We start from the raw sequence: 144,179 nt of genomic DNA, 5'->3' as shown, positions 1-144,179 counted from the left end.
CAGTTTCACTAATCCCATAGTCTGTGCTTATATCTCTTTCTATAGCTTCTTACCAAGAATTTTAAAGTTGTATTATTTTCATTTAGGTATTTAATTCAACTGTAATTTACAAGTGGTATGTGGTAGGGAGCAATTTATTTGGCCTAAATGCATACACAATTTTCCCAACCCATTTATTGAGTGGTCCTGTGGTGAGTGCCCTTGACCTTCATTGTAAAATGAGGGTGATAACAGGAATTATCTGTGCTTGTTTTCCAGTGCCATGTAACACATACCCCCAAACCTTGCAGCTTAAAACAATATGTATTATCTCACAGATTTTGTGGGTCAGGGATTTGGCTGGTTCTGGCTGAAGATACCTCACAAGTCTGCAAAGCAAGGTCCTGATGGGGCTGCAGTGTCATCTGCAGAGTCACCTGGGGAGGATCCTCTTCTTAGCTTACTCATGTAGTTGTTGGCAGGATTTAGTTCTTATGGGCAATCAGGCTAAAAGCCTCAGTTTCTTACTAGCTGTTGGCCAGAAGTCTCCCTTAGTTCTATGCTACCCAGGCCTCTCTGTAGGGCAGCTCACAACATAGAAGCTGGCTTCCCTCAAAGTGAGTGAACGAGAGAGTGAAAGAGGCATCTCAGGTGTCATCCATAGCCCTTTTATATCCTCATCTTGAAAGTGATATCCCAGGGCTGGACCTGCAATCCCAGCATTTTGGGAGGCCAAGGCAGGTGGATTACTTGAGTCCAGAAGTTTGACACCTGCACACCTTCCTTGACAACATAGACCCCTTCTTTACAAAAAATTAAAAAAAATTAACTGGGCATGGTGGCACATTCCTGTGGTCTCAAATACTCAGGAGGCTGAAGCAAGAGGATCACTTGAGCCTGGGTGGTTGAGACTGCAGTGAACCATGATCGTGCCACTGCACTCCAGCCTGACAGCAAGACTTTGTCTCAACAAACAAACAAACAATAAAACAACAACAAAACATTCTATCATGGATCAGTGTTAGAAACATCCTTGAACTGGAGTTGGAATTTTTTGCTTCAGAAAAAAAAACTCCAGACCCCATCTCAAAAATAAATAAACTAATTAATTAATTAAAAATTTTTTAAACAGGAGGGAAGAAAGAGACACATTCCACATTCAATTTCTTCTGCTATTCTCTATTTCTTAGAGGTTATATTCTCCTCCTAATAAGTCCAGCTCCCATTCAAGGAGTGAGGGTTATACAGGGTGTGAATGCCAGGAGATGGGAACCAATGGGAGCCTCCATAGAGGCTGCCTTCCACACCAGTTCATAGGCTTTCTGTGAGGATTCAACGACTTACTATGAGGAAAGTCCTGAGACTTCCACGGACTATATAGGCGCTTAGGTTAGCATTTGCTGCTAGCATTTTGGGTATCATCTCGCTGGCTCTTGTTTCACACACCAGGTTTCCATATATGCATGGCCAATGTCTTGGCTCCATTAGACCTAGTCGTTTATTTTTCTATTCCTGTAGTGTGATGGTTAATTTTATATGTCAACTTAGTTGGGATAAAGGATGCCTGGATAGCTGGTAAAATATTTCTGGGAGTATTGGAGGCTGTTTGCAGAAGAGACGCTCATTTCAGTTGGTAAACTGAGTCAAGAAGATGACCCTCCCCAGTGTTGGCAGGCATTGTCCAATTCCTCCAGGGCTAGAACAGAACAAAATAGTGGTGGAAGGGAGAATTCACCCTCTTCTTGATCTGGGACATCCATTTCTCCTGCTCTTGGCCATTGGAACTCCTGGTTCTAATACATGTGGCAATATTTGGAATTTTGATTTATTAGTCTGTATAACATTAAAGTCTTGATAGCTGGTAAGGCAAGCCCTCCAGCATCCATCTTGGCCTTGCTATTTCTTTTCATGAGATTTTGGCTAATCTTGGCCTCTTGGTCCTCCCTCTAAATGTTGGAGTCTGACTGCTTGCAGCCCACATTGGGGTCACATTCCTATGCCTTAGAGAGAGGAGAAGCTGGGCGCGAAGATGATGCCAGTTGCTTTGCTGGAAACACGGGGTGGCTCTGCTGGGAGAGGGCAGAGTGAAAGGGGGCGAAGCATCTTTTCCAGCCCCCGTACTAATAGACCACTGGGAGCTACGGCAGCTGAAGGTTCAGGCATCTCAGCCTTGTTTCCCAGCAAAGCAGTGACAGAGAATGTGTAGGGGCCAGTGTCTGGGGGTGGAGGTTGGTGCAAAGTATTAGCACGGTGCTGCTCCTCATTAGCACTGTGGGACTCCTCTGGCTTGTCTCCTGCTTGCTGCTTGTCCCACTGCCCAGTATTGCGGAGGCAAAATGATTGGATGAGTGGAAACAACAACCCCTGGGGAATAAACTGACTCTAAAATTTCAGTGAATTTTAAAATTCAAAAATCTGAAGTTGTTATAGATTCAATTGAACAAGCAGAGTGTAGAATTTCCTTTCTAATTTTCCTTTTCATATTAAGAAGTGACCTTGAGGAGAACTGCAGTTTTACTGTGCCCACAAAGTCACAATGCAGCTGGGAAGCAGAAGAGTTGTTGCATCTCTTTTCAGATGTTTCTGATAAAACACAAATAGGAAAGCCATTGACACAGGGCCTCAAATCTCTTTTGGAGAGGAGTATAAAACTTTAAATAAATGCAGAGTAATTTCTGGGAATCTGAGATTTTCAACAAGTGCATGTACCTTTTATAAGGAACTGAGTGGAGATTTGTGATGGAGGAGGCGGGGTTCCCCCAGTGGCCTGGCAACAGAAAATGGTATGGAAAGAAGAGATACTCTTCATTTTGCACAGCATCTTCCTGGTCTGTGAAGCTAGCTCCATAGTACTAACGATGTATGAGCAGGCATGATAGGGAATTACCACAATTACACGCGGTAATATTTACTCAGCTATTTGAAGAACTCCAGAGCTGAGTCTTTGCTAATTAGATTTGCCACCTAATGGCTATTCTTAATTCATGAAAAACATTTTCAGAGGATTTAATGATCTGGATCAAGCAGAAGTGTGGTGTGTTGCGCACACGTTTAAATGACTCCTCAAAAATTGCAGGGGCTGGGCCTGGGAGATTTTTATCACCCGAAACCCATTTGGCCTATTGAAATCAGAAGTATTGCCTCAACTTCTGTAATGCTGCCCTACCAAGTAATAGGGACTCTTCTTGATAAAAATGATTTGGGAAACAAAAAAAGGGACAGAAAACTCTATTTATTATTTTATAGTTACATGGCATTATACCAGACCAAATAATTCTCCCTTAATTAGGTTTGCTGGAGAAAAACAAAGAAAAGAGAGTGATCAGAGAAGACAGAAATTTTTATACATAATTTTAAAATTTTTATTAAGGCAGATTTCTCCTTGAGCTGTTAGAAATCTAACTGTCTTTGTTCTTACAGGGAATAATAAAGAAACCAGGGAATTTCAGATAAGGACAAAAATGTTCCAGCCTCCCTTTGGAGGGAGGTCAGCAGTTGTGTCCTGTGGTAGCTGAGTCTGCAAGGGCTGGGCAGAGACAGATGTGGAGGCTCTGCTCAGTCAGGTCAATGACCAAAGGCTGCATTTGATGTCATCTTCATGCTCTGCAGAGGAGACAGAGTTCTTGTGTGCATTCAAGTTAAAAGGAGACCAGAGAAATGGGCTTTAATTTGAGCAGAAGAGCTTTCATAGGGATAAACCTTTGCATTGGTTCAGGGATGGGACAACAAGATAGGTAGGTGGTGTAACTATAATGATTAATAATGTGGTGTGGGGCTCTCCGTCCATTTGTCTAGAGATCCTCAGGAAGGGAACAGTGTGTATCCAGGTGCCCCATGGGTTGTCCTGGATGAGGTAGCGGGGCTGCCTCTGCTGGTTTCTCCTGGTTTTTCCAGATTGTTTCATTGCATGAAGCATCTAAGAATGCACTGTGTGGATGGCATGAGCTCCTTATTGATTTCACCTTCAGAACTGATCAAATTTTCTTGTCTCTTAACCTTCTAAACACCATCAGTCTCCCACTTCTTATGCATTTATAAAATGTGTCACCCAATGCATTTCTATGCTAATGCAGTTGTTAATGGCGCTAGACAGGAAGTAGTTCCTTCTCCTTCACAGACAATTTAGAGATCCCCCCAAGATAAACACACACACACACACACACACACACACACAGAGACAGATAGATAGATATGTTTATTTTATATATATGCAGGTGCCTATGTGGGTGCATATGGCTTTTGATTTCTAGGACTGATGAGCTTATAGTTAGTAGACAGTAATTTAAGAGCCAACTGGGCTAAATATTATGATGGTCAATTCAAGTTTTTGTCCCTGGCCATGAGAAAATTATTCCTTTTATCCTTTTCACGTAGTATGATGCACCACACACAATTAAACACATCATATAAATGACTAAAATAATAAGTTAACATTTGTCCCAATCTTGTCATCATCATGTCAAAGAAAATAACAAAACAGCATTATTCAGTGATCTTTAACAGGCTGAGTTGCTTATGGAGATTGAAGCTGAAAGGTAGCCTGTTCTGGGATTTTCTTTCTCATGAATGTAACAGACACACTCTAGTCCTGTGCATCTGTTCATTTAAGTGTGTATGTGTGTGTGTGTTTGTAAAGACATCAAAGAAAAGCTGAAGTCAACGTTTGGAGTCAGGTTTTGCATGTGAATGTAGGGTCTCGTTTAAGATAAAATCCTTAGGAAGACAGCCCCATGTCTTTCTGCCTTTTCCCCCCAACAAATCCTCATCGTAATTATTTGTTGTCCTGCACTTCTGCACACTGGAATCAGTGTTGGCATGACATGAATAAACACAGAGCAGGCACATTTGGCAGGGGCTGGGTGTGGATACACACACTGCAGAAAGGCCAGCTGGGCCCTGCCACCTGCCACTCCTGGTGATGGTGTTTGCTTGGTTCCCCCTCCCAGCTTTGGTGGTGACTGGCTGTTGCTGAAGATAAAATGAAGCCAGGCAAAATGCTTTGACATCTTGAGAGGTTTGGCAATTCACCTGGCTATTCTACTTCTTGTGTGACTTTACACATTCTTGAATATTTACTTATTCTTGAACATTTATTTTCAACCCACCATAAACCTTGTAATTTTATGCATATTATTAATCTTACTGTAAACCATTCAACCAAGATTCATAGTAGGTTTTGCCAAATAGTACAAAGGAAACATCGGTTTAATAAATGAAAAGGCAGAAAATAATGAGTTTGTGATTCTTCAAATATTGCTCACTTTTTTATAAAGCTTGCTTGATTTTTAGTCATAGTAAAATTTATGCTATGTACCTCTTCAATTTCTTTATTTTGTCTGGAAATGCCTTATCAGAGGGGATTAAAACTAAAAGCTAAAAAATGAGGTTTAAATACTGGAGCCATGGAAGTTTGAGGCTTGCTTGATGTGGCGCGTGTTCTCAGCTCCCTGGATAACTCAGACACAAGACAGCGAAAGGGAGCTTCAACTATAAGAACTTACTGTGAGGCCCACAACTCTACTGAACATTTGTCATTTTTGATTTAGGTAATACATGCAATTGAAAAACTACTTCTTTGTGAGGTCTACATACCAAATATCACTTCAGATCATTTCTTTTTTTATATATAGTATATTTTAATCAACATAATTGTATGCTTTTTTTGACATAGGTTTAGAAAAACATTAAGCAGAGAAAAAAATCAAATACACTTGGCACCTAAATATTCACATTTATGATTTTGATTTATTTCCCATTGTTTTATTTTCCTCTAGTTACTGAACAATTCTTGAATAAAATTTTTTTCTTTTTCTAGTTTTATTTAGTGTGAAAAAGGCCAAATAATATATTTAAGCCACCTGCACTGCAAGTGTGTGAAATAATTCTGGCTTTGATCAGTTTTAGAGTTTTAATTTAAAATTATTCACAGAGGGTTAAGTGATAATGTTTAACATTCATCTTTTGTAAAGCTTGACCGTTTATTCTTCTAAAGGAGACAAAAGTGGAAAAGTGTCCTGTTTTAAAAACGGAGGCAACATTGCAGTCTGCACATTGATGGTGTACAACTCACCCAATTTCTGTTTAAATGTATTAAGGGAAAATCTTAAAAAGTTATATGATCATGAATACAAAAGTATAATTTAAAACACTTATCCCTTGAGATATTTAAATACTTGGCCAGGCGTGGTGGCTCACACCTGTAATCCTAGCACTTTGAGAGGCTGAGGTGGGTGGATCACAATGTCAGGAGTTCAAGACCAGACTAGCCAACATAGTGAAACCTCATCTCTACTAAAAATACAAAAATTAGCTGGGCATGGTGGCGAGTGCCTGTCATTCCAGCTACTTGGGAGGCTGAGGCAGGAGAAATGCTTAAACCAGGGAGGTGGCGGTTGCAGTGAGCTGAGATCATGCCACTGCACTCCAGCTTGGGCAACAAAGTGAGACTTTGTCTCAATAAATAAATAAAGCGAGATTTAAATACTCACTATTTAAAAAAAGGGTTCCATGGTTGAGAAAGCTTGGGAATCTTGGTGTCAAACAAGAGTAAAAGGGGCTCCTTCCTATACCATGACTGCTCAGAATCGGGAATGTGCTTATGTGTTTTGAAGGAGATTATGGGCCTCAATAGTCTCCAAATACAAGGATCCAGATAATTGTTTTCCCCTCGGAGTACATTGAGGGACAACAATTTTAGAGAACATGGCTTGGGTGGAAAAATATGCATGTATTTCCAAACCATCGTGCAAATGTGTTTTTAAGGATGGGAGTTCTGTTTTACTTTGATTTTCACATTTTTACTTTGTCGTGGTCGTTGTTACCTTTAAGGCTGAGTTCCCACAAAAATATTGGTGGGCTCTGGCAGTTGCATTGGCTCAGTGGGTCATAGAGTGTACCCATGATGGTTAGGTTGGCAGGTCTTTGGAAGTTTGAATGATGGATCCATGCATGGATCTGAAATTCTGAATATGAAGAAACCCATAGTTGGAAAATCAACTCTTTCACTTAAGAACATTCCTTTTGGAAGTTTTCATTAAATTGCTTGTTTCAAATTTTGAGTATATATACCATGTTATTTTTCAGATATTATTTTTAGGCTTTTGAACAGAGAGAAAAATAAAACAGAGACTATTTTACCTATAACCATGTGTGACTTTTAAAGCAACAGTTATATCTCCAGAGAGATTTCAGAGGGTGGCAATAACATGTTTGCCATGCTATAGTATAGTGTACTAAGCAAGTCATAGTTGATGTTGGTGTGCACTGCTATCAAAGGATATGACATAGTTTAGATACTTGCCTGTAATAAGTATACCTTGCCTTGCTGACAATATTGTCATCAATTTAGGAAACATGCTTCAGTGAAGATTAATTTGGAACAACCTATAAGCAAAATGACTGTGTGGTTTATGAAAAAATATGAAAAGACTAAAAAACAAAATAAATAGCATGCATCTGTTGACTGTTTGCTCTAGCTCACGTGATCTCCTCGCCTTTGATACCATCGCCTCGCACATTTAGTTAGGTAAACATGATTCGCAGAGGGCTGAACGCATCTCCGGAACCAGACATTTGGCATTAAAAACCAAAGATCACGTAATTACTAAAGTGATCGGATCAGGCTCTGATTTCATTTTTAAGTGCTTGCTTATTGTTTCTTAATAATTTTATTGGATATTTTACAAACATTTACTCTTAATAGGTTGGTCTATATCCAGAGAGCACTTGTGGGCAGTACTGTTCAGTGAACCTCTGCGTCTCTCCTGCACAGTGTCTTAAGTTGGCCCCAGGAGCAGTGTCTGAGATAGAGGTAGACATTTTGATGCCTGGGATTGCCTGGGGAAGGGCTCTCAGGAGAGCAGCGTTTGGGAGGAGGTGAAGCTGGCTGAGAAAAGGGAAGGAGTCAAGCAAGGGTGTGGTCTCAGGTGCCCTCCAAGAGAAAGAATGAGGCAGGCTAAAGGGATGAAGGGAAAAAAGCTAGGGGGAGGAATTTTAGATTCAGGTCTTTCTGAGGGGTGAGATCCAGGCAGGATCCAGATGATGTGAATATACCTGGGCAGAAACTACCCCAGGCAGAGGGAACAGCATGTGCAAAGACCCTGAGGTTGGCACCTGTTTGCCGTGTTCAAGGACCAGCAAGGAGACACTAGGGCTGAAATAGAAAGAACCAGAGAAGAGTGGAGGAAAATGCAGCAGGACCTGGTGAGTTGCGGCAGAAAGGAGAATTCTATGCTGATTCATTGAGGGGCACACAATTTCCAGGGTGGCCTTCAACTTCTCCAGATGCCCATCTTGTCATCTATAAAATAAGATAAAGAGCTGGATGTTCTCCCAAGTCACACTAGCCCTAAAGTTCTGTGATTCTAAAATGAATAAGACTTACTTCCTCACCTGTGAAATGAAGATAGGTTGCTCTTCAACTTGAAGACAATTAATAGACAATGTGAAATTTCCCAGAACAAGAGCCCATGACATTGTTGTAGAAGGGGGAATTGTTTTTTAAAAGTTTAGTGTCATTTAGGAAGCAAATTGAGGAGCTCAATGTCCCAGAAACTATCCTAATGGTGCAAGGCAAATCATGGGCATTGCTTTCTTCCTGCCTTTGAATTTGAGCTTTGAGTGGTGGCATAAATGGAGGTTCACACCAAATTGTTTGATTTTAAGATGATATGGTAGCAGAATGATATGAAAAGCAGATATATCAAGAACATTCAGGATCTTCTTTGTTGAGATGTAATTCACACACCATAAAGTTCACCCTTTTAAAGTGTAAAATTCAGTGGTTTTTAGTATATTCACAAATTGTGGGATTGTCACAATGATCTAATTCTGAAACATTGTCATCATCCCCAGAAGAAACCCCTTACCCATTAGCAATCATTCCTTATTCTGCTCCCCAGCTGGGCCCCAGAAACCAGTAATCTGCATTGCCTATTCTGTACATTTCATATAAATGGAACCATAAAATCTATGGCTTTTGTGTCTAGCTTCTTAGTTGCTTAGCACAACTTTTAAAAGGTATATCCATCTATTAACATGTGTCAGTACTTGATTCCATTTTTACTGTTGAATAGTAATTTCATTGTATGGATTTACCACATTTTGTTTACTTGTTTCTCAGCTGATGGCATTTGGGTTTCTTCTGTGTTTCTGTGTTATGGATAATGTTGCTATAGACATTCATGTGCAGGCATTTGTGTGGACATTGTTTTCAATTTTTCCGTGTGCTTACAGGACATTTGTATATCTTTGAAAAAAATTTCAAATATCTTGCCAATTTTTAAATTGCATTTTTTTATTATTGAGTTGCAAGTGTTCTGTAGATGCCAGTCTTTTATCAAATATATAATTTGCAAATATTTTCTCCCATCTGTGTTTATCTTCAGATCCATCTATTTATCTATTTTGTTTTATTCTGTTGCTTCTGCTTTAGGTGTTGCATTTAAGAAACTATTACCCAATCCAAGGTCATGAAGATTGACACCTATGTATTCTTCTAACAATTTTATACATTTAGCTCTTCTAATTAGGTGTTTTATTCAATTTTAATTAACTTTTATATGTGGTGTGAGGTAAGAATCCAACTTCATTCTTTTGCATGTGACTATCCAGTTGTCCCAGCACAATTTTTATTTATGTGAACTAATAGATTTTATTTAAAAATTTATTTTTGGAGCCTGTAAATGGATAAATTCTAAAATTACAGCAATACAGAGTATTTAATAATATTTAAATATTTCTTCTTACTCAGCCCGCCTTTGCGTTTTGCTTTCCATAAACAAATATGCTGGTTGAAAGCAACAATACTCCTATCTTTAAGTTCAATGCATGAGTTCCTTGAAAGCCATTTCAATTCGGAGTTTAATAATTACTGAACTTCACATTATTCTGTCACAGATGATAATCAAATGGCCTACCTAAGTAGTATAAATCATAAAACTATAATATTATAAGCTAAGTCAATGGAATTTATAAAGTCAATGTAAAACAAAAACTATACTGATACACATGTGTATTGGGCCCTATTGGAAAAATGGCAAAATCACAAGTTTTGTTTAAAGAATGAGGTCCTTGGGCAAAGAGGAATGAGGAGTCATTATCATCAAAAATTAAGAAGATTGTAGGTAAAAAGAAGTCAGCCTACAATTTTAATTAAGTAAAGGAGGAAGGGATAGTACATCATGACAGTTGATAACAGTTGAGGAAAATTCCATTACCATTCTATCACAAACTGGCTGACTACCTCCAAAGCTCAGAATTAGGCACTTCAGGCATTCTGTTACTCTCCCACTAAGTCTCTTTACATGGGACATAAACCTGCACATATGACAACAACAGATATTATAATGCTTTGTAATCTGACAGCAAGTAATAGAAAAAAAATTAATGGAACCACATTATCTCACTACCCCTGAAAATAGGAGCTAAAATGAGTCATTAAGAAACTATTCAAAGAGCACTACATTACCTAATGTGATTAATACAACAAACAAAATTCAGCATTTTTCAATGGAGAAGGCCATACACAGTATTTGAAAATTAGGAATGCTTTTGATGCTGATTTTTATCAAAGTGGTACTCTAAGCCATTGAGTTGGAACAAACTCTAAACTCAAAATTAGTTGTATCCTTCTGTTTAATAAACCGATAGATGACAAAAAAGGCAAGTGAAGAAAACAGCATCGTATATCACAGCAGCTTTGTGCTACAGTTCTTGCTGTTTTGTAATGTTTAGTGTATAATTCTTGTACTTCTTTGTTAAATTTATATCCATGTGTTTATTTTTGATGCTATTATAAATACAATTTTTTTAAATTTTCATTTTCATATTGTTTATTGCAGTGAATGGAAATACAATTTATTTTTCTATGTTAATTTTGTATCTTGCAACCTTGCTGACTCATTTATTAGCTCATAATATTTTTGTAGTGTATTCTGCTGTTGCTGAGTAGAGTGTTCTATATATATATCGGTACATCTATTAAACCTATATGGTTTATAGTGTTCAAATTTTCTATTTCTCTATGAATCTTTTGCCTAGTTGTTATATCACTATTGAAATGGGATGTTGAAGTCTTAAGTTTTTATTTTTGAATTGTCCATTTTTCTTCAATTCTTTCAGTTTGGGGTTTTATTTTTAGGTTGATCTATCTTTATAATTGACAGATCTTCTTGAATGAGCCTTTATGATTATAAAATCTGTTTGTGTATTTTTACTAACAATTTTTGTCTAAAGGTCTATTTCACTTGATATTAGTATTGCCATTCTTACTCTCTTATGGTTATATCTTTTTCCAGTCTTTTACTTTCAACTTGTGTGTCTTTCAACCTACAGTTTCAATCTACAATTTCTGTTAGACAGCATTTTGTTGGATCATTTCCTAATCCATTTTTTCAACCTCTGCCTTTTGATTGGTTGTTAATTCAGTCACATTTAATGCTATAATTGTTATAGTTGGGTTTATGTCTGCCATTTTACTTTTTGTTTTCTATATGTCTCGTGTTTTTTTTCTATTTTTAAAATAAGTATATATTTTGTGTGTTAAATATTTTCAGTGTACCATTTTTATTTCTTTTACTGTATTATTTTGAGTTATTTTCTTAGTGGTTTCCCTGGGGATTGCAATTATTATCTTAATTTAAAACAATCTTGTCCAAATTAATATCAATTTAACTTCAATAGTATACAAACATTTTGCTCTTATATAACCCATTCCCTCTCCTTTATGCTATTACTGTCATACAAATTACATCTTTATACATTGTATATATCCCTCAACATAGATTTAAAATTATTGTTTAATGTAGTTGACTTTTAAATAAGATAGGAATTGAAGGTGTTCCAGAAAAAACATATATCTCAACTACTTTTTATATTTGCCTATGTAGTTATTTTGTATTTTGTTTATTCATGTGGATTTGAGTTACCGCCTAGTGTCTTTTTATTACAGCCTTAAGAATTCTCTTTAGTATTTCGTGTAGGACTAGAAGAAAATTGTTTATCTAAAAATGTCTTAACCTTAACTTTTGAAAGGTAGTTTTCCTAGAAATAGAATTCTTGGTTGACAGTTTCTTTCTTTCTTTCAGCACTTTGTTTTTTTTTTGGTGTTTCTTTCTTTCTTTCTTTCTTTTTTTTTTCTGATACAGAGTCTAACTTTGTTGCCCAGGCTGGAGTGCAGTGGTGCAATCTCGGCTCACGGCAACCTCTGCCTCCCAGGTTCAAGCAATTATCTCACTCAGCCTCCCGAGTAGCTGGTATTACTGGTGTGTGCCACCACGCCCGACTAATTTTTGTATTTTCAGTAGAGACAGGGTTTCACCATGTTGGCCAGGCTGGTCTCGAATGCCTGACCTCAATTGATCCACCCACCTCAGCCTCTCAAAGTGCTGGGATTAGAGATATGAGCCACTGCGCCTGGCCTTCTTTCAGCACTTTGAATGTGTCATTACATTCTCTTCCAGCCTCCATAGTTTAGGAGAGGAAATCTGTGGATAATCTCATGCAAATCCCTTGTGTATGATGAGTAGCTTCTCTTGTTGTGCTTCCAAAAGTCTCTTTGTCTTCCGATTTTGAGAGTTTGATTATGATGTGTCTAGGGATGGATCTCTCTGAGATTATTATATTTGGTGTTCACTGAGTTTCTTGGTAATGTAGATTAATATTTTTCTTTAAATTTTGAAAAATTTTGGCCATTTTTTAAAAATGTCTTTTTAAAAATCTTTCTTTCCTTCTTCATCTTCTGGGACTTTCATTATGAGTATTTGGTATGCCTCATGGTGTCTCACAGATTTTTGAGGGTGTGTTCATTTTTCTTAATTCTTTTTTCTTCTGTTCCTCTAACTGGTTAATCTCAATTGACCTATCTTCAAATTTGTTGATTTTTTTTCTTCTGCCAGGTTAAAATTGCTGTGAGCCCCTCTAGTGAATTTTTAAATTTTAGCTATTTTTTTACTCCAGAGTTTTTATTTTGCACTTAAAAAATATTTCCATCTCTTTGTTAATATTTTCTTTTTCATGAGACATCATTGTTATACTTTAGTTCATTACACAATGTTTTCTTTAGTTCTTTGAACGTCTTTCAAATATCTGAATTTAAGTATTTGTCTAATGAGCCCAATATTAAATACCTGGAACCAGGAAGTTTCCCAGACCTTGGTGAAGAATTCTATGTGTGTATTGGTACATGCTGGTGCCTTAGCCTTTATTTCCTACTTGTGCAGAGCCTCGAGGTCATCCAAATATGATATCTCAGGGCCTTCTCAGGTTTTCCCAATGTGGCTGTTCAGCCCTAAGCTGTACATGGCCTTCTAGATTCACAGGTATACATAAGAGCTTTTCAAAGTCCCCTAGAAGCATCTCATGACTTGGCTTTTTTGTTACCTTGTTGTTTGCCCCAGCTCTTCTCTTCTCATTCCCTCAAGCAGTTGCAGTATTTTCAACACTCACCACTGATTGTTTTTGACAAATGCCCGCAAGGAAAAGGCTTTTTACACTGGTGGATGTACGGAAAAGGTAGAACAATGATAAATCTGCGATTATGCTTTACCTGGAAGCTGCCAGACAGATCAAATAAAAATAATTTTCTCAGAATGAAGCATTACAGTAGGCTTTCACCCATTCTACTTCCTCCAGTGCCTGGGAGGATGCTGGTTTTCACTATGAGTGTGGAATTAGTGATTTTCAAGGCTACTGCAGAGTTGGAAAGAAGGGGATGGGAATAAGACAAGGTAAAATGCCTTATAACTTACTGTTTTTATTAAGATTCAGCTACTTTTCTTGAATATATTTTCCTCAAATTGAAGCACACATTTGGTTAATTTTCACAGTCCTGAAAATGTTGATTTTGACCATTTTTGCCAGTGTTCTTCTTACTTTAATTGAGGAAAGAATTTTCTATGCTTCTTAATTTGCCATTCCTGCTGATATTTCTCTATAACATATTTTTTAAGAAGCATGTTGCCACACAATTACCTTTTATCCAAAGGTTTTTCATTAGTGGAGAGGCTGATTGTCACAATGGGTGAAGCAGAGCCAAGCAGCCCATTGGTGGAGGTCACTCAGGATCAATGATAGAAGAAAGCATATAGTTAGTGTGCACACTCACCATGCAGAAAACACAAATCATTTGGGAAAAGAAATAAGTGAAATTTTTTTAAGTAATTGGATGTTTCTCATCTTGAAAGGAAAGGGGGTAATAATGCCCATCATATGAATGGCTGGCAATTTATAGGAATAATATGGAATATGGATAGCACTTTGGGCCATAAATTGTCAGTAAGTGCTAGTGTTTATCTTATAAATGGAAAGAATAAATAAGCAAGTCAATAGAAAGAAATGACAACAAAACATTTTCTGATATTTGTGGTTATATAACTATGAACGTATACTTTAGGCTCTGGGAAGAAAGTCACCTAATATTGCAGAGCCTATTGCCTCTTGAGATGGGTTGGCAGTCAGTGTTCTGAATAAGTTATTCCACCCAGCATGAGATTCTGGTAGCGCTGGGCTTGCAGAGTTCTTTGCATAAACATTAGTTAAAGACTGCCAGTGTGCTGCCAATAGACAAATCAGAGTGAACATCTTTTTGTGGCTAGCAGGAATATGAGTGTTGGGAAAAAGAATATATTGGGAGTTCCTGGTGAGTGAGGAGGATGAAGTGAGAGGCAATGCACAGTTAGCAGGGAAGAAACATTCAGAGAGTGGGAGGATGGGTGTTGACTGCCATCTTGGTTCAATGGGAAGCTGAGCTTTTAGAGTGGATCAAGCTGACAGTACTGGTTCTGCCACATGGTCTGTGCTGATTAGTCGATCTTCAGTTGCTCAGATCTTCTAAATTATATCAAGGATTTTAAAAAATATAATTAACAACCTGAAGCAATTTTATCAATTTGGTGAAATTAGAGGTGTTGTTGATGTTCTTTTGCCCTAAAATGCTCTAATCTGGTTGCTTTTTATGCATTTAAAGAAAAATTAAAAAATACTTGGTTGATAAATTTCTTATTCCTACATGTCATTCTGAGTAACCATGGATAAGTGTCTGTTAATTTAGCACTTAAGATGGAGGCATGGTGATTTATCTACATGAAAAATTGTTTGCTTACATAATTAAAATGCAAACAGGAACACTCATATTCTAATTACCTTTCAGAGACCATTTGGGGGAATATTTATGATAACTAACTTGCTTTCCGTTGGCTCTTTAAACACCTTTTAATAAACCACAGAATAGTAGATTCTAAGAGTATCTTTCAAATGACATAAAATGTGTTTATAAAGAGTAAACTTTGCTTCCCCCCAGACCTTTACTATCTTAGTCTTCAGAGGAATCCCAGTTTCATAGCTTTTTGGGCATTTTTTTTTAACCAATGTATTAAACTGTTTTACATATACACACCACAAACACTGCCTTTTACTGACATACTGCACTCATTAAAAAAAAAGAATATGTGTGTATGAATGTATATACCTTCATTATACGTAAGAAAGAATGTAATAATACATTAGCAGTCTCCTCAAAGCCCTCTGGTGTCTTCCAACCTTAGACTAAAAGCCGGTGTCTTTAAAAAGCTTACAAGGTCTTACAAGATCTGTATGTCCACCCCATCTTGCCTCACCCGCTGTGACCCCTAGTTCACCAGCTTTAGACATGGTGGACTCTTCACTGTTCCTGGACATACCAGGCATGTTCCTGCCTTAAGGTCTGTGCATTTGCTCTTCCCTCTGACTGAGACACTCTTGCCCTGTGTATTCATATGGCACCTTTTCTCTTCTTTTTCGGTTCTTTGCTCAAATGCCACTGATCACTGAAGCTTCCCCTGCTCATTCCTTTTATTATTAAGTAGGAATCTTATTCCCGCTTTCAGTTTCCCTGCCTCCTTTCCCTACCCTGCTTTTCACAGAAGCATTTACTGCCATTTGGTATGCTATGCAGTTTACCCTCTTATCAGCTTCTGCAACAAGAGTGCCTGCTCCTTACAGCAGCTGGATCTTTTTAGTTCTTTTCTGTGTCATTAGCAGCCCGAACAGTGCCTGCTACACAATAGATGTATAGTAAATACTTGACAAATGAGTGATTGGCAGTCTCAAGTTTTCATATTTAAATCCCAGAGGTTGGAATATGATGAGGAATTGTACCTATAAATTACTGTAGAAAGATGAATATTAGTTCAGTGGTATTTTGATCAATAGAAAAGGCCATCTGTGGTGAAGTTAAATTGTGAACTGCTGCTAGATTAGAAAACAAAACCCAGGACATTTGTGTTATGTGTAGGTCTTGAGCCCAGACTTCAACCTTCCTGCTCTCATGGCTTTTGATAACTCTTTTGCCTTTCCCAGAAACGTGGGTTTGAGAAGTTGCTATGTCCTAGAAATCACAAAGTATATATTTATCTTGTAACACTGCCTTCTTGGTGTTGCATAAATGCTAGAAGCACCATCCCCCTCATGAAGACTTTCACCTATGATGCCTACTGCCTAGAATGCCTCTGACTGGGTCTTCGCTTGGCTCATTCCCACCCTCCAGGTGTCAGCTCACTGGCCGCCCTTGCAGACTTCTCCAACTGTCCAATGTGTCCCTCCGTTTTTCAGTACCCTATCACCATGTGTATTTTACTCTGAGCATACATCTCTAATATATGGTTTGCAATCACTTTAATTACTTATTTGTATCCATGTTTGTTGTCTGTGTTCACAGAGTGGAATGTCAACTCATGAGATGAGAGATCTTGTTTCAATGCCTGGCCCACGGCATTAGCTCAATAAATATTTATTGAATCATTGGATGCATCCAGACTTTCAGAAATGGTTCCTGGTTATGACTCAGGATTACAAATGACTTTGCTTCTTGTAAATGACTATTAATTTTGACATTTATACCTAGAATATGGTGGAATTGTGTGGTCTGTATTATAATTCTACATGTACATTTTAAGTACCCTTTTGTTTATGTATTTCCTGATTGTAGATATTACGTTCTAGTTGTAAAAACAAAACAAAGCTGCAGAAATTTATAATGTGTAAAACAAAGAACTGTTTATTGGCAACTCTCCCAGATTAAAATGAGACTCTTTTGATAAACTAATTGTACCTTGTTTTCTTAAAACTTAAAATATGCAATGGAACTCTTTTCATTTTGACATTTTGTGATAGACTTTATTCTTTTTAAGAACATTGTACTGTGTGGAATATACTATATATTTAGCCATCTGTGGTGAGGCTAAATTGTGAACTGCTGCTAGACTATAATACAAAATGGAGGACGTTTGTGTTATTTAAATTCATTTAAACAATTTCATATTAGTGGGCATTCAGCTTGTTGCCAGGGGGTTTTTGGGTAACTGTAAAAAGTTTCAATAAATATACTTCTACATCTGTGTATTTTTCTGTAGGAAAAATTCAGAAAAGTACACTTTTGTGTACTGTATTAGTCTGTTTTCATGCTGCTGATGAAGACATACCTGAGACTGGGCAATTTACAAAGGAAAGAAGTTTAATGGAGAAATCACAGTTCCATGTGGCTAGGAAAGTCTCACAATCACGTCAGAAGGTGAAAAAGGCACATCTCACATGGCAGCAGACAAGAGAAGAGAGCTTGTGCAGGAAAACCCCCCTCTTATAATAACCATCAGATCTCTTGGGACTTACTATCATGAAAACAGCAAGGGAAAGACCTGCCGCCGTGATTCAGTTACCTCCCACTGGGTCCTTCCCACGAGACTGGGAATTCAAGAAGAGATTTGGGTGGGGACACAGCCAAACCATATTATTCCACCCCGACCCCTCTCAAATCTCATGTCCTCACATTTCAAAACCAATTATGTCTTCCTAGCACTCCCTCAAAGTCTTAACTCATTTCAGCATTAACTCAAAAGTCCACAGTCCAAAGTCTCATCTGAGACAAGGCAAGTTCCTTCTGCCTATGAGCCTGCAAAATCAAAAGCAAGTTAGTTACTTCCTAGATACAATGGGGGTACAGGCATTGGATGAATACAACCATTCCAAATAGGAGATATTGGCCAAAACAAAGCCATTACAGGCCTCATGCAAGTCTGAAATCCAGTGGGTTAGTAAAATCCTAAAGCTCCAAAATGATATCCTTTGACTCCATGTCTCACATTCAGGTCACACTGATGCAAAAGGTGGGTTCCCATGGTCTTGGGAAGCTCCACTCCTGTGGCTTTTCAGGATACAGCCCCTCCCCCCCAGCTGCTCTCACAGGCTGGTGTTGACTGCCTGTGGCTTCTCCAGGTGCACAGTGCAAGCTGTCAGTGGATGTACCAGTCTGAGTTGTGGAGGACAGTGGCCCTCTTTTCACAGCTCTACTAGGCACTGCCCCAGTAGGGATTCGGTGTGGGGCCTCTGACCTCACATTTCCCTTCTGCACTTCTCTAGCAGAGGTTCTCCACGAGGGCCCCACCCCTGCAGCAAACTTCTGCCTGGGCATCCAGGTGTTTTCGTATGGCCTCTGAAATCCAGGCAGAGGTTCCCAAACCCCAATTCTTGACTTCTGTGCACTCACAGGCTCGACATCAGGTGGAAGCTGCCAAGGCTTGGGACTTGCACTCTCTGAAGCCTTGGCCCAAGCTCTACATTGGCCCCTTTCAGGCATAGCTGGAGTGACTGGGACACAGGGCACCAAGTCCCTAGGCTGCACACAGCATGGGGACCCTGGGCCTGGTCCACAAACCATTTTCTCCTAGGCCTCTGGGCCTGTGATGGGAGGGGCTACTGTGAAGGCCTCTGGCATGCCCTGGAGACATTTTCCCCATTGTCCATTGTCTTGGGGATTAACATTCAGCTTCTAGTTACTTACGCAAATTTCTGTAGCTGGCTTGAATTTCTCCTCAGAAAATGGGTTTTCCTTTTCTATTACGTTATCAGGCTGCAAATTTTCCAAATTATTTTGCTCGGCTTCCCTTATAAAACTGAATGCCTTCAGCAGCACCCAAGTCACCTCTTGAATGCTTTGCTGCTTAGAAATTTCTTCCACCAGATACACTAAATCACTTCTCTCAAGTTCAAAGTTCCACAGATCTCTAGGGCTGTGGCAAAATGCCACCAGTCTCTTTGCTAAAACATAATGAGAGTCACCTTTACTTCAGTTCCCAACAAGTTCTTCATCTCCATCTGAGACCACCTCACCCTGGACCTTATTGTTCATATCATTATCAGGCTTTTGGTCAAAGCCATTCAACAAGTCTCTAGGAGCTTCCAAACTTTCCCACATTTTCCTGTCTTCTTCTGAGCCCTGCAAACTGTTCCAATCTCTGCCTGTTACTCAGTTCCAAAGTTGCTTCCACATTTTTGGGTATCCTTTCAGCAATGCCCCACTCTACTGATAACCAATTCACCATATTAGTCTGTTTTCATGCTGCTGATAAAGGCATACCTGAGACTGGGCAATTTACAAAGGAGAGAGGTTTAACGGAGAAATCACAGTTCCATGTGGCTGGAGAAACCTCACAGTCATGGCAGAAGGTGAAAGGCACATCTCTAATGGCAGCAGACAAGAGAAGAGAGCTCGTGCAGGAAAAATCCCCTTTATAATAACCATTAGATCTTGTGAGACTTACTCACTGTCACAAGAACAACACAGGAAAGACGTGCTCCCATGATTCAATTACCTCCCACTGGGTCCCTCCCACAACATGTGTGAATTCAAGATGAGATTGGGTGAGGGCACAGCCAAACCAAATAATGTACATTAATATGTTTTATAAATTTATATTGTGAATAATTTAAAGAAAGAAAAAAATAAGGCTGGAGAATGAAGAAGACTCTTACCTAAAACCTAACAAAATAGGAAACAGTGCTCAGGAAACAGTGAGAGCTTTTGAGATGCTGTACCTGAAAGGCAAAAATTGGAATTCTATTCTCACAGATAAAATAATTATGACAATTACTAAGCAGCACAGAAGAACATGTACAGCCTCTGTTAAATGAGATAGCATTTTATAAAATCATATATACACTCTTTTAGCAACCACTTAAAATTATGCATATCTATGAATCATTATGGGAAAAAAGATTTTTTGAAATTTGATTAATTAGGAAGGATAAATCAGGACGGTATTTGTTTTCCTTTCTTTTCATTTTAATTGCCCTTGTTAGTGAAGTGGTCATAAACTTAACCCAGTTTCAACTGGGAGCTGAAACAAGGGTGTGACAAGGACTGAAACAGGGATGGATGCATGGAATTGAGGAAGGGGGCAGAATTAATACGCAAAAGGCAGTGCATCCATTCAGGGCTGCAGAGGGGAGGTCAAGGAGGGATAACGAAAGAACATCAAGCTGTGTGGCCACGGCAAAATGATTTCTGATTCCGTGGAGGTATATAAGGAAGAAAGCAGCAAGAGAGTTTAGATATTTACATTAGTTTGAAACTAAGTAACATTAAGTATAGTTTTCTCTGAAAAAATTTCCATAAGATCTGTATTATTTCTTTTTAAAATTTGGAAGAATTCACTTGTGAAACAGTGTGGATCTGGGGTGTTTTTTAATAGATGGGTTTCTAGAAATGAATACAATTTTTTTAAAAGATAAAACACTCCTCAATTTGTTAATTTCTTCTTGTATCAGCTTTTAAACGTTAACATTTCTCAATAAGTCTGCCAATTTCATCTAAATTGTCAAACATATGGGTAAAAGTTGTTTATAATAGCTGCTTGTCTTTTAAATGTCTGTAGTCACATCTTTCTTTGTTGTTTTGACATTGAATTTGTTTATTCTCTTCTTTACTTTAGGTCACTATTCCTAGGAATGTATCAATTTTACTAATCTACTAAAGAGCCAGCTTCTGGCTTTGTTCATTTTATTAGATTGTATTTTTAAAAACTTCCACCTCCTCACCATCTTTCCTCACATAGTCATGCTATCTGTCTTTGCTAGATTGTGGCAAGCAGGAAGGGGAAAAAATGCTTCAGGTGAAGAACCAGGAGATAAAGGTCACAATTCAGGGAAAGTCACCACCCCCCACCCTTCTCCTCAACACAAACCCTCTTTCCCTGGAGTACAGGCAACAGAACAATTACATTTTAGATATATCTGTATTAGAAAGATATGATCTACTTAACAATGAGCCTGGTTAAATTGTGAAACTTTTATTACTGTTTCTCAGATTTTCCCCTCTTTTTGCTGCTAAAGATTTAGATCAATGTTGCCAAACTTTTCTTTTCTTTTTTTTCTAAGATATACAGTCTTCCAATGTTTACCAGGCTGGTCTTGAACTCCTGGGGTCAAGCAATCATCCAGCCTTGGGATCCCAAAATGCTCAGATTAAGGGAGTGAATCACCATGCCTGGCCTCCAAACATTTTAAAACTTTCCTTTTTGCAAAGGAGAATGTGTGGAAGACAGAGGCAATCAAAGCAGCTCCTCACGGGTTCCAGTGGTCTTTGAAGTTTCATTAGAGAGTTTCATTACTGAGGTGGTTGAAGGTATGAGCCCTTGGTTTGATCTACCACTTACAAACTGTGTGGGCCTGGAGGCAGTGCATACTTACATTTGAGAATTGAAGACGAGGATAATATTACTGGGTCAAAATTCTTCAGTTTTAGTCCAGACCTTTTGGGTGTTCCAGAGACCAACTATCTCCCCTTTTCAGAGACAATGCTGTCATTCTTTTACATGAGGCTTACTCTTGGCACAGGCTAGGACATTTAAGTTGATTCAGGGCTCTCAGATCACATATTTATAATCCCAATCTGATGTCCTGATGTGTGGGTGACCAGGCATAATTTCAAGTCTGATTTGAAAATGTCACCTGTTTCAAAGATCACAAAACAGTTGTGATATTGCTACATAATAAATCGTTTATTTTGAATGGAATATTTGGTCCATAAAATCCCATTTAAAAATACCTTTAAGGCAACATTTCTCCAAGCTGGTATTAAGAAGCAAGAACACTGTGAGATGTTTCAGTGAAAAACACACACACACAAACACATGCACACAAACACACACAACAACAACAACAACAACAACAAAATAATTATTTCATAGTCAGATATGTTGCTTTTTTTTTTAAACCCAACCTTTTTTTCTATAAGTTATTGGGGAACAGGTGGTGTTTGGTTACATGCGACAGTTCTTTAGTGGTGATTTGTGAGATTTTGGTGCACCCATCAGCTGAGGAGTATACACTGCACCCCATTTATAGTCTTTTATCCCTTGCCCCCCTCCCATCCTTTTCCCCAAGTCCTCAAAGTCCATTGTATCATTCTTATGCCTTTGTGTCCTCATAGCTTAGCCCCCACATATGAGTGAGAACATATCATGTTTGGTTTTCCATTCCTGAGTTACTTCACTTAGAATAATAGTCTCCAATCTCACCCAGGTCACTACAAATGTCATTAATTCATTCCTTTTTATGGCTGAGTAGTATCCCATCATATATATATACCACAGTTTCTTTATTCACTCATTGATTGATGGGCATTTGTATTGGTTCCACGATTTTGCAATTGCGAATTGACTGACCTTCAAAAAAGCAAACAAAAACATAAAGTGGGGAAAGGGCACCCTTTTCAAAAAATGGTGCTGGGATAATTGGCTAGCCCCATGTAAGAGAATGAAACTGGATCCTCATCTCTCATCTTATGCAAAAATCAACTCAAGATGAATTAAGGACTTAAATCTAAGACTGGAAACTACAAAAATTCTGGAAGATAACTTTGGAAAAACCCTTCTAGACATTGGCTTAGGCAAGGATTTCACGACCAAGGACCCAAAAGCAAATGCAACAAAAACAAAGATAAATAGTTGGGACTTAATTAAACTAAAGAGCTTTTGCATAGCAAAAGGAACAGTCAGCAGAGTAAACAGACAAACCACAAAATGGGAGAAAATCTTCACACTATACATCTGACAAAGGAGCAATATCCAGAATCTACAACGAACTCAAACATATCAGTAACAACAACAAAAAAACAAACAATCCCAACAAAAAGTGGGCTAAGGACACAGTGAGATATGTTTCTGAAACATTGAGTTCTCAGGGTCCACCTTAGAGAGCCTCACTGAGCTTTAGTTTATTTATCGCTGAAGAATTGTACAGAAAAACTAACAATATGGTATCTGAGTCTGGGTTCTCCTAGTGCAGACCAAGAAATAAGGTTGCACTTGTAAGTAGTTATTTGGGAGGTGACACTGGGAAGCACTGCTAGGGAGAAGGGAAGTAAGACAGAGGGGCCAGCAGCCAGTAGAACACATATGGTTAAGCAGGTTACTGCTGAGGAATTCAGTCGAGCCAGGGACTTCTGAGAGATGGTGGAGACCACATCACAGTGGTGAGAAAGGCAGAGTTGTAACCTACCCTCCAATCCATCATCCGCTGAGGGAAGCTCCTGCAGCATTAACCCCAGGCTGTTCCAGCCTGACTCGTGCACACTGAGAGAAAGCCCTCAGGCGGTGAATTTTAGGGCTCTGCAATGGGAGGCGGCCAGCATGTAATGGACAGATAGGTGCTTTGGGGATGTGGGTGCACACTCTCAACTCTGCTACATTCAGGATTTCTCAGGTTTGACCACACAAGGTCCTTTCCCTGTCTCTCCCCTGTGGATATTCCCTCACCTTTTGATAAGAGCTATCAACATTCCATGGACCCAGTGTTTTGTTCCATGTCCTTGGGACCACTATAGTTTTAGGTTATGCTTTTTCTTCCCCAGATCAACATCATAACCAGGAAATGAGGGGTCCATAAGATTTCCTTTTATAAAAGAATGTCTAACCCAAAAGTAGAAACATCTTTTTTTGGTAAATTGTTATTATACTTTAAGTTTTAGGATACATGTACACAACGTGCAGGTTTGTTACATATGTATACATGTGCCATGTTGGTGTGCTGCACCCATTAACTCGTCATTTAGCATTAGTTATATCTCCTAATGCTATCCCTCCCCCCACTACCCCACAACAGTCCCTGGTGTGTGATGTTCCCCTTCCTGTGTCCATGTGTTCTCATGGTTCAATTCTCACCTATGAGTGAGAACATGCAGTATTTGGTTTTTTGTCCTTGGGATAGTTTGCTGAGAATGATGGTTTCCAGCTTCATCCATGTCCCTACAAAGGACATGAACTCATCATTTTTTATGGCTGCATAGTATTCCATGGTGTATATGTGCCACATTTTCTTAATCCAGTCTATCATTGTTGGACATTTGGGTTGGTTCCAAGTCTTTGCTATTTTGAATAGTGCCGCAATAAACGTACGTGTGCGTGCGTCTTTATAGCAGCATGATTTATAATCCTTTGGGTATATACCCAGTAATGGGATGGCTGGGTCATATGGTATTTCTAGTTCTAGATCCCTGAGGAATTGCCACACTGACTTCCACAATGGTTGAACTAGTTTACAGTCCCACCAATGGTGTAAAAGTGTTCCTATTTCTCCACATCCTCTCCAGCACCTGTTGTTTCCTGACTTTTTAATGATGGCCATTCTAACTGGTGTGAGACGGTATCTCGTTGTGGTTTTGATTTGCATTTCTCTGATGGCCAGTGATGAGCATTTCTTCATGTGTTTTTTGGCTGCAAATATGTCTTCTTTTGAGAAGTGTCTGTTCATATCCTTTGCCCACTTTTTGTTGGGGTTGTTTGTTTTTTTCTTGTAAATTTGTTTGAGTTCATTGTAGATTCTGGATATTAGCCCTTTGTCAGATGAGTAGGTTGCAAGAATTTTGTCCCATTCTGTAGGTTGCCTGTTCACTCTGATGGTGGTTTCTTTTGCTGTGCAGAAGCTCTTTAGTTTAATTAGATCCCATTTGTCAATTTTGACTTTTGTTGCCATTGCTTTTGGTGTTTTAGACATGAAGTCCTTACCCATGCCTATGTCCTGAATGGTATTGCCTGGGTTTTCTTCTAGGGTTTTTATGGTTTTAGGTCTTACATGTGGTCTTTAATCCATCTTGAATTAATTTTTGTATGAGGTGTAAGGAAGGGATCCAGTTTCAGTTTTCTACATATGGCTAGTCAGTTTTCCCAGCACCATTTATTAAATAGGGAATCCTTTCCCAATTGCTTTTTTTGTCAGGTTTGTCAAAGATCAGATAGTTGTAGATATGCGGCATTATTTCTGAGGGCTCTGTTCTGTTCCTTTTGTTTTTAACTTTTATTTGCATTTTAGAGGTACAGGTGCAGGTTTGTTATATAAATTGTGTGTTGTGGGGTTTGCTGTACATATTCTTTTGTTACTCAGGTAATAAGCACAGTGCTGGATACATGGTTTTTAGATCCTCACCCTTCTCTCCCACTCCCAAGTAGGCCTCAGTGTCTATTATTCCTTTCTTTGAGTCCATGTGTATTCAATGTTTAGTTCTCACTTGTAAGTGAGTACATGTGGTGTTTGGTTTTCTGTTCCTGCATTAGTTCATTTAGGATAATGGCCTCCAGCTCCATTCATGTTGCTGAAAAGAACATTATTTTCTTCTTTTTTATGGCTGCATACTATTCCATGATGTATATGTGCCACGTTTTTTTAAACCACGCTAGCAGTGATGGGACTGTAGTTGATTCCACATCTTTTCTATTGGGAATAGTGCTGTGACGAACATATGCATGCATGTGTCTTTATGGTAGAACGATTTATGTTCCTTTGGGTGGATACTCAGTAATGAGATGGCTAGGTAGAGTGATAGTTTGGTTTTACACTCTTTGAGAAATCAACAAACTGCTTCCCACAGTGGCTGAACTAATTTTCATTCCCACCTATAGTGCATAAGCATTCCCTTTTCTCCACAACCTCACCAGCATCTTTTATTTAAAAAATTTTTAACAATAGCCATTCTGACTGATGTGAGATGCTATCTCACTGTGGTTTTGACTTGCATTTCTCTAATGATTAGTGGTGTTGAGCATGTTTTCATATGCTTGTCAGCTATATGCATGTCTTCTTTTAAAAAGAAGAAACCTGTCTGCTCACGTCCTTTGCCCACTTTTTAATGGTGTTGTTTTTTTACTTGTTAATTTGTTTAAGTTCTTTATAGATGCTGGATATTAGACCTTTGTCAGATGCATAGTTTGCAAATGCTTTCTCCCATTCTGTGTGTTGTCTACTTACTTCATTAATAGTTTATTTTGCTGTGCAGAAACTCTTTAGTTTAACTAGGTCACATTCGTCAATTTTTGGTTTTTGTTGCAACTGCTTTTGGCATCTTTATCACAAAATCTTTGCTAGGGTCTATGTCTAGAATGGTATTTCCTTAGTTTTCTTCAAGGGTTTCTTTTTAGTTTTAGGTTTTACATTTAAGTCTTTAATCCATCTTGAGTTGATTTTTGTATATGGTGTAAGGAAGGGGTCCTGTTTCAATCTCTGCATATGGCTAGCCTGTTATCCCACCACCATTTATTGAATAAGGAATCCCTTCACCATTGCTTGTTTTTGTTAGCTTTGTCAAAGATCAGATAGTTGTAGGTGTGTGGCTTTATTTCTGGGCTCTCTATTCTGTTCCATTGGTTAATGTGTCTATTTTTGCACTAGAGCCATGCTCTTTTGTTTATTATGGCCTTGTAGTATAGTTTGAAGTCAGATAATGTGATGCCTCTAGCTTTGCTCTTTTTGCTTAGGATTGTTTCATCTATTCAGGCTTTTTTTGGTTCCATATGGACTCTAAGGATAGCTTTTTCTAATTCTGTGAAGAGCATCACTGGTAGTTTGATAGGAATAGCATTGAGTCTGAACAATGCTTTGGACAGTGTGGCCATTTTAACAATACAAAAGAACAAACTTCTACCTCTGTTTGCCATCTCCACTGCTCAGCCCCACATGCAAATATATCCCTTGCAGAATGTCTTATGCCACTGCCTGCTCCACTTACTCTGGTCATGTAATCACCTACATCCAAACTCAGTGGGTAAAAGATGACATCTATTCAATTACAGAGCCTGTAAGTTGGCTTGACAGAGCACAGTGGAGTTGTCTGGTCTCCACTCTGCAACGTCGCAGCCTCACATGGAAGATGCCAGGCTGGGCTGGACTCATCTGTTCCTCCCTCACACGGCTAGGACCAGCACTGGAGAGATTCACACAGAGAGGAGCTGGAACACTGGGGGCTCCCCGGGCGTGTCTATCTCTAGGTGGCCTCTTAGCATGGCAGCCTCAAGGTAGGCAGGCTTCTTCCCTGAAGTCTCAGGGCTCCGAAGGTGGGGGTCTCAAGGGAGAGCCGGCCAGGTGGAAACATCACCTTTTATGATCTAACGTCAGGAGCCATGCATCATCACTTCTGCACATCTATCCATCAGGACAGTTACACAGGTGTGCCCAGGTGTAGAGGGAGGAAATACAGGCCCCACCTCTCATGAAAAAGTGGCGTTGAATTGAAAGGGCAGTGTGTGGAACAAAAGAGGTAAGAATGCAGCTGTCTCTGAAAAATGCAGCCCCAACGCTGTCTAGGAATCTCAACAGGAGTTGAATGAGGTGCACCTCTCTAGAGTTTGGGGAAACTGCTCCCACTTCCCTGTCCCCAAGCCATGTTGGACTCTGCAACACAGAAAGAACGACCATCCTCCTCTTTTTTCTGCAGGGCCTGGACACGCCTTCTTTTTTGTTTCATTTTCGGCACCTGGCATCATGCTGCACACAGCAGGAGTGAAGGACCATGTTTGAGGCAATGAGTGCGTTGCCTCCTGCTTTATTTTTAGCATCTCTCGTTAGGAGAAAAGGGCAGAGGAAACAGCACAAATGCCAAGCTTCGTGGAATTCAGTGGGCATCGGCTTTCCCTCGGTGCCTGTCACAGTGCTGGGGCTCCACAGCCTCCCTTGCTCTGCTCCTCTTGACATCCGTGGAACAGGCGCTCAAACCCTCCCCCTCCTCTTATATGTGGAGGGGTCCCATATCCAGAGATTCTGACTGCGATTCCCAAAGCACATAAGCACGAGGAGAAAGGGAACCCAAGTTTGCCTGATAAGAGTCCAGGCTTTCTTCCTGGAGCCCATCTTCCTTTAGAAGGAGGAAGCAGACCCCCAGGAGCTCTATTTCAAAGCCCTGCCCTCTGATCTCCTTCAGATGGATGGCACCGAGCCGGGGAGGGGCTTTCTCGGCTCCCTCCGCTCCCAAGCTGGGCTTACACCTCCTGCTTTGTGAGGCTGACTCCTCCCCTTTCTCCACATGCCGCCGTATATTGGAGTCTTCACCGCTCAGTTCAACATTCAGGAACCTCACTTCATTTTAATATGTTTTGCTCTGACAGAAAATTCATTTCCCTGGAGCTGAAGCTGCTCCCCCTGCCAAGACCTGAACTGGCTGGTGCCAGTCCCGGGGCTCTGGCTGTGCCAAGTTCAAGGATGAAGGGTAGGTCCCTTCTCCTGCCATTTACCTTCCCAGATTCTTTCACAAGTTGGGTTGCAACCAGGAACTGGAAGTCCAGGAGGGTGTTTCGTTTCTCATTGAGGTTTTCTAGTGAGTCCCACCCCGAACCCCACATGCGAAGAGGGCCCTAAATCACTCACCGTGCAGGGGTGGAGCGGGCCTCCGCAATCCCGAGTCTAACCTCCACCAGGGCAGCCTGAGCCTGCAGCCTGATCTCCACCCCTCATGGAAACAGCCTGGCTGCAAAGATTTTACTGCCCGAGGGACACGGGGAAAAGGCCACCCCTCTGCCGCATATGAGTCACTGGTCTATAAACAGCTGCTGGGCGCCTGAATGCCCCTCACACTTTGTTTGCCAGCCCGAAAGCCTCATATTTCCCTGCAACGAACTGCTACTTTTTTTTAGGATTGTAGGAGTTTTACAAGCTTTAAGAAGTTTATAGTGTCAGATTAAGTAAGATCCAGCGCTAAGAATTCGATTTAATGTTTTCAAGAGAATTCATACACGTGGCCCATAAATTCTGGAACAAGATCCCTACAGACTCCAGCATAACTGATCTAGGAGAAACTCTCTATGAAACCTTTCTCTTTGGTGAGCTATGGAAAATATTTGCTGCCTGCAGCCTGGGGTGATGGCAAACATTCTTGTGCAGGCCTGGTGTCGGGGTGCACAGTGATGTGGCACAGCTGTGACCATGCCGGTTGGTCTCGAGCTTGCGGCCTGTCACAGGGTGTTTACCTGAGAATGAATCTGAGAGGCCACAGGGCTGGAATTGTGTCTCGCGGGTGGAGGAAAATGTGCACAGCTATTTTAAAGCCGAGGGCTGTACATCTTGTCCACGGCCTGCTGTTCACAAGGACAAACAGGGCTCACCTAAGGAGAGGGACAGTCTTTAAACAAACCTCGTTACACTTCAAGAGTCGCTTTCAAATTGGAAAGAAAGGGGGATAAAAGGGTCTTACATGCGTCTATGATGAATGAGACACACAGTCACAGAAGCAGCGGCAGACTCACATTCTCCTCGCTGCTGGGGAGCCTGAGAGACGGCCTGGTGTGGATATGCATGTGTACATGCTCATACAGATCAGCCTCACACACAGATATGCACACATGCACACAGACAGACACACAGCCCCACATACCTGCACACGCACAGATGTATACACACCTACACACACGCACATGCTCACACACAGATACACACACATGCACACAGATAGGCACACATCCACACACCTATACACACATAGATACACAAATCCACACATGTGCACATGCTCATGCACAGATATACACACAGATAAACACATATCCACACACACCTATACACGCATAGATGTACACAAATCTACACACATGCACATGCTCAGACACAGATATGCACACATGCACACGGATACACATCCACACACACCCATACACAATAAATACACAAATCCACACACATGCACATGCTCACACACGGATCTACACACATGCACACAAATGCACACAGATAGACACACTCACAAACATACACACAGATATATACACATCTGCACACATGCACATGATCACATACAAATATACACACAAATTCACACAAACATATATACATGTGCAAACAGAGATATACACAGTCACACATGCACACACATGCACACATCTAGACACATGCAGATATGCATACACATTCACACATATAGACACACACACAAATTCACACACATCCACGTTCACTCACAGATATACACATACATTTACACATATATACATTTCCAAACACAGATATACATACATTCATACATGCACATATATGCACAATGATATGCACACACATATACATACATATACAACATGTGCACTCACACAGATATTCACACAAATTCACACACATTCATAGACATACATTCACACACACTTGCATACAAATCTAAAAACACAGACAAGTATAAATACGTGTTCAATACACGGAGATGCTCAAGCATATACACACTCTCACTCATGCACACTCACATGCACACACACTCATCAGCACTGCACATGCATGCGCACTTCAGAGACCAACACACACTCCCATATAAACTATCACACACGCACACACAGTCTCACACTACCTCATACACACCCCCACACCCACATAGACGTTTGTAAGCGCATTGCTTTACATACTCACACACTCCCTTACACACTCGTACACATACAACTTGTACTCAAACACACGAATGCCCTGTCTCTGGTTCTTCTGAACATTTTTAGAAAGTGTTGTTGTCCCCAGCTCTGGGAACACCCTCCCTTTGGAGGCCCGCGTGGGCCCAGTTGCCCTAGTGTGCCCACCCACGCGCGAAGGAGTTTAGGTCGAAAGGTTTCTGCTACTTTCTCCCTCCTGTGTCCTCCATAAGGAGGATGGTGACTAGTATGGTGGTTTTGAGGCCACCTGGGGAGCTGCAGATAGATTCTCCTTGGTTGAATTGAAACTTCATGGCCAGGTTCATTGACTCTGAGAAGTTAATGAGCAATTTGCATTTTCCTGTTTGATTACCTGTATTTTGTCAGCTGAAGTTTATTTTATGCAAATAGGTCACCTCTCTGCACCCTTCCATTCTTCCCAGGTGTTTTCACGTGCTGCCTACAATGAGGTAGATGAAAGAATTTTTTGAGTGGGTCACTGGCTTTTCTTCTACCTCGAGTTGCCTTGAAAAACACAACTCTAGTAAATGTCAGTTTGACTGCAGGAGGCTGTGGCTCAGCTGTGTTTCCATATTGTTTTGGATATAGATGGCGAGTCAGGGCACTTTCCCTGTATTATCCAAATAATTGTGTATTTTTACGCGTTTAAATTATTTAAGCATTTAAATTATAATTTTATTAACACATAAAGGAGTAAATTTCTCTTTAAACCAAATAAATAGTTTTAATATTATCATAATTCCTTTCAGTTTCTTATACATATAACCATAACTAAACTAAATGGAGTTTTATAATTTATATTAAAGTTCTTATCTGAATCCCTGGGTTCTAACCCTTATTCTTTAGAATGATCAGATATCCTTCCATGTAAATGTTGATGTTGTTGGATCAGCTGGTAAAACAGATAAACAGGAAAGGACAGGCCTGCACAAGAAGCATCATCTTTTTTGTTGTGTGTTAAAATACATAATAAAATTTAGTATCGTAACAATTTTAAATGCACGGTTCAGTGACATAAAGTACATTGACATTGTTATGCAACCAGCACCACCGTTCATTTCTAGAACTTTTTCATCTCCCAAAACCAAAACTCTGTAACCATTAGACAACAACTCCTCACTTCCCCTCCCACTATGTCTAGCACCCACCCTTCTACTCTCTGTCTCTGTGAATTTGACTACTCTAGGTATATCTGAAGTAAGTTGGATCATACAGTATTTGTTCTTTTGTGACTGTCTTATATCACTTAGTCTAATGTTCTCGACTTTCATCCGTATTGTAACATGTGAGAACTTCCCTCCTTTTTGAGGCTGTATAATATTCCATTGTGTGGAGATAACTACATTTGCATATCCATTCATCCATTGATTGATAAACACTTGAGTTGCTTTCATCTTTTGGGTATTGTGAGTAATCTTTGTGTTTTCTGTGAAACAAATCTGTGAACATTGGTGTTAATAGACTGCTTTTTGTTTTATTTTAAAGACCTGACACTGTAGATTTCTTTTTTAAAAAAATTATTATTTTCTTTAGAGACCGATGAGGGTTGGAGCTGACAAGTGGGTTTTCAAGAAGCTCTCCCCTCCCCATGATTCTAATGGGCAGCCAATATTGTCATCCACTAGGTGAGAGGAAACCCAGATCTCCTTCAGGAGCAATGTCCCCTACACCTGTGAAGAGGGGTGGGGAAGGGTCCTTGCCATACTTCATCAGTCTGGTTTTCTCTTTACATCTATGAGCTCAATTTTCAGTTTCCACATTTAAGTGAGAACATGCAGTATGTGTCTGTCTATGCCTGGCTTACTTCACTTAGCATGATGTTCTCCAGGATCCTTCATGTTGCTGCAAAAGACAGGATTTCACTCTTTTTATGGCTAAATAGTATTCCACTGTGTGCATATACCACATTTTCTTTATCCATTCATCTGTGGATGGATATTTAATATTTAGGTTGATTCCATATCTTAGCTATTGTGAATAATGCTTCTGTTATTTTTAAAAAGAAATAGATAACAGCTAGATCATAAAACTTCATTTAGCCTAAATGCATTAGCCCCGATTCCCAGGGGCAAATATGTCAGTTCCTCCTTAGTTGCTCCAGAGTCTTTTTTTAAGCACCAGCGTTATGGGTCCATCTGTGATCAGTAGAGTGTGTGGTAATGTCACAACTCAGAGCCCACAAATTCAGACCTGGAGTGCTCTGTTCCTCTGGCTGATGCTTCCCTTTCTTGTCCTCCCCACAGGAGTAGTATGGACGGCCCACAGGTGTGGGGGCCAGTTCTGGAGTTTATACCCATCCGCTGGGATGAGAAATGAGGGCTTGGAGCTGTAACTACAAAATTTTTTTTTTCTCACCTCTATCTGAAGCTTGACTTTTCATATCTGGACACTGTCAGCTAAACGACAATTAGAAAACAAATGGAAACCAATTCCAACAAGAAAAGACCACCTGAGGAATACTTAGAGTCTTTCTTGGTTGAGTTTTCTCAGGACTCATTGGCTTAGAACCATATCTGGAAATGGTTGCAGAGATGAGAAGGGATGTGTGGAGATAAGAGGGTGTATTGGAAAGGGGAGTTGGGTGACATCTTCCAGAGCTTTCTAGCTTGCTTTCTTTAAAACCACTCAAGGACTAACCACAGCAAGTATACAATGGCAGTAATAGATGATTACATTTTGTTGATTTCTACCATTGCCTTGTACTGTGCTTTATTTTCATTATCAGGTTTACCTTGTGGATGAATAAAGCAGGACAAGCAATTGTGTCTCTATTTACCAGTGAGGAAAATGAGGCTCAGAAGGGCTAACTCACTCGCCCAAGGCAACACATTAGAAACCGACCTGAGAAGGTGCACATGAGACTTTGCTTTTCTTTCTCCCTCCGGAAATGCCTCCCTCCTTGTTTACTTATTGTTTACTTACCTGTCCTCCTCGGGGGCTGTCTGGGGTGATGACAATCACAGACTCTGGGGTGGGCCAGATGCTGGGTAATTTATCAGCCCTGCAACCCTGGGAGACGGATGTAACCACTGTAAACTGGGACTATAGGATCATGAATGTGAGATCGTAAACATAAAGGACCCAGAAGATGGAGAATATTCGATAAATCAGTGTTTTTAGAATTATGGCTAACATCTAATTAATGGGATGCAGGCTGAATTTTTTTTTAGATGGACTTGAACTCCATCCTTCAACCTCTGGCTCAAACTCTCTTATGCTTATCTCAGTTTAAATGATCTTCCACTGCCTCCTCTGAAATTCCCCGAACCCTCTAAGTGGGATCTCACAGTGTATTATTCTATTCTCCAAATGTTTCAATAAAAGGTAAATTCTTGAATTCAGTTTATTACCTGGTTTAATAATTTTTGGAACGTTGTGCTGGGTTCACAGTGCGTTCCGTAAGGTCATTCTGGCCATTGATCCATCTAAACACTAGCTTTGTCTTTGCTGGAATTGGGAGAAACTCTGTAAGTGTTTCTTGAGACTTGGGCACCATGCTTGGTGTTTACACAACCAAACCTGAAATTGCAGAGTCTCCCCAGCAACAATGAGTGAGAAATCCACCAGATGCACACATCCCCACTGAGAGCAGGACTATTTACTTCGTTACATTTTATACCCGGGAACAACTTGGTTAATATAAATGGTAGGATACATCAAAGCAATTTCCCAGTCTGTGGGGCAGAGAAGATCCCTGGGGAGAAGTAGAATGATTCTGGGGAGCCTGGAAATCAGGCTACCATGTATGGCCTGTGGGCTGAGTAAACACTAAACTTTCTGCCCCAGGTGTATTTCATCAAATTTAGGATACCATTGGTTGTAAAGCCCACCATTATTTATGTACTACTAGAAAATAAATACTGACATTATACCATTGGCACAAGGACTAAGATATCATCAATTTTCAACAACACACCAAGACTACAAATGTTAAAGTGTGAAATGAGAAAATGTGTTAAAATTGATCAAATAGGTTATGCACTATTTTTGAAGTGAGAGTAGGCATTCTGTTAAAGTAAATTTGTAAAATTCAGATGTATTTGAAAATGTTACAGAATTCGTAATAGCATTTTCCCTTTCTTCAATGATTGCTAAAAATGCAACTATTAAGTGTTTTGACCTCAAAAGGAGCCTTGATTCTCAATAATTTTGAAACCATTAGTGAGGATTTCTTTCTCTCTGCCTTCTCTCTGGGGGTTCTTGTGAAAAATCATTGACTCTCCAGGGAACAAATCAAATTCTAAAGGGGGTCCCAGAGGAGCTGCTAATTGGAAACAATCAACAAACGATTGGCTCTATTAGGAAGTGTGCTATGTCAGCCCTTAGCTTGTTACGCTCCTAAGTGAATATAATTTCCAGAAAAATCTCAGAATGCAACAAAATATCCTAAGAAATGTTACACTTGGGGAAGTAAAGAACACAGGACTTAAGTTGTCAAAAATTAAAATCTTTCCCTAAGCACATAGCTCTATCAGGTTTTTTCAAAGTACATTCTCAGATCCATTATCATATTTTAATCTCACAAGTCTGACCAGAAAATTCATGGGAGACCTCTATGACTATTCACATGCGGGACGGACATTCAGAAAATGCATTGCAAAGAGTATGGAGGCAAAGGCCACCAAGAGGTCGCTGGAATCAATGGCAGCCTTTGCAAAAACATTCCAAATTCTTAACAACCATGACTTCTATTTTCACAACTTAGTTTTTAAGGACCAGATGACTAAGTCTCAAATATCGAAATTTCCAATAAACAATGAAAAGTCTGAGTGTTTAGTGAGTTCACAGGAACACACCAGTAACAAATATTTAGAAAGATCAATGTCAGATAATTTGATGGGATTTTATAGAAGTGTTGGTTCTCACAGATTTAACGATGTTTAAGATGATGACCCATGAGTTCACTTTCTGGTTCCTTAAATAAAATGCCCGACAGTGCATTGTCCTATCTCATCTCTGTGTTTAGGCCACTGCCATGCAGGAGCATCCCTTCTTTCATAGGCAGGCAGGCAGCATCCACAGGTGTGAATCCAGAAGTCAATGGCATCTGCACCTTCAGAATGTCTACCTGACTTTTCCCACAAGACTGAGGTTTCAGAACCCACACCAACTCTGTGGGTCATTTTACCAGATTCACCCCCAGTGTCTGCTGTGGACCAAAAGGACAAAAATCAAGGCATCTGGATAAGTGGCTGCTAGTCCTGTCCTTCCATTGACAACTGAATCTGTCTGTACAGGTCCCTGGACCTCATCTGAAAAGGTGGTTGCGGAAAGCAAGAGGAGCTGATGATTCTCTCTCTGCTTTCTTTTCAGGCCTAAGCCTCTGTTTTCATTTTAGTTTCTCTGGAGGATTTAATGGACTTTATAGACACAATATACCCTATTCCATCCTAACACCCCAGAATCATTAGAAATAAGACTCGCAGCCAGGTTTGGTGGCTCACGCCTGTAATCCCAGCACTTAGGGAGGCTGAGGCGGGCGGATCACCTGAGGTCAGGAGTTCGAGACCAGCCTGGCCAACATGGTGAAACCCTGTCTCTACTAAAAGTACAAAAATTAGAAGGGCATGGTGGTACACGCCTGTAGTCCCAGCTACTAGGGAGGGTGAGGCAGAGAATTGCTTGAACCCAGGAGGCGGAGGTCGCAGTGAGCAGAGATCATGCCAATGAACTCTAGCCTGGGCGACAGAGTGAGAATCTGTCTCAAAAAAAAAAGAAAATAAATAAATAAATAAAAAGACTCAGTGGCCAGGCACAGTGGCTTATGCCTATAATCCCAGCACTTTGGGAGGCCAAGGTGAGTGGATCACTGGAGGGCAGGAGTTTGAGAAATAAGGCTCACTGGATGTCAAGAAGCATTCGGTGACTTCAGATTTTCCCAAAATTTGCCAGAAAGAGAATTTTACCTGATAAAAAAAACATGCCAGAAAGACATAAGACATGTGGTAAAAACTCTTTATAGTTTTTCTGAACTGAAATTCTTTTTTTTTTTTTTTTTGAGACAGAGATTTGGTCTTGTCTCCTAGGCTGTAATACAGTGGCATGATCTCAGCTCACTGTAAACTCTGCTTCCTGGGTTCAAGCAATTCTGCCTAAGCCTCCCAAGTAGCTGAGATTACAGGCGCCCACCACCATGCCTGGCTAATTTTTGTATTTTCGGTAGAGATGGGTTTTTGCTATGTCAGCCTGGCTGGTCTCGAATTCCTGACTGGTCTCGAACTCCTGACCTCAAATGATCCACCTGCCTTAGCCTCCCAAAGTGCTGGGATTACAGGCGTGAACTACCGCACCCAGCCTGAACAGAAATTCTTGAAGCCAGAGAGTTATTAAAGCTAGACAGAAATACACTTCTGCATCCCTTTTGCTAAAAGTCACCAGGCCTGGCAAAGCTATGACTCTATTCAGCCACAGCATTCAGAGGCTGGGCCGCAGCATTCAGGGGTAGCAGTTCCTGCTGAAAGAGCTGGCATGCCCAGACTCTAAGAGGAGGCCAAATACTAGTATCAATCAACGGGTGCTTCCTGAGTGCCTGCTACAGATATCACACATGCTACACGCCTGGTCCTGACAACTAGTCCTAACTAAGAGCCAAGCATTTTGGCCCATTAGAGAATCTCTAAGAAGGGCACCATGAGTGCCTAGGACTCAGATGAGAGAGACCAAAGCCCCAGAAGCTAGAACCAATTGAGAAAAAGTTTCCGAGAATTTGCTAATATTTTATTTGCCCTTATTATTGTGGAAGCTGAAATTTAGGTCTTCATAAAAAAATCATATTAATTTATTTGATGAGAAAATGGTTATTGGGGCACTGGTATATATGAGTCAGTATGGAAAGCAAAATCAATGCTGGCCTTGCTTTTTAGAAGTGCAGGTGTTTGAGATGCAGTCTGAGAAGAACATGTTATGATACAGATGTTGCACATCTGGAATGTGGAGCTCATTTTATTTATTTATTTTTCTTTTTTTGTTTTTTTTTGTGTAAATTTATGGAGTACATAAGAATTTTTTTTACAAGGTATGTAATGCATAGTGATCAAGTCAGGATATTTAGGGTCTCTCTCTCTCTCTCTCTCTCTCTATATATATATATATATATATATTTTTTTTTTTTTTTTTTTGAAACCGAGTATCTTTGTCACCCAGGCTGGAGTGCAAGGGTGTGATCTCCGCTCACTGCAATCTCTGCCTCCTGGGTTCAAGCAATTCTCCTGCCTCAGTCTCTTGAGTAGCTGGGACTACAGGCATGCATCACCATGCCAGGATGATTTTTTCGTACTTTTAGTAGAGACGATGTTTCACCATGTTGGTCAGTTTGGTCTTGAAATCCTGATCTCAAATGATCTGCCTGCCTCGGCCTCCCAAACTGTTGGGATTACAGGTGTGAGCCACCGTGCCTGGCCACAATATATTTTCTAAGTGTAGTCATTCCACTCTGGTATCAGACATTGAGTGTCTTCTTCCTATCTTCCTGTATGTTTGTACCCTTTATCTCTCTCCTCTGCATCCTCTCCTTCCCCGCACTTGCCCTTCCCTGTCTGTTCTGTTTTTCCACTCTCGACTTCCACGCGTTTAAATTTTTCAGCTCTCACGTATAAGTGAGAAGATGTGACAGTTGTCCTTTGGTGCCTGGCTTATTTTCGCTTTAAAGTGAGAGCCAAGGTCAGCTTGTACATGGCAGGTCCCAGGATTGTGATCTGAGGATCTCCGCGGAGCATGGCTCAGAAGTACAGGCTTCTTAGACCAGTTAGTACAGGAGCGGGGCCAGGAGAGTGCTGTCCCCTCAGCTCCAGTGGGTGGCTGCCCATCCAGAGCAAGCCTGCAGCCCCCACCCCCCTCCTCCTTTCACCATTAAGTTGTACTCCCTATGAAACTCCCATGTTTACTGTTGGTGATGCCCTCACATTGTGTCCGACTTCTGTCACTTTCCCATCTCAGTGCATAAAGTGCAGCCTGCCTGTGGTGTTTGTGATCTTGTCTTGTTTTAAATCATCTGGGTGAGTGTCCTTTCTCTAGTTTCTTCTCTGTTGTTGACAATTTCTAGATTGATTTCAAAACAGGCAAATCCTCCCTCCCCATCACCTCTGATTAGGGAGGAACAGAGCCGTGTGCAAAGGACCTATTCCCAACACCAGGACAGCCCAAGCTGCTGCATTCCTGCTGCACTCCAACAGGCAGCAGGTCCATCTCCTTGGAAAAGAAAGACATGCTTTTCTAGGGGAACAGCTCCTAGCATATGAACTGCCTCTGGCTTTGGTGCTGGGAGCAGACCTCTAATTTGTACCTTTTACGAGGAATCAGCAGGATACAACAGCAGATTTCCTACCAACAGCAGCTTTATTCCCCTGTGGCCAGGCCGGGTCCCTTAAGTGTTGCCTTGCTGAGCTTTGGCCATCCTCAGGCAGCCCTGCAGCACAGCCCAGAGGCACTGAGGTCCCCAGAGTATCACCTCATCAGCTCCCTGGGGTCTCAGACAAACACAGCCTTCCTAGTCAAGGAAATAATGTCCCCCTTGTGATGCAAAGCCCCCTGGAGGGACTGCGAGGAGCTTCCTGGCTTCACTTTGAGCGCAGCTGTCCTCAGTTCCTCCTGCGAAGCAATGGGTAATGGGTGGCCTGGCTGGGCTCAGGTGGGCAAACAGTCCTTCTGAAGGGAGAGACACCGGGCCGGGGATGTGTATTCAGCCCCTCAGGAAGTGTCCAGGTTCCATGCTGCTGGTGTGCCATGGAGATGCAGATTTCCTCTCAGCTGCTCGATTTCAAAGCCAGACCTGGCTGGAGACTTTTCAGAGCGTCACACCTGGGACCTACTCCTTCCAGAAAAAAAGGACTTCCACTGACTTTTCAGGGAGGTGGGCTGAACTCTGAACTCTGAGTCTCTTCAAGAAGAAGCATATTTTGTGGGAGGGAAGCGGAGTGTCTAACGGCTTGTTTGACTTCATTAAAGCAGTGAGTGGGTTCCCTTAACATTCAAGGTGCCTTCCCTAATTTCCTTAGTGAGCAATTTAAGATACATTTGAAGATTCCTGCTTTTGCCTTTTCTCCCCTTCACCGGACACACTTCTTAAGAACAAAATGAAAACTCTTCTACATTGTGCCATTTTGATTTTCAAGAACCTGCTATAGCTCCCTATTATCCGAGAATGAAATGAACCTGATCTCCTCAGGGACACCTATGTAGCCTGCAGGTTACATGTATGTCACATCTTCAGGAAAGTCTCCCCACTGTCTGGACCCAGGCAAAGTCAGTGTCTTCCTGCACTGCGTGTATGTGTGCAGTCCATGAGAGGAGACCCAGGTCTGGTTTGCCTGCTGTTGGCTCCTGATGCTTAACTCAGTGCTGCTGCACAGCAGGCTTATCAAACTTGAATTACACATTTTTTAAAGGAGTCTCAGGAGAAATCTTTGTGCTGCCAGGCTAACACACAACATATCCTTACATCCCTGATCACTGATTTCTGCTCCAAAATACCCACAAATTATCCATTCTTTGAAGCCCAGCTTGTCATATTTTCTCCATGCACTTTTCTAATGACTGTAGCTCAAGATATTGTTTTCATTTTCACACACCTTTTCACAGGCTACCATGTGGTATCAATTAGCATCTAAGCATCTTTCTCAGTTTGCTTTCTGCTGTGTTGACAGAACATCATGGATTGTGTAATTTATAAAAAGTAGAAGTTTATTTGGTTCATAATTCTGGAGACCGGGAAGTCCAAGAGCATAGTGCTGGCATCTGGTGAGGGTCATCACATGGTGGAAGGCTTCACGTGGCAATTGAGAACACAAGATAAAGAGAAAAAATGGAGGCCAAACTTTTTTTTTAAGATGAGGTCTCACTCTATTGCCCAGTTTGGAGTGCAGTGGCACCATCACAAGTCACTGCAGCCTCAAACTCCTGGCCTCAAGTGATCCTCCTGCCTCTACCTCCCAAAGTGCTGGGATCACAGGCATGAGACACCATGCTCCGTCGAACTTATCCTTTTAGCAGGAGCCCACTCTCACAACAACTAACCTACTCCCCCAAGCTAATGACATTAATTCGTTAATGAAGGCAGAACCCTCATGAGGTAATCACCTCTTAAGGGTCCCCGTTTTTAATACCGTTGCAATGGCAATTATGTTTCAACATGAGTTTCGGACATTCAGCCATAGTATTCCATCCCTGGCCCCCCAAAACTCATGGCTTTCTTACATACAAAATACATTCGTTTCATCTCAATAGCCCCTAAAGTCCTAAGTGTTCCAGCATTGACTCAAAAGTCCAAACTCCAAAGCCTCATCCACATCAGCAATGTGTGAGGCTCAAGGCATGATTAATTTTTGGGCAAATTTCCCTCCAACTGTGAATCTGTAAAATTAAAGCAAGTTATCTGCGTCTAAAATACAATAATGGGACAGGCATAGGTTAGATGTTCTCATTTCAAAAGGGAAAAATGGCAAGAAGAAAGGAGCAACTGGTCTCAAGTAAATTTAAAATCCAGCAGTGAAAACAACTTTAAGTGTTAAAGTTGGAGAAAATTCTCCTAAGATTCCATGTCCTACATTCTGGGTACACGGGGGTGAGGGTTGGGTCCCCAAGACCTTGGGCAGCCTGACCTTTATGGCTTTGCTGGGTTGGAATCTCATGCCTGCAGCATTTCTAAGCTACAGTTGCATGCTGGTGGCCCTACGCTTCTGGGGTTTTTCAGGTAGCCCCACTTCCATGCCTCCACTTGGCATTACCCTATTGGATGACTCTGCCTCTGCAGCAGGTCTCTGCCTGGGTCCCCAAGCAGCCCATGGCATTCTTTAAAATGTAGGTGGAGGAAGTTTTGGTTCCACAGCTCCTGCATTCTATGAGCCTGCGAAATTAACACCACATGGACACTGCCAGAGTTTACTATGTTATCTTTTGGAGCATCTAGTCGAGTCACACCTGGGACCACTTGAACCACGGCTTGAGATGTCAAGGAGTGCCGTGCTGGAATGTGAGGAGCAGAGTCTCCAGGTGATCATGGGCAGTGAGGCCCACAAAAGTGCCCCAGGTTCATCTCCTGAAACCACTCTGCCTGCCTAGAGCTCTGGGCCTGTGATGGGAGGGGGAGCCTCAAAGATGTCTGAAATGCCTTTGGGGTCTTTCTCCTACTGTGTTGATGAATAGCACTTCCCTCCATTCTATGCATGATAATCTGTTTAGCAGACAATCACTTGACCACACCCTCGGTTTGTTCTCCTGAAGCTACTTTTACACTATTTACATGGCTGAAAATTTTCTATATTTCCCATTTTACTTGCCTTTTAATTATAAATTCTGTCTTTAAATAAGTTTTCTTCACTTCCCTCTTACCATATGCACTTAAAAGTAGCCACACAGCTGCTTGAATGCTTTACTTCTTAGATCTTTTTTTTTTTCCCAGATATCCTAGTTTAGTACTCTTAAGTTTTGCATTCCACAAAACCCTCGGGCCAGTATATAATTCAGCCAAGGCTTTTGCTACTTCGCAACAAGGATTTTATTTTACTTTAGTTTCCAATACTTTGTTCCTCAGTTCCATCTGAGTCCTCATCAGAATGGCCTTTACCTTCCATATTTTGACCAATGTTCTGGTCACAAACACGTAAGTAATCTCTAAGAAGTTCCAGATTCCCCCTACAGCTATCCTTTTCTTCTGAGCCTTCATTAGAACTGCCCTTAACATGGCTGGGCGAGGTGGCTTACGCCTGTAATCCCAGCACTTTGGGAAGCCGAGGTGGGCAGATCATGAGGTCAGGAGATCAAGACCATCCTGGCTAACACGGTGAAACCCTGTCTCTACTAAAAATACAAAAAATTAGCTGGGCATCGTGACGGGCACCTGTAGTCCCAGCTACTCAGGAGGCTGAGGCAGGAGAATGGCGTGACTGGGAGGCAGAGCTTGCAGTGAGCTGAGATTGTGCCACTGCACTCCAGCCTGGGGGAAAAGAATTGCTCTTAACATGTTATTCACAGTAATCTAGGCTTTTGCTAACCAGCTACTTCAAAATCTGTTCTGTCCATACCTTTCACAGGTATTTTCAGCCTCTATCCATTACTCAGTTTCAAAGCTGCTTCCACATTTTCAGGTATTTGTTATAGCAAAAACCCCACTTCTTCGTACCATTTTATTTCTTCGTCTGTTTTCTGCTACTATAACAGAATACCACAGACTGAGTAACTTAGAAAAAACAGGAGTTTATTTGGCTCATGGTTCTGGAGGCTGGAAAGTCCAAGAGCATGGCATCGGCATCTGGCCAGGGTCATGCCACTGCAGAAGGCTGTGCATGGCAAGGAAGTGTGCAAGACAAAGAGAAAATGGGGGCCAAATGTATCCTCTTACCAGGAGCCCACTCCCACGATAACTAACTCATTCCCATAATAACAGTATTAATCACCTTTTAAAGGTCTCACTTCTTAATATTGTCACAATGGCAATAAAATCTCAATGTGAGTTTTGGAGGGGACATTCAAACAATAGCAGGATCTGTTCTATCTCTAAACTCTTTGTACTGTCTTATGTTCTGGAAAAATACGTTAGAAAAATGTATAAATATGCACTTATCTATGACAGGGAAACATACTTAGAAATTGAGCTGTGTTATTTACAAATCTTTCAGTGAATATGTCAAATGTGTTCAATTTAACTATAAGCTCCCAATGGGGAGACATTATGGTGTATTTTTCTTTTATGACTTGTAGATCTTAGCATTGTCCCAGGAGTTTAATATATTATAAACTAGTGTTTTTGAATGAATTTGTTTATTGGTTTTACATGGGGAATGACTTTGGCATGCAATCACACCTCTTACCAAAACTCTGTATTAGCTGGATGTCACTGAATCTCCAAGTCTGGATGTGACATGATCCATGTGATGCTCTTATTATGGGGGGAAATCCTTTATTGGTGACAGTCTATGGGAGGCTGACGACATTTTTAGGCTCCCTTGCAGTTAGATGTGATAATGTGACTGAGTTCCACCAATTAAATGTGGGCACAGGGATGTACACTACTTTCTAGGCCCGCTGCATAAAACTCTCTGATGCATCACCCTTTCTGTCTTCCTCTGTTGATTGGATTGACACTCAGTTTGGCCATAGAATTTACATGCTGAAGATGACTATGCCACTGTGTGGAGTGTACTTTCTGTACCCAACCCCACCCTCCACCACCTATCTTGATGTCTCATTTTGGACTTTACGTGAGTGAGAAATAAACTTCATCACAGTGGCTAGTACTTGTCTTAATAAATACATTGTGGAGACCCAAAGGGCACAAGCGAGAAACCCTGCCCTCCTTTCCCAGAAACTAATTTAGAATGTTCAAAATAACCTTTTATTTTACATGACCCTGTAGAAATCTATGGCTTTTGTTAGGGACAGGTGGACAGCATCTCAGGATGTCAGAACTCTATACATGATTATATATTTATAAGCACTTACTCATCATATATTCCAACTTTCTCATTTTCAACCTTGAGTTGAAACTCTTATGTATATTTTTGTGGAAGCATTTTTAAATGACAGAAAGTCATTTATATATATGCAAATTCCTTATAACTATGAAAATAATATTTTCAGAGAAACTTTACTTCCCAATTTTGTCAGTTGAGATTCAATTTCTAATCATCCCCACCTCAATTCATTTGAAATAGCAGACTCTTCCATTCTCTTTGACCTCAAATTCTCTGCAGGAAATGAAGGAGAAATCAGAGAGAGGATCTGAGTCTGAGGGTGAGGTTATATTAATGCCTATGGTCTTTGAAGCCCTAGCAAAATGTTCCTCCATAGATCCTACAGTTGATTTCAAAGCTTATGATCTGTTGGCTTTTTCTCAAGATTCAATGTAGCAGGTTTGTTTTTAGCTGGTGCTTGGGGAACTAAGCTGACCTCTAAAAGAATTAAATTACTAACTGATCCTTGAAGCATAGTGGAAACTTTGGACAAGGTTGTCAATCAACAAACATGTCCTCTGCTCCTTAAATGAGTGAGGCAGAATCTGAGTGCTGAAGGAGCTTCAGATGTCAGTCAAAGTGGTTCTGCGCTCAAGGATGCTACAATTAAGTTGGAATATATAAAGGAGTTGTGCAGGTGTCATATCAGGCAGTTTTTGCTGGATAAGAAACCAACTCAAATATAGAGATTTAAAGTAAGAAACACTACTTATCTGTCATGTTCCCTTGGTTCCTGGACAGCTTTTCTGCTCTGGATCAGCTCAGCTGAAACTGGGTAATCTTAGCTGGTCTAACTCACACGCCTGGTGGTCAGCTTGATGTTATCTGAGCAATAGTCATGTGACTCTCTTCCTTCAGCAGGACAACCCAGTCTCATTTTCTTGGAGGCAGAAGTATCTTGAGCAACAAAAGAGGCCAAGATCCAATGAATAAGCACTTTTCAAATCTTCACTGTGCCATATTTTCTAATGTCTCCTTAGCCAAAGTATTTGTCCAATCTGGATTTAAGAGGCATAAAATAGACTCCATCTCTTGATGGAATTTGAGTCAGATTGCAAACAGGTGTGGATATATGCTTGGGAGGAGCTTTGGGGCCACTTTTGCGAACCATTTATCAGATGTGCTAGGGGCTCAAGGAAGAGCTAGGGAGTCAAGGCAGGTTAGCAAGGAACATGAGCACTGCTTTGAATGGTGGTGAGATTTCAACAAAGAAGGATGGGTTGAAGTGAAAGGCAGCCCAAGCAAAGGCAGCGTGAGAGGAATGCTCTGGAGAAGAGAAAACCTTGAGCCTGGTAAAGGAATAACTACAGTGTCATTAGAGTGAAAAGATGGTATCAAGAACCCAGAGGAGCAAAGCAGAAAGATGGGAAAATAGAAAATAAACTACCTTAATGAAATTTCAACATCAGCATAGGGATGTACAACAAAAGCTATGTGTCAATCTGCATTCTGTTTGATATATAAAGTGTATAAAATAGATTTTTTCCAGGATGCGTACAACCTAATAAGATTGAACTATGAAGAAATAGATCAATAGACTAAATAGACCGATAATGACAAAAGGGACTGAATTGATAATAAAACATCTTCCATCAAAGAAAAGCCCAGGACCTGATGGCTTCACTGCTGAATTCCACCAAACATTTAAAGAATTAATATCAACTTTTAAAAACTAGGCCAAAAACTTGAAAAAAGGAAATTATTTCAAACCAATTTTGTAAGGCAAGCTCACACTGATAGCAAAACAAGACAAGGATACAACAACGACAAAATAAATTATGAGTCAAAATCCGTGATGAAAATAGATGTAAAAATCCTCAACAAAATACTAGAAAAACAAATTCAATAGTATGACACAAAGATCATTCAGCAGGATCAAGTGGGATTCATCCTAGAAATGCAAGGATAATTCAACATACTCAAATCAATAAACATAATACATCACATTAACAGAATGAAGGATAAAAACCCTATGATTATTTCAATAGACGCAGAAAAAGCATTTGACAAAAATCAACATCCTTTTCATGATAAAAAATGAAAAGAAATTAGGTGTAGAAGGAATGTACCTCAACACAGTAAAGGCTTTGTTATATATGAAAAACTCACAGCTAACAACATTCTGGAAGGCAAAATGTTGAAAGCTGTATCTCTGAGATCAGGAACAAGACAAGGATGCCCACTTTTACCACTTCTATTCAACAAAGTACTGAAAGTACTAGACAGAGCAAATAGGCAAGAGAAATAAATAGAAAGTATCCAAGTTAAAAAGAATGAAGTTAAATTGTTCCTGCTTATTGATGACATGAGATAATAGATAGAAAATCCTAAGCACTTCACTAAATAGCTGTTAGAACTAGTAAACCAATTCAGTAAAGTTGCAGATTCCAAAAATCAATGTACAAAAGTTAATAGCATTTTTGTATGCTAATAACAAACTATCTGAAAAAGAAATATAGAAAACAATTCCATTTATAGTAGCTACAAAAACACCTAGGAATAAATTTAAGAAAGAGGTGAAATGTCTCTGCAATAAAAACTATTAAACATTGGTGAAACAAATTTAAGAAGACATAAATAAATGAAAAGGAGGTTCCACGTTCATGGATTAGAAGAATTAATATTGTTGAAATGTCTATAATACTAAACATATTTATAGATTTAATGCCATCTGTATCAAAGTGTCAATGATATTATTCACAGAAATATAAAAAACAGTTATAAAATTTATATGAAATCAGAAAAGACCCCCAATAGCCAAAGCAATCTTAAGCAAAAAGAACAAAGCTGTAAGGCATCACAATACCTGACTTCAAAGTACACTATAAAGCTGTAGTAACCAAATCAGCATGGTACTGGCACAAAATCAGACAGATGGACTAATGGAACACAAAAGAGAACACAGCAATAAATCTATACACTTACAGCCAACTAATTTTAGACAAAGATGCCCAAGAACACACAATGGGAAAACGACAGTCTGTTCAATAAATAGTGTTGGTAAAACTGGGTGTCCAAAGCAGAAGAATGAAACTAGATTCTTATCTGTCATCATATATAAAACCAACAAAAATTAACTCAAGATGGATTAAAAACTTAAATGTAGGCTGATGTGGTGGCTCAAGCCTGTAATCCCAGCACTTTGAGAGGCCAAGGCAGGCAGATGATGAAGTCAAGAGATCAAGACAACCCTGGCCAACATGATGAAACCCCATCTCTACTAAAAATACAAAAATTAGCTGAGTGTGGTGGTGTGTGCCTGTAGTCCCAGCTACTCAAGAGGCTAAGGCAGGAGAATCACTTAAACCTGGGAGGCAGAGGTTGCAGTGAGCCGAGATCGTGCCACTGCACTCCAGCCTGGTGATAGAGCAAGACTCCATCTGAAAACAAACAAACAAATAAAAACTTAAATGTAAGACCTAGAACTATAAAATTCCTAGAAGAAAACATAGAGGAAATACTTTATGACATTGATCTGAGCAAAGATTTTTTGGAAGAAGACCAACACAGACAATAAAAGCAAATATAGACAAATGAGATCACATCAAACTAAAAAGCTTCTGCACAGCAAAGGAAACAATCAACAGAGTGAAGATACAACCTACAGAATGGGAGAAAATACTGGCAAACTATACATCTGACAATGGGACAATATCTAAACTATATAAGAAACTCAAACAACTCAATAGCAAAAAGAAAACAAAACAAATTAAAAAACCTAAATAACCCAATTTAAAGTAGAGCAAAATACCTAAATAGGCATTTCTCAAAGGAAGACATACACATGACCAACTGGTGTATGAAAAAATGCTCAGCATCACTAATCATAGGGAAAATGTAAATTGAAACCACAATGAGATATCATCTCACCCCAGTTAGAATGGCCACTATCAAAAAGACAATAGATATAACTGCTGGTGAGGATGTGGAGAAAGCAATAACTCTTTTTTTTTTTTTTTGAGACGGAGTCTCGCTCTGTCAGGGATAACTCTTTTATGTTGCTGATGGGAATGCAGATTACTGCAATCATAATATTAGTGTTCTATTTTCAATTTTTTTTAAGGAACCTCCTTATCTTTTACTATATACCCCACCCTCAAAGCCTTGGTAGATGGTGGCCTCCATATTTCTTCCTTCACTCTGCAGGCAGCGGCAGAGCAAGAGAAGAAAATGCCAGCCTTTCACCTTTCTGGAAGCTTTCAGGAAAAATGTGATTCCCCAAGGACAGAGGCACTGGGCTATATGCTTCCTGCATACTCCAGCATTAACTCATGAGATTGTTTTTTTTTAGAAGAGGGTTTTCTAAGTCCACTGAGTCAGGAACCATTTTGAGAATCTGATGGAACAGTGGTTTCCCCTCCTAGAAAAGTCAATATACAAATGGCATTTTGCATCTTATTTTAGGGGGTTTTGGGGCCTCTGTCATAATACATCCTTAGACCAGGACAAGAACCCCTGGTTTAGACATCAAATTGTTGCCACTCATGAGCTTCATGTATATGTGATAGAGTGAGTTTTTCCACGCCGCCATTGGCAGGAGGATTTTCCCTGCTCTTTTGATTTAGTTTTGTTTCTCAAATACATAAAACATTGACACGATCTCAGAAATCATAATCATATACCAGGTACTCTCAGAGAAGTATCACTTCCTCTAGGTCAGTGAGGTTTGACAGAATATGTAACGGTTTCCCCAAATCAAAATCTAGAACATTCCACTGCTCCCGAAAGTCCCTTACATGTGTGCCCAGCTAACTGCCTTCCTTGAGCCTACCAGGGTAACCTCTGACTTGACTTTTATCAGGCTAGGTTAGTTTTGTCCAAACTTTACATAAATAGACTACCAGCTTAGGTTGACTGTAATCCACATCGATGTATTCAATTTTATTCTCACTGTTGGATGCTAATTGTCTTCAGTCATTTGATACCTTCACACTGTCTAACCAGGGCAAAACTCACGGACAGCGGGGACCTGGTTTTCTGCATCCACCAGCACTGTGGGCAGAGCAGGTCCCTGTTTGTTGACAAATGGGCAGATGAGAATGTGTAATTGAGCCAAGCCTTCAGGAGGAGCACTGCAGGCCGCCTGCATCCTACCTAGAACTGAGCCGCCATTCTCACCTGTTCCTTTCCTGTGTACAGGAAGGATTACCCAACCCAGAGCAGAGTGAGGAATTAGCACATACACAAGGCTTGGGTGGGGGGTGCTGGAAAGGAAAGGGTGACACTATCAGGGAGGGAGGCAGGAGGGCAAGGGTTGAAAAAGTAACTGTTGGACACTATGCTCAGTACCCAGGTGATGGGATCATTTGTGCCTCAAACCTCAGCATCATCAACGATCAGGCCATGTCTTCCCCATGCAGGCATGGGCCTGCCTTCCCTATGCAGACCACATTACTGGGAGAAATGGAAACAAGAGACTCCCTAACTTAGCTACTCCAGGTGCAGCAGAGGGCAGGGTGGGACCCAGGGCTTCACCAAATAAAGTTTGTATGACATCCTGAAGCTGAAGGGTGAGGTGTAGACACTAGTCCCTATCAATTCTGCATCACCCACAGTGCAGGTGGCCTGCTCCTCATCCCACTGTTGATAAAAGCTTGGAAAAACTTTTCTCTTTAGATACTGAATGAGTTCAGAGAAAAGGTCTCCTTATCTTGACATTTATGGAGTGAGTTCCCTAATGAAAACTCTAGGTCACTGCTTAAGTAAGTACAAACTTATAGCCAACTGGTTTCTTTATGCTCTCACCATCACATCATTTCATCCAGTAAATGTTTTGCTGTGTACCACTAAAATATAAGAAGTCATCTTAAAAAATATAATCATATCAACTGGATAAAGAAAATGTGGTACAAATACACCATGGAATACCATGCAGCCAGAAAAAAAGAACAAAATCATGTCCTCTGCAGCAATTTTGATGCAGCTGGAGGCCCTCATCGTAAGTAAATTAAGACAGGAACAGAAAGCCAGCAGTTCTCATGTATAAGTGGAAACTAAACATTAGGTACTCACGGATATAAAGAAGCAACAATAGACGCTGGGCACTACTAGATATGAGGGGTAGGCAGACGGTCAAAATTGAAAAAGCAACTATTAGATACCAAGCTCAATATCCAGGAAATGGAATTATTTGTACCCCAACCTCAGCATCACGCAATATACCCAGGTAACAAATCTGCACATGTACCCCCTGAATGTAAAACAAAAGTTGAAAACGATACAATCATAATACTATTACTGTATGTAAAATAATGAGCAACAATTTCCTCAGTATCATCAAATATCCAGTTCATGTTTATATTTCTAATTGCCTCATAAATATCATAATCTTTTTTTAGCGGTTTCTTTAAATTAGGAGCTAAATTACCTATTGCAATGAGTTGTTTTCAACCTCCTTTAACTGGTAGGTGTCCTCCCCGACTCTCTCTCTTTCTTTCTCTTTGCCTTGCACTCCACTGTCCTGACCTTCTCCCTTTCTCCCTATCTCCCTGTCTCCCTTCTTTGCAACGCTTTTATTCAAGAAACCAGGTTGTGTTTCCTGCAGGATGGGTACCTTCCTAAACGCTGTGCAAGGAACAAATGAGCAAATGGGCCCTGGTCTTCTGTGCCTGCTTCAGCTGGTGACTTTCTGGGCACTTCCCCTTTTGAGGGTGAGCTAGAGAATAGACAAGCCCACCAAATGAAAATCCTGAGAGCTCGCCCGGGCTGCTGCTATCAAACCAGCAGGGCTGCGTGGATGATGCCTTGTGCTTGGGGTACCATGAGGCCACCTATCCCTGGCTTTCTCAGATGTGGCCGTGTATAGATGCCACTGAGCCATGGGTCTGGTCAGGCTTTTTTTTTTTTTTTTTTTGAGATGGAGTCTCGCTCTGTCGCCCAGGCTGGAGTGCAGTGGCCTGATCTCGGCTCACTGCAAGCTCCGCCTCCGGGGTTCACACCATTCTCCTGCCTCAGCCTCCCGAGTAGCTGGGACTACAGGCGCCCACCACCACGCCCGGCTAATTTTTTGTATTTTTAGTAGAGACGGGGTTTCACCGTGTTAGCCAGGATGGTCTCCATCTGCTGACCTCATGATCTGCCCGCCTCTGCCTCCCAAAGTGCTGGGATTACAGGCGTGAGCCACTGTGCCCGACGGGTCTGGCCATGCTTCTTAGAGTTATGTGGTCAGGAAGAAAGGGAGAGAACCTGCTTATTTGACATTTTTATACACCACTTCATTTGATAACTCAACAATATTACATAAGAAATAAACAACATAAAACAAAACATAGGCATATTGTTACACATGTGAAGTAACTAAACATTCTGTCTCCCTTTTGCTGACTCCCCAGAAAGCTGCAGAGGCTTGCACCTCCTACCTCCCTCCTCTCCTGATTTCTATTTGTGAGTCATGGGAAATAATTTACACAGAAGATGACCAGACATTCTGTCCAGGGAGTGCTCACACAAGGGCACAGTTTGATCCACCCTGTCCTGAAAGCTTTCATGCCAAATTTAAGTGAATTTGAAGTAAGCACCAGGCCAGGAGATTTGGATTAGCCCTAGAGAATGAACAATCTTCTTACAGATTTGAGGGCAAGTTAGAATAAATCTGCCCAGAGACAGAAACAGAAGCCACATGTGGGAGGAAATATTGATGGTCAACACTGACAGGGAAGAGGAGTCTACCTTCCAGTTCTCAAGACATGCAAATGAAATTGTAAGGAGACATTTCATAGTAAATAAAGTTCTAGGGGTAGGGTGGCAGGGTCAGATATGCATGGCTGTGCTATTTCATAACAGAACACAATATAGTACACCATCTGAACGTAAGCAAATTATAAAACATCACAAGTAAATTGTAGCATTTTGGCTTTAAAATATTACTCAGCTATTTTATATAATTTCAAAAGAACACTTTAACAAGGGAAAGGTGATTTCAACATAACATTAGAAGGCAGAACTAATGCTTATATGTACAAAATGTCACATACGACATATAAGCATGTATACATAAAGACGTTATAAAACTAGAAGTCAAAACATGTCTGTTGGGCCAATGAGCAAATACTTTCTATATTTAGGCTGACAGTAAGGAAGTAAAACAGCATTTGTTGAACCCCTTCTTTGTGTCAGACAATTTTCCAGTGATGCCATTTAATTCCTGCAAACCTATGAGTAGGATTTTACGGTATTTGCTTTCATCCTATAGTGGTTATGTATTCTTAATAATAATCATGATAATCATCATCATGGGTTGAATTATGTGCTCCGCAAATTCTTATGTTGATATCACAGCCCCTAGTACTTCAGAATGCTACCTTATGTGGCAATGGGCTATTTGCAGGTGTAGTTAGTTAAGATGAGGCCCTATTAGAGTAATAGTAGTCATGCAATGCGACCATGGCCTTATAAACAGGGGAGGCTGGGACACACACACACACACACACACACACACACACACACAGACAGCGCCATGTGAACGTGAAGGCAGAGACCGTGTGGTATGTCTCCAAAGCCAGCAATGGAAAGGTTGCCTGCAAACCACCTGGAGCTGCAGAGAGGCGTGGAACAGTCTTCCTCACAGTCCTCGGAGGGAACCAGCCCTGCTCTCGCCTTGATCTCAGACTTCCAGCGTCCAGAACCGTGTCACAGTCAGGGTCTGCTGTTTTCGCCCCCCAGGTTGTGGTACTTCGTTGCAGCAGCCCCAGGAAGTGAATGCAATAAGGATCGCAGAATGGCAGTGAGCATTTACTGAGGCACCTGCTGCTCTAAGTGCATTAAAGGCACACGGTGCAAGTCATCTTCATGGACAGCCTGTGGGGAGGCCCTCTCACCCAGTCTAGGGATGTGGAACTCAGGCCTGGGATGAATTCACTTCCCCTCCAGCACGCAGCTCATTGGTGGTAGAGCTACGATTTGAACGTGGCTTCAGAAACTTATAGGAACGTAAATGTTCTTCAGAGGCTTGGAAGGTGATGAGCTTATCAAGTGAGCTATGGGTTTAGAAGCATCCCCTGTTGCTGGTCCTGTGCTCCTCCCTGGCTGGGTTTCTCAGAAAGCACTGGCCCATGAAAACTGAGGGCTGCCCACGTGGAGCTGGGGTTTTGGTTCTGATCCATTAAACCCAGGGCTTTACTGGGTCCCAACACTGCCCACAATCACCCAAAATCCCCCTGTCCCCTTCACTTTAATGAAACTCCCAGGCTGATCCACCCCGAGGAGAGTGGGCCACCACAGACAGGCAGAGTCTGAGTAGGGCGGTCAGTGGAGACAGGTTTGTCTGCGGTGACGCTGCCAAGTCTCCTTTGGATTCTTCTGACTGTGCTGGCGCCACCTCCCCCAGCATCACGGAGCCTTTTCTTGCTACACTCGGCTCGGTGACCCTGCTTCAGAGGATAGCCCTTAGGCTGCTGGAGCTGCCGACAATATAGGGACAAAGTGCAGATCATTGGTTTAGTGTCTGTTACTCTTGTTTAGCCACAGTCCCAGGTCTAGACAATGTCCAGGACAGTGGATTTGTCAGAGAAGGAGAGAGGGTCCGGGCTGCCACCTCACTGCCCCCTGGTGTATTTACCAATGCTAAAATTGGGTGAAAAGATGATCAAGGCCACTCTCGACAGGGAACGGAAGGGAGACCACCAGCTGGACAGCCTCTCCAGTGCCTGATGGGAGGAGGGTGCAGGGAGCTGTGGTGCCAAGCGGCTGGCCCCATCCTGGGTGGCCTGCATGAGAAGGAGCTGCTGTCCTGTCACCTCTCCTAAAGTTCTGCTTGTTCACCTCAACCTCCTTAAAGCCTCCAGGGGCTACCTCTGTAGAATGGGTAAAACCTGGGCTCCTTAGCTTTATCCTCAGAGACCTCCGTAATCTCCATGCCCTTAAATCCTTAGCTCCCACTGTTCTGTTTTCCATACCCTGTTTTCCCACTGTTTCCAGTTTCCACCCTACGTAGCCCCTCCGTCAGGCTTCTGCTTATTCAGCAGCCTCTGGTATTGAAATGATCAGGAATGATGTATCAGTTAGCTATAGCTGCATAACAAAACATTCTCATATCGGTGGCATAATCCAGCAGTCATTTGCTGTTGCTCATGTGCCTGTGTGTCCTCTGGGTTCAGCTGATCAGTGCTGGGCTTTGCCAGGCAGTTCTGCTCCAGGCTGCCTTGGCCCAGTAGTTTTGCTCTCAGTGCTGGTCTGTGGGTGGGCAAGGGCGGCTCGGCTCCACCAGTGCTTGTTTTGAGCCAAGGCTGCAGGCACAGTAGTGACCCAGGAGGACTTCTTCTCATGTCATTGGCAGAAAAATAAGACGGAACGTGGAAACACACAAGGCTTCTTGATTCCTAGGCTCAAAACCGGAAAGCAATCCCTTCTTCTGCAGGCTATTGGTGAAACAAAGTTGAATGCTCCAGCCCAAAATAAAGGGGCAAGAAAATAGCTCACACCCACCTTACCTTGGTGAGGGTGTGGAGGCAGGAGAGATGAAGATTTATGGCAAATAATGCCTCCTACCACAAGTGGTGAGGATGATGACATTAGCAAATAGCACAGTAGTAGCAGAGGCAATCACACATGCTGTAAAGTACTTGCCATGTGTTAGCCCCAAATTACAGGATTACCAGCAGTGTTGATTCTCACCGTTGCCCTGTAGGAGAGGACCCGAGGCTCCTAATGGTTCCTAACCTCCCCTAAGATCGCACAGTTTTTAATAACAGAATCTTGAACTGAGCTGAAGATTTGTCTTTGCGGATCTGAGCCCAGAATTTGGAAGCTGCAGTTTGACTCCAAAGTCCAATTCATGTCAAAATCTTCCTTCTCCTTCGAAGTCTCCCTCAAATGTTGGCTTCCTCATGAGCTGTTTCTCAATTTAGTACAGGTTGAATTTGCAGATCTAAATATTTGATCTCCGAAATGCTCCTTATTGAACGCCAACATGATGCCTAAAGAAAATGCTCATTGGATTTGGGATTTTGGAGTTTGGATTTTGGGATTTGCAACACATAACCAGTAAGTATATTCCAAAATGTGAAATCTGAAACACTTCTGGTCCCAAGTATTTCAGATAAAGGATACTCTGTCTGAATTATACTATGCCTGCACACTTGATTAATTAGATTGTGGATATAAATCTTTGCTGTGTTCTGCCACTGTTGGATATTTTAACGGAGTTCAGTCTAATAGAATTTTACGACAGGCAAATGTGTAATAAACCCAGCTCTACATGCACAAACACAATACTGAAAGACCAAGAGGAATTCCATTGCTTTTCACATCTGATGTTATTTGTTAAACGAAGAAGTCCTTTTCTTGAGATCAGAACATGTTAATGATTTGTATTGTCCCAAGCTTGGAAGTAAAAACCTTGGAATTGCTAAGCATGAATGTGCTTATCTAGGGTCACTGAGCAACCATCAGAAGCCCCAAACAGTGTTGACATTCGGCAAAGCCCGGGTATCCCAGACTCGGTCACCTGAAATGGAAAATACTTTATCACCAGCAAAAGTATAGATATCTTTTGGTTAAACGAGATTCAAATCAAACCTTTGTGAGAGGAATAGCACAGCCAAAATTTAGGGGGCCCACCTGGTGATTCTGAACATTTTATTTGGACAAGTTGCATACTTTTTAAATGCAGGCTCTTGAAAAATTCCTTTAGAAATGTCAAGGTGACTGGTGTATTAAAAAAGTGAGCCAGAGCAAACAAAGGTGACATTCTTTTAATTCTTTCCCTGCTGGGTCATTTTCTCCTTGCTGTCAGCTCTGCGTATGGCCATCGTCCATAATGGACCCTTGACCTGCTCAGAGGTTCACACTTGAGGGAAACTGCAAAGCAGAGGAAATTTTGACCCAGAGGCCTCTTCACCTCTTCCCAGCAAAGCTCCAGCAGAGGCTCAAACTTAAAGCTAGAAAGTGAAAGAACCAAATCATGCTGGCAACTTTTCTCTGCTACATCTTCCAAAAACATGGTGATAAGAACAGGAGTCACCAAAGGTATTGCTCCCGGCATCGTTCATGGGGAAGAGGCTCCCGCTCGGGGACCCTGAGCTGCCTCTAATTATCGATCACACTGCCAGCTCTGTCTCTCCCCACGGCCCATGACACTGCCAGCTTTGCAATTTTGTTTTCTGAATAAGAAGCTTCACATTTAGCTTTTAGATTTGAAATCTGGTTTGGGGATTCTTTTTTTTTAATGAGAATGCCTGTGCATCAGATCAGTAAAGCTGATGATATGACTGTATTCATCAAAATGAATCCTGTGTTAATACATTTGCCACTATATTTGACCTACAGAAATAATTCCATATGGTTTTACCCATAGGATTGCTTGCTTCCATGACCCCAAAGACCAACACAAACACACAAAAAAAACCCAAAAATTACAGACATAGGTGAATTTTGAAAAATAATATACTTTCTGGACAAATTAATAACCTAATTTCTACACACTAAATATTATTTCCCACTCACATAACAAAGTCAGCAAACTGTTTCTTTGGTAAACAATTGGCTCTGTAGATGTTATAAAGTCATTTTTAGGAAAAAAAAACAAACAATGAAACAATGGTAGAAAATCAGAATGTAGGCTGGGCGCGGTGTCTCACGCCTGTAATCCCAGCACTTTGGGATGCCAAGGTGGGCAGATCACGAGGTCAGGAGACCATCCTGGCTAACACAGTGAAACCCCGTCTCTACTAAAAATACAAAAAATTAGCCGGGCATGGTGGCGGGCGCCTGTAGTCCCAGCTACTCGGGAGGCTGAGGCAGGAGAATGGCGTGAACCTGGGAGGCGGAGCTTGCAGTGAGCCGATATCACACCACTGCACTCCAGCCTGGGCGACAGAGCAAGACTCCATCTCAAAAAAAAAAAAAAAAAGAAAGAAAGAAAATCAGAATGCAAACTAGTCAACATTCCTCAAACTATGAACGTGAAGTAAAATTTTTACAAGTGGCAACCTAAGCATTTAAGAAAAAACAGTTACTGCTTAAATAAGAAACCTGTTGCATGGAAAAGCCACCTTCCTCTGTACTTACAGGACAAAATATGTTGTACTCTTGGGGATCCGCAATTTCAAATGAGAATATCAAAAATTTCCATTTCCATTTTCTTGAAGACATGGCACACGCTGGCTAGCAATGCTGCCCAACAGCAGAGCTGCCCAGCCACAAAGGCCTTTATGTCTTTGTCACCAAGTTGGCCAGGAGCCGCCTATGTGGAGAAGTCTTATAATGCATCAACAAGAGGGAAGTAGCAAGAACTGAATCTCACTGGCTTGTCAATCCCCAAGTGGCTGGCAGCAGCTAAGATGCTACCCTTTTTCTGAGCCAATAGCTTTCTCAGTCTGTATATGTGCCACCTTGCAACTGGCCTCTTGCAACACAGAGAATATGAAAGAAAATTTTTATCATTCTGTGGTAGTCTTTTGCTTTCTGGGGTACTGTGTTCTGTAATGCACAATTAGAAGTGATTTCTCCATCAACATAATGAAACTGTAGTTAAAATGAGTTCACTATTTTCAGGAAAATTACTGAAAATGATGATGATGATGTCACCAAAGCTGGTCCATCAGGAAAGCATGCAGCCAAGACATCTTTCTACCATTCAACATGGACAATTTAGTTTCACCCAAAACGCCATCTATCATGTTAAACTAATGCTGATAATTTGACTTTGTTGGTTTTATAGGGTTTAATAAGTGTGCAAAGTTGTATGCTGCTCTTGGTTACGAGCTACATTCACTAGGTGTTTCTTCCTGGAGTTGTACAGGTTTGTGAGATATGTTGATAATTCCCTGATTTCTTTTTCCTTACAAGCAGTTGATACTTTCTCAGGTTTGCTGAGGACACATGTAGAATTACAAGTCAGAATCCACCTCTGGCTACCCACTGCTGAGTCTTAACACTGCAATTGGCTGGATTGGGGCAATTCGTACAACTTGTCACAGAAGCAGAACCAGGATTCTTCCCTAGCAGTAAATAGACAGGGACCGTGTGGGGCACCAGAAGCAGCTATGCAGGCACTTTAGACAGACCTTCCCATCTCTGCACAGGGCAAAGTGGGTCCCAGCCAGCAGCTGCCTCCCCTGGCATGCACCAGCACATGCAGTGCAAGCTTCTGCAGGTTGACTTTGTGTGATCTGAGAAAGTATCATTCACGTGTTTCATGTCGTGTACTTTCAGAGTTGGGCAGAGAAACCGTGTCCCCTGTGTGGACTGCCTGCAGGCTCTCTGGGACAGACCCAGAGGTAAGAAGCCAGCACGTTCCCCGTGTGCCCGCCTAGGCTGTGTTTCCCAGACACTCATTAGAGCCTGACCCATTCTCACAGATTCCACTTAGAAACACCTTATCAATAAAAACCAAATGCTTTTTGTCTTTGGCCACTTAGGAATCCCACATTGGGGACATGGTCCATGTTTAGTGGGCAATGCTTTTGGCCAGATGAGGCGCAGCTAAAACTTCAGTACAAGTTTGGGGTAAAGTGCTGCATTAGCTCAGGGACTGGCAAACTGTGGCCAGGGGGCCAAATCTAGGCCACTGCCTGCCTTTAATAAATAAAGTTTTATTGGTACACAGCCACTCCCATTTATTTTCATTTTGTCCATTACTGCTTTTGTGCTGCAATGACAGAGTTGAGTAGTTGCGACAGAGACCACATGGCCTGCAGAGCCTAAACTATTTATTCTCTGGCCTTTTACAGAAAAAGTTTGCCAACCCCTGCATAGGAATAAAAGGAAAATAGCCCCTTTTAAGGAACCCCTGGGAGGGTCCGGACACAATGCCGGCTCATGGTTGTTTTCCATTCCTGCTCTGACTCCCAGGCTGCAATGCAGTCAAAGCCCTTTGAGCTCCCCTTGCTAAATAACTTTAACCTTTGTGAACCAAGCAGCCATCCTTCTTTTGCAGAAGGAATGACAACGACCATTTTTCCTTGCAGGTTATGGGGTGGTTAGCCATGTGGGCAATGGGTCTAGACAGCCAGGTTTGAATCCCTCCTCACCCTTTGAGCCCTCTGTGCCTTGGTTTACCTTTATGTAAGATGAGGATAAGAAAAGCATGTGTCCTATAAGGCTTTTATGAAAATGAAATGAGATACTAAGAACAAAGTGTTTGTTTTAACTTGGACTGCCTCATCCTACACAGTCAATAGACAGTGGGACTCTGGAGTTAGAGGGTATCTTGAGAGGGCATCATCACGGCTGTCTTTCTGAGGAGTAAATTGAGGTCCAGTGAGGAAAAGTGACTCTGCTCCCACCCTCCATAGATATTGAGGCAGGTCTAGGAGGCAGAGGCTCCAATGGTAATGGCTGTTAATATTTTTTGAGCTCCTCTGGGCGACGGGCCTGGGCTCCACACTTGACTTGTCATGTCTCATTTAGCGTTCGTGGCTGCCCCGTGAAATAAGCATTTTGTTTACCCCGACTTTACAGACAGGGAAGAAGCGATGGTGCTGGAACTCACACCTGCCCAGGGTGAGCTTGCCGGAGCTCACGGCCAAACCCTGGCTGCCTCTCCACGCAGCTGCACCCATGAACACACTTGGGAGCAATACAACATTTTGGGTTCCAGGGACAGAAGGGGTCAGGGGAATTCAACTAGAAAATGCCTCAAACACCAAATTCTCCATCTGGGTAAAACTGGAACCTTTCTGGCCGCCCCTGTTCTCCTGGGTACGGCATTGCAATGGGTCCATCTAGTGGTCAAAGGCAAGAATGTCCACCGGTCAGGCCTCTGAAAAGCAACTGAGCCAACAAGCCCTCCCGTCTCTTGGCCAATCTCAGCAGGCCAAGGGACAGGCAGCCGGGACAGGCAGCCTGGCCAGACGTCGGCCTTAAGGAGGATCTGGCAAGGGACGTGTCCGTGGATGTGCAAAGGAAGGGGGACACTGGCAGCGGCCAACTCTCCCTCCTCATCTTTTCAGAGCCCTGTACCCCAGTTCCACAGGAAGCAACATTGCCCCTCGGGGACATTTAACGGTGTCTGGGGACATTTCTGGTTGTCACAACTGGGGGATCTTTCTGGTGTCTAGTGGGTTTAGGCCAGGAATGCTTCTTACCACTCTACAGTGACAGGACAGCCCCCCATGGCAAAGAGTGAGCCTCGAATGCCAACAGCGCCACACAGCACTGGAAACCCTGAGGTGCCCTCCTTCCAAATGGAACCAGGCAGGCCTGGGGATTCCACGAGGCTGTGAGTGCTCAGAGCCCCTGCATGTGCATTCCTGCCTAGACCGCTCTCCCCATCCCCACTCTTTTATCTCGTCCTCTTCCTTCACCTCTCAGCCCACTTGTCTCCTCTTCGGGGGAGCTCATCTGCTCATGTCTGCCTCTTTGTCTGGGTTCTATCTCCCCACATGCAGGCCTGAGACAAGGATTTGGAGGCAAGCAGTTTATTTGAGAGAGGATTCCAGGAAGCACCTGTAAGGGAGTGAGGAAGAGGGACCGGAAGTGTGGGGGTAGGAGCATTGAAGGGTGAGTTGATGGGCAGCCATTGCTGTGAGCAGCCGAGGTGTGGTCTCTGAGGGAGGGGGGCGGGGGCATGAGGACTCAGAACTGTCCCCTCCAGGAGAAGGAATCCAAGGTGTTTATCCTCCAGCTCCCTGACTATTCCTGCACACTAGCCACTTGCAGCTACCTGCGCACTGATAGAGGAACTGATGTCTGTCCGGTCTGCACACATCTCTCCATTGTGAAGGGCATTCAAGCTTGCCCTCTCTCATCCTGGTCCTCAGAAGCTAATGGGTCACTTTCCCAAATTGAAGCTCCAGAGACCAGGAACAGAGGACTGGTATAATTGATGAGACTACACAACAGGAGGCTGGCCCCACCTAGCGCAAGGATTTGGGAACTGTGACATCACCCTGGAGGCAATGCTAGCTCCCCATGATCCACGGCTACATTGTTAGGGCTATGGAAACCTGACGGTTTGAGGGCAGACCACCAAGAAAATTGTTACATCACATCCCCAGCTAGACCAGGCTTAGTTTGCTTAGTAAGAAAGGCAATATTTTTGTTGAATTTCACATTTTCTACCAAGTAAAGAGTTAACCTTTTTGAAATCACAAAGGAGATCACAGCAGGAAAATGAAGCCATATCCTGTACACGCTGGCTACCACAAATGAACCATCAGAGAGATGGAGGGCAATGCCTGGAGGAAGGACGGGAAGAGGGAATATAAGAACATTCAGTACTAATGGATTCCAAACTCCGTGTGATACCCGCTGGTCCTGGACCAGTTTATCACCTCAGTGTGGACTGATTCTCTTTTGCAGGAAGTTTGTTCTGACATCACCAGCTGGATTGCAGGGCACCTGTGCCATCTCTTGTCCTGTTGCTGTGGTGGACTTCTTCCAGCTTTCAGACATGCAAGACTAAATGTTAATACCATCTATACGTAAGTGGCTGAGAAAATGCTGTGGAGAAGCTTACAGCTCTCCATCATCAGCGATATAAGCACACTTTGATTAATCAGGTGAATTGCATACAGTCAGGTAGTCTTGCTGAGGATGAAGAACTTTATATGGATTTGGAGTAACAGGACTAAAGTCCTTAGCATCACTTGTTTGGATTTTTCTCGTTTCATGAGTAGTTGATAACTCAGCAAAGGTTTCTTAAGCACCTAATCTGACCATTGCACGGAGGGCTAACTGCGGGGAATACGGCAGAAATGACATCTAAATGGCACACAGGGTGCCACTCCCCAGCTGTGCCTATGCGCTGCAGTGAAGGGAACTACATTTCCCAGGAGCCATTGCCTTCTTGCTTCCTGGTAGATTCAGCCAATGGAAGGCACTGGCCGGAGATTGGCGTCTGGGAGGAGGACAGAAGCCTAGATGTGCCTGCCCCTTCTTCCTGTTTCACATGGCATCTCCAGCCCTGGTTGGGCTTCATCCATGATTTTAGCTCCAGCACAAGGCAGTCTCTCTCTGTGCTCCCGTTGTGCCTGGCTGGGAGGGCACACAGACCTTGAGCTCAGAGAGTCTCACATGCATTCTCCCTTTGCCCCTCTGGCCTAGGGGTGGGATCAGGTTCTTGGTGTTGCTCATATCTGGATTTTGTCACTGCTCCTTGTTTGACTCTTCAACTCTTCATTCACCTGTGCCACAAACCCCATATTAAATTCTCTCTGCTTGAAATACCTAGTGTGGTTTCTGGGATTTTGGAGATCTCGCCTACTCTTCAAACATTTTCATATCTCTTTCCCTCCTGCATGACACGTCCCACTCCCTGGCATCCTTGATGTTCTAAGACTCCTGCCTCTTTCTTACCCCAGGGCCTTTGCAGTTGCTTTCCTTCTGCGTTAAATGTTCCTTCCCTGGAGCTCCCCGTGGCTGCCACTTTCTCATCCCTCAAACTTTCTGTTGCCCTCTCAGGTAACATGGGAAGAAAAAGCAAATGTTACTTTATCAGAGGCTCTCATTGACAATCACAGCTAATGCAGCCCACTCGCCCCACTCTCACTGCAATTTGTGTTTCTTTATCATTTTTGGAGCTAAATTTTGGGCAAGGGGACATGGGTGTTAGAGTTTGTGAATTCATCCTTTTGCAGTGGATGTGCCCTCGCTCGCTGTTCTTCATCCTCCTGAATGGGGTCAGGGCCTGTTTTAAATGGTAGGTGGCATTTCTCTGCTGTTAAGCACGTGATTTTCTCTGCGTCAGAATCCTGGGCAGTCACTGTCTGGGTGGCAGTGGGCACCCTCTTCTGTCAGTGCTTCAAGGATGACAAGCATCTCATTGCAAAACAGACATGATTCTTATCACTTTATTACATGTTGATCAAACCCCTAAGATGAATTGTTGGGGTCCCATCCTGTATCCCCTCAGCCTACCTGTGTTCATCTTCAGCCATGAGGGGCAGATCGCTGTAAATTGACAACTTCCCATTCAAGCCCTTGTCTCTGCCTGAGGGCTTCCCCATCACAGGAGCCTGCTTTGCTGTGAAGGTACTTACCAAGAAAGGGGAGCACAGGCAAGACCCCCAGCCCAGAGAATTGAGTCTGGATGCCCTTGATGCCTTCTTTATCTTCTTCCTTGCCTCCTTCGTTCACTTCCCTACTCCCTCATTTGTGCTTCCTGGCACCACCTTCCACATAGGCTGCCTGCACCCAAGCCCTTGTCTCTGGATCCACTTTGGGAGGACCCACACCAAGCAGAACTCAATTCCCTTTTTCTTCTTTGTGCCACATCAAGATCCACTTCTGTGAAAAAAGCCTCTGTGGGCATGGGGGCTTAAGCCTGTCAAAGTCTGAGAAACGCCGTGGACCACACCTGGGAACTGTCCCTGGGGAGTTGGCGACGTGGGCATTTTGTCCTCTACTCCTGTCCCTGCCCAGGCCTACCTCTAGCCCTTCCTGCCTTCTTGGCCATTTACCTTCCCTGCTACCCTTTGCTCACCGTCTTCCTCACCAGGATGGAGAACTGGCCCCTGGCAAGCTCGCCCCATGCCTGCACCTTTAAAGTTGTCTTCTCCAAGCATGTGCTGGGCCGTCAGCAGCATCACCCAGGAGCTGGAAGTGCAAATGCTTAGGTCCTGCCCCAGACCTGCTAAATCAGAGATTCAGAGGGTGAGCTCCACCCTTGTGTGCCCACAGCCCTCCAGGGGACTCCAGGGCTTGCTGCAGCCCTAGAAGCACTGCTCTAAAACCATACTAATTAGCATGAGATGTATAGTTCACAACAGCTTGTTCTGCTTCTAACCACTGGTCGGGGGGTTTGGGGCCTGATTATGTAGCAGCATATGATGATTCATTAATGATGAGACATGTTCTCGTGTTTACCAATATCTTCATATCGGTTTGCCAAAGTAATTCTTCATATCACACCCAGATGCTGAGAAGAACAGGGGCTTTGGGAACTGAAGCACTCACATCGACCCCCAGCCCTGTCAGTGCCCCATGCATTCCTGGGGTACCTCTCCCCTTCTGTGCACGCTGTTCCTGGGTGCCGCTATGACCGCCACAGCCAGTGCCAGCTTCTCTCCGTGAGCAGCTGTCCCAAGGCTGCTGGAGCCCTTATGCTCACCCTGCTTGCATGGGGGGCTGAGACAGTCCTTACCCAGTGATGGGTGGATGCAAGGGATGCAAGATATCCCTCAGGTTCAATGATTCAAGAGAACTCATGGGGACCAGAAAGGCCACCAGATTCATGATTACCTCCTACTACACATGGTTCCAACACTACACGGCAAGTTGAAGTCAGCAGTGGGAAGATGCACCTAGGGTGGGTCCCAGGAGAGTTCTGGCTGTGGAGCTCCAGTGTCCTCTCCTAGTGGGGCTGTGCAGCAGCAGTTAGTTCTCCCAGTAATGACGTGGGGCAGCATGCATGGAATATTGCTAACCAGGGAGACTGACCTGAGCCTTTGCATCCAGGGTTTTTATTGAAGGCTTGGTCATATAAACATGATGGACAATCTACATGGCTGACCTGGTCTCCAGCCCCTGGACAGATCAAGCTGATACAAGACCTCCACTGTGAATCCTATCCTCAGCATCAACTACCTGGTGTGGCCTAAGGCCTCAGTAAGCAGACACTTATGAGACAGGACATTAGAGATTAGAGGACTTAGAGGCTGCCTTTCAGTAGCTGTGCCAGGGCCACACCTTTCTTTGGGCAAGGTTAACCCTTTACTACCTGCAGGATATGAATACTCCAGCTCCTTCATCGCCAATGCGGCCTCTCTGGGGTGTGACCAGCCCTGACTCTGTCTCAGAATTCCCCAGCAGGAGGAAGCCAGCAACACCCACATGGTTCCTGGTTCACTTTTTTCACTCCCCAGTCTCACCTTTACACTGTCCTGCCTCTTTTTGTCGTTGTTGTTTTGGGAACACTTTCTAATAAATCTTCACACAGAGACTTGTTTCAGATTCTACTTCTAGGGATCCCAAAATAGGACACTGTAAGAATTTACAAAGTGATAAATTTTCTGTATTTCATTAACTTTCTCATGTGAATTACTGTTACTTTCAAACCTCAGAAATTAGCTTCAGCTGCTCTTAAGATTAGATCTGGAGAAGCCAAGACAGAACCTGGAGTTGAGTCTTACAGTGGCAACTGGCTCTAAGGAAGGGTCACCTGGCTACAGCTGGAGTTGAAACCCAGTCAGTCCAGGAGGAGCAGCTCCCACCAGGGACTCCAATCAGAGGTGAGGGGTCACGGTGAGGAGAGAGATGCTCTCACTTCCCTCTTCCTCTCACCTCCATCTCTTGACATCACTTCCCATTGGCCAAACCTAAATGGAAGCTAGTAGGCAAGAGAGCCTGGAAAACAGTGTTTGCAGGGGGCGGTTGTGAGATGGATCTGAAGGCAAACAGCAGGTGAGGGGCACATGTTTTGTAACCACTGATAGAGAAAAAGGCAATAGAAAAACGTCGATATTAACTTAGTAGCACTTTGGATGGTTAAAGCTAAAACAAAATCAGAAGCCAGAAGAGCTGTATATACTTACAAATAGCAGTGCAAATGTGTGTGTAGCACGTATTGGGAGGCCCTGGCATTAATTCTAGGTCCCTCCATCCTTCTCTAGGGGTAAGCAGCCAACAGGGTGGTGCTTTCTATACTAGAAGAGTCAGCAGCCACAACACTTCACCCCAACAGCTTCAAATGACATGCTGAGAACAGCACGTAGAATCCCCTTATGTTTACATGGTATTGGTGCCCTTTGAAAATCTGATTAGCTCTTTTAATTACCATGGACCCTTTCAGCACTTAGCTGGTAAATAGCTAACTCTAATTAATAACTTTCTGTATGCTTGGGAATATCACTTATTTTACTGTCTGTCCTTCTGGTGCCAGTGGCTGCCAGAGCTCAACACCTGGGAGTGACCCCACTTCATTGTCCCCTGACCTTCCACTGTTGCTCTGCCCCATTCCCCTAGACCCTGAAGCTTCTCCACCTGGATCAACTGTGCAAACTGCCCAGAAAGCACGCATGCCAGGGAACACTTCCTGGACTGTCTGTAGTGAGCTCTGTGGACAATGGGTGTCTTTTTCACTTTAGGGCTATAGATAAACCACCTGATGGCCAAGCTGTCTGAGAGCTATGTGGTTCCACCATACGGAAGCATCTGAAGAGCTGGCGAAAAAACTGCCAGCACCTTAGGGGGTAGAGTTCGCATCTCTGACTGCTGGCCCATCCCTGCTCCCAGAGAAGTGCCTGGCATGTAGCAGGGCTGCAGTGTGTCTTTGTGGATGGAACAAGCCCTGATATTTGGGCCAAGCGACCAAATGCCAAGCTGTTGGTCCCACATAAGTTTGGTGGAGTGGGTCTGCCTAGGCACCCACCACCTGGTAAGGAGGAAGCGGTGGTGCCCATGGTCCACAGAGCCTGAAGCCTCAGTTGGTGGTTGATCTGCTTTCTGGGAGGATCAGAAATTCCCAAAGTTTAATCATGTAGCATTCCAGGTAAGTCCAGCGACTCTGCACAAAAAAACTGGAAGCCCTCGAAGGAGACCTAAGTTCAGATCAGGGCTCACACGTTTTCTGGCTACTGGATGTGTTTTTCTATTGCATAGATTTGCAGGCTCTGCAAATGAGAATGTGTGCCCCGGCACTTACTAAGCACATCAGTGAAAGCTTCACATAGCACCATCAGCCAGGCCTGCTGCTGGGAGACCCTCAGACACTGAGAAGGAAGACGTTTGTGCCCTAGGTCAAAGGCAAACCCTAGGTCCTAGGGAATATCATTGAGGTTTGTTTAATTAAAATATTGTCATTTAGGTTATCTATGCCAATAAAATGATGCAAAATTCATAAAAGCAGTTGGAAGCAAAGTCATGTCTGAATGCAGGACGCTCTTCTAGTTCCCTTTTGAAGCAGCCGCTTAGGCCGTCTGCAATTAAGCCGATTCGACAGTAGAGGACAGCAGAGGATGCCGTTTCATGGTTCATTCGGCCGCCCAGGCACAAACTCCCTCGAGGCTCGGCCCCAGCTGGAGGCCCTGGCAGAGCTAACAATGGCCCGCTCCGCCAAGGTGCGAGCAATGAGCTGGATAAAGTCTCAAGCGACCCCCAGCTCAGGCCTGATGGTGAAGCTGGTTATGTACACAGCCTCTAACTCTGACCAACAGCAGGTTAGGTCAGAGGCAGGACTAAGGGGAGACACATTCCTGGTGTTTCTTTTCCTTGTCCACATGTCCAGGGTGTGGGGAAGCTGCCGGATAACCCCAATTGTGGTTATCGTGGTGTTCAGGCTTCCCTGTCCCTCCTGCAAGCAGCGAGCAGTACCTTGAGCCTGCAGGGAACATATGAAGACGAAGAACCTCACCTTCTAATTCCTCTAGCTCCCAGAGAACTTGCCTGGAAGCTTCCTCCTTGGGCATCCTCTCCCGGTGGGGATGGCTGGGCATGACCAGACAGCCCTTCTTCCTTCCTCACCCCATCAGTGCTGAGATGAGTACTATGAAAATATCCAACAATGGGGAAGAGAAAAGATGGAGGCAAAATGCAAGCACTTGGAGAGGAGAAAGGGCCTGGGAAAAAAAAGTGAATCACATTTTGAGCCATCTTCCTTGTTTTTTGTTTCTAAAGATGCTGCTGCCCTAGCTCTGAGTATTAAGGTTAGTAAGTGATCCACGCAAAGACAGTGGGACTCTGGTTGCTTATAGAAACCACTGATGAACCCAAGCTATTTTCTTTTTTTAAATTTTATTATAAGTTCCGGGATACATGTGCAGGATGTGCAGGTTTGTTACGTAGGTAAACATGTGCCATGGTTGTTTACTGCACCCATGAACCCATCACCTAGGTATTTATCACTGCATTCATTAGCTAGTTATCCTGATGCTGTCCCTACCCCTGCCCCACGACAGGCCCCAGTGTGTGTTGTTCCCCTCCCTGTGTTCATGTGTTCTCATTGTTCAGCTCCCACTGGATATGATCTCGTTCATCTTTATGGCTGCATAATATTCCATGGTGTATATGCACCACATTTTTTTATCCAGTCTATCTTTGATGGGCATTTGGGCTGATTCCATGTGAACCTAAGCTAATTTCTTACCCATTCCAGGTTTCATATTTTTATTCAGGCAGCCACCCCTCCCTGGAGTTTATCCATCTACCTCTGTCTGAAAGGAAGATCTGCCTGGTCTCCACACCTACATCACCCACCTGCTGAGCTGCCATCCTCAGGCCTGGCTCTTCCCCAGGGGCTGGGAGCACCCATCCCAGGCCATGAGAAGATCGGTCAGCAGCTCCCAGCTTAGTAAAGTCAGCCTCAGTGTTGGTTGTGTTGTCCAGCGTGTTCTGGGGGTCGATGTCCGATCTTTTACCCAGATATCCTCATAACCCTGTTCTTGCCTGCGGTACTAACTCCACTAGCTCAATTCTGCTTGCGCCCTATTTCTTGGTTCCTGGACCCAGGAAGCACCTCCACCTCCCCAAGTTGTAGCTCTCATGTATAGAACTAAAGTTGGTGCTATCTGTGAGGACAAGGGGCAGCTTCTATGTTGTTTTTTTTTTTTAAACAAAATATTTAACATAATATTTTTTAAAACTTCTATTTCTTGGGGAACTCAAAGCATTCCTTGAGCCGAGGTCTGCTCCTCAGAGGTCATATTTGCGAGTGGTCCACAGAACCCGAAAGAAGGATGCTAGGGGAGCCCTAAGCAGGAGGCTGAGGGTTCTGGTCCTTCCACTCTACCAGTCTCAGCTCCAAGGAGTGAGGCTCCATGCTGGATTCCTCTCTCTGACAGTAATCATGGCCTGTCTTTTCTTTGCAAAACAATTCCAAATTTATCCTCTCTTCTTTCATTTAAGAAAATTAACTCCTGAGTTAAATTGTTCAATCTAATTTCAGTTGTTCAAATTGCTCAATCTTTGGTTCCCTCATAGCACAATCATTTCACAAGGATCTTGGATGGAAGCCACCCTGGGTTTTAACTTCATAGTCTTTATGTCATCATAATGCCCACAGTGCAGAGTGAAGTTTGCCTTAGCCCCGCCAATAAAGCCAGGACTGTTTAACACTCACTCCTTCCTAAACTGGGAGAGAGCGAATCTGGTTCAAAAGTGCACCAGAAATATAGAGCAATTGAGATGCTTAAAGATATGAAGCCCAAGAAATATTCCATTAAAAATGGCACAGTCTAAGGCAGCTCAAGCTCAAAATAAATGAAAGGTTCAGGCTGGGATAATCCCACCAACATATTCAAGAAGGGAGCTATTTCCGGATTGACCACATCTGACCTCCAGCTTCATTTCTTGCTGCTGTGGGGACTAGATAGGCAACAGGAGGAGAAAAGGAGAGGATTTGTTGGTTTTTAGGCCCAATCCTCTGGCCCACACTGATCCCAAAGAGGGTCTCCTCAGTTGCTGCTGCCTGGCTGTCCTCTTCCAACTTATTTCCCCAAATGTAGGCCAGCGCTGTTCAACAGAACTTCCTGCCATGATAGAAATATTCCATAACTGCTTGTGCAAAATGATAGCCACCTGCCTCGTGTGGCTACTGAGCACATGAAATCTAGCTGCTGCAACTAAGGAAGCATTTTTTTAAACTTTATTTAACAGCAGTTAAAGTTTAAAAAGTAAAATGGAAATAGCCCTGCACAGTTAATGACTGTTGTAATGGATGATGCTGTTCTAGATGATTAATGCTCCTGGCTTGCTGTCATTCTCTCCAATATTGCATCTATCTTCATTCTTAATAGTTTCAGCGTGTGCACACATGATTCTTTGTGCAATCTGGCCTCTCAGTTATTGAACCCTGATCTTTCACCTATCCTGTCCTCCACTCACTTTTATCATTTATTTGAGATGTCATTAGCAATAACTACAGCTCTGCTACTATCTTACTTTTAAGGACTTCCCTTTCTGACCATATTTCTAGCTTACTTTCTCTAGAATTCTAAGGCCAGCAATCCTGCAAGCCTACTAGGATATTCATCCCATTGATCCTACCACATTTCACCTTGTTGGTCCTGAATATTTTTGTATTATTTTAATAGAAAAAATATTAAAGCTTTGTTCTGGGAGGTAGGTAAGGGGACAGAGGCTGGGTGCTGTGATGGGAGCCTGTAGTCCCAGCTACTTGTAAGGCCAAGACAGGTGGATTGCTTAAGCCCAGGAGTTCAAATCCAGCCTAAGCAACAAAGTGAGACCCTGTCTTAAAAAAAACAAGAAAACAATTTTTGATCTTTTAGGATCTTGCTTTTAAGTTTTGCTCAATAAGGCTAGAGTAGCCCGATTTTGCCCCCCTGTTGAGATAATAACCTTCTGAGTACTCTGCCGATGCCTGTGTGTTAGGAGGCTTTGCAGAAGAGCAGTGGTAAAACACTCGCTCTTCTGACCTGCATGAGTGCTGCAGGCTGTCCCCTCCTCTCCTTTCTGATGGTTCTTCTTCAGCCTTGCCCACTTGCCTCACACTCAGGTACACTCTGCTGAAGACCTATAGGGGACTCTGGGCCCTCTGTGGCCATCTGTGGATCTCTACAGCCCTCTCTGGCCCTCTGCAGTTCCCTGAGGCCCTCTGTGGCCCTCTGCAGCCCTCTCCGGCCCTCTGCAGCTCCCTGAAGCCCTCTGTGGCCCTCTGCAACCCTCTGCGCCCCTCTGTGGATCTCTGTGGCTCTCTGCAGCCCTGTGTCCCTCTGTGACCCTCTGCGGCCCTCTAGCTCTCTGCCTCTGTGCGGTCTTCTAGAGTTCTCTCTCTGTGCAGTGGACTTCTCTAGGATCCTACTGCTGTAGCCTCCCCAGATTCCCAGCTCCATCTTCTAAACTCAGGGAGATCACTGGGTCCCATACATATGTGTACACACACACACACACACACGCACACACACACACACAGAGAAAGAGGGAAACAACCAGTTTTTTAGTTGTTTAAGATGGGAGGGTAACTGGGATTCCTGTTACTCCATCTTTGTTGTAAGCAGAATCCTCCTTTCTACTGCTCCTCACCCCCACTTTCCCAGGTCCAATCTCATGGTCAGTCACTATTGGTATGCTATGACTTCCATGTTTATATCTTTAGCCTAAATCTTTTCCTAAATTCCAGATTTATATACCCAACTGCCTACTCAACCTTTCCACTTGGATATCTAAGAACATCTCAAGGTGATCATAGTTAACACAGAACTTTTGTGTTTTAGCCTGAACCTGTTCCACTACCACCTTTCCATGCCAGTTAATAGAAACTCCACCATTCCAACAGCCCAGGGAATATCTTGGTGGCATCCTCGACCTCACTTTTTCACTTATATATACATCAAACCTGTTATAAAACCCATTGGCTCTATCTTCAGAATACTCTGAGAATCTGACCAATTCTCACTATCTTTTCCGCTACTACCTTGGTCTAAACACCATCATCTAATTTGTTTTCTCGTCCCTGTCCCTGTTTCCTTGTAATCTATTCCCAGCCTGTCAGCCAGGTTTAAGTAATCCGTAGAATACTTGAGTAACCTGATATCAATCCTGTGCTAATAATAACCTTCAGGGCCTCCATTTTATTCAGAATAAAAGACAAACCCCTTGCCATGGCCTGGAAGTCCTACGGATGTGGGTCCTGTTACTTCCTGACATCAGCTCCTGGGATATTTCCTTTTGCTCATTTTGTTGTAGCCACGCTGGCCACTGTAGTCTCTGAAATGTGAACACTTTTCCTCCGTATATCAGTTTGACTCACTCCTGCACTTCCTCCAAGTCTTTCTCAAATGCCACCTTTTCAATGAGGCCTCCCCGACCAAAGAGGCTGGGTTTAAGACCAGGCAGGACAATGTGCTCCTTATTTGGACAAAGATGTCACAAGTGCCCCCGTCCATTGTGATGACAAGAGTCTCTGTTGTCCTCCTGCAGTGGTGGTAACTGTGCACTGATTGTTCACCTGCTCTCTTCCCTTCAGGCCATGGAGTGAGAGCGGCAGCCTCTTCCCAAGTGAGGGCTCTGAGACAGAGTCATGCCAATTGAGCATACAATCTGATGACCTCTATGCTTCCAATTAAGTTCAGTCTCCCAACTCTCTGCTCAGCTTCACTTGATGGTTAATGGAAATGAGTTGTGTTTCTAGATCTGAGCTACACCCTTGGTGTTTCCACTGCCATTTACTGAGTGCAAGTGTAGTATCAAATGGCTCCCCTCTGGGCCTCACAGGTGAGACCTAGGAATCCAAAGCTTTCACCTCCTCTGCTCCACCCCATTATCCATGGATGCAACTATTGCACATGGGCCTGCCCTGTGAGGCTGTGGGCGACATTGCAACAAGATTCTCTGATGCAAGTTTGTAGCCCCTAGACCCAGTGCCTCCCTGACATCCAGCAGCAGTGAGGAACATTGCAGAATGAACTGGTGGTGGCCAATTCAGCAGCCACAGCACCTTCAGTGGTTTAATGTAAATATACACAATTATGAAAACAATACCCTGCAATTGTGCTCAAAGTCTTTGCCACAACAACTCCTCTCCTCTCCTCCTTGCCGTAATTCTCTCTTCCTATCTTATGACTTAGGAGGTTCCCCTTGCCGGAGGAATTCAGAACGCTGTCAAACTTAAATAGCTGTGTAATGTATCTATGGGCAGGTTGGCTGTGGGAGGCTTGGAAGTCAATGGTATTTTAAATATTCTCTCTCTGTATTGAAGACTGGACCCCAACGGGTCTGGACAAGTACAGAGAAAGAAATGGCAGTAAGACCTGCCCTGTCTCTGTTCAGTGTGCAGTGGGAAAGTCCAACTCCTCACTCATGCAGGCATCCTCTGATAGGCACAGTAGTGTTTGTGTGCATGCATGTCATGCATGTGCATGTACATGCATGTGTGTGTGCATGTGTGGACATGTGTGTGCTGAGCTACCTGTAAAGAGTAAAGCAGTAATTACTCCTGACGAGCTGGACAGAAACCTCCCACTTTACTGGAGAGAACCACTTGAAACTGAGTGTGGCAGGGTTGCGGGAGAGAGTGCTGGCACCAGCAGCTGCTTTAATAATGCCACTCACCTTTGCTGATTAATATGCTTGTCAAAATAAAAGGGAAATGGAGATGACCCCACAGCACAGAGAGTGGGATGGGATTGGCCGAGCCATCCGGCCCCAGATTAATTGCTAGCACTTTCATCTCCTCTCCTGGGCTCCAGATACAATAGGATGATAATGGAAAAGAAATGCACCCAGATCTGTCTATCTTGCTCCTTGTATTCATAGCTGGGCCCAGAGCCAGTCATGCTTTGCTGGCATTCAGTTCCCCAGGGGGTTGAAGGAACTCAGGCATCTTTCCCAGAAAAACACTCTCCAAAGGCCTCAACAGTTTGCAGCAGAGCTCTACTGTAGCTCTACTCAGCTTCATCAATAAGGGCGCCATAGGGCAAAGCAAACGCTTCCCACCTGAAAACAAGAGCACCCTATCAGAGGAACTCTAAGAGGTCTGTTTGCTTTACCCAGAAACGAATGCAGCTGAGTTAGGAGGCCCAGGAAGGGAAGATCTTGTCCACAGCCGGGATAATGGAGAGGCACTCCCAACAGCAGACTGGAAAAATTTGGACACTTTGGTCTGCACAAATGGATCTTGAATTACACTGGAATTGTAGATGATATAGATAATGAAAATGGTTATTCCCACAGCCCAGAATGATGGCACTAGGAATCATCCCAGGAAGCTTCAAAGGAGCTCTGTACTTATAGTTCAAAAAACAGCTTGCATTTTGGGGCAGAAACAGTGAAACGCTATGTTTTCACCAAAAATATAGCTTTATTTTCCCCTTAGATATACAGAAAGAGGATATGTCCATCTCCCTTGTGGTTGAGGGTAGGGAATCTGACTTTGTTCTGGTAATAGGATGTGGGTGCAGTGAGGTAGCTCAATCCTAAAGCCTCCCATGGGGCCTCTGTGTTCTCTCCATTCCATCACTGCTTCTTTTGTGGAGGTCCTAAAGGAAGGTGGAGCAACAAGAGAGAAGGATCCTGGGTCCCTTAGTGACTCTGTGGAGCAGAGCCACTCCCACCCCTACCCCAGCTACTCCTCTGAGCCAAAGTCAGGGCAAACAAGGAATAACCTCCCTAGTGTGCTAAGCGTCCGTAACAAAGTACCACAGGCTGGGTGCCTTAAGACAAGAGAAAGGTATTGTCTCGCATTCCGGAGCTTGCCCTGGGCCATGTTCTCTGTCAAGGCTCCAGGGAAGGATCCTTCCTTCCTCTTTCTTGTCCCTGTGGTTGCTGGGAATCCTTGGCACTCCTTGGCCCATAGAGGCTCCACCCCAGTCACTGCCTCTGTCCACACGTGATGCTGTCCTTCTGTGTCTGCACGTGTCCACATTTTCTTTTCTTATAAGGACACCAGACATGGCTCAGGGCCCACCTTAAGCCAGCATGACTCCCTTTTAAGTGGATTATATCTTCAAGGACCCTGTTTCCAAATAAAGTCACATTCACAGGTACCAGGAATTAAGAGCATATCTTTTCTTTTTGGGAACACAGTTGAACCTGTAACAGTGTCTATAATTTGGAGCTCATTTGTTACAGCAGCTGGTGTTACTTGCTCTGACTAATGTATGTCTGGCATTGGTCCCAACTTGGGTATAACTTTCTCCAGGAAGCCCTACCTTCCTGACTTCAAACCTAAATGGGGTGCTGCTTCACAGTGGGTTCCCCACATTGCCCTAAACTTCCTGTATCACAGCATTCACCGTGCTGTGCCATCATGTCCTGCTCACATGGACAAGTGGACTCTTGTCTCCTCTCTGCTATGCTGTTCATGCCAAAGGCAAGAACCTGTCTTTCCTGCTCCTTGTTGAATATCCTGGACCTGGCATGCAGTACATTTCTTAATCAACAGCTCTCACATGAATCACTGGATGCTGTGAGAAAGACTGCATGCTGTGGCATGAGCCGCATCAGGTCGACTTTCTGCCTTCAAGAATCTTGCCATCATTTATGGCCTCCTTGTTGCCAGCTCCCCTGGCTTATTCTCCTCCTCATGCCCCTTGTCTTCTCTGCTTCATTCATAACTGTGGACACTCTGGAACGTGTACAAATATTAATGCCATTTAAGAGTCTGGCTCCTCGAGGTTGTTATGTCAGCTCTCTGCCTCTCATCCCAGCATGAATCCCACCTTGAAACCTGCTTGTTCTCATTGCTTTGGGACTCCTTGACTCTCCCCTCAAACACCACACCTCTAACAGAAGGATTTTCACTTACTCCATGCATAGAAGGTGTTGGTCACATTGAGTGGAATTCTTTCTATATCCAGCTCCCAGTCCGTAACCTGCATGGCAGCGGCCCCTCACACTGACTGAGTGAGTCTCCCCAGCAAGCTTGAAACTTTGTTGCTTCTTTCCTCTATTTCTCAGAAGTATCACATCTCAGACTGTTAGAAGCTGTTCTCGTGGAACCATTGTAGACCTCAGGGATGGCCGGGTCCTGATGATCACTTTGTCCACAAGCGCTGACGTTTTTTAACTTAAAAAAATTAACTTTGTTTTTGTGTATTAATTTATATTTTTTAGAGACAGGGTCTCACCCTGTCACCCATGTTGGAGTGCTGTGGTGTGATCATAGTTCACTGCAGCCTCAAACTCCCAGGCTTAATTGATCCTCAGCCTCCCAAGCAGCTGGGACTACAGGTATACACCATCATTCCTGGCTAATTAAAAAATTTTTTTGTAGCGATAGAGTCTCACTATGTTGCTTAAGCTGCTCTCAGACTTCTGGCCTTAAGTGATACCCCTGCCTCCACATCTCAAAGTGCTGGGATTACAGGCGTGGGCCACTGTGCCTGGCCAGACTTTATTTTCTCAGCAGCTTCGGGCTTACAGCAAAATTTAGCTAAAAATACAGTTTCCATCTATCCCGGGCCTCACACATGCAAGCCTCCCCCACTGTCAACATTGCCACAACGGAATGGTTCATTGTCACAATCAATGAATCTACACTGACACCTCATTATCACTCAAAGTCCATAATTTACATTAGGGCTCACTCTTGAGGCTCATTCTGTGGGTTTTGACAAACATGTAATGGTGTCTATCCACTATTATAGTATCTTACAAAATAGTCTCACTGCCCTAAAAATTCTCCATACTCCACCATTCATCCCTCCTCCCCCAACCCACAGGAAAGCACTTTTTACTTTTTTTACTGACTCCACAGTCTTGTCTTTTCCAAAATGTCAAATAGTGGGACTCATACAATGTGTAGCCTTTTTAGATTGGATTTTTAAAATTTAGTAGTTATGTATTTAAGGTTCCTCCATGTCTTGTCATGGCTGAATAACTCATCTTCAGCACTGAAGAATATTCCATTGTCTAGCTGTATCACAGTTATTCACCCATTCACCTACTGAAGGACATCTTGGTTGCTTCCAAGTTTTGGCAATTATAAAGAAACCTGCTATAAACATTTATATGCAGGTTTTAGTGTTGACAAAAGTTTTCAACTCACTTGGGTAAATATCAAAGAACACATTTGTTAAATTGTATGGTAAGAGTATGTTTAGTTTGGTAAGAAACAGTGAAACTCTCTTCTAAGATAGCTTTACCATTTTGCATTCCTACCAGCAATGAATGAGCTCCTGTTGCTCCACATCCTTGTAAGCATTTGGTGTTGTCAGTGTTTTGGATTTTGGATATTTTAATAGGTGTGTGGTGGTATCTCATTTTAATTTTCATTTCTTTTAAAACGTATGATGTCACACATATTTTCATATGCTTTACTTGTCATCTATATATCTTTTTTTGTCAGTGTTTGTTATTTTTTGTCTTATTGATAATAGCCATCCCAACTGGGGTCAGGGTGAGATGATACTCATTGTGGTTTGAATTGCATTTCCCTGTTGATTAGTGATACTCAGCATTTTTTCATATATTTGCTGCCTATTTGTATGTCTTCTTCTGAGAATGTCTGTATTTAGATCATTTGCCCATTTTGCAATTGGATATATATATATGTATATATATATATATCATACATATTTATTTTTGCTTTTGAGATGTTTGAGTTTCTTGCATATTATCAGTATTAATCCCCTTTGGGATGAGTAGTTTGCAAATATGTTTTCCCATTCTGCAGGCTGTGGTTTCACTCAGCTAATGGTTTCCTTTGCTGTGCAGAAGGTCTTTAGTTTGATGTAATCCCATTTGTTTATTTTTGCTTTTGTTACCTGTGCTTTTGAGGTCTTAGTCATAAAATATTTTCCCAGACCAAAGAAATGAAGCATTTTCCCTGCTTTCTTCTAGTAATTTTGTAGTTTCAGGTCTTACAATTAGGTCTGGGATCCATTTTAAGTTTATTTTTGTAGAGTGAGAGTCTAGTTTTATTCATCTGCATATGAATATTCAGTTTTCTAAAGACCACTTATTGAAGAGACAGTCCTCTCCCTCAGTGAGCATCCTAGGCAACTCTGTTAAAAATCAGTTGGCTGTAGATATGTGGATTAACTTCTGGGTCCACTGTACTGTACAATTGGTATTTGTGTCTGTTTTTATGCCAGTACCATGCTGTTTTGGTTACTATAGCTTTGAGCTATATCTTGTAGTCTGGTAATGTGATGCTTCCAGTTTTGTTCTTTCTGCTCAAGATTGCTTTGGGTATTTATGGTCTTTTATGTAGTTTAGATTTTTTTTTTCTATTTTTGTCAAAAATGTCATAACTATTTTGATACTTTTCTTTTTTTGTTGTGTCATTTTCTGGTTTTGGTCTCAGGGTTATGCTGGCTTTGTAAAATGAGTTAGGAAGAACTCACTCCTCTTCAGTTTTTTGGCATAGTTTGAGAAGAATTGGTATACATTTTTCTTTAAAGATTTGATGGAATTCAGCAGTGAAGTCATCTGGTCCTAGACTTGTCTTTATTGGAAGACTTTTTATTACTTATTCAATATTTTTGCTCAATATTGGTCTATTCAGGTTTTCTATTTCTTCTTGCCTCAATTTTGATAGGATGTATGTGTCCAGAAACTCATCCATTTCCTCCAAGTTTTTGAATGTATTGGCATATGGTTGTTTATAGTAGTTTTTAAGGCTCCTTTTTCTTTCTGTGGTATCTATTATGATGTATCCTTTTCCATTTTTTATTTCATGTGAGTCTGTTCCCTTTTTTTTTGTCTAGCTAATTGTCTTTGCCAATTTTATCATTTCAGAAAAAATCTACTTTTTGTTTCATTTATCTTTTGCATTTTTTTGTTTTAATTTCATTTGTATTGGCTTTTTTTTTTTTTTTGACAGAACTTCACTCTGTCACAGGCTGGAGTGCAGTTGTACTATCACAGTTCACTGCAGTCTTGAACTTAGGCTCAAAACATCCTCCCACCTCAGCCTCCCAAGTAGCTAAGACTAGAGGCATGAATCACCACTCCTGGCTGATTTTATTTTAAATTTTTTTGTAGAGACAAGGTCTCACTATGTTGACACGGCTGATAACTGAACTCCTGACCCCAAATGATCCTCCCTTCTTGGCCTCCAAAAATGCTGGGATTACTGGCATGAGCCACCATGCCTGACCTTGATCTTTATTATTTCTCTCCTACTAATTTGGCGTTTGGTTTGTTCTTGCTTTTCTGATTTCATGAGGCACATCATGAGGCTGTTTATTTGAAATCTTTCTAATTTTTTGATGTAGGCATTTATTGCTATAAACTTGCCTCTTAATACTGCTTTTGCCATGAGCTATAGGTTTTGCTATGTTGTGTTTCTATTTTCATTTGTTTCAAGGAATTTTTAACTATCATTATTGATTTCTTCCTTCACCCATTGGTGGTTCAGGAGCATGCTGTTTGATTTCCATATATTTACGTTATCTTGAATATTCTTGCTATTGATGTCTAGTTTTATTTCATTGTAGTCAATAAGGCAGTTGATATAATTTTGATTTATAAAACTTTTTTTAAACTTGTTTTGTATTCTAACATATGGTCAATCCTAGAGAATTTTCCACGCACTGATGAAAAGAATGTGTATTCTCCAGCTACTGGGTGAAATGTTCTACAAATATCTGTTAGGTCCACTTGGTCTGTAGTGCAGTTTAATTCCAATGTTGTTGTTGTTTTAATTGTCATTGTTAATTTACTGTCTAGAAGGTCTGTACAATGCTGCGAGTGGGGTGTTCAAGTCCCCAACTATTATGGTAGCTTTTCCTTTAGATCTAATAATATTTGCTTTATGTATCTGGGTACTCCAGTACTAGGTGCATATATATTTACAATTGTTATGGTCTCTGGCTGAATTGATCTGTTCGTTATTATATAATGTCCTTCTTTGTCTTTTTTGACAGCTTGTGACTTGAAGTCTGTTTTATCTGATATAAGTATAGCTACTCCTTGCTTTTGGTTTTATCCAAAAAACCAAAAGGGATATATTTTGGGGATACATTTTTATCCCTTTACTTTCAGGCAACATGTATCTTCACAGATAACATGAGTTTCTTGTAGGTAGCATATAGTTGGGTCTTGGTTTTTTATTCGTTCAGTTTGTCTACATCTTTTATATGGGGGAATTTATCCTGTTCACATTCAAGGTTATTATTGGTAAGTGAGGACTTCCTCCTGTCATTTTATTGATTGTTTTCTGGTTGTTTTGTATATCCTTTGCTCCTTACTTTCACTCTTATTGTTTATTTTTGCAGTTGGGTGGTTCTCCATAGTGATAAGGTTTGATTTCCTTCTCTTCCTCCTTTGTGTATCAGCTCTACCAGTGAGTTTTATAGTTTTCCATGTTTTCTGATGGTGGTTATTGTCTCTTCACTTCCACATGTAAGACTCTCTTGAGCTTTTTTTGTAAGGCCAGTCTAGTGGTGTTGAATTCCCTTTGTTTTTGCTTATCTGTGAAATATTTAATTTCTCCATTTCTGAAGAGTAGCTTTGTTTAGTACAATTTTTTTTTTTTACAGTCAGCTTTTTTTTTTTTTTTCAGCACTTGGAATATATTATCCCATTCTTCCATTGTTTGTATGATTTCTGCCAATACATTTGCTGTTAGTCTACTGTGAAATTTCCTTATATGTGACCTGATGCTTTTCTCTTACTACTTCTAGAATTCTTTCCTTGTCTTTGAATCTTGATAATTTGATTATACTACGCCTCAGAGAGGACCTGTGTAAGTTGTATCTATTTGAGGTTCTTTGAGTTTCCCGAACCTGCATGTTCATCTCTATTCCATGACTTGGGAAGTTTTCAGCTATTATTTTATTAAATATGTTTTCTACACCTTTTCCCCTCTCCTGTCCTTCTGGAATATCCATAATACAAATATTTGTTTACTTAATGGGTCCTAGAAATCTTGCAGACTTTCTTCATACTTTTTAATCTTTTATTTTTCTTTGCCTGTGTTATTTCAAAAGATCTGTCTTCAAGTTCAGAAATTATTTCTTCTGCTTGTTTTAGTTTGTTGTTGAACCTCTCAAATGTATCTCCATTTCATTCATTGAACTCTTTAGCTGTAGGATTTCCATTTGGTTCTTTTTTTTAAATAATATATATCTTTTTGTTGAAATTCTCATTCAAATTATGAATTGTTTTACTGATATAGTTAAATTTTCTGTCTGTATTCTCTTGTACCTCAAGGAGTATTAAAAACATTAATATTCTGAATTATTTTTCTTTATGATTCGGGTCTGTTACTTGAGAATTATTGTTTTCCTTTGGAAATGTTATGTTTCCTTGCTTTTTCATGGTTGATGTGTTCCTACATTGATTTATATATAACTGATGGAAAAGTTCCTTCTTCTAATTTTATGGAGTAGATTTCTTAGGGAAAAATTTATTCGTATGAATGGGTCTTGGATTGTCAGTTTGGTGGACGTGTTGGCCTTGGCTCTAGATGGATGCAGTAGTGTAGTCTCCAGGTAGTTTCTTTAGCTGTAATCCACACTAGTGAAGTTTGAAGTGTCTTAGTGGCCCAGGCTGAGACAATTTGTGGTGGTGGAGGCACAGCTTTGCCAGGAGTGGACTTGCAGGGCTATTTTTCAGGTGAAGCATGTGTGTGCACACACTGGGTCGGCCAACTTGGGGTCTGGCTCACTAGAGTTGGGGACATGGAGCTGTTATTCTGGCTGGGACCATGGCCATGTGGTTACCCAGCTGACCTGGGGTCTGTTTTCCAGAGGCAGCCCACAGGGATGTTTCTCAGGCCCAGGACACAATCTCATGGCTTCTTGGCTGACCTGCGTATGTTTCTGCTAGGGGTGGCCTGTGGGGCTTTTTCTCAGCTCCAATATATGGGTGCATATATTTTCTCAGCTCCAATATATTCTCTGGCCTGGGGGCCCACAGGGCTGTTTTTCAGGCCTGAAACATGAATGCACAATGGCACAGTTGGTCTGGGGCCATGTCTGCGGAGAGCGGCCTATATGGCTGTTTCTCAGGCCCAGGATACAATCTCATGGCATCTTGGCTTGTCTGGGTGCATGACTGCTGAGTGGCCCATGGAACTTTCTCAGGCCAAGAATGTGGGTGTGAGGCAGAAGTTTACTGATAGAAATATATTGGGGTCCAGGGTGAAGCTATGATACACTTTGCATTTTTAAAACCCAGGCAGAAGAGTATATATTTGCAAAAGTCAGAAAGAAAGAATACTGATAAAAGAATAATAGGGTCCACCCAGCCAGAGTGGAGTTTTCCGGGCTATGGACGGGGACGGCAAAGGAGGGAAGAGAGAGACTGCAGTCTGGCCCGCTTGCCATAGGGTGAATGGATATAGATGGCTGGAGCTGCCTCAGGCCAAGCCTGCCACTGGAAGAGGGTCAGACTGTGTTCCAGAACCTGTTCCCCTTACCCTCCCAACATCATCTCACCTTAACCATCCCAATGTCCGATAAAAATGGCCACTAGCTGATGCCTGGTAACCAGCACAAATGTCAGCAGTGGGTTGCTGGCCTCCTCCTGATTCTCCCTGGACCATGTTTCTGGACCCAGGACATCTTCCCAGGTGGCCCCCACAATGGTTGATCAGAACCCCTGGGGACACAGCTGGAATTTGAGTAGTTTGAATCATCTAGAACCTCCTCAAGAGCTAGATTCTGGTTTATGGCCAGTATAATTTTCCTTCTCTGAAGAACCTCTGTAAACATTTTTTGCAAAGCAATTCTACTGGCAACAAATTATCTTATTTTTTGTTTGTCTGAGAAAACCTTTACTTCACCTTAAATATTGGATAATAGTTTCACAGACTACAAGAAATTTATATTGATGGGGGTTATTGTTCCTCAATATTTTAAACATTTCATTCTATTTTCTTCTTGCTTGGATGGTCTGAGAAGTCAGATGTGATTCTTATTTTTGCTCCTCTATAGATCAGGTGTTTTTTTTCTCTGACTTCTTTTGAGATGTTTTTCTTTATTTTTTAATTTTCTGCACTTTGAATATGATATGCCTAGGAGTCATTTTTCTGGCATTTATGGTGGTTGGTATTCTTTGAGCTTTGTGGATCTGTGGTTTGGTGTCTGACAAAAATTTGATGAAATTCTGCTATTATTGCTTCAAATGTATCTTCTGTTTTTGTCTTAAATTTTTTTTTTCTTTTTTTAGACACAGTCTTGCTCTGTCGCCCAGGCTGGAGTGCAGTGGCGCAATCTTGGCTCACTGCAAGCTCTGCCTCCTGGTTTCACGCCATTCTCCTGCCTCAGCCTCTCGATTAGCTGGGACTATAGGCACCCGCCACCAGGCCCAGCTAATTTTTGTGTGTGTGTGTGTATTTTTAGTAGAGATGGGGTTTCACCATGTTAGCCAGGATGGGCTCAATCTCCTGACCTTGTGATCTGCCCACCTCGTCCTCTCAAAATGCTAGGATTACAGGCGTGAGCCACCGCGTCCAGCCTTAATTTTTTTTGTTGTTGTTGCTATAACAAAATGCCACAGATTGGGCCATTTATAAAGAAAAAAAATGTATTTCTTACAGTTCTGGAGCCTGGGAAGTCTGATATGAAGGTGTCAGCATCTGATGAGGGCCTTCTTGCTGGGTCATAACATGGTGAAGATCATTTTATGGTGAGAGGGCAAAAGCATGTGTGTAAGCCCAGGTCTTTCTTCTCTTCCTATAAAACCACCAGCCCCATCATGGGGACTTGATGACCTTTTCTAATCCTCCCAAAGGTCCCACCTCTAATCAACATGTGAATTTCGTGATTGAATTTCCAGCATCTGAAATTAGGGAGACACACTCAAACCACAGCTGCTCCTTTTTCTTCTTCTCCTTCTGGTATTCCCATTACCCATATATAACCTCTTTTTAGCTGTTCCATAGTTCTTGGATATTCTGTTTTATTTTTTCAGTCTTTTTCTCTTTGCTTTTCAGTTTTGGAAGTTTTTATAGACATATTCTCAAGCGTAGAGATTCTTTCCTCAGCCATGCCCAGTCTACTCATGAGCTTATCAAAGGCATTTGTTATTTCTGTTACAGTGTTTTTAATATTTATAGTTTCTTCTAGATTCTTTCTCAGAATTTCCATCTCTACTCACATTACCCTCTGTTCTTGTATATTGCTTATTTTGTCATTTAGGACCCTTAGCATACTAATCATAGTTTTAGGAAAATCCCTGGTCTTGCAATTTCAACATTTCTGCCATATCTGACTCTGGTTTTGGTGTTTACTCAGTGCCTTCAAACTCTGTTTGTTTTTTTCCTTTTAATATTCCTTGTATTTTCTTCTAGATACTTGAATATGATATACTGGGTAAAAGGAATGCCTTTAAACAGGCCTTTAATGATGTGGTGGTAAGGTGTGTGGGAAGGGGACATGTTCTATAGTCTTGTGATTAGTTTTCAGTCTTTCAGAGAGTCTGTGACTCTGGGCTGTAAACTTTGTAAGTGCTTTTCTGTCTCCCTACTTCTTAGGTGGGACAGGATAGATAGAGAAGTCAGGAATTGTGTATTTCTCTTCTGTGTGGAAGGGTAGAGCTGTTGGAGTTGGGTATTTTGCTTCTCCTAGGCAGGGTAGAATCGGATAAAACTTAACCTTAGGTTAGGTTCTGGCTAAATAGTTTCTCCTGAGGGCAGATCTTGTGAAAAAGAGCGGAGTGTTCTGGCATATTTCATAATGGTTTCTATTTCCCTCCTCCTGCCAGAAGCATGAAGAAATTTTTCTCCCATCTTTGTTGTGAAGCAGGCTGGGCTCCTGGAGGTAAAACTCACAAAAGTGTTGAGGTTTCCCTGTAACTGCACTCTCCCAGCCTGTTTTCATCTTGCTGGCTTGTCCACGCTGAACCTCCAGCAATTTGTCAGTTATGGGTCAGGTCTTCCTACCACAGCACGGGTTCCCCACAGAGGTGTCTGCTTTGGGTTTCTTCCATGCTAAGTTGTGATTCGCTGTACCACCATCTTTACACTTTTAAAGGCAGCAGTTTACCTTGTGACCTTACTTCTTTGAAGAGTTTATAAGAAGTTATTGATTTTGTAGTTTGTTCAGCTTCTTGCTTGTTGTGAGGACAGAGTGACAGCTTCCAAGCTCCTTACATGCTGGACTGGGAAGTGGGAGTCAGCACTGTTTTAAGTTGAGAAAGTCACAGCGCAGAGAGGCTGGCTTGCCTATGGCCAACTGATTAGCAACAGAGATACCTCTGTGAAGCAGGTCTTTAGACATTAGGGTATGAGTAGACTCCATGCCTTCTCTCTAGTTGTTCCTCAGAGATACCACAAAGAAACAGAATATAGGATTGCATCTTTTGCAAAATGGTTGCAATCCACTTTGAACTGTGATCAGCCATTTGTTGGAAGCTAATTTGCTGTGTGGGTGGCTGTTATTGTGCTTGATATGGGGATGAGAGGGAATGTTTACTGAATGTCCACCATGTGCCAGAGACTGTTAGGACTTTCATGCACTCTATCTCCTTTAATCATCCTCAGGGATTAATGGGCTAGATCCCATTTCAAAGGTGAGGAAAAAGGTTTAGATCAATGGACCAGATACCACTTTAAAGATGAAAAACAGGTTTAGAGGTTAAACAAGGTTAAATATGGTCACACAGCTTGTAGGAGGTGTTCTTTAGATCTCTGACCCCCGAGGCCCATGCATGGTGTTTGAGGCAGGGTCAGGCAGGGTCTGGTGGAAATGCTGTAGGCAAGAAATGAAGCCCACTAACCCTGACCCTAGCTTCTTTGAATAATAATGAGAAGTGATTTCTAGATAGGATGACTATATTTGCTATCTGTGTTGTATAACAAATTACTCCAAAATTTAGGTGATTAATACAACAAATATTTATTATCTTTGTGGGTCAGGAATCCATTTGTGGCTTAGCTGGGTGTGTCTGATTCAAGGGCTCTCATGAAGCTTCAAATTGTGGGCCAGGGCTGCAGTGTCATCTGAAGATCTGATGAGTTGGGAGTGGGTGAAGCTCACTCACGTGGCTGTTGGCAGGCTCGGCTCCTTGCCATATAGACTCCTTCTACAAGGCTGACTTACTATCTGCTGCCCTGGGGTGAGCAATCCAAGAGAGGGAAGAGAGAGAGAGAGAGAGATCAAGACAGAAGCTACATTCCTTTTTTTAAAAAATTTATTTTTAAGTTCCAGGGTACATGTGGAGGATGTGCAGGTTTGTTACACAGGTAAATGTGTATTATGGTGGTTTACTGCACCTATCAACCCATCACCTAGGTATTAAGCCCAGTATTCTTTAGCCACTTTTCCCAATATTCTCTCTCCCCCCACCCCACCCCCCTACAGGCTCCAGTGTCTGTTGTTCTCCTCCCTGTGTCCATGAGTTCTCCTTGTTCAGCTTCCACTTATAAGTGAGAATATGTGGTGTATTGTTTACTGTTCCTGTATTAGCTTGCTGAGGATAATGGCTTCCATCTCCCTCTATGTCTCAGCAAAGAACATGATCTTGTTCCTTTTTATGGCTGCATAGTATTCCATGGTGTGTATGTATTACATTTTCTGTATCCAGTCTATCATTGACTGAGCATTTGGGTTGATTCCAGCCTATCATTGACTTTATCCAGTCTATAATTGACTGGGCATTTGGGTTGATTCCATGTCTTTGCTATTGTGAATAGTGCTGCAATGAACATACGTGTGCATGTATCTTTATAACAGAGTGATTTATATTCCTTTGGTTATATATTCGGTAATGGGATTCTTGGAGCAATTGGTGTTTCTGGTTCTAGATCTTTGAGGAATCACTGGACCATCTTTCACAATGATTGAACTAATTTACATGCCCACCAACCATGTAAAAGTGTTCCTATTTCTACACAACTTTGCTGCCATCTGTTGTTTCTTGACTTTTTAATAATTGCCATTCTGACTGGCATGAGATGGTATCTTATTGTGGTTTTGATTTGCATTTCTCTAATGAGCAATGATATTGTGTTTTTTTTAATACGTTTGTTGGCTGCATGAATGTCGTCTTTTGAGAAGTGTCTGTTCATATCCTTTGCCCACTTTTTGATGGACCGGTCTGTTGTTTTCTTGTAAACTTGTTTAAGCTCCTTGTAGATTCTGAATATTAGACCTTCTTCAGATGGATAGATTGCAAAACTTTCTCCCACTCTCTAGGTTGCCTGTTCACTCTGATGATAGTTTCTTTTGCTGTGCAGAGGCTCTTTAGTTTGATTAGTTCCCATTTGTCAATTTGTGCTTTTGTTGCAATTGCATTTGGCAATTTTGTCATGAAATCTTTGCCCGTGCCTATGTTCTGAATGGGATTGCCTAAGTTTTCTTCTAGGGTTTTTATGGTTTTGGGTTTTACATTTAAGTCTTTAATTCATCTTGAGTTAATTTGTGTATAAGGTGTAATGAAAAGGTCCAGGTTCAATTTTCTGTATATGGCTAGCTAGTTTTCCCAGCACCATTTATTAAATAGAGAATTCTTTCTCCATTGCTTATTTTTGTCAGGTCTGTCAAAGATCAGATGGTTGTAGATGTGTGGTTTTATTTATGAGTTTTTTATTCTGCTCCATTGGTCTACATGTTGGTTTTTGTACCAGTGCTATGCTGTTTTGGTTGCTTTAGCTTTGTAGTAGAGTTTAAAATCTGGTAGTGTGATGCCTCCAGCTTTGTTCTTTTTGCTTAGGATTGTCTTGCCTATACAAGCTCTTCTTTGATTCCATATGAATTTTAAAATAGTTTCTTCTAATTCTGTGAAGAATGTTAATGGTAGTTTGATGAGAATAGCATTGAATTTATAAATTTCCTTAGGCAGTATGGCCATTTTTATAATATTGATTCTTCCTATCCATGAGCAAGGAATGTTTTTCTATTTGTTTGTATTTTCTCTGATTTCTGTGAGCAATGGCTTGTAGTTCTCCTTGAAGAAGTCCTTCACTTCCCTTGTTAGCTGTATTCCTAGGCATTTTATTCTCTTTGTAGCAATTGTGAATGGGAGTTCATTCATGATTTGGCTCTCTGCTTGCATGTTATTGGTATATAGGCATGCTTGTGACTTTTGCACATTGATTTTGTATCCTTAGACTTTGCTGATGTTGCTTATCAACTTAAGAAGCTTTTGGGTGGAGACAATGGGGTTTTCTAGATATAGGATCACGTCATTTGCGAACAAACACAATTTAGCTTCATCTCTTCCTACTTGAATACCCTTTATTTCTTTCTCTTGCCTGATTGCCGTGGCCAGAACTTACAACACTATGTTGAATAGGAGTGTTGAGAGAGGGCATCCTTTTCTTGTGCCAGTTTTCAAGGGGAATGAAAGCCATAGCCTTTTTACATCCTACACTAGAAAGTGATGCCCTACCACTTCTGCCATATTCTATTCATTAGAAGGAAGTGACTAGATCCAACACCCACTCACAGGAAGGAAATTACTCAGGGATGAGAATATCAGGAGGCAGGCATCAGCAAGTGCCATTTTAGAGGCTACCTGCCACGATGACCATTTGTTTATTTTCCCAACACAGTTTCGATCTATGCCTTTAAATATTTGTCCCAGTTAGGTTTCTTCTTTCCATCTTTCTCTTTTCTTCCTTTCCCTCTAATTTCTATATAACTAAAACTGTAAGCCATAAGGTGGGGCCAAGCATGCTTGAAAAAATAAAGAATATTTACATAGTCAAAAAATACTCCCCTTAGTATACATATTAATTACAAAGGGGGAAAAGGTAGCTTTACAGTGGAGAAGTATGGCAGACATCACCTGAATTTGATAACAAAAGCTAACATCACCAGCCATAGGACAAGTCGAAAACATGTACAACTTGATAAGATGCAATGAGAAGAACACAGCATCGAGTATGTGATATTCCTGCTGGAGATGCATATCCTGCATTTAATCATGAGAGAACATTAGACTAACAAAATTAAGGGACATGCTATAGCCTGTACTCTTCAAAAATGTTGGAGTTATGAAAGTCAAGGGGAGACCAAGGGACTCTTCCAGATTGTAGGCAATTTGGAAAACACATGTTGTAAAAAAAACACATGTTGAATAAATGCAACCTGTGATTCTGAGCTTTTTCTACAAAAAAATTACTGAAATAATTGATAAAACCTGAATGAAATCTCAGGACTAGATGGGGTAATGCATCAGTGTTAATTTCCTGATTATGATGGTTCTATTTTGGTTATGTAGGAGAATGACCTTGTTTGTGGGAAATATATATTATCATATTCAGAAGTGATGGGACATTGCCTTAGCAACTTATTCTTAAATGGCTTCAAGGAAAAAAAAGTTCTGTACTTGTAAATTTTTATAACTAGTAGAAGTACTTAAAGCTTTTCTGTAAGTTTAAAGTTGCTTCAAAATATAATTTTAAAATACCACAATTAGAGTAATAAGTTATATGATTACCTCACTTGTGGATATAGAGGCTCCTCTAAAAATTATCTCTCCATACTTATTACTGCCCCAAATACTAATTTGTTCTCATAGTTATGTCCTTTTCTCTAGAGAAAAATCTTGTGCAAAGCAATGTGGAGGACAAAACAAAGTTCTGTGGCAGAACTTTGGAATGTCAAATCTCATTAAACTCTCCTATGCAAAGGAATTAGAGGAACAAAAACAAATCCCAGGTTTGGAAACTAAATGTATATGAAGGAGAAGTTGAAAGATGTTTCATTGCCCAGCAAATTCTTAAAATGTCATTTCAGTCCAAAAGTGAAACTCTTGATCCACTTTGAGGCCTTTACAAATTAAATTAGCCTCACTTATTTCCATATTTAGTCTATAAAATAGAAACAAAAAGGCATTTGTACATTCTACCAAACTATATGCCAATGATCATAGCCCAAACTGTTTCTTTACATAGGTTGTCAAGGTTGTTACCACAAACGCAGGTATCGTACACTCCCCAAGGTTCACAAGGCCTGGGTAAGAGAAGAGGGAAGGCAATGAAAGTATGAAGATCCTTGAAATAAAGATGATCTCCAATGGCAGTAACACCAGAATCCAGATACACAGAAACAGACTGAAGAAACGAGAGGAATAAAAGGGAATAAGTAGAAGTTGAAGTTTCTAAGAAACTCCTGTAGAAACTATTCAATACCTGAATAACTGCAAATACTTTAGGCAAATGATTATGCAGAACTTAGAAGATATAAGTAGCTTTTGTAGTTTTTGCTTTGCGGAAGGAAGGAAAGCTGTGACTACTCCACTTGCCTTGGCTGGAGGCCATGGGCAGGTGGGTCCCTCAGCGGGCACTGTGTGGTGCCTGGCTTCCACCCCACCCCATCATCACTGTGGTCTCTGTCTGCTTACTTCTCTTCCTCATTCTTCACTCTCCTCCAGCTGAGTTTCACTTACCAAAACAGATGATGTTCAGTCTTCACAGGTGAGAGTCATGAAGGTCAGACATTACGTTCCCCAGTTTGATCTAATCGAAGACATACCCTCCCCAAATCTAAAATATGTAACACACTCAACGGCCTTTGCTTGGTTGATTCTGGAAACTACACCAAACACAGTTTTGAGACACTTGCTATTTCCTTTCCATCTAGAGCCACTCTTCAGTCTCCTCATATTTTCCCCTGAAGCTGTTGGACTTATTTCTAAGCTCTGCAACCTTGACTGGGATGATTCATATTCCAAGTATTTTTTCCTTTTTTATACATTTCTTAAGTTATATTTTTCAAGGAATTTGTCCATATCATCTAAGTTGTGCAATTTACTGGCATCAAGCTGACCATAATGTACTCTGACCATTCTTTTGATGTCTCCAAAATCTACACTGTTGCTTCCTCTTCCATTCCTGATATTAGAAATTAGAGTTGTCTTCTTTTTCCTTGATCAGTTCAGCTAAAGTTTCACTATCTACATTTAAAATCCAGACTCTCTGTCCCTTTTCCTTGTCCTCAAATGCAATTCGGTCAGAAGCTGGAGGATTTACAGGACTGGGTGAAGTCAGCATTGGATAAGGAGGGGCGGGTGCAGTTGGGGTCAGGAGCAGAACTCTGAAGGTCAGGAGGCTGATAAGGAGGGAATTCAATGACTCAGAACTGGGTGGATGCAGCACTGAAGTGTAGAATAGCCATGGTTACACGTCCTTCCGCAGTTGTTACAGGGATATTTCCTGGTAATGTATTGTAAAAGGACAATTTCCCAGTATATTTTGCTCAAGTCCGGAAAACTGAACATTTATGCTCTACAGCTATGTATTAAACTCACAGGCACTTCAGACAAGTTGAGATGTATAGTGTAGATCTCTCTCTCTAACATAGGGAAGAAGTGACACATGACTTGAGACTCCAGAAAGGGCAGAAGAGCTGCTTCTTCAAAGCTCTGTCTGTGTAAACCATAGTTACCTCTGAGATGTTGGAATGATGGTGATTCTTAGTTTCCAATGTTTCACCATGGCATGCATTATTAATTATTTAGTAAGAAAACCAAATATTTTATTATTATGCATGCTACAATTTTGTGTACTAGAAAGTGTGCTAAACAGAAAGAAAAATACCAATAAAATGAGTTGCAAATGAGCTATAAATAATATAAATGAATAAAATAAAATATACAAAATAAATAAAAAAATACAAATGTGAGGCCAAGATGAAAAACAAACAATGTATGTATATAAAGCCTAAGCTTCTTTTTATAAGATACCAAGGCCTTCCCTTTGGCCTCAGATCAGACCAGAATAGAGCCCTCAGTCTGAACTGTGGGGCAGTAATTTTTAAGACTTGGTTCTTCTTTTCAATGATGACATGCTTGCTTGGGTTGCGCAGTAGGCACCGCACCTGTGTAACCTGGAGTTGCTAGCTGACCTTCCCCTGAGATGCACAGTGGAACAAGGACGGTTCATTCAACCTTCTGCAGGACCCTGAGTAGATGAGAGAGCCAAGTGGAAAGATCTGCTGAATGTGAATCTTTAAAATTGCAAGCTCCTCCAGGTTGGCCACATGCACATGAAGGGTAGACCACCCTCTCTCTCTCTATGTGTTCTCGATTTAGCCACTTGCTTTTCAAGATTCCTTTGTGCCTGGATTTAAAATGGGAATTTGGTCTGTCTTATAATTTGTGGGGTAAGATCTTTAAAGTGAGAGACAACACTGAAAGATAAATGTATGAAGAGATGATATTATGCATTCAAATTTAACACCGATCAGGAACACATTAGACCGTCCCTTAGAAAAACCCGCCAAGTGCAGTTGTTCTGGCTTCTTTCAGGGTCCGGGATCCCTTTGTGAGCCTCATGATGCAAGGACCCTTGCTTCATAAAGAAGGCACGAAATGTGACTTTAGGAAGCTCATGATTTCTAGAACCCAGAGTGGATCCTGGTTCAGAACAACTGCTCCAACGGCCACACTTCCGGGCAGTTTTCCCCAAGAGGGCATTCGGAGGAGGACTTGAGGGATGGTCCCTGGTGCTCCTCTGTCAATGCTTTCTTTGTTTTATTCTGCTTTACTCTAGGTCTTCTCAGAGCTCTCAATATGGTTACATGCATGGGGAATCTTGTTTCTCAAACTTGCTCTTGGAGCAGAGTTGCAGTGGGGGAAGTGTGGTCCATAGGCACAGCTCCCACGAGGGCCTGCAGCTTCCTGGTCCAAGCAGAAGCCTTGCAAACATACTCATCTGGAAAAAGCATAGCACAGAGGCCCCAGTTGCAGAGATGCTCCGGAAGCCTGGGGTTCACACAGGGCTAGTGAGCTAAGGATATTCCTCTGTCTCCTTTTCAAGGACAAGGGAAGCCAGGGTGGAGACTGTGCTGAGCTAAGGTAAATATAAAACAATCCCAGGGCGGTCCCTCAGAGGAAGGCTTAGCTCCCCGGAGCCTTGGGTAGAGATGCTTCCTGCCTGCCTCAGGGAGTCCTCCTGCCAGGAAGAGGCCTCAGACTCTGCTATGCCTGTCCCTGTGTGGTGATCCCACGTGCTGGGAAGGAGGGAAAAGTGGGGTGGGGTGGGGCACCCTGACATTGTTTCAGATCTCCTGCAGTACGCCTCACTACATGATAAAGCAAAACCAGACTTTGTTTTAAAATAAAAATTTTATTTTAGATATTTTTTTATCTTATGGCCTTCCCCAAAGACAGATTTAAAAGAAATTAGACAGATTTAAAAGAAATTATTTTATTATGGAAAATTTCCTGCAAATGCATGCATCAACGCCCATGCACTTGTCACTAAGGTACTCCTGACCCGTGTCCTCTGTAACATCCAGCCCTCCTGCAAGGCCTCCACTGGACTATTTTGAGGCAAATCCAAGTATCATATAATTGCATCTTTCAGCATGTATTCTAACAGATCAGGGAATATAAATGCATACTCTGATACCATGAGCATACAAAGATATCATCACTTCACATTATATAGTAAGTTTCAATTGAGACTTGCCATTTCCTCTTTGTTTCATAAATGCTTTTTAACGGGATTTTGTACAAACAGAATCCAAACAAGTTCGCATGTTATATTTAACTGATATGCCCTAAGTTTCTCTCTCTCTCTCTCTCTCTCTCTTTTTTTAAATAAAAACAACAACTGAGGCTTAAAATGCCTGGCATACTGTCCAATGATTTAATTGTGTAGCTTCATGAATGTTTAATATGCCTATCTAGAGTCATGTTGCACTGCTCAGATCAAGATGTGGACACTTCCAACTCCTCACTCCTCTGGCTCCTTCTGGTCAGCACCCACCCCCCAGAGGGAATCTGTGTTCTGGCTTCCCTCAACACAAACCCTTTAGCCTGTTCTTTTTTTTAAACAACAACAACAACAACTTTAATGTTAGTTTCAGGGGTACATGTACAGGTTTGTTATATAGGTAAATTACGTGTCTTGGGGTTTTGGTGTACAGCTTATGTTGTCACCTGGCGGATAAGCATGGTACTCAGCAGGAAGTTTTTCAATCCACTCTCCTCCCACCCTCCACCCTTGAGGGGTCGCAAGTGTCTATTGTTTCCTTCTTTGTGTCCATGTATACTCAATGTTTAGCTCCCACTAATAAGTGAGAACATGTGGTATTTGGTTTTCTCTTCTTGTGTTAGTTCATTTAGGATAATGACCTCCAGCTCCATTCTCGTTGCTGCAAAGATCATGATCTCGTTCTTTTTTTCTGGCTGTGTAGTAGTCCACCTTTAGCCTGTTCTTAAACTTCATAGAATCTTCCTCACAGTGTGTGCTCTTTCCTGTCTGATTTCCTTTGCTCAGGATCCTGACTGTAGGCTCTGCCATGATTTCGCAAATGTTGCAGTTGTCATTTTTTTTTGTAGTATTTGATTGGTGAATGTGGATTTATTTTGCTGTCTGTATTGATATGAATTGCTTCTATGCTTTGGCTAGTACTAATAATGCTGTTATGAACATTTTTGCCCATGTTTTCTGGTAACATAGCACTCCCCTATGAAATGTTTGGACCTCAGGGTAGGTACACTTTGGCTTTTGGAAATGTCCCCAAGTAATTTTCCAAAGTGTATGAATTTCACTCATCACACATCCTTATGAACGCTGCGTTATCTTTTTTTTTAAAGCCCATTTTGATATAGAGTAAAAAGATTATCTCCTTGATTAAATTTAAGGCAGGCTCCTCTGAGTTTTCCTTTTTTAAATTTTTTTTTATTATACTTTAAGTTCTAGGGTACATGTGCACAACATGCAGGTTTGTTACATATGTATACATGTGCCATGTTGGTGTACTACACGCATTAACTCGTCATTTACATTGGGTATATCTCCTAATGCTATTGGGAAAACTGGCTAGCCATATGTAGAAAGCTGAAACTGGATCCCTTCCTTACACCTTATACAAAAATTAATTCAAGATGGATTAAAGACTTAAATGTTAGACCTAAAACCATAAAAACCCTAGAAGAAAACCAAGGCAATACCATTCAGGACATAGGCATGGGCAAGGACTTCCTGTCTAAAACACCAGAAGCAATGGCAACAAAAGCCAAAATTGACAAATGGGATCTAATTAAACTAAAGAGCTTCTGCACAGCAAAAGAAACTATCATCAGAGTGAACAGGCAACCTACAGAATGGGAGTTCTCCTTTTAATAGACCTCAATTTTGGCCTATAAATCCTTGAACAAACACAAACAGAGTTTCTAACAGCACAAGACCACATCCCCAAGAGGATGGTAGCCCTCATTTAAATTGCCTGCCTGGGAAAACTTAAGGCTGTTAAAAGAATTTACAGTTTGTTTCAGCCAACACCTGAGGACAGGGCTTCTGCCTTCTAGCCCCAGTCTCAGGAGGATGAGACCCTAACACTGAGGATTGTCAGCGTGGTCCTGTTTACACGGACTGACGTTTCGTGAATTTTAACTTTTCTGCACTGCCTGCCCCCTTCCTACTTCTTCATTCTCCCTTTAAAATGCCAGTTTACCTGTGTACAAATGGAAGTTGAGTTCCCTTCGTGTGAGACTCTTTTCCCTATTTCACTAGTTATTACTAAAATCGGTCCTTACCCCTTTACCTAGTGTCAGGCTGTTTATCTTTGACGATAACAATAGCTCATCATGGCTTTACTTTGCATTTTCCTGATGGCTGATGAGATTGAACATCTTTTCACATGTACTTGGATATATTCTTTTGTGAAGTATCTATTCAGGTTCCTTTGCTCATTTTTTTAAAGCTGTCTGTTTCTTAAGTGTTTTTATATAACGGGTTTTTTCCCTCCTAAAATGGCATGTGAAGAACAAATTAGCCACAGAGGTTTAGAATAGAATAGATTAGGCATGGACAGTTTAAAGGGGAAAGAATAGAGCCTAAGCATAATGAAAATGATAAAAATGTTGGTCTCTTTCCAGGATTTAGAAAGGATGGGATTATGCAATGGGTTTTTTGTTGTCTTCCAAAAGAAATCCGTTTCTTGGGAACAAGATGAGCATAAAAGTAATGAAATAAAAATGACTCTGTGACTTATATGAATGATGGAAAATGATGACTATTGGAAAGATATTATACTAATGTATAATAATAGAAAGCAAATAAAAAGAGTAAAAGTTTGGAGAAGGAAGGTTATGAGTTCTATGTAAAACTCTTCCTAGAATATTCTACTCTTTCTACACTATGATAAGGCTCACAAAAATACATGACATAAAATAGTCATATTTTATCCAGTGGGTTTTAAATATTTATGGAAGTCCTCATGATTCTCTTTAATAATGACCTTTTTGTATATAAAATGTCAAGTGATCACTTCCTTAAGTTTATGTCTTCTTGGGCTGACATGGCCCATTACCCCACATGTTCCTGCTGCAGTCCATCCTTATCTCCTTTTGAGGCTGACAACATGGTCAAGGGCTCCCTCAAGGGCTTGTTCCATTGGGTGTGGGACTTCCTGCCCAAGGGCCTTGCCTTTCCTGAAAGGAAAGTGAGGCTGTCCCAAGGGCAAGGAAGAGGAGCTCAGAGCTAGTGGAGAGGCCCACTCCCAGGGACAGCCATGAGGGGGGTGAGGCACTGCTGGGAAGGCTTCTGATGGGGACAGTCCAGCCACCGTGCCATTACAGCCACAGCCATCCCAGGGCAGTGCCAGCTGCAACTCAGTCCCCCCGGCAGCTGAGTACAGACCTCACCAAGTGGTGGCCCACCAGCAGAGCAGGGCTGCCAGGGGCTTGGCCGTGGAGCCTACAGGGCACCTGCTCGGCCAGCCTGCTGCAGTCCCCCATGCTGGGGTGAGTGCTTCAGGGCAGATTGAAGGGCATGGAAAGAAGAGAAGTGGGATAAGGAAGGAAAAAGTGTTCAGGACACGAAAGAAAAGTCACATGAACACAGAGTCCACAGCAATATGTCCCATCCACCAATCCTTGGACCATGGGGAAGCAGCCTTTCCTTTGGGGTCAGGGCTGGTGTGCTGGGTCCAGGGCTGCCTTGCTGAGATCTGCTGAAGCAGAACACAGGTGCCAGCAGAGCACAGGCTTTGGGATCAGATAGGCTCTTTAGTGGGTCATGTGACCCTAGGCAAGATTTTTTTGTTGTTGTTTAAATCTTTCTTTATTTCAATAGCTTTGGGGGTACAAGTGGTTTTTGCTTACATGGATGAATTATATAGTGAGGAAGTCTGAGGTTTTCATGCACCTGTCACCTGAGTAGTGTACATTGTACCCAATATATAGTATTTATCCCTCACTCCCTCCCACCTTTTCTGAGTTTTCAAAGTCCGTTGCACCACTCTGTATGCTTCTGTGTACTCAAAGCTTAGCTCCTACTTGTGGTGAGAACATGCGGTATTTGGGTTTCCATCCCAGAGTTACTTCACTTAGAGTAATGAGGCAAGATGTTTAACATGTCTGCAGATCAGCTTCCATTTGTGTTGTGCTCATGAGCTGAATCATTGCAGGCTGAATCCCAGCTGCCCAGCTATAAATGTTTGCCTCAAAGAAGGTGCTCAGACAAGGTGAGGTGGCTCAAGCCTGTAATCCCACCATTTTGGGAGGCTGAGGTGGGTGGATCATGAGGTCAGGAGATCGAGACCATCCTGGCCAATATGGTGAAACCCTGTCTCTACTAAAAATACAAAAAGTAGCTGGGGGTGGTGGTGCATGCCTGTAATCCCAGCTACTTGGGAGACTGAGGCAGGAAAATCACTTGAAACTGGGAGGCGGAGGTTGCAGTAAGGCAAGATCATGCCACTGCTCTCCAGCCTGGGCAACAGAGAGAGACTCTGCCTCAAAAAAAAAAAAAAAAAAAAAGATGCTCAGTGAATAGGAGACTCCATTGAGCGCTCAGTATGTAGGTTGGGCAGCAGCTAAAGAATGATGCAGATGCCTTCTTTATGCGGGATTTTGTTTTGGGGAAGCCCCTCTCACCTGCCTGACTTCCCTGTGGCAGAGGTCAAGTCCAGTTCTCAGAGCTCACACCTCTGTCCAGTCAGCCTGGCAGCCCCTCCCAGAGACACATCAGGGCAGAAGGTGAGGGTCAGTCCCGGTAGATCTGGAACCAGTACTGGCCTCTTGAAAGCACCAGGAGGCAGTGATACCTGCCTGAGGCTTCACATCAACAAAGATAAGTGGGTAAGCAATACTGGATAAAATGGATGAGCCACCATCTTTTTTAAAATTTGATTTTTTTTTTTGAGATGGAGTTTCGCTCTTTGTTGCCCAGGCTGGAGTGCAGTGGCTCGATCTCTGCTAACTGCAAACTCTGCCTCCCAGATTCAAGCGATTCTCCTGTCTCAGCCTCCATAGTAGCTGGGATTACAGGCGCCCGCCACCATGCCCAACTAATTTTTGTATTTTTAGTAGAGATGTGGTTTCACCATGTTGGCCAGGCTGGTCTTGAATTCCTGACCTCAGGTGATCTGCCCCCTCCAGCCTTCCATAGTGCTGGGATTACAGTCATGAGTCATTGCACCAGGCCATTTTAAATTTGATTTTTAAAACATCTGTGACATCACTAAATTCATTTGGCAATCCAGCTGGCAGGGCTATTTGGTAATTTTTCCTCTATGATGTGTTAGAGCTATACTCATAAGTTTACCAACTTTTCTTGTATCTTTTATCTTACTCTTTTTCCTGTTCCAGGGACTATGTAAATAAGAAAATAGCATTCAAACCTTTTTATTGCTTACCCGAGTTACTTTAATGACCATTCTTTTATTTCATTGCTCATCATTGTTTTATCCCACAATCCTTACTGAATACTCCCATAGCCCAGGTGCTGGGCTTAGAACTGTGGACTCAGGACATGCAGGTCCCTAAAATCAAGGAGGCTGTGTTCACATGAAGGAGATCATCAGACCAAGCATCATATTAGGATTGGCGTGTGCTCTAGGGCATCCCCTGCAGCAGTTACAGTGGAGCTAGGAACACTCAATGCTCAGCAATAGAAGAGCTGAATCAGTTGTGGGCTAGTTATATTCTACCCTACTAAGAAGCAGTTAAAATGAGTGGAGAGGATTTAGATATAGTGACAGAGGAAGACTGAGACATACAGCATAATACACTCTTCAGTAAGAATATATCCTGTGCATGTGTGTGTATGTGCATTCCACATGTATGTATTAGTCTGTTTGTGCTGCTATAACAGAATACCACCAACTAGGTAACTTATACCCAGAAATTTATTGGCTCACAGTTCTGGAGGCTGGGCAGTCCAAGATAAAGGTGCTGGTTGGTTTGGCCATTTGGATTCCAAGATGGCACCTTGAACGCTGAGTTCTGCAGTGGGGAGGAAGTCTTTGTCTTCACTTGGCAAATCACAAAAGAAGTCAAAACTTGCCCTTTAATAATAGCATTAATCCCATCGATGAGGGCAGTGCCTTCATGGCCTAATCATCTCTTAAAGGTCACATCTCTTAACACTATGACAACAGCAATTTAATTTCAACCTGAGTTTTGGAGAAGGCAAACATTCAAACATCGCAATGTATATAAGCATCTTGCAAAAATGTTTACTTTTAATGCTGTATATATTGTTTGGAAACAAATTTTATGTAGAAATAGATACAGGTACAGGTATAGGTGTAGGTGAGCACAGAGAAAAGGTCTGGAAGGGAAGGCTTGTTTGGGTTAGAGGAAGAGGATTGGGATTAGGTTTGTTTTCAGTGGGGAATTTAGCTGTGGCAAATGTTTAAATATTTACAGGGAGAATGCATGCTTGTAATATTACTATTATTATTATTATTTTGAAACAGAATTTCACTCTTGTCCCCCAGACTGGAATGCATTGGCACAATCTCAGCTCACTGCAACCTCCGTCTCTTGGGTTCAAGCGATTTTTCTGCCTCAGACTCCTGAGTAGCAGGGATTACAGCCTTGCGCCACCACGCCTGACTAATTTTTGTTTTTTTAGTAGAGATAGGGTTTCACCATATTGGCCAGGCTGGTCACAAAGTCTTGACCTCAGGTGATCCACCCACCTTGGCCTCCCAAAGCACTGGGATATTATAGGCGTGAGCCACTGTGCCCGGCCTCATGCTTGTATTATTTGTGTAACTAAAAATAAATTTTAATTATGTATTTCCATTTTGGGAAAACAAAAAAGAATTAAAGAGACAGACTGTTTTAAGAACATCAATGTCACTAACTGAATAAGAAAATTGTACAGATTTTGAAGATTTTATGTGATTTCTTGGTTGTTGTGTAGTTTCCCATTCACACACTAATTCATTCATTCATTCATTCATTCATTCAATTTTATCTCCCTTCTGCAAAATATTTGAAGTTGCTTACAAAATCATATACATATAGAACTTCATAATGTAACATCAAAATAAAACTATATTAAAATTATATCTATGTTATACCTGTATGTGTGTGTGCGTGTGTGTGTGTGTGTACGTTATACACATACACAGAAGGCAGATGTCATTGTGCGCTGACTGAATCCTGAGTCTGGGTTTCCTGATAGTTAGAAGACAACCTTCTGTACTGATACTACCAGAATGAACACATACACAATATGGTGTGCTTTTTCCAAAACACTGAAAACCTGTTGTTCATTCCCTGAAAGGAAACAATACCTTCTCCTCTCACCACACAAAACTGGATATCCTAGAAAATTCAGTGCCAATCAAAACCATGACAAACACTTTGTTTTTCTTAGGGAGTCAGATTTAGATTCTTAGGTGAAATAATTATGATTAATTTTTTACCTACAAAAACATGCAGTGGGCACCTCAAAAGCGTGTGGAGCAGGCGGGCATGTTTGTTGACATGGGAGCACCTTGTGCATTGAAGTGCATGTGACATTCCTTATGATTCACTCTCTGAAGCCAGTATCATCCCAATCACTTTACAACCAAAAACACATCTAGAAATTACCAAAACACCCCCTGGAGAGGAGTTTTCACCCCCTGTTTTCACTAAGAACCACTGATTAAGGCATGCAGTAGCATTAACTCAGTGCCTTAGATTGAAGCTTCCCAGAAGCTGATGGGAGCATGGAGCTGTGTGAAGGGGTTTATATAGAGCATGATTCCAGGAAGCAGGGGTGGAGGGAGAATGTCTTTTCATGGTCACCGCTGTGAGCCACTGGGGCTTGATTTCACTGGGATCTCCCAAGAGGAATGCAGAAAGTCGCCAGAATCTGATGGGAGGCAGGAGCATTTACCTACTAACTCCTGGCCCCAAGTGATTGAGATTTACCTTAGGATAAGTTTGTCACAATTTTGAGCTCACCTGTGCACAGAGCTTGGTGCACTGAGACACTGTCAGCATGAAGTGAGTCCAAGTCCAAACATAATTGTTCACTCTGGCAGCAGGGGGCTGAGAGTATGTGGCTCCAGGAACAAGGCTCAGTGGCACCACTTCTAGGGAGAGGCATGATGATTATCTAAGAAGGTCTCAGGTGTACTGGCCAACCAGCTTAAAACCAGCTCAGGGAGTCTTTGGAGAGGCCGTCTAGTTGGGCAAATGTGAAAACCCAGAACATTTTAGATCTGAATCAATACAAGGCCAAGACTGTAGCCACTGGGGTAAATCCTAGCCATGTCAGTCCATTTAATGAATCACCTTTCTGCTCTCCACCTTCATGGTAAGCAGGCCTTTGTTTCCTGTCCCCTTGTCCATCTTTTGTTCCTGGAGAGAAATTCATTCCCCAAAATATTCCCAAGGCAGCATCAACACTTGTACCAGAATACTACTTCTAACCTCTCAGTTCTGGGAAGATTCAGCTGGTCTGTGGTTGTAAAGGTCAAGGTGTGGCTTGATCTTTTCTCTCAACTCAATTGAAGTCTGAGACGCAGAAGCCAGGCTGTTCACATTTACAGTAGAAATTGTTCCTGTACCCATAGCACAGCCTCAAGCCCTGGTCATCACAGCAAGTTCCTGATTCTCCTGCCATGAAGTTGCTGTGAGGGTGAACAAGGCTGTGGGGCATCTCCAGGCTGAGTGTGAGACGACGCTCCCACAGACTTACTTCCTGCCAGCCACACCCTGGGGAGAAACAAAAGGATGCAATGCCAAGGCAAGGGAGGCTTCTTGGGTGGCGATCTCTTAGTTTGCCCTGAGTTTGTGCTCAGTGCTCAGCAGATGAGGAAGTTGATGGCTATCTCCAGGCCCCATCTGTCCACATTGTGCGCGTCCTCAGAGCAGGGAGCTGGCACTCACTTACCTCCAGACTCCCAAATCTCCCAGTTAAACTCAGTACACTTCTAATGGGCACCATCTTAGCTCCAGCCCCCTTGAAGCAGACCCTGGGACTATTCTGGAAAGTGATGCTAGGGCTCTGGAGAGATGGAGGACTGGAAAGAGGAGGGGAAGAGGCCAGGAGCCCATGTAAGGAAGCCTTATGATCTCACACACTGTAGGAAGCTGGGCTCAGACCCCCAGGGACCCACTAAAAACTGGAGAGAACTTCCCACTGGAGACATACAGGAGGAGACTATTCATCCACTGGTCCCTTGGCCATGCCCAAGGGTTGCCCGGTGGGGGTGAGGTGGGTATTGGTTCCCTCACAGGGCAGCCACCGGGATGGCAGGTGGCTCCACAGTCATGCAGTTGGTTCTTAGCAGAGCTGATGTGCACCAGAATTCTCCTGCATGGCCACAAAGTTGTAGCTGTGCATTTGCTCTTTAATGAGTGCATGGCTCACGCTAGGTTTATAGGACATGTGATTCTCATCACATCAATTTTTACAGAAAAGATGCAGATGGCCTGCCTTTTCAGCTGTATCCTCTGTAATGCAACAGGAGGGTGAGAGGGAGGTGCTGGAGACACTATGAAGTTCCCTATAGTCTCCTGCTGCCAGAAGCCACAGCGGCCTTAGTCACAGGAAGAGTCAAAGGTCAGGGTGTGTGGTCCATGGGCACTTCCTGCTGTTCAGTCCTCTGCTCCTCTCAGGGCTGTCCCATGCCTGGGAAGTCCCCTCACATTAACCCTGAGGCAAGCAGGAACTTCCTTGGTTCTCAGCATCCTTCCAACCAGAAAAGGGGCTCAGGTTCGTCTTCCACCCTCATTTCCCATATGCCCAAATTTAACTTGTGCTGAGACCCATTCCATATTTTCTTTGTGAGAAACACAGCCAGACAAGACCAGAATTAAAGACCGTGGCCTGGAGTGACAGTATTAGCCATAATTTCTGGCCTGGAAACAGACACTACAGGCAAGCAAGTCATGGAGGAGGGTTTAATGAAGGGGGATGGAGAACTGTGGGCAGGGTGTGAGGAGTCATGGAGAAGGGTGCAATGAAGAGGTATAAACAGCTGTGGGCAGGGTGCAGGAAGTCAAGGAGGGGAGTGTAATGAGGAGGTATAGAGAGCTGTGGCAGGGTGCAGGAAGTCATGGAGAAGAGTGTAATGAGGGGGTGTAGAGAGCTGTGGGCGGGGTGTGGGGAGTCATGGAGGAGAGTGTAATGAAGAGGCATAGAGAGCTGTGGGCAGTGTGTGGCAAGTCATGGAGGACGGTCTAATGAAGAGATATAGAGAGCTGTGGGCGGGGTGTGGGGAGTCATGGAGGAGACTCTAACGAAGAGGTATTGAGATGGGCGGGGTGTGGGGAAGTCACTGAGGTGCAGTACCCCAGCGGCCAGCAGCAGTGGGGAGCTGCTACTGTGTCCAGCAGAAAAGGGGGACTCCCAATCTCTGAGAGAGAAACCAATATTAGGAAGAGGAACTTTCTGATGGGAGCTGCAGCCTTCAGTGGAGGAACAGATACTTGGGCAAAGGGAGAGAGACTGGGGAGTCCCTCTAGTCGCATAACATTTATTTCTGTTTCTCTGCCCCTTTCTGGGCTTCCTTAAGGTCTGCCTTACCCTTTACCGAACCCCCATCTGTTTACATTAGCTAGAGTGGATTTTAGTTGTCTGCTTCTGGAAATTCTGATGGAGATACTGTATTTACATGTTTACATACATTATTCAATTTAATTCATGCAACAAACCCAGTGAAGTGAAAACCCCCTAAATACCCACATGCACTCTGCCAACCAAGATGTGGGAGCTCAGAAAGGGTAAATGCAGCAGACACTGTCAGTGGCCGGGCTAAATCCCCTCCATTCTCAGTTCCACAGACTAAACAATAGCTGCCTAGGGAGAATACCTCTACCTGAGGGCATTACTGTTAGGGCTGCAGGGTGATGGTGGACCTGAGTTCAGGGCAGGCCAGACGTGCTGGAAATGCACTGTCCAGGAAGCAGCACTCAACCAATGGCAGCTGGGAGCTGGTAGATAAATGTCCTAGTTTCCTAGCTGCTGTGAAGAGAATCTCTCTAGGGTGTAGTCTGCAGCTGTTTCCAGAATTTCCCTGTGAGTTGAGTCCTGATTGCTCCCAGTGGTAACCAGCTCAATGATACATCCCATTTTAACTTTCTACCCTTTCCTGTCTCTCCCCCACTCCCCATTCCACTGAGTTTTCTTAGGATCACTTCTCAAAGAAACGACTTGTACTTAATCCTTAACCTAGGGGAGGTGGGAAACCAAATCTGAGACATCAAGTTTCTTACCCAAGATTACCTATCAAGTGTCGGGGAGTTTCAAGCTCTCTGACACTTGATAGAATATAACTAATGATACTGAGTACATGTGTGTAATGCATGGTACAAGGGCAGAAACTCATGATTCTAGAGTGTTGGATTTCACGTGCAAATATGGTTTGTCAAATTTTGTACCTCAGAGTCCCAGGGAGACTTGTGCTTGTGGATTCCCTAAGCAGGCAAAGGCAGAGAGGAATTAACGAGAGAGATGATGGATGAGAGGGGAGTGATGATGAGGGCAAGCCTCATGGTGGAGGAGGAAGACGGCACCACGCTGGGAAAACTGTGATAGAGTAGGGTATCTAGACAACAAATGGCCAGTCCTCTGGGAACTGGGTTAAGGGTTTGAAGAAAGAAAAAGAAACAGAGAAAAAGGGAAATACACAAAAAAGCCTATACACCTTCTGCTAATATTATGCGTGACTATTCATACACACGTTATGGGCTCCTCTGAAAGTATGAAAACATCACATATGGTGGCAACTTCACAACAGCAGCTACCCAACAGGAAGAAAAAAAAAGAACAGACTCTGCATGGATGGGATCTGGGTTAATCATCAATTTGTGTTGCTGCTGTTTTGTATCATTAAACTTTATATCTTTTAGTAGCTGAGTCTTTATTAGAAACCATTGGGATTTTTGAGTGAATGCTGAACATGTTGAGAACAGGTGAATTCTATAGGGAAAAAACAAGCAAACACAAAATACCAGCAACACAATCCTTCAATCTTGTTTGATCTGTAGGGTGGAGCAAGGGCTTTAAATCCTGCCAGCAACAAAATGAATTACCAATCTTTTTTTTAAATTATTGCAAAATAGAAATAATATAAAATTTGTCATTTAACTATTTTTAAGCGTATAGTTCAGTGACATTAGATACATTTAGAGTGTTGTGTAACCATCACCAAGATCCATCTCCAGAACTTTTTCATCTTCCAAGGCAGAGTACAGAGTACTCTGTACCTATTAAGCAACTCCCCATTCTCCCTTCCTCCAGTTCCTGGAATCCACCCTTCTACTTTCTGTCTCTATGAAGTTGGCTACCCTCAGTATCTCATATATATGGAATCATACAATATTTGTCCTCACCTATTATTTTTGACTTATGTAAAATTTCAGTATTTTACACATTATTTTGGTTTTATTTGTAAACAACAAATAATCCTTTATTAGGATATATTTGTAACACATTGGTGTTGTAATAAACCCTAAAAAATGGCAGTTTGGAAATAAAAGGTATATAGATTAAGATGGAAGAAATAAAACTGTCTTTGTCTGCAAATGGTGTGATTGCTTATATAGAAAATCTGAAAGAATCAACAGAATAAGTGAAACTTTATAATAATTTTATAGCAAGCATGCAGGATACAAGGTTAGTATACAAAAGTCAATCACTTTCCTATATGCCAGCAACCTATGAATGAGTGGAATTTAAAATGAAAACACATTACCATTTACATTAGCAGCCCAAAATTGAAATATTTAGTTACAGATCTAACAAAATATGTAGAAGGTTTATATGAGGAAAATGACAAAACTTTAATTAAAAGGAATCAAAAGACTAGATAAATAAAAAGGTATTCAATGTTTATAGACAGGACAACTCAATATTTTCAAAATGTCAGTTCTTTACCACTTGACTGGTAGATTCAATGCAATCCCAATCAAAATCCCAGCAAGTTATTTTTGTTACATAAACTAATTGATTCTAAGTTAGTTTTTTTTTTTTTTGACCTCTGAAATTTTTATTGGCCTCCTTCTCCTCAAAGGGTTCCCTGCCTCTGCTGGCTTAATGTCTCAGAACTTTGGTGCCATTGGTCTCAGACACCAGTTTGCCATCCACCATCTGGTGGGTCTTTTGGATGGTTTACATGGAGTTGCTGCTGTCCAGGGCATCACCAATATTGAAGTCTTTGCCATCTTCCAGCAGGCAGCGGTAGGTGGAGGTCTCAGCCTCCAGCTTGACCTTGATGTTCAGCAGGGCCTTGTACTCCTAGGCCTGGCGCTGTCCCTCTGCCTGGGTCTGTGCCAGCTCTGACTTCAGGTGCAGCAGGATCCCGTTGAGCTGCTCCATCTGCAGGGTGTAGCAGGCCTCCACCTCCCTCAGGCTGTTCTCCAAGCTGGCCTTCAGATTTCTCATGGAATCCAGGTCGATCTCCAAGGACTGGACTGTATGTCTCAGCTCGGTGAGCATCATCTCAGCAGCTCCAACCTTGGCGGACTGTGTGGTGACCACTGTGGTGCTCTCCTTAATCTGCTGAGACCAGTACATGTCTGGCTCATCTCGGTTCTTCTGAGCCAGCTCGTCATATTGGGCCTGGTTGTCTGCCATGATCTAGGCGAGGTCCTGAGACTTGGGGGCATCTACCTCCATGGTCAACCCAGAGTTGGTAATATGGGCTTTTAGGCATTTTATTTCCTCTTTGTGGTTCTTCTTCATGAAGAGCAGGTCCTCCTTGAGAGCCTTGATCTATGTCTCTAGCTGCAGCCGAGTGACATTGGTGTCATCAATGACCTTGCAGAGCCCATGGAGGTCACTCTCTACAGATTGGAGCATGGCCAGCTCTGTCTCATACTTGACTCTAAAGTCATCAGCAGCAAGATGGGCATTGTCGATTGCAGAATGATGCTGGCATTGTCCACAGTATTTGTGAAGATCTGTACCCTCAGGTCCTCGATGGTCTTGAAGTAATGCCCTCAGTCTCTGACCTGGGGTCCCTCCTTCTCCAATTGCTCACAGATTTTGCTCTACAGCCTCTGGTTCTCAGTCTCCAGGCTCCTCACTCTGTCCAGGTAGGAGATCAGGTGGTCATTCAGGATTTGCCTGGTCTCCTTCTCCTTCTGGATGTCTTCGATTCCTGCCAGACTCCTAGCCATCCCCACAGCCAGGGCTCCAGACACCATGCTGCCCTGGAAGTTGGTGGAGCAGGGCACAGAGATCAGGGAACCACAGCCCCCAGCACCTGCATAGACGCTGGCCTTGCTGCTGATCAGCTGGGCACCGTAGCTTGGCACCTGGATAGAGCCCAGGGACCAGTAGTTGGTGGAGAAGGTGGAGCAAGTGGTGAAGCTCATGCTGTTTGAGGAGGAGAGTGAGAGGACAGGACTCAGGCTTTGCCGACGATCTTGATTCTACGTTTATATGGAAAGGCGAAAGACCCAGAATAGCCAACTCAATATTGAAAGAGAAGAAAGTCAGAATACTTACACTAACCAACTTCAAGGCTTACTGAAAGCTACAGTAATCAAGATAGTGAGGTATTGATGAAAGAATAAACAAATAGTTCAAAGTAATAGAACAGAGAGCTAAGGTATAGACCCACAATAATATAGTCAATTACTCTTTGATATAGGAGCAAAGGTGATGCAATGGAGAAATGTTGTCTTTTCCATAAATGCTGCTGAAACTACTGGACATTTCTGTGTAAAAAAATGAATCTAGATCAAACCTTATATCATTCACAAAAATTAACCCAATAGAGCATAGACCTAAATATAAAATGCAGAACTATAAACCTCCCAGAAAATAACAGGAGAAAATCAATGACTTGGGTATGGCAATATAACACCAGAGGCAAAACCCATAAAAAATAATAAGCTTGATTGTATTAAAATTAAAAATTTATGCTTGGTAAAAGACACAGTTAAGAAAATTGGGAGGCAGTTCCAAGACAGCCGAATAGGAACAGCTCCAATCTACAGCTCCCAGAGTGAGTGATGCAGAAGATGGGTGATTTCTGCATTTCCAACTGAGGTACTGGGTTCATCTCACTGTGGCTCGTTGGACAGTGGGGGCAGGACAGTGGATGCAGCCCACCAAGTGTGAGCCAAAGCAGGGCAAGGCATCACCTCACCTGGGAAGCAGAAGGGGTCAGAGAATTCCCTTTCCTAACAAAGGGAAGGGGTGACAGATGGCACCTGGAAAATTGTGTCACTCCCACCCTAATACTGCACTTTTCCAATGGTCTTAGCAAACGGCACACCAGGAGATTATATCCTGGGCCTGGCTTGGAGGGTCCCATGCCCACAGAGCCTCGCTCATTGCTAGCACAGCAGTCTGAGATTGAACTGCAAGGTGGCAGCAAGCCTGGGGGAGGGGCGCCTGCCATTGCTGGGGCTTGAGTAGGTAAACAAAGCAGCCAGGAATCTTGAACTGGGTGGAGCCCACTGCTGCTCAAGGAGGCCTGCCTGTCTCTGTAGACTCCACCTGTGGGGGCAAGGCATAGCCGAACAAAAGACAGCAGAAACCTCTGCAGACTTAAACTTCCATGTCTGACAGCTTTGAAGAGAGTAGTGGTTCTCTCAGCATGGAGTTTGAGATCTGAGAATGGACAGACTGCCTCCTCAAGTGGGTCCCTGAGCCCCAAGTAGCCTAACTGGGAGGCATCCCCCAGTAGGGGCAGACTGACACCTCACATGGCCAGGAACCCCTCTGAGACGAAGCTTCCAGAAGAACGATCAGGCAGGAACCTTTGCTGTTCAGCAATATTGGCTGTTCTGCAGCCTCCACTGCTGATACCCAGGCAAACAGGATCTGGAGTGGACCTCCAGCAAACTCCAACAGACCTGTAGCTCCTCAGCTGTAGCTCCTCCTCTTGACTGTTAGAAGGAAAAACAACAAACAGAAAGGACATCCACACCAAAACCCCATCTGTACATCACCGTCATCAAAGACCAAAGGTAGATAAAACAACAAAGATGGGGAAAAACATAGCAGAAAAACTAAAAATTCTAAAAATCAGAGCACCTCTCCCCCTCCAAAGGAATGCAGCTCCTTGCCAGCAATGGAACAAAGCTGGATGGAGAATGACTTTGACGAGTTGAGAGAAGAAGGCTTCAGATGATCAAACTTCTCTGAGCTAAAGGAGGAAGTTCAAACCCAATGCAAAGAAGCTAAAAACCTTGAAAAAAGATTAGACGAATGGCTAAATAGAATAACCAGTGTAGAGAAGTCCTTAAATGACCTGATGGAGGTGAAAACCATGGCACGAGAACTACATGATGAATGCACAAGCTTCAGCAGCCGATTCGATCAACTGGAAGAAAGTGTATCGAGATTGAAGATCAAATGAATGACATGAAGCAAGAAGAGAAGTTTAGAGAGAAAAGGGTAAAAAGAAATGAACAAAGCCTCCAAGAAATATCGGACTATGTGAAAAGACCAAATCTACGTCTGATTGGTGTACCTGAAAGTGACAGGGAGAATGGAACCAAGTTGGAAAACACTCTGAAGGATATTATCCAGGAGAACTTCCCCAATCTAGCAAGGCAGGCCAACATTCAAATTCTGGAAATACAGAGAACACCACAAAGATGTTCCTGGAGAAGAGCAACTCCAAGACACATAATTGTCAGATTCACCAAAATTGAAATGAAGGAAAAAATGTTAAGGGCAGCCAGAGAGAAAGGTCAGGTTATCCACAAAGGGAAACCCATCAGACTAACAGCTGATCTCTCCGCAGAAACTCTACAAGCCAGAAGAGAGTGGGGGCCAATATTCAACATTCTTAAAGAAAAGAATTTTCAACTCAGAATTTCATGTCCAGCCAAACTAAGCTTCATAAGTGAAGGAGAAATAAAATCCTTTACAGACAAGCAAATGCTGAGAGATTTTGTCACCACCAGGTCTGCCCTAAAAGAGCTCCTGAAGGAAGCACTAAACATGAAAAGGAACAACTGGAACCAGCCACTGCAAAAACATGCCAAATTGTAAAGACCATCAAGGCTAGGAAGAAACCGCATCAACTAACGAGCAAAATAACCAGCTAACATCATAATGACATGATCAAATTCATACATAACAATATTAACTTAAATGTAAATGGGCTAAATGCTCCACTTAAAAGACACAGACTGGCAAATTGGATAAAGAGTCAAGATCCATCAGTGTGCTGTATTCAGGTGACCCATCTCATGTGCAGAGACACACATAGACACAAAATAAAGGGATGGAGCAAGATCTACCAAGCAAATGGAAAACAAAAAAGGCAGGGGTTGCAATCCTAGTCTCTGATAAAACAGACTCTAAACCAACAAAGATCAAAAGAGACAAAGAAGGCCATTATATTATGGTAAAGGGATCAATTCAACAAGAAGAGCTTACTATCCTAAATATATATGCACTCAATACATGAGCACCCAGATTCATAAAGCAAGTCCTTAGTGACCTACAAAGAGATTTAGACTCCCACACAATAATAATGGGAGATTTCAACACCCCACTGTCAACATTAGACAGATCAACAAGACAGAAAGTTACCAAGGATATCCAGGAATTGAACTCAGCTCTGCACAAAGCGGACCTAATAGACATCTACAGAACTTTCCACCCCAAATCAACAGCATATATGTTCTTCTGAGCACCACATCACACTTATTCCAAAACTGACCACATAGTTGGAAGTAAAGCCCTCCTCAGCAAATGTAAAAGAATAGAAATTATAACAAACTATCTCTCAGACCACAGTGCAATCAAACTAGAACACAGGATTAAGAAACTCACTCAAAACTGCTCAACTACATGGAAACTGAACAACCTGCTCCTGAATGACTACTGGGTACATAACGAAATGAAGGCCGAAATAAAGATATTCCTTGAAACCAATGATAACAAAGACAGAACATACCAGAATCTCTGGAACACATTTAAAGCAGTGTGTAGAGGGAAATTTATAGCACTAAATGCCCACAAGAGAAAGCAAGAAAGATCTAAAATTGACGCCCTAACATCACAATTAAAAGAACTAGTAAAGCAAGAGCAAACAAATTCAAAAGCCAGCAGAAGGCAAGAAATAACCAAGATCAGAGCAGAACTGAAGGAAATAGAGACACAAAAAACCCTTCAAAAAATCAATGAATTCAGGAGCTGGTTTTTTGAGAAGATCAACAAAATTGATAGACCTCTAGCAAGAATAATAAAGAAGAAAAGAGAGAAGAATCAAATAGATGCAATAAAAAAGGATAAAAGGGATATCACCACTGATCCCACAGAAATACAAACTACCATCAGAGAATACTATAAACACCTCTATGCAAATAAACTAGAAAATCTAGAAGAAATGGATAAATTCCCCAACACATACACTCTCCCAAGACTAAACCAGGAAGAAGTTGAATCCCTGAATAGATCAATAAAAGGCTCTGAAATTGAGTCAATAATTAATAGCTTACCAACCAAAAAAAGTCCAGGACTAGACGGATTCACAGCCGAATTCTACCAGAGGTACAAGAAGGAGCTGGTACTATTCCTTTTGAAACTATTCCAGTCAATAGAAAAATAGGGAATCCTCCCTAACTCATTTTATGAGGCCAGCATCATCCTGATACCAAAGCTTGGCAGAGACACAACAAAAAAGGAGAATTTTAGACCAATATCCCTGATGAACATCGATGCAAAAATCTTCAATAAAATACTGGCAAACTTAATCTAGCAGCACATCAAAAAGCTTATCCACCATGATCAAGTGGGCTTCATCCCTGGGATGCAAGGCTGGTTCAACATATGCAAATCAATAAATGTAATCCAGCACATAAACAGAACCAGCGACAAAAAACCCATGATTATTTCAATAGATGCAGAAAAGGCCTTTCACAAAATTTAACAGCCCTTCATGTTAAAAACTCTCAATGAAATAGGTATTGATGGGACGTATCTCAAAATAATAAGAGCTATTTATGACAAACCCACAGCCAGTATCATACTGAATGGGCAAAAACTGGAAGCATTCCCTCTGAAAACTGGCACAAGACAGGGATGCCCTCTGTCACCACTCCTATTCAACATAGTGTTGGAAGTTCTGGCCAGGGCAACCAGGCAGGAGAAATAAATAAAGGGTATTCAATTAGGAAAAGAGGAAGTCAAATTGTCCCTCTTTGCAGATGACATGATTGTATATTTAGAAAATCCCATCTTCTCAGCCCAAAATCTCCTTAAGCTGATAAGCTACTTCAGCAAAGTCTCAGACTACAAAATCAATGTACAAAAATCACAAGCATTCTTATACAACAATAACAGACAAACAAAGAGCCAAATCATGAGTGAACTCCCATTCACAATTGCTTCAAAGAGAATAAAATACCTAGGAATCCAACTTAAAAGGGATGTGAAGGACCTCATCAAGGAGAACTACAAACCACTGCTCAATGAAATAAAAGAGGATACAAACAAATGGAAGAACATTCCATGTTCATGGGTAGGAAGAATCAATATCGTGAAAATGGCCATACTGCCCAAGGTAATTTATAGATTCAATGCCATCCCCATCAAGCTACCAATGACTTTCTTCACAGAATTGGAAAAAAACTACTTTAAAGTTCATATGGAACCAAAAAAGAGCCCACATTCCCAAGACAATCCTAAGCCGAAAGAACAAAGCTGGAGGCATCACGCTACCTGGTGTCAAACTATACTACAAGGCTACAGTAACCAAAACAGCATGGTATTGGTACCAAAACAGAGATATAGACCAATGGAATAGAACAGAGCCCTCAGAAATAATACCACACATCTACAGCCATCTGATCTTTGACAAACCTGACAAAAACAAGAAAAGGGGAAAAGATTCCCTATTTAATAAATGGTGCTGGGAAAACTGGGTAGCCATATGTAGAAAGCTGAAACTGGATCCTTTACTTACACCGTATACAAAAATTAATTCAAGATGGTTCCAAGACTTAAATGTTAGACATAAAACCATAAAAACCCTAGAAGAAAACCTAGGCAATACCATTCAGGACATAGGCATGGGCAAGGACTTCATGTCTAAAACACCGAAAACAATGGCAACAAAAGCCAAAATTGACAAATGGGATCTAATTAAACTAAAGAGCTTTTGCACGGCAAAAGAAACCACCATCAGAGTGAACAGGCAACCTACAGAATGGGAGAAAATTTTTGCAATCTACTCATCTGACAAAGGGCTAATATCCAGAATCTACAAGGAACTGAAACAAATTTACAAGAAAAAAACAAACAACCCCATCAAAAAGTGGGTGAAGGACATGAACAGACACTTCTCAAAAGAAGACGTTTATGCAGCCAACAGACACATGAAAAAATGCTCATCATCACTGGCCATCAGAGATATGCAAATCAAAACCACAATGATATACCATCTCACACCAGTTAGAATGGTGATCATTAAACATCAAGAAACAATAGGTGCTGGAGAGGATGTGGAGAAATAGGAACACTTTTACACTGTTGGTGGGACTGTAAACTAGTTCAACCATTGTGGAAGTCAGTGTGGCGACTCCTCAGGGATCTAGAACTGGAAATACCACTTGATCCAGCCATCCCATTACTGGGTATATACGCAAAGGATTATAAATCATGCTGCTATAAAGGCACATGCATGAGTATGTTTATTGCGGCACTATTCACAATAGCAAAGACTTGGAACCAACCCAAATGTCCAACAATGATAGATTGGATTAAGAAAATGTAGCACATATACACCATGGAATACTATGCATCCATGACAAAATGATGAGTTCATGCCCTTTGTAGGGACATGGATGAAGCTGGAAACCATCATTCTCAGCAAACTATCACAAGAACAAAAAACCAAACACCGCATGTTCTCACTCATAGGTGGGAACTGAACAATGAGAACACTTGAACACAGGAAGGGGAACATCACACACCGGGGCCTGTCATGGGGTGGGGGGAAGGGGGAGGGAAAGCATCAGGAGATATACCCAATGTAAATGATGAGTTAATGGGTGCAGCACACCAACGTGGCACATGTATACATATGTAACAAACCTGCACGTTGTGCACATGTACCCTAGAACTTAAAGTATCATAAAAAAAAAAGAAAATGAAGTCAAGCTGCAGATTGAGAGAGAATATGTGCAAACGACACATGTGATAAAGGATTGTTATCCAAAACATACAAAGAACCCTTAAATTCAATAGTAAGGAAACAAAGAACTCATTTAAAAAATAAGCTAAAGGCTGAAACAGACACTTTGCCAAAGATATACAGATGACAAACAAGGATATGAAAAGATACTGCACATCATATGTCATTAGAGAATTATAAATAAAACAATAATGAGACTTCACTGTTCATTAGAATGAAAATTTCGAACACTGACACCACCAAATATGGTGAGGATGTTGAGCAACACAAACTCTCATTCATTGCTGCTGAGAATGCAGAATGGTACAACTACTTTGCAAGATGGTTTGGTGATTACTTACAAAACTAAATATACTCTTAACATAGAATTCAGTAATCGTGATCCTAGGTATTTGCCTAAATGAGCTGAAAAGTTATGTCCACACTAAAACCTTCACACAGATGTTTATGGCAGCTTTATTCATAATGGCCAAAACTTTGAAGGAACCAAGATGTCCTTCAGCAAGTGAATGGATAAATAGATTATGAAACATTCAGACAATGGAATAATATTTAGCACTTAAAAAATGAGCTATTGAGCTGTGAAAAGACATGAAGGAACCTTAAATGTATATAGCTAAGTGAAAGAAGCCAATCTGAAAGTGCTACATTCTAAATGATTCCAATTACATGACATTCTGAAAAAGGTAAAACTATGTGGATAATGAAAAGATCAGTGATTGCCAAGGGTTGAGAAGAGGGAGGGATGAATAGATGGAGCACAGATAATTTTTAGGGCAGTGAAAACGAATCTGTAGAATACTACAACGTTGGATATATGTCTATTGAATACAAATCTATTGAATGTACAGCACCAAGAGTGAACTCTAATGTAAACTATGGACTTTGGGTGATAATGGTGTATCAGTGTAGGTTCCTGGATTGTAACAAAGGTACTGCTCTGGTGGGGGATGATGATAGTGGAAGAGGCTGCACAGATGTGGGAGTGAGGGGTGTATAGGAACCCTGTACTTGTCTATTCATTTTTCAGTGAACTTCAAACTTCTCTAAAAAATAAAGTTTGTTAAAAAAATAATGTCTCAGCCCTCTCATTTTAAGTATAGGGCAACTGCTGGCTAATAACTCAGCCTCACACTGTACCGAGAAACGGAAAGCAACTTCTCAGTTGGTAATAGCCTCAAGGTACCACCCATATGTCTGCTGGCATCTGGGCCAAGCCTTTTTTTCTTCTTCTGTTCCTGGGATAGTCTCATGGAAGCCAGCCCCTTCTGACATGGCCTGAACCACATCTATTCTCACGGCCTCAAGACCTCCCTCCTGTAGTTGTTCCCTTTCTCCTGAAACAATGCCGTCCTTTCTTTACTAGACCATTCCCATCAGCAGGTAAACATGTTCTAGTATCTTCCATGCAGAGAAGCTTTTTTCCTGGTCTCATATTGCTCCCGAGCCAGCGTTGGTTCTTCACTCTATACGTTATAGCTTCTCAAGGGTTCCATCTGTTCATACTCACCTCTCATTCTCTTGTCAGCTCACTCCATCACTCCATTAAGACTCTACATGGAGGCTGGGTGCAGTGGCTCACACTTGTAATCCCAGCATTTTGGGAGGTTGAGGCAGATGGACCACCTGAGGCCAGGAGTTCCAGACCAGCCTGGCCAACATGGTGAAACCCTGTCTCCAGTAAAACAATACAAATAAAATAAAAAAATTAGTTGGACAAAGCAGTGGCACACACCTGTAATCCCAGCTACTCAGGAGGCTGAGGCAGGGGAATAGGTTGAACCCGGGAGGCAGAGGTTGTGGTGAGCCAAGATCGCACCACTGCACTACAGCCTGGGCAACAGAACCAGATTCCATCTCAAAAAAAAAAAAAAAAAAAAAAAAAAAGACTCTTCATAGACACCAAGATCTTTGTGTTTCTAAATTCAACAGCCACTTTCTATTATTCCACATAATCTTAGCAACAATTGAACAACCACTCAGCAACTACTGCCCTCTTCCTGTAATACTTTCTTCCCTTGGTAGATCCCCTACCTCCTTGAGTACTTTTTCCTTATACTCTCCTCTGCTCATCCTCCAAGTGCTGAAGTGCTCTTTCCTGGGCACCCTTTCCTTCTTTATCTGCAAACTCTCTCTGAGTGACAACATTTAGGCCTGAGACGTCAAATCCTCTGCATGTAAAGACTCCAAAATTTCCACCTGCTCCTCTCACCTAAACCCATAAACCCAACTCTTCATGGATGTCTATAGGGAACATGTTTGTGATGGCCCAAACAGAACTCCAGGTGTATTCCCCCAATCTACCTAGAATATTCATCATTTCATTTCTGCAAACGATATCCAAAATTGATTCATTTTTTGCTAAAGCCGTAAGTCTATGCAACCTCTCTGAATTCTCTTCTTCTCTCACACCAGTAAATCTTCCTTTCCTTACATATATAGATATCCTGAATCCTTCACTTCTGTGAATTCTCACTACCTTAGTCCAAGCTTCTAGAACACTGGAAGAGTCTGTAGTCTCCTAAGGCATATACTGATTCAGTCATTGCTCTGTATGTTTTAATCCCACAGAGATACAAGGAGATTTTTTAAAAGCATGGATCACATTGCTTTCCTACTTCAGACTTTCCAAAAACCATGTCCCATTGCTTAAAATACAGTCCAAGCACTTATCTGGGTTCACTTACTCTACTTGGTCTCACTCTTGTCCTCCCTTCTGATCTTGTCTCCAAGTTGCAGCTTCAGCAGCCTACACCATCACAAGCCTATGGTTGTTTCTAGGCTTAGCACTAGTTATTTCCTCACCAAGGAATGCCATTGAACTTGATCTTTGCAGAGTAGGCTTCTTCTTGTTGCTCAGATCTTAGATTAAATGTAAAGTCACCCAAGAGGTAATATGTTCAGAGTTGCTGCCCAAGCATGGCCATTTTCCTCCATCTAAAGTTTCTGGATTGTCTTTTTCATCCCCATTCTCTCTCTCTCTCTCTCTCTCACACACACACACACACACACGCACACACATACTTTTTCCATTACTGTTGGCCTTCTTCACTGTTGTATTTTTGATGCTGAGAAACCTGTCTGGCACACAGTGTGTGCTCAATAAATGTTTCTGACTGAATAGATGGAAGACACAGTGGAATGACTTGCCCCAAATTGCTCAGCTACTGGCAGGAAAAATGAGAGAGTCTACAACCCCTGACTCTTTGCACATTACACCATCCCCAAAAGAGGAAGATTGTTAGTAACATCACTTTTTTTGAAATATTATTTGGCCTTTAAAAAGAGGGAAATTCAGTCATTTGTGACTATGTAGATGAACCTGGAGGACATTGTGCTAAGTGAAATAAGCCAGGCATAGAAAGACAAAATCTACATGATCTCACTTATATGCAGAATCTAAAAATGTCGAACTCAAAGCAACAGAGAGTAGAATGGTGCCTACAGAGGTTGGGGGGTAGGAGAAGGAATGAGGAGATATTCATCAAAGGGTGCAAAGTTTCCATTATAAGGAAAAATATGATTTTGGAGTCTATTGCACAGCATGGTAACAATAGTTAATAATAAAGTATATTTTTAAATAATGAAAAGAATAAATTTCCAGTGCCATAACTCTTAAAACTCCTGAAAAATTCAATTTCAAGTGGTAACTTAGATTTTGATGCTAAAAGAAGTGCAAGACTATATCACAAACATAGCAAGTCTAGACTAGCATTTGCAGGTGACTAAGAGTTCAGATGATTCCTCCACGTTAGAGATCAAATAAATCTTGATAACATGTCTGTTTGTCCATAAAAAATTAGTTTTACATACTAACAGTCCCTTTTGTGTGTATTTAAACAGAACAAATGGTAATTTATTATGTTCTCCAGGAACTGATTTTGCAACATTGCTAAACTATCAGATTGGAGAGATGCTCACAATTCTCGGATGATATGAGTGTTTCTCTGCATGGGCAACAGAGCTGCCACTGCTTGGCATTCCAAGAACTTCCCAGCTGCAGGTTCATCACCTTCTCCTCCCGGGAAAGGAATGCGAGATTCTGCACAGAGACAGGAATGTCTTAAGTATAACTTGCTCTGTGCTTTTCCTTTATTTGAGGCAAGAATTCATTGCCTGGCTGAATGCCATGGGTTACTTATTCTGGGTATTACACTGCAGTTTATTAGATACGAATAAAACTTTTATGAAAGTGTTTATAGGAGTGAATGCTGGAAGACCCACTTATATCTCATAGGTGCCAAAGAGCCTGAAGTCATGCCAGTGATGGAGTGCTGATTGGAAGGGATTGGGTTTGGATGACATCTCTACTCCTCTGTCATGGAAGCTGTGTCAAAGGAAACCTTCCGCAGGCACCTGTAATCTGCCTTGGTTCCTTAGATTTGTTGGTAACTGTTTTTATCCTTTCACAAATTGTGCAATACTGCTTATCAAGCAATGATTAGTAAATGAACCTGTCATTATTTTATCTCACTGAGTGATTATCAGCAGTTATAAAAAGAAAATGTTTCCTAAGCCTTTCCCCCACGACTCTAGTATCTACAATGCATTGGCCTTAACACCAGCCTACATCCCTAAAATGGTATCTGATTCTTCTTCATCAGCTTCTTTTTTTTTTTTTCAGATAGGATAAATTTTGGAAAACTCTGGTGGCTTTTGGGTGGTGAAGTTAATGATAATTGCCACCTTTTTTCATGAAGTTTCTTGAACTTTGATGACTTTGGGAACAATAATAGTGTTACCGGTAATATGTCACCTTGTTCTCATGTTCTGTGATTCTGAAGGTGAATCTATATATTATTTTCATTTGACCAGTGAGGAAAGTAAGGATGAGGACATAATTTAAACCTGGTCAATTCACAGGCAGGGATGAGGTGGGACTCACAGTCAATTCTCTGACTTTCAGTCAGAAATTTTGACCCTGAGCGGTTTTCCTACATGAATAGGTTAGATCTATTAATGAGTAGGTAAGGTGAGATGTGGGGTCTATCCTGGCCTTTTAGGTGCAGGTTGAGTTATCAAATCTATGAGGAAAACCACATCCACTAGAAGTCAGAGAATCTGAATGTGAGTTCCACTCCTGTCCATTCTTATTTACCAGGTATAAATCATGTTCTCCTTCTTATTTTCCCTCAGAAGCAAGAACTGACCACCATATACATCAACTGGGACCTTTCTGGAATCCACACAGTGCAATGATCATTAGGAAAAGCTATCTGGGATTCAGCTGTTACAATAAGAAGGCCACCAATACTCAACTGGAACCTTTCATAATCCCAATAAAGGGAAAGATTCAGATCTTGTCCTGATTGCAGACTTTGTGTTGGTATTTTAAAATCTGTATCAGTGAATAATTTCAAATTTTAAATCTACCTATATAGTTGACAAAGACTTTGGATTGTGATGATTTTAATATGTATCTGTGAATTCTTTAATACTCTTTCCTTCAAAGGGTAGAATACATTTTCACTTTTCTTAATTGTGGGGTAAACCTAATGACTCATTTATAACAAATAAATTAAGGTATGCATAGAGGTGTCACTTCTAATGCTAGGTCATAAAAGATGTTTTGTTTTCTGCCCTGTTCTGTCTCTCTCTTTGATCATTCAGGCTGGGGGATGCCAGCTGCCATATTGTGAAGACATTCTAGCATCCCTGTGGAGAGGTCCCCATGGCACAGAAATGAACTCTCAGCCCAAAAGCCAACAAAGAACCAAGGCCTCCAGCCAGCAGCCATGGGAATGGGAATGTGCCATCTTGGAAGCTGATCCTGCAGCCCCAGTCAAGCCTTCAGATGACAGTAGCCCCAACCAATATCTTCACTGGATCTGCTTGTGATACCATGTGCCAGCATGACCCTACTAAACCACTCTCAAATTTCTGACCCTCAGAAATTGTGAGATAATAAATGTTTTTTGTTTTGATACATTAAACTTTAGATTTGTTTGTTACTCCAAATTAGACAACTAATTCAGAATGCAATATATACACTCAGCCAGGTCTACTCTGCTTCTTGATGCCTGGGGAGAGTGGAGAGAGTGATAGATCCCCACTATTATTGCACCCAGGGTACACTTGTCTGGGTTTAGAATGTCTTGTGCTTTTTCAACCTTCTATTCTCACATTTCTCAGTAGTATGTATATTAAACTATCTTCAGTAACCCACTTTGAGTCTGCCATTTTTTCCTGTTAGGTTCCCACCTGAAGTGGCTGCCATGTAACATCTACACAAACTCCAGCAAGTGGTGGTGGTGTCACCTGTGCTGTGAATACCTCCCAGTGCAACCATGCTTATCACATTGGATGATGCCATTCAGAGCTGCTGGTGCCAGCAAGGCCAGGCCCCAGTGTCACCAGGGTGGTTTGCCTGCATTACAGGTTCTTCGCCGACATCACCAATGACTGTGCTGCCCATGCTTTGCTCTCTCCAGGGCTCCTTTGATATTTGTGAACCCCCCCATCTCCTCCTAGGACTCAGAAGTAAGTCATGTGAGATGCACTGGAAAGGAGCCAAGAGAAGGGCAATTAGAATCACCCTGAAGCAAATTTGTCTTTCCAGGATGTCCTGCCCAGGGCTTTACTGGGGTATCACATGAATAACTCTTGGCAGTGCCCCAGTGCACTAGAAATGCTTATATGTTCTTGAATCCCAGTGTGAACAGAGTTTGGGTCAGTCTGGACCCTTGCTTCATACACTTAGAAATCAGCTGAAGTGAAAGATTTAATTTGACTATATTTTGTGATTCATAAGTCATTGCTTCTGTAAAGATTTTGAATCTGATACTCAGAGGCTAAAAAATAAAGAATTGGACACCATCCTGGGATCTTGAGTAGGATGTAAATAGAAGACATGATACCAGGCAGGGCACGGTGGCTCACGCCTGTAATCCCAGCACTCTGGGAGGTCGAGGCGAGTGGATCACGAGGTCAGGAGATCGAGACCATCCTGGCTAACACAGTGAAACCCTGTTTCTACTAAAAATACCAAAGGCAAGCTGGGCGTGGTGGCGGGCACCTGTAGTCCCAGCTACTGAGACTATAGTCTCAGGCTGAGGCAGGAGAATGGTGTGAACCCGGGAGGCGGAGCTTGCAGTGAGCTGAGATTGTGCCACTGCACTCCAGCCTGGGGGACAGAGCAAGACTCCGTTTCAAAAAAAAAAAAAAAAAAAAGACACGATAACAAGAAATGTCATTTGATTCTGGAATCCAAGACCCCACCAGGAGCTGTGATGCAGCCCAGGAGGCTGCTGAGAGTGCCCCTTTGGAGGTCAGGTGCCACCATAGCCTGTCTCTCCCTGAGCGTCCCTCAACTCCACTTGTCTCCTCCAGCCCTCCACCTCTTGAAGCAAGTGGAAAACCCTTTTCTATTTTTGGAAATGCTCACACAAATGTGTGAAAGAGTAAAGGATTTTGTCTCAATCCTGGCAAGTCTTTGTCTTTCTGATGCCTATGAGGATGATAAAAAAATTTCAGGAATAGATGAAGTTGTTTACAGAGAAAGCCCTAAAGACCAGGGTGGTTTTAGGTAACATTTCCTAGGGCTATTCAAAGACCCCAGGAGCTTCTCTCCCTTTGTTTTTCTTGGTTTCATTTCTGAAAAATGAAGGCTGTCTTTAAATCCCCCAACACTGTCAGAGACACTAAATCCAAAGAACATTGCTGCATTCTTTGCTTTGCTGTAAGGCTGAGAGATTTTTTGTCTCAAGATCTTTTGTTGCTTCTTTATTAAACTGGCAGAAAGTATAAAACGAGAGAGAGGGGAGAGATTCCTTGAACTTCAGTAGCTGTGGCTTCAATTGTAGCTCATTTTGCTTGTTTTTAGTTATTGACAGAAAGCCTTAGTTAGAATATACCATATCTATTCTTTGAATGTATTATGCTGATATAGGTCACTGACTATCTCCATGCCAGGCCCCATGAGAATTTTTCCTTCTCATCTGGTTCCTCAACCTTCCTGAGCCTTCACCTGGTTGCCCGCCTGCCCCTCCAGACCTGAGCTTCACCACCTTGTGCCCTCTCCTTTTTTGGGGGTTGAGGTGTCTGCTGAGCATTCCTTCTTGGTTCTATTGACTGAATCTCTCACATCTTGCATGTCAGCGCCTTTCAAGCTCTGGATGCTGTACTTCCTATTGCATTGCCTTTCTCTTCTTGACCATAGCCCAGATCATCATTGCTACACCTGCATTCCTAATGGGTAACCCAAAAAACAGCTTCTCCATGCACTATGGGATACTCTAGGCCCATGGGATAGCTCCTAGAGCCCCCGGTTGGTCAGAGCAGACCTCATTATCCTGCTCAACAAACTGATTGTGTGGAGGTGAGTTTTAGGACTCAAGGGCCTCAGCTACTCCTTCCGTCCTAGTTCTTGACCACTTGCTCAGTAGAGACCACTCCTTTACCCCAACCAACCACATCTGCTATTGTCTTATCTCCTAAAGCTGACAGCTCTCTTGGGCTCCCCTGGACTGGGTTTTTGTATAGACTCTGTTGCATGCACCATGAAGAATTACAGTTCCCCTGTCACCCAAGCTCAATCCACTCAGATACCCTGCAGTTCTACTCCAACCCCTGGACTCAGATGGAGCTCAGGGACTCAGACTGCACCATGTGATACAGGGTTTGACTTCCCAGTGGCTTCCTGAAGGAACCAGGTAACATAACTTAGAGGAGTGAGACAGTTAATGCCCATGGAAAGGAACTAGAACAGTGAGAGAAAGGAGATAGGAAGGAGTCATGAAATGAACTTCTCCCACTTTCTGCCCTCAAAGGCCATCTTGAGATGGCCCATGCAATAGCTGGAATATAATGAATACCAGAAATGATTTATTGTGTATCTGACATTTATATTTAACTGGGCACTCTGTATTTTTATTTGCTAAATCTGGCAGCTCTGATTAGGGATCAATATCTGTGAAGGGTAGAGGGAGGAAGCAGAATTCGGCCAAGGAAGAACTTGGTCATAATGCAGGGCTGGCAAAGTCCTGGCCACCCCATAGGGAGCTCTGGAGCCACTGTCCCTGATCAGGGTGGTCAGAATTAGGTCAAAAACCCCTGCTCTTATGCCCCTGCCTTGCTCCATCACCCTGGGAATGGTGTGCAAAGCACACCAGGGATGGTGTACAAACCACACCAGGAATGGCCTGACTGTGCCAGGCAGCTCTCAGCAGCTCATGCCAGCCTAGAAGAGCCAGCAGCATCTGATGGCCACACTCTGCAGCTGGGAGCAAGTCCTAACTTGAAGGGGGGTCTGGGCAGCAGATCTGTGCACCCACCATGCCTAGTCTCTACTTAGTTTTCTCCTCAAATTTCTTTCCCATTCAGTCATTTAAATAAAGGAGAGCCCTTGCCCTGATTCTGTGCCTCACACACCATGAATCACCCCCTTTCCATGCTCGCTCTGGACATGCTTTGAGTGCTCCCCTTCTTTCTCCGAGTTATTCGTTTGCCTGTGACATCTTCCCTGCCAGAGGCTTAAGCTCTTCCACAGGCTGTACTGTGTTTTTTCATTTAGAAAAATAATATGTGTTGAACATTAATCATGAATCAGGCACTGGGGCACTACTGTGAACAAGAGCAACCCATTCAGGCCCACCTTGAGCTTAGAATTAGCGGCAAGGTGCACTCAGTTTAAACAGGTGGCTGTGGTATTATGATGGGTGTCTTAGCCTGGTTTCCTCCAGAAGCAGACCCTGAAACAAGAATTTGTTGCATTAAGTTTGTTTAGAAGATGATTAAGGAAACCCCGGTAAGTGAATGAGGAGGTGAAAGGAAAGGGAAGGCAGCCAGCACAGGTGTGCTCTCCAGCAGTGACCACTGAGGGAGGGCACATGGAGCCCCGGATACCATGAGTCATGACAGTAATCCCACCAAGGAACAACGGAGCTGGGAAACTTGTCCACCATGCCTGCCAGCTATTGAGGAGATCTGCTGTGTGTGTGTATGTGGGGCAGTTACTAATTTTCTAGCACTTCCAGTTCGGAGTACATGGGCTCTGGCCACCAGATAGTCTTCAGATTTGTTAGCCATCAGGCTGCTGTGAACCGCACTGAGAAGGCCTGGAGAACTATGAGTGGACCATTAACCACTAACGCTACAACTGAGAAGACCAGAACAGGGTGGATGAGTCACCAGGCATAACCCAACCTAACGCAGATTAACAGGAGGAGTAGAAGGAAAGGGAGTAGGTTCCAAGAGAAGATGCAACATGTGAGAAGGCTCAGAGGCAAGACATTGCTGGCCTGTCCAAGGGAAGGGAAGGAGTTCAAGCAACGGCAACACCGATTGCTGGGAAGCACTGTGGGTGGGGCCAGGGAGTTGAGGGAAACAGATCCTGGGAGGCTTTGAGAGCCACCTCACGTGTCTCTGAGGCCAGGCTCTCCCAGCCATCTGGAGTCCTTGGCTGATGCAGCTTGAGAGAAGTCTGTTTGCTAAAGGGCCTCAGACAGTGTTGTTATGTCATGGGATCTATAGCACTACTACCTTCAAATTGAACATTCTGAATAGGGCTTACAAAAAAAAAAAAAGCATTTCTCCCTTAATAGGAGCAACACCACTGTCATTATCACAGAGAAGCCCACTATGCCCCAAACCCCTGCACTTAACTCGAAGGTAAAATTCAGGCCCAGGAGCACCCTCCAAACTCCTCTGGGCGTGTTGAAATGTGCCCTCCAGCATGCAGTTTCTCTCTCACAATGAGGCTCATGAGGTCAAATGAGTATCAGCACTGCATTGATCCTACACATCAAAGGCAAATATTTTAACATAAAGAAAGGACACACGGAGTGAGAAAAGCAGTCTGCAACAGTGCTGGGTTGGTTCTGGAGGGCAACGGGAACTGGGCCAGCTCTGACCCCAAAATCCTTACCACCCTAACTAGAATTCCAAAATCATTCCCAAGTAGCAATCAACCTCATCATCAACCTTAAAGAATTTAGACTGTAGCTCGGGGTCAATGGTAAAGAATCTACAGTGCTGAGAAAAATGTTCTGCTTGTTTATACTCAAGAAGTTTGTTGAAGTCATTGGGCATGGTGATGATGATTTTTTAACAAAAACTACAGAAATTTCTCTCTGTCATATGCACCTGTGTAAGGAGGGACTTGGATTCTTTTTTTGCTCAAGTTCCCATCTTGAAGTCCATGGATTGTCCCGCCTCTGCATTGTGTAGGTTTGTCTCAGCTCCCTGGTTTGTAAGCTTGCATGTTCTCTGCACCAAGGGAGCCTCTGTTCAGGCAGTGTGGTGTGGGTAGGAACACCTGCCCCGGAGCGAAAGTCAGAGGACCTGGGTTCGGGGTCTTACTTGATCGGTTTCTTAGGCCTCAGACATTTATTTAGCCCTGGGAAAGTCACTTGGCCTTTCGAAGGCCCAGTTTTCACATCTTTAAAAAAGGGCATTAAATAAGTCTTCTTTTGCTTTGCTGTTATATATTTGCTCTTGTATAGGTATGTATCTGGTATAGTGCTTGTAACAAGGCGGTGTGGGATGGGAAATAGCATGGACTTTGAAATCTGAGAGATTTCCTTCAAATCCCACTGCAACACTACATCTGCTGAGCTGTGGGTAAGTCACTGAGACTCTTTCAGGTTCAGTTTGTCCGCCTGTCATGGAGAACTGTTGTGAAGATCAAATAAGATAATAGATGCGAAGTCATCAGGTCAAGTGCTCATAAACAGCCATATGAATCTGTTTTGGGGTAAATGGTGATGCATGCTGTGGTTGCTCAGCAAGTGTGCATGCATTTATTTGCCTAGACACTCATGGATGAACACCAGACACCTTCTTAGTCAGATTCTTAGTTGCAGACAGCAGTGTACCCTCTAGTAAATCTGAGTGGAAAGGGATTCAGTAAAAGGTATTGGGATGCTCACAGACTTCTGGGAAGTCATGTATTTAGGTGTGGATGCAACTCAGCTGTGAACAGAGCAGCCAGAGATGCAAGAAAACCTCCGAACAACCTCAGCAGAAATGGCATCTCCTGCCACTCAGCAGATATGACGTTAGGGCCTGGACAACTGAAGCTCCAGCACAGCTACCCCATCCCAGTGTACAGGGCTTCCACCTCCTGTTGCTGTAGGCTGTAGCATGTCACACAGGGAGATTTAGTGTCGGGTAATGCTGATAAGTGAGGTGTTCATCTTCTGAGACTCCATGGCACTGGAAGGTGCTAGAATGGGGTTGGAATGGGAGCCGCATGAGCTCATCTGCAGTGTAAGCCAGCAGTTCTGCCATCCTTCCACCCTGAGTGAGTCCTGGAGAAGGGCAAACATCTAGGTTCACACACTTATGCTAGAATGTTCTACTCAGAATTGCCTGCAACATAGATCTTTATTAGTTTTTAAAAATAATGATACGCTTATAATCCCAGCACTTTGGGAGGCCAAGGCGGGCAGATCACTTGAGGTCAGGAGTTCAAAACCAGCCTGGCCAACATGGTGAAAACTAAAAACACAAAAATTAATCAGGCATGGTGGTGTATGCCTGTAGTCCCAGCAACTCAGAAGGCTGAGGCAGGAGAATCACTTGAACCCGGGAAGTGGAGGTTGCAGTGAGCACTCCAGCCTGGGCAACAGAGCAAGTTTCCATCTCAACAACAACAACGACAACACATAAAATAAATAGTGATAATGACTTCAGGTCTGAATGTGGACATAGAACAATTTTGCTTGAAATTACTTTTCCTCCTAGATACTCCTAGATTCCTCCATTTATTTTCAAAATAGTAGGGAATTTTGTTTTGAGTATTAACCTAATTCTTTTGGGGAAAGTTGTGTATCTAGAGAAAGGAAAGGATTTCCAAATCACTGCCAGTTTGGGGAAATACCTAAAAATGACAAGTGCCTTTGGTTCAGGCCAGTACTTTGGCCGCAGAGCCAGCGGTCATTTTGAGAAAGATATTCTGCCCTCTCTGCCACAGAAGGTCCGTCAGAAGCAGAGCTTCAGGAGGATTTGTGGAAATGTGTTTGTCTAGATGGCGTTGCCAGGAAAAGTCAGCAGGACAAGAGCAAGTGGGACTGCAGAGGGAAGGAGGATAAGCAGGGGAAAGTCCCTGCAGGGAAGCAGCAGCTCCACCAGCAGGGAACTTGCAAGTTGCATGCCAGAGCTGCTCTCCAGCAGCCTGAGGATGGCCTCTGACCAGGATACACAAGTGCTGGCCACTGGGTGTGCGCACACCTGAGAGCCGATGTGTAAGAAGGTGACTAGGCATCACCCATGGGCATCTGACAGCATCAAATCTGACAGCATCAAAATGACCTGCATCCACATGTAACGGGTGTGTCTGTGTGCATGGAGGAAAGGAGAAACCTTGGGAATAAGTTCCGCTCTAAAGGACCCACCATGTGCCAGGCACCGTGGAAACAAGACAAATACACATGCTTCCTCTAATGGTTTCAATAGCCCCATGAACCAAGGGCCAGTTTTACACATGGGGAAACTGAGGACAAGGAGGTAAAACAATTTGTCCACCACCAGCAGGAAACACTCCAACACTAGTAAGTGCTGGAGTTTGGATTTGAACAGGAGTCTGTCTGAAAGCATACTTTCTCTCTTAACTATTAAAATATCCTAATAGATGATAGACAGGTAGACAGACAGACAGACACATATAATACTTCCTTTGTATATGTGTTGATATGTATATCTACATGTGCATAAACAGATGAACATTGATTTTGAGCCTTAGCACCTGTGTTGACATTAAGTAAAAACCATATGGAAATAAACACCACACCTTCTTGCCTTCAAGTTTATTTTATTTTATTTTTATTTTTATTTATTTATTTTTTTGAGACGGAGTCTTGCTCTGTGGCCCAGCCTGGAGTGCAGTGGCGCGATCTCGGCTCACTGCAAGCTCCGCCTCCCAGGTTCATGCCATTCTCCTGCCTCAGCCTCCCAAGTAGCTGGGACTACAGGCGCCCGCCACCACGCCCGGCTAATTTTTTGTATTTTTAGTAGACATGGGGTTTCACCGTGTTAACCAGGATGGTCTCGATCTCCTGACCTCGTGATCTGCCCGCCTCGACCTCCCAAAGTGTTGGAATTACAGGCGTGAGCCACCGCGCCCAGCCGCCTTCAAGTTTATTGAGATCCTTTTCTCCTCTTAAAGCATTGCAAAGGCTTTTAGTCACACAAAGGCAGATAAAGCAAGCCCCAGAATCCTGCTCCACGCTCTGAGCCCCACGGTGGTGGAAATCCTGTGGGCTCCTGGAATGTACCTGCAGGAATGGGCTGAGGTCCAGTCAGGCAGTGCTCAACCTCCACACCCATGACAGAGTAGAGGTCCTGCAGTCACGGGCCAAGGCCATCAGGGTGCTGGGGTGGTGGTCCACTCTGACTGCCCATCTGAGCGTCTCACCCTTCATGGTGCCACATAGGGGAGTCACAGCACAGCAAGGCTTGGAGCACAATGAAAGCATTCCCCAAAGCTTTGCTCCTGTGGGCCCCCTTGGGAAGACCATCTCGAAAGTCAGTGGTGGATTCCCTCTGCAGCCCCTTGCCCAGCCACAGAACAGAAGCAAGGTGGCTCTCGACAAGCCGGAAGGTTGAGTAATGCCCCTTTCCCTGGCTTCAGGGGTGTGCTTGTGTGCATGCGTGTGCATGTACATGTATACAAGGGCGTCTGTGTGTGCCTGTGTGCATATGTTGTGTGGTGGATTGACATGTACTTAGCTGCAGATGTTCAGGCATGCCCTCACATATAAATAGGATGCCTAATTAAGTGCCACAACCCAGCCTGGTGTTTCCCTGTACCTGGTGCACTGGCACTTAGAATATTTCTTGACTGATAGGTTGAGCTTGCCAATAATCCACTTTGTGTGATTTATGCTGGCATTTCCCTGTGATCTCAAGGTGAGTAGACATAAAATCTGAGTGGCTTATACAAGTAAACATGGCCTTCAGAGGAGATGGGCTGACAGGTAGCTGGAGGGCCTGAAAAATCACACCAGCTCAGGCCAGATGAAGGACAGGTCCAATTTCCCCAGGTCCTTTATGCTTTTGTCAAATGGAGATCCATATTCAAGTGAGGCTGGGGCAGGGTTCTCCAAAGAAGGGCAGTGAGGGAAGGAAGAGGGACAGGAAGGAGCTGAACAGGAGCAGTTCTGAGCTGCAGTCTGGCTTTACCCTGATCCCTGGGGGAGCTTTGGAACAAAATGCACCACAGTCTCACCTTGCGAGGGGCTGACCTTTGTACCCTGAGCCAGTCACTGGTTATTGGGGGTGGGTGGATGGGCTGTAATCTCCTGAGAAAGATGCTTCCATGATCCAATGACAATTTTCCAAAATGGGGGTAGCTCGAAGCTGAGACAGCTGACTTCCCTGGCAGCTGAAGGCTGTGCACACTGGCCAATAAGGGATCTGAGTGGGGTCTGACCAGTATCAGAGTGATTTGCAGATAAGGATTAAGCCAAGGGTAGTCATTAAAACTGATGACAATGGTTTTGGTGTAACTTTATGTCATCTCCAAATAACCTAGTAATTTTTATTAATTGCAAAAGCTAAGAACTTCCTGAGTAAATTATCTCCTGCTTCATCCACTGTCACCAACAATACAGAAGCAGTTTTGACAGCACTTGTCTATCAACTTCCAGTTTATTGACAGGAGAAGCATGATTAATTAAGACATCTGAATTCCCTCATTAAAAAAATGAGGTTTCTTATTTTAAGAAGGCGTTCAGGGGCAAGAGGTGAGTTAAGACTACGTGTAGCATTAGCATTCTAAATTCTCCTTTTACATTATAAGTTTTGCACTTCTTTTGTGAAATTTATTCCAAAATATTTTATTCATTTTGATACTAGTATAAATACAATTATTTTTTAAATTTGATTTTTGGATTGTCCATTGCAAGTTTCTAGAAATACAACTGAGTTTTATGTATTGATGGTGAAGCCTGTGACCTTGCTGAATAGAATTAAGTATTGGAGCTAGTCATCTGAGTTCTTCTGGGCCTCTCTATCTGATGCCACAATGAGAGGCGTAGGGAAAAGGTGTTGGAAGGCAGGGCAGTGGGAGGGGCAGGGGCTGCCTAATGACAATGTCCAAATGCTAGAAGAAAGTACATACTCAGCTAGACATCACATTGGAGGTTACTTTTCTCACTGAGAGACCATCAGCATCAACTATGCCGCAAGGCATGCAGACAATGAGAAAAACTCAGAGCCTGCTGGCCAGGGAAAGCAACGCTTTCAGAAAACAGAAAGCCAGATGATGGATACCAAACTGCCCTGGAAGTGGAGATAACAGTGTCAGGGGTGGGAGTGGTGGAGAAGTCCTCTCTGAGCTTATGGGAGGAAAGGAAAATCTCCCCAGAAATCGCTAGTTGAGGACTCCATCATTTGAGTAACTAAGAGACAGAAAACTCACAGATAGTAACAAAAAGTGTTCAGAACTAGGGAAGTTAGTATTCAATTCACATCATTCTGGGCCACAAAAGTTTGAGCCCATAGCATAGAATAAGACTGGGTTCGAACGGAGGCAGTTCCACGGCTGCACTCAGATGGTGTTGGTTCCTCACTCATTCCCCAGGAGGCCAGACTTGATGAGAAGGACCCACAGTTTTGTACTTGGTATTTTCAGGGAAGACAAGTGAGGCCACGCTGTGAAGACCACCTCAAGATTTCAGGGCTTCAAACAACAAAGGCTGTTTCTTGCTCACAATGTATGTCCACCACCGGTCAGCATGAGGTGGGGGTTTCTGCCCATCGTAGGTACTCAAGGACCTAAGCTGATAGCGGTTTCATCTCTTAGAAGGACAGAAGCTTCATCTCAACAGATGTTTCTGTGGAGATAAGGAAGGGGCACAGTTAGTCATGTGCTAGTCCTTAAAGCTGCCAACCAAGAGTGACATGTGATGTTCTGCTCACATTTCAATCAGTAAAGCAAGCCACGGGGTCTTCTCTAATGCAAAAACGGCATTCAAGTTCTACCTCCCTATGTGCCCAGAAGGAAATCCAGAGTATTTGTGACTAGCTCCAATGACTATCAGTATCCACTCTCCTGCCCACTAAATATTTGATTCCATTTCTTTCTACATTTGTTTTCCAAAGGAAAAAACTTAGACATTCCATGGATATATTGAAGGTGACATAAGAGAACCCAGAATTCCAAAGGGAAAGAGTGGCCAGGGCAGGCCTATTTGTTCTATGTCCTGGTTTTCACTTTGCTGCCATTCACAGGGACAATCAGGCACTCAGGCACCATTCGCAGACAGAGGAGCCAGAGCCCGCAGCTGTCAATCACTTGTGGTTAAGGCCCTGCAGGGGTTTGGTCTCTACAAATTCCTTGTAGTCAAATTTTCAGTTTGAAAAATTGTGCAGAACATCTTTCCAACTCTTCTTAAAGCCACTAAACAAAATTAGCCCAGTCTCACGGTGCAAAGAGAGACAGGAAGCCCTGGAATAAGAGCAATCTCGCCCATCTGTAACCCTCCAGAGTTTATGGGTTTAAAGGGCTGAGCCCAGGGATCTGGGACCCACCCAGGCAACAGAGCCAGGTTGGCTCTGGCTGTGAACAGAGCTTCGCGGAGGGGGCTGACTGCTCCCACTTCTCAGTTCCGTCCACCTCTCTCTCTGCCTTTTGTGGGTCCGGATGGGTGGAGAAGGCCATGCCAAAGACTGAGAGCTCTGCCTTTCCCCTCTCAAGTGATCCTGGGCTCACTGCTCACATGCCAATAGACACCCGCCTCAGGCGAGCAGCTCTAATGACTCTGATATTGTTTTCCAGCGTTTCCAACTCACCTTTCTGCTGAAGGACCCAAGGCTGCTCCTCCAAAGCCCTCTGGCAGAACAGTCTTCTGGGTTAGGTCTCAGGTTTGCTGGATGGCTTTGGTTGGTATAACCAGATTCATGAATGGACAGGCCCAGATGCCTGCCCTATGTGTCCAGGTTATGATCCACAAGCAGAAAAATCAAAGATCCTTTTAACCTCCTGAAATCCCTTGAATGTGAAAACGCAGTGATCACTCTGGGCAATCGGAGAGGCCAGAGCCCTGTATTTTGTGTGGCTGCAACATGTGATTTCAGAGGGGTGCGAGGGCTTTATATCCAGGCTCAATTTGATCTGCTGCTTGAAGAGCTCAACAAAATGAGTCCAAGTGTTAGAAAAATTCAAACCCAGTTGAAGGATGAGGGTGTTTTCTCATGAAGCAGTGAGTTGTCCTGGCTCCTTAAATTGGCTGAGAACAACGAAGGGCTGTTCTAAAAGCTTACATTTACATAGCATGCTTGAGTTTCCACAGTGCTCATGGGTTTATTATTTCAATGTTGTGGTTCCTAAAGACAGTTTTACAAATGAGGAAACTCAAGGTTAGGGAGGGTAAGTGATTTTCCCAAAGTTACAAAGCCAGTGAGGGTCAGGCTGGAGTCCAGAGCCTCTGAGAATCCGCTCATCACACCATGGGGCTGGGTCCTTTCCCTGCGAAAGGATTTAAAATGTATATATATATATATATGTATATGTGTATATATATATATATATTTAACTTTAAGCTCTGAGATACATGTGCAGAATGTGCAGATTTGTTACATAGGTATACATGTGCCATGGTAGTTTGCTGAACCTATCAACCTGTCTTCTAGGCTTTAAGTCCTGCACGCATTAGGTATTTGTCCTGATACTCTCCCTCCCCTTGCCCCCCACCCCCTGACAGGCCCCCGTGTATGATGTTCCCCTCCCTGTGTTCATGTGTTGTCATTGCTCAACTCCCACTTATGAGTAAGAATATGTGGTGTTTGGTTTTCTGTTCCTGTGTTAATTTGATAAGAATGATGGCTTCCAGCTTCATCCATGTCCCTGCAAAGGACATGAGCTCATTCTTTTTTTTTTTTTAATTCGAAGATGCTTGAAGCTTGTTTTCATCCATACCTGCCTGGCATTTTGAGTTTACAGAGCTTTTCTGCAGACACTTGAGGGTTTCTGTTTTTGTTTTTAGATTCAGGGGGTGCATGTGCTGGTGTGTTACATGGGTGTATTGTATAATGCTGGAGTTTGGGCTTCCATTGAACCCATCACCCAAATAGTGAACATGGTGCCCAATAGGCAGTTGTGTCAGGATATTAGGTGGAGACCCATGAGAGTCCAAATATGGGAAGAGCTGACCCCCATCCTCCATGCTATAAGGAAAGTGGTAAACTTTCCATGCAGGACAAGTTAGGAAGGTCCACAAACTTTCTCTGCAACTGACGGCTACCTTCAACCTTTACATAGGGGAAGCATGGTGAGAGGGGATGGGACAAGGGGATTCAGCTCATCAGTGTCAGCTCCACTACATAGTTCTGTTGTAAGGATTAAATCAGATGATGCTATGTAAAAGCTGAAGAAATACTGGTATCTTCCACATACCTCTTGGGGTCAAAGAGGAGAGATGGACACCAAGCGACCACCAGGGCTGTTGGCTCCATTCATAGGACTGATTGTGCTTTAGCCACTCCTTGTAAATCCCTACCAATGGCTTTCCTGTGTACCCCTGTCGCTGCTAGGGCTGCAGCTCTGCAGTGAACTTCTGCTGCAAGAATGAGGTCTCGGATGGGTCTTTCCTGAGAAACCCTTTCCTGAGAAATCTTTTCTCTGGGAATAGGACTCCCAGAGGGACTGGGTTGGCTGGAATCAAAGCAAGCAAAAGTAGCTCATTCTCCCCCTTGGTGCCGCACCACACTCTCCTCCTTCTGCCCTGGCAAGCCATTCTTTCCCATCTGGGAAGCCCTGGCTGGGTGGGAAGCAGGAGCGTTAATAAGCCTCAGTCAATAACCAACCCCATGGTTTCAGCTGGTTGTGCAGAGCTCCCAGGCCTGTCAGTGACCGAGCAGCTGAAAAAGAGGCACACACAGGCCAGAGTCAGCAGCGGGGATCCAGGGCCAGCCCACTGCCAAAGGCTGGTGGCCTCCTTCATGGTCTCCACCCATAGGGGTGAGCTGACAGAAGGGAGGCTGTACTCAAGAACCTTCTAGAAAGCCAAGGTCATGGTTGCCCTGGCCAGCCAGCCTCAACTTCAAAGAATTCACGAGCAGGGGGCATTCGCTCTGGGACCCAGCATCTTCCAGAGAAAATGCAGCTTTCCTCTCACGCAGCGTCTGTGAAGATGTCCTGTTGTCAGAGCACTGTTCTCTGGGTCCTCTGACCCTAACACACGCTGGAATGCCAGCCTCTCTCCCCTCCCCAGATGCTTAGCCAAAGAAGCCACTTTGCATGGAGGCAGGAAAGAAAGAAGTCAAAGGACACAGCTGGTTTCACTCTGTGCTCTCAAGTTCAAAACAGTTACCCTAGTGCAGGGCCACCTGGTAAAAATATGACCCCGGCCACATGTACCATTTTAAAATATCTAATAGCCACATTGAACAAAGGGAAAATGGTAAAATTTACTTCACTGATAGATTTTACTTAACCCACTGTATCAAAAGTATTATCATTTCAGCTCTTAATTATGAAACAAATGTTAGTGGGAAATTTTGCATTCTTTTTTTCATATTGTGTCTTGAAGCTGCCTTGGGGCTGTTTCCTTTTACCTCAAAGGTGGTTGCCAACCCCTTGTAATAATCAGGACTGAATATTAAAACATAATATAGGAAAATATATATTATGTTTGTATAAGGTTTACTATGCCTCAAACAACCTTCACATTCTTTTTTTTTTTTTTTTGAGATGGAGTTTCAGAGTGCAATGATGCGATCTTGGCTCACCCTAACCTCTGCCTCCCAGGTTGGTTCAAGCGATTCTCCTGCCTCAGCCTCCTGAGTAGCTGGGATTATAAGCATGCACCATCATGCCTGGCTAATTTTGTATTTTTAGTAGAGACGAGGTTTCTCCATTTTGTCTAGGCTGGTCTCGAACTCTCGATCTCAGGTGATCCGCCCGCCTCTGCCTCCCAAAGTGCTGGGATTACAGGCATAAGCCACTGTGCCTGGCCAGAATCTTCACATTCTTTAACCCATTTGATCTCATCTGAGCCAGTTTGACTCCTTTACTCATTTGACAGTACAAACTGAAGCACAAGAGAACTCAAGTGTCACCCAGGCAGTTGGTAGTGGAGTTTGGTCTCCTGATTCCTGGTGTAGCAGATTTCCCTCTGGAACCACAGGGCAAGACATAGTGCCAGGCCCCGAGTTCACCTGGATTGGGAAAGGGAAAGTGAGACGTCAGGGTGGTCAGGAAAGCTTCAAGAGATGGGGCAGACCTATCTGCAAACATAACCACAGGACTGTACATGTTGAGACGGTGAATGGTATCTCAATAAAGTGGTTAAAGAGAAAGAGACAGAGACAAAGAAACAGAGACAGAGAGTCCGAGAGAAAGAGAGAGAGACACAGAGACAGAGAGAGACAGAGAGAGAGAGAGCCATAGGGAGAAACAAAGAGAGAGACATAGAGACAGAGAGAGACACACAGAGACAGAGAGAGAGACACAGAGACAGAGAGAGAGACACAGAGGCAGAGAGAGACAGAGAGACAGAGACATAGAGACAGAGACAGAGAGACATAGAGACAGAGACAGAGAGAGAGACACAGAGACAGAGAGAGACAGAGACACAGAGAGACAGAGACAGAGACAGAGACAGAGAGAGACATAGAGACAGAGAGAGACAGCACTGGGGCAAGATGAGCTCCCACCGCCACCCCAGGAAGGGGCAGTCTGTGTCAGCTTCATTTCCTGAGAAGTAGAAATGTTAACCAAGGGAAATGGATGTTTTCTGCAGGCAAAGAGAAGATCCCCAAATCCTCAAATTAATCATGCCCAAAGTTTGCATTATTTAAAAGCAACACCTAACATGTCAGTGGATGTACAAAGGCACATGGAAGGCATAGACAAGCCCAGCCTGCAGAGCGTGCCCCACAGGCTGAGAGAGGCCACATGGCCAGGGAAGGGTGGGGCAAGACACGGCCTCATGAGGGCCTGGGCAGGTCTGCCTGGCTCACAGCTGTGTCCTGGGGTCACCCCCGCTGGGCACTTATGACACACTCAGAATGTGGAGTGTGTATCAAGGGGACAGCGTTCCATGTGGAAAGGGTTTGATCCCGCAGGGGCAGGGAGCAGAAATATCTTCAAGTTGGACCACCATACTTTAATGTTAACAGACATCAGTGCCAGAGAGTCCTGGTCTAATTCTCTGACTTTCCCTGTCCTGCCTAATGGGGGGAAGTGGAGAGATGGCAGACTCCAGATTCCCGGAGCCCTGCATTCCTCTGTGCTCAGGACCCAGCACTCAGGCTGGCACCACTGTCTATTTGTGTCTGTCTCTCTGTCTGTCTGGCCTTTGTGGTAGCAGTTCTTTTGTTTTAGGTGAACTGGTTTCCCCAATGTAAGCAAGAAGAAATCCTTCATGAAAAGCATAAACTTCTTAGCGTGGCCAGATGAGACCCCCACACATCCCAAGGAGAGGCCGGCTGTGTCAGCTCAACTCACCGGGAAGTGCCTGGAGTGATTTCCGTGCCTTTATTCAAATGCCAGGGAGTTCACCGGCAAAGCGTAACTTTGAGAGAATTTCTGAATCATTCCCAGCAAGTGAGAAAGTGCAATTTAATAGAAAAAATTTCTCAAATGGAGAGAATGCTGCTGAGCCTGTGACCTCAGACAGCATCAGGGCCAGGCCCCCATCTCTGGCCCCACACCCGTGTGCCCACAGCCTGCCTGCCATGGGAGCCCCCCAAATACCTTTTTATCCTGTTACACCCTAGGTTAGGGAAGGGAGTGGTGGTGGACTCTCCTGGATAGACTCAGCACCAAACCCTCTTGACCCAGTTCAAAGGGTGGGACGGGATTGGAAGCAGGAAAAGAGCCATGGGTCAGGCAGCCCCTGGATAGATAGGTGGGGAGGGCCTGAGTGCCTATTGACCCGTGCTGGGCGGTTCCAGGAAATTCCAGGCTGGCCAACCTAACTGATTGCTATTTTAAGAGCTGTGCTGAGGCAAACCTAGGGAGAAGCTCAGCTCAGCAAAAGCAAGACAATTGTATCAGAGAAGACAAATCAGGCCACTCGAACTGCCCCACACCTTCTGGGATGAAGCCAGGGGCACAGGACTAGGCTGTGACTGTGATGCCCCTTTGACAACTGCCCAATAGTTCATGGTCACCCTAGAGCCTGGGCCAAGCCCTTAGCTCCCTGAAGTGCCCACTTAACAGAAAGAGGAGGCTGTATGTCTCTTGGGATGGATTGTAGACACCAGTGCCCCCTTTAGGTGGTCAGTAGTGCCTCCCAACCCAACCCATCTATATATATATATAATTATTTTTTAGATGGAATCTCACTCTGTCACCCAGGCTGGAGTGCAATGACACCATCTCGGCTCACTGCAACCTCCGCCTCCGAGTTTCAAGCGATTCTCCTGCCTCACCATCCCAAGTACCTGGGACTACAGGCACACACTACAACTCCCAGCTACTTTTTGTATTTTTAGTGGAGACGGGGTTTCACCATGTTGGCCAGGATGGTCTCGATTTCCTGACCTCATGATCCACCCGCCTCAGCATCTCAAAGTGTTAGGATTACAGGCGTGAGCCACCGTGCCCAGCCCCAACCCATCATCTTAATACCATGACTCTGTAGAGCAGAAGTTCCCAAATGAGGTGGCCCCACTGGGGTTCACTTTCCTGACAAGTCCAGGATGATTGCTCTGATCTCAGGGCCATGGTCACCTGCTGTCCACTTGCAGGCCTGGACGGTGTGAGGCCTGGGTCTTCATCTGGTGATCTGGTGTCACTGGGCATCACTCATGCCTCCTGGTGGCTCTTCCCTCAACCATCAGATGAGGTGTGGGCGTGAGCAATGTCCTGTGACCTTGCAGTCCCTGGGTGCCCAGCTTGCCTCTGTGCCTGTGAAAGGCTGCAGGAAGCAGGGGCTGGAGGCTCAGAGGTACACCTTCTGGGCTCAGTTCCCCTTTGATGCACAGAGGTTTCAGGCCTCCCACAGGACCAGGGATACCCAGATCCCTTTAGTACATGAGAGCTCGGTGTGTTGTGGAAGCTGAAGGAAGCTGCCCTGGGCTCTGTTTAGGGGCTGGATCAGGCACCGTGTATGTTAGACCAAGAGGGCAACTTAACATGTGACTCAGGAAGCACAGCCACTCCCTGTCCACCCCTGCCACCACAGGGCTGGTTAGGAGGAGGTGCTGAGATGGTGTCTTGGAGTTGGTGAAGATCTGGCTACGGCCACTTCCAGCCACTGTCCCTGGCGAAGCCACGCAGCCTCCCTGGGCTTTTGGGTCGGCATCTTTGAAATGGATGTGACTATATCAGGTGGGCGTGAGCGGGCTGCCTCCTGTTTGACTGGTGCTCTCCTCACACACAAGAGGGAAGCTCTCAGTGGGGCTCCCAGTCATTGGCGCTCCATGGGGTGGGCTTGGCCAGAGCATGAGAGGAAGACGCTACAGTTCCAAGTGGATTCTCGGTCCCAGTCCCAGGTTCCCACGATGTGGTCAGAGATAGGGATGAGGTCAGCAGAGAGGTCATGGTTTTCAGAGTTGGTGAAAGCACTGAGAAACTCAATTCAATGAGAACAGTGATGGATTTTTAAAATAAAAGGAAAAAAAAAGAAAGGACAGCAAAAGAAAAGCCGGCTAATATCCTGAGAAGATTTGCTGTGATTAAGGAAAGGATTTAGGCTGTAGAAAAGTTGTTGACAGATGTTCTGCCCTCAGGACTATATTTGGAAAAAGATACAAGTGAAACAAAAGAACTGTTGGGTTCAATAATGTTGTAAGTTGCAGCTTATTTTTAAAAAGGAAAATGGATTTCGCATGTGCCTGGGGTGGGAGCAGGTTGCGGGAGCAGAAATGCAAGTAGTTATTGTGTTTCAGTAACGTTCATGTAGTTTTCCTCTAACTTTCTTGGGGCGCTGGCTGTCCTGGGCCTCTGCCTTGATGGTGGACTTAATGATGTCCCAAAAAGGAGGCCTGGCCCCAGGCTGCCTAAATATAACATGTTTGTTTGGTCTCAGACAACTCACAGTTCTCAAACTTCAGTTACACTGACCGAGACCCTTTAAGGGACATGAATGTGGCATGATGTGCTGGGAACAAGACTGATCAGAAAAGCTGGGGAGAGTTTGTTTCAAGTCCTGGTGAAGTGAGATAAATGAAGCCCTCTGTCTTCAATCTGGGAGAGAGCTGGGAAAATATAATATTTCCTTGGAACTGAGACACCCATGTTGGGTGGTTAAGAAATATATCCAGGTAATCTGGGGACCAGATTTCTAAGACAATAATGTCAAAGTTCCTCTTCAAAAGAAGCAGAAAGAGCTGTTGCAACCAGAGAAAAAAATACTAGCATTGGAGGGGTGGCTTTCGTCTTGGGAAGCAACAGAAAATAGGCTGTGGCTCCAAATGGCAGGAACTAAATGAAGATTAGAGCACCCAACCTCTTCTCTTCCTAAGGCCAGACACCACCCGTAACCCATGTGGACGGCAAAGCCCCAGCCAGGCTTGTGCTATTGACCAGATGCCACCTGAAATCCAAGTAGACGGCAAAGCACCAGTGAGGGTGTGCTATTGGCCAGACGCCACCCGAAACCCATGTGAACAGCAAAGCCCCAGCCAAGAATGTGCTATTGACGAGACACCACCTGAAACCCATGTGAATGGCAACACCCAAGCGAGGCGTGTGCCAGTGACCAGATACCACCTGAAACCCATGGAGATGGCAAAGCTCCAGAGAGGGTGTGCTACTAACCAGACACCTCCTGAAACCCTGTGGATAGCAAAACCCAAGAGAGGGTGTGCTAACCAGATACCAACTGAAACCCAGGTGGGTGGCAAAGCCCTAGCTAGGCATGTGCTCTTGGCCCTGGCCAAATTGGAAGAGCCTGCTTTGGAAGCCACAGGAAAAGACTGAGGAAGGAGTGACCCGGAGCTTCCCAAGAGAAGCAGTGGAATCCCAAATGAGCCAGCTTGAAATGGAAGGAGTGGGCACATTCAGGACAGGGAAAGAATGAAAGAGAATGAGAGAAAGTGAGGGGGAATGGGGCAGGCAAAGAGGAAGAGAGCTCTGCCTCGTCCTGTCTCCTCTGCCTGTGACTTGGACAAGGCAGAGCGCTTTTCAGGAGGTTGCATGGTCCCTCCCCCGGTCCTGCTCGATGATAGCTCCTAACTTGTCAGGATGATGTGACTGACCTAGGACTATGTGCCAGGTACTCGTCTGCAGGAAGCTTTATTTTATACATCATCTTATTTAACCCCATGTAATTTTCACAACAGACTGCAAGAATGGCATTATTCCTATTTTTACAGATGAGGAGACTGGGGGTCAGAGAAGTTAAAGAACTCGTCTGAGGCCACACAGAGAGTTAGTGGAAGAACTGCATGTTGAGCTTTCATCTTTGTGATCCAATCCTCCTCATTCCACCACGCCAAGCCCTTTCCTCCAGGAGGGCAGGGACAACTCCTCTCTCTGCTCTTGGAGGGTTCTTTCTGAGTACCTTCAGGTTGGAGTAAGGCACTGGTCATGCCATGGATGAGAGAAGGTGCATATCTGTGACATTCCTCCATGGAGAAGGGGTTCCATGTCTCCTCCCCTCAAATCTGGTGGGCCTCATTGAGTCACTTGTGGTGTAAATGATGCTTAGCAGCTTACAAGGACAGGGGATACACTCTGCAGCTTCGGCCTTGGTTTCTGGGACCACTGGCTATTTGGACACCCCTCTGGGACACTTCCATGTGGAAGCTGCCTCCACGCTGCGAGGAGCCCAGCCCTGTGGAGAGGCACCTGCGGGTGTGCAGGGCTCTGGTCAGCAGCCACAGCTGAGCTCTAGCCAACAGCCAGCATCACCTGCCAGCCAGGTGAACCATCTTAGACATCCAGCCTGGAGGAGCCTCCAGGGGACTGAAGCCCGAGTACTTGAGAGATTCTAAGCGAGAACTTCCCAGTCAAGCCCCTCCCAAATCCCTGACCCGCAAATTGTAAGCAAAAGAAAATAGCTGTTTTAAGTTGCTAAGTTTGAGGATATTCCTTGCGTAGCAATAAGTAACCATAATGGTGCTTCTGTGAATATGGGAAGCTCCCCTAGGGTCCCAATGAGCTGCGTGTAGGTCGCCGGGGGGTGATGTGCTGAAGGAACAGCAGAGGTATCCAGACTTGCCTGCTCTGGACAGACTAACGAATCTATGACAGACTATAAATCTCAGATAGACTAAGGAATTTATGACAATGGGACCCTGTGTGCAGTCTCCAACTATATTAACCAGCAAACTTCAGATAAGAGAATCTGTGAGCAAACTTTTCATTTGTGAGTGGCAAAGCTATCTCAGACAGAACAAAAAAGGGCGGTGGGAGCAGCAGCAGAGATGAGCTCTGAAGCTGTCCAGATGGATTTCCAAAGCACAGGAAGACCCCGGACGGCAGGGGGAACGGAGGACAGAAAAGCAAATACCGTTCGTGCCAGCGTGAATGGCATCGTGACATTTTGCTGCTATTGCCGACTCTGCTTCTCATTTTCTTGGCCATCCTGCTTCAGGATTTGAGCTCCCCTGGGACAGGGTTCATGTTAGTCATTGTCTGTGAGGTGGACAAATGAGTTTCTACCTTCTGAAAATAAGCTTACAATTTATGGAGCTGCCTTGAAGCTGGAGTTCCTACTTCCAGCCACTGTAAATATGCAAAGATTGGGGTTTGCAAATCAATATGCTATGTCTGGTACCCAAACACGATTTAGCATAAATCTCATTTAAAACTCAACATAAGCTGTGTTTTGAAGATCACATTCCTAAAACCTCATAATTCATAACTTCAGATTAAAGGCTTAAAATACAACTTGCCTGTCCTCCAGCTCCTGGGAAAAGAAAAACAGTGATGTCCTTCTGTGTAGGTACAACCTCAGTAGAATTTTTTTTTGGCTCCAAGTTGTATAAGAATCCAAACTGTGAAAACAAACTCAGGCCCCCAGGCCTCAGCTAGAGAAGAGAGGAATCCCAGGTATGCAAAAGTCTGTATGGGATGCCCCTTTTAGTAGGTCAGGGAAAGCTGTTCTTTCCCAGAAAGAAGCCTGGGGAAGGAAGACAAGAGACAAAGGGAAGAGGGAGAGGTTTTTGTTTTTCGGCTTGTAAATTCCATCAAGCCTCCATCCAGCTCGGGACAGAGCCTAGTAATGCTGAGTAAACAGCCTGACTCAGAGCCCACTTTTTAGCCATTTCCGTGTTTGTTTGCTTGTTTTTATTTGTACAGAGAGGAGAATGGTTTGATAAAAGGGAGGAGAGCAACGATAAAGACTTGTGACATTTGTAGATAAACAACCAATAAAGAAAAGGTGAAAAATGATGATTCCATAGGTTAGGGAAAAGAGAGAAATTGATTATATTTGAAATAATATTTGAAGATAAATCCATCTGTGTGTGAAGAAGCACAGGAGATATAAATATGAACTTACGTTTTGCCAGATTATGCTATTTTAGGATGCTAGTGGGACCTGAATGGGACTTTCTTTTCAAGAGCTAGAGCTTAGGTGTTCAGATCCTGAAGGTGGTTTCTTTTAGGGGAAAACTTTGATGGAGAAGGGCTGGGTTGGGGAAGTAATTAAGAACACAACGAGTGCATAGATCATACTCTAGACCATGGTCAGCAAATCCATGAGCAGCCACAGGCAACATACAAACCCATGGGCTGCTTTCTCACTACAACAGCAGAGGAGAGAGGTTGCTGCTAGCACTACATGCCATTTAAAACCTAAAATATTTGCTATCTGGCCTTTTAGAGGAAAAGTTTGACAACTCTTGGACTAGAAAGTCATAAACACACTCACCTGGGTGCCACTTACCTTGTGATAGTCCAATAATTTTTCTTGGTTGGGTTTTACATGATTACCATGGTGTTAGTCCATTTTGCATTGCTATAAAGGAATACCTAAGTCTAGGTAATTTATAAAGAAAAGAGGTTTATTTGGCTCACAGTTCTGCCTGCTGTACACAAAGCACGGGGCCTGCATCTGCCTCTGGTCAGGACTCCAAGAAGCCTTTACTCATGGTGGGAGGTGAATGAGGAGCAGGCATGTCCCATGGCAAGAGAGGGAGAAAGGGAGAGGGAAGGAAGGTGCTGGGCTCTTTAAACAACCAACTCTCACATGAACTAATAGAGAACTCACTCATTACTGCAGGGAGGGCACAAAGCCATTCATGAAGGATCCACCCCCATCACCTAAACACCTCCCACCAGACCCCACCTCGAACAATGGGGATCGTATTTTAGCATGAGATTTGAAGGGGCCAAACATCCAAACCATGTCAACTATTGTGGTGACAAATGTAAATATATGTATACACATTCAGACAGACACAAACATACAGACAGACACCAACAGACACAGACTCACACACATACACAAATACAGACACACACACATACACAAACATATACACATGTACGCCTGCATACATACCTACATACAACATAATAAAGAACAAGAAAAAATAAAAATGGCTACATCAGGGAGTATAGAGAGTAGGAATGAGTCGGGGTTCCTCAAGCCCACGCTGACACACCCTCCTGTGTTCACTGGGCACTCACTGCCCCATGCACACTACAGACATTTTTACTGCATGTGTGTGAAATCCCCCATTCAAGGGTTGCCTCTGGGCACAGGAATGCTCTTGGTTCTCATGTGGGGCAGCAAAGACATCCCTAGAATGTGCCCTTAATCAAGGGTAACGGGAGTTAGTGGACCACTGGCCCAGCTTCCTCACTCCTGGGGTGGAGCAGCACTGTGGACAGGGAAATCCAAGAGGGACCAAGCCCCAGTAGCCCACAGACGCCTGAGCATGTGTCATTTATGGCCTTCCTCCTCTGTCTTACCCCCTCCCCCAATGGTACTTTCTGGGGTCACCCCCAAATAAGCTGCTGCACTCACAGTCTTGCTCCACACTGCACTCGCAGCCTGTCACAGCTCCAGCATACTTTGACCTTGGCAGTGGGATATTTTGCTCCCTGTCTCCCTTTGCTTGATAAACTGTCCTGTATTTTTTTCATATGAGAATAGTAATAGGACGAATTTAATAAAGAGTTGTTGATAGTATCTGATTTTCTTACTCATTACTCAAAACCAAGGAACACATACAAAAAAAAAAAGTGAATCAAGAGTGAGGACTGAACCTAACCTCCTGTGCCATACAGAAAATTCTAAGTCAAGTCAGGCTTTGGGCATTAGAGGCTCTTTGTTTAGGTGAGCAAAGGAAGAGGAACTGACACTGCATTTTCATCTCCTCAACTGGGAGCCATTGGTATATGTCCTACAGCTAGGGAGTCACTTGCTCTACCAGCTGCAAACTTCACACGTGCCTATACCAAGCATTTTTTTAAGGAGTGGACATAGGGCTAGACACAGCTTGGGATGAGGAAGGAGCATGAGTGGCTCTGAGGGAGGAGTCTCTGGGAGGAGGTCACTACACACACTGACGAACAGTGGTTTTTTTCCCCCGGCCCTTAGGTTACCAAGAAGAAGGGTAACATTTGCAAAAGAGAGGAGCTGGAGGAATAAAGTGAGAACAACCTTCAGAAGAGAAGGTGCTCAGGGGAAGCAGGTGCTTTGAATAGAGTATGAAAGAAGAATGAAGACATTGAGGATTTCCCCTCATCCATGAGATGGGGGAGGCTTGTTGCATGAGATACACAGGGGTGGGGGAGGTGGAGAAAGATGCCTTGAAGACGTGGCATCAGGTTTCCTCATTGGACATTTCTTCATGCCTTTTTTGGAGATAGAATACTGGCTTGAATGAACTGAATGGACCCGTTATTTGACTTAATATGCTATTTTGTATGTTTGTAGTAAGGTTCACTGTTGCAGAAAATTGAGTCTATTGTGAAAGCAGGTCATCCTCTCCATGTTGTAGTTTTGGAGCTGCTAGTGGCC

General features: G+C 43.0%; 1 pseudogene; it reads right to left on the bottom strand.

The window, feature by feature from the left end:
• Positions 1-105,290: 105,290 nt before the first annotated feature.
• LOC115838007 lies at positions 105,291-106,606 on the bottom strand (annotated as a pseudogene).
• Between the last annotated feature and the right edge of the window lie 37,573 nt (positions 106,607-144,179).

Source organism: Nomascus leucogenys, chromosome 13 (assembly GCF_006542625.1).
Source record: "Nomascus leucogenys isolate Asia chromosome 13, Asia_NLE_v1, whole genome shotgun sequence".
In the NCBI taxonomy this organism is placed as follows: domain Eukaryota; kingdom Metazoa; phylum Chordata; class Mammalia; order Primates; family Hylobatidae; genus Nomascus; species Nomascus leucogenys.
The sequence above is the reverse complement of the archived record's forward strand: the minus strand, read 5'-3'. Positions and strand labels throughout refer to the sequence as shown.